General features: G+C 39.2%; 7 protein-coding genes across 8 annotated transcripts; 4 read left to right on the top strand and 3 right to left on the bottom strand.

Annotated features, from left to right (window-relative positions):
• The first annotated feature begins 9,678 nt into the window (after nt 1–9,678).
• Nucleotides 9,679–44,257, top strand: doc2d (double C2-like domains, delta). Its single transcript, XM_051383659.1, is given in 12 exon segments — nt 9,679–9,848; nt 11,953–12,110; nt 12,112–12,470; nt 12,966–13,045; nt 13,683–13,757; nt 20,263–20,372; nt 26,600–26,726; nt 26,972–27,028; nt 27,721–27,845; nt 35,841–35,922; nt 36,193–36,289; nt 41,130–44,257. Coding segments are annotated over 11 exon segments (1,281 nt in total). The 5' UTR covers nt 9,679–9,848; nt 11,953–12,081; the 3' UTR covers nt 41,270–44,257.
• A 74-nt stretch (nt 44,258–44,331) lies between these two features.
• Nucleotides 44,332–49,721, bottom strand: serping1 (serpin peptidase inhibitor, clade G (C1 inhibitor), member 1). The gene is made up of 11 exons (XM_051383658.1): nt 49,557–49,721; nt 49,172–49,219; nt 48,958–49,066; nt 48,698–48,859; nt 48,272–48,574; nt 47,837–48,052; nt 47,103–47,246; nt 46,770–46,973; nt 46,543–46,682; nt 45,109–45,331; nt 44,332–44,882 (listed from the first exon to the last, which is right to left on the bottom strand). The coding sequence occupies exons 2-11, from the start codon at nt 49,217–49,219 to the stop codon at nt 44,635–44,637; spliced, it is 1,797 nt and encodes a 598-aa protein (XP_051239618.1). The 5' UTR covers nt 49,557–49,721; the 3' UTR covers nt 44,332–44,634.
• Nucleotides 49,722–51,383: 1,662 nt separating this feature from the next.
• On the top strand, nt 51,384–55,631 carry tmem134 (transmembrane protein 134). The gene is made up of 8 exons (XM_051385486.1): nt 51,384–51,621; nt 52,461–52,720; nt 52,811–52,878; nt 52,978–53,064; nt 53,204–53,280; nt 53,790–53,834; nt 55,107–55,160; nt 55,264–55,631. Exons 2-8 carry the CDS (start codon nt 52,505–52,507, stop codon nt 55,344–55,346), a joined length of 630 nt encoding a protein of 209 aa, XP_051241446.1. The 5' UTR covers nt 51,384–51,621; nt 52,461–52,504; the 3' UTR covers nt 55,347–55,631.
• A 2,449-nt stretch (nt 55,632–58,080) lies between these two features.
• On the top strand, nt 58,081–64,844 carry aip (aryl hydrocarbon receptor interacting protein). The gene is made up of 7 exons (XM_051384598.1): nt 58,081–58,228; nt 58,958–59,140; nt 59,224–59,412; nt 61,757–61,933; nt 62,039–62,180; nt 63,346–63,569; nt 63,698–64,844. Exons 1-7 carry the CDS (start codon nt 58,130–58,132, stop codon nt 63,701–63,703), a joined length of 1,020 nt encoding a protein of 339 aa, XP_051240558.1. The 5' UTR covers nt 58,081–58,129; the 3' UTR covers nt 63,704–64,844.
• A 329-nt stretch (nt 64,845–65,173) lies between these two features.
• cdk2ap2 (cyclin-dependent kinase 2 associated protein 2) lies at nt 65,174–72,608 on the bottom strand. The gene is made up of 5 exons (XM_051384599.1): nt 72,530–72,608; nt 69,658–69,813; nt 69,135–69,226; nt 67,856–67,976; nt 65,174–65,888 (listed from the first exon to the last, which is right to left on the bottom strand). Exons 2-5 carry the CDS (start codon nt 69,710–69,712, stop codon nt 65,821–65,823), a joined length of 336 nt encoding a protein of 111 aa, XP_051240559.1. The 5' UTR covers nt 69,713–69,813; nt 72,530–72,608; the 3' UTR covers nt 65,174–65,820.
• A 19,464-nt stretch (nt 72,609–92,072) lies between these two features.
• On the bottom strand, nt 92,073–105,428 carry gpr83 (G protein-coupled receptor 83). The gene is made up of 4 exons (XM_051386000.1): nt 104,853–105,428; nt 103,962–104,087; nt 97,513–97,646; nt 92,073–96,184 (listed from the first exon to the last, which is right to left on the bottom strand). The coding sequence occupies exons 1-4, from the start codon at nt 105,291–105,293 to the stop codon at nt 95,467–95,469; spliced, it is 1,419 nt and encodes a 472-aa protein (XP_051241960.1). The 5' UTR covers nt 105,294–105,428; the 3' UTR covers nt 92,073–95,466.
• Nucleotides 105,429–110,804: 5,376 nt separating this feature from the next.
• On the top strand, nt 110,805–118,483 carry ankrd49 (ankyrin repeat domain 49). 2 transcript variants are annotated; one of them, XM_051385462.1, is made up of 3 exons: nt 110,805–110,926; nt 112,583–112,807; nt 117,234–118,483. In XM_051385462.1, exons 2-3 carry the CDS (start codon nt 112,589–112,591, stop codon nt 117,708–117,710), a joined length of 696 nt encoding a protein of 231 aa, XP_051241422.1. In that variant the 5' UTR covers nt 110,805–110,926; nt 112,583–112,588; the 3' UTR covers nt 117,711–118,483. The 2 variants fall into 2 exon arrangements, with proteins under 2 accessions (XP_051241422.1, XP_051241423.1); XM_051385463.1 differs by having other exon boundaries at nt 110,878–110,962.
• Nucleotides 118,484–129,532: the final 11,049 nt, after the last annotated feature.

The following is a 129,532-nucleotide window of genomic DNA, read 5'->3' as shown; positions in this document are numbered from 1 at the left end:
CAGAGCATGGAGAGGGATTTCATGTCCCTGGGGACATTTTCTATTGAACGCCACACTGTTCATTGACTGCCAACTTGCCTCAAACATGCTTGTCATTGTTGCTGAAAGAACACCTTAAGTTTAGCCTGTGAACAAGGTCAGAATTTTCTCAGTGTGGATATCAGGTTTTCTTTTTTTTTTAACACAAGTGACTCATCTTCAGTCCCTCACACAACAGAGAGGTGTAACTGTCCATACAAGCTCTTTGTTCAGCTCCTTGGCATTTGGCTTTGCTCTGCAGTGGTCAGTGTCTGAACTTTGTCTCGCTTCACTGGACAAACCTGCTGCATGACTCTTGTAAATGTCACGCCTTGCTTTAAAATGCGTAAAAAATGCAAAAGCGCTAAATCTTCTCTGCCTTGTCATTTTAGTAAAAAAATATGCTGTAGGATGCATGAGTTGTAGCGTATACTGAAGCAGCTTTAAACAGGTACGTGATAGTCCAGTAAGTAGAGCAAAAAAACTTTGCTCATGAGAAAACAAAAAGTGCACGTAAGGCATAATCACATTTTTCTGCTTTCTACCCGTTTCTGTTTCTCCCACTCTGTCTTCATCCCTCTGTACACCTCTCTCTTTCCCTGTGCTTTGCCCAGCGAGGCAATGCTGCAGTGGGAAACTGTTGGGAACCTATTCCCCTGTGTGATCAGACCCTCGCCACGCTCAAATATGCTTAGTGCGTCCAGCTAAAGCACTTATTTAGCACTTTGCTTTTTTGAAGAAGAAGAAGTGGGAACTTATTTCAACCCCTTACCTTCACAGAAAAAAGATAGAGGAGTGCAATAATGTTGTCGCATTTCATGCACCAGTCAGCTCCCAGTGGAGTGTAGACCTTGTTGAATTGTTTACTTACGTGGAAATCAACTTTTGTATTTGGCTTGGCTTGGATTGGCGGTAGTGCAATTTTGAGCAACATGTAGCCAAATCTTGGAAATGCTGTTATAGGGCCATATGCTGAGCAGATGCAGTGATATGAGGGACATTTTTCCAACCCTGACTGACAGATAATTACATTAATTTACCACTCACTTTGTTTAGACAGGTACAATTTGATTGAAGTGCAGTAGTACAAAGTGCATGACTTAGACACCAGAGACTTTGGTTTGCATCCTGCATCCTGCATCCTGCATCCTGCGTCATGCATGGTTAGCTTTAAGCAACAGAAATAGGTTGGGAGGGATAGTGCTTTACAGGGTTACACGTTAATAATGTAAACATGTTTTCCTCGTGCCTCAAGTCACTGTTGACCTTTAAGTATTTAAGCAAGATGATGATCTTTACCAAACCTCAACCAAGTGCTGTGAGATGCATTAACATACCCATAAAATGTCACTACAAGCGGTTATTCCAGGGAAAACAGATCTACAGTTTTGAACCAAATATTAGGTGTCCCTGATCATAAGACAAAAATGTAAAGCATACTTACATGGAAGCATACCTTAAACCCCTCATTTGTGTAGCTTGTCACATCCTCCCCTGTTACTGTCTTTGAAGCAGTAAAATTGATTTTCTCAAACATTTTTCAGTCTTTTTTCTTTTACTTTCTTTTATTTTCAAGTTTTTATTGATTTTACCCCAGTATTGTGGACAGTAAACAATGACATTATTTCGAATGTCAGAATGGTCTCTGATTTGACAGACAGAACACATGAACCAGAACAAGAACACAAACCCACCTTGGCTTACTGTCAGCTCCTACCAAATCCCACATCCATCCTCCCAAGCCACATTCCCATATTGCTTGCTCCGACCATGGAATAACATAAAGTAAAAAGGAAAAGGTACATTTAAATACTAATTAAAAACAAAATTAAAAAAGGAAAAGGGGCAGCATATAGTTGTCCTCTGGGTGGGTGGATAGCAGCCCTATCCAGATACTTAATAAAGGGCTTCCAGGTGTCGTCAAAGGATTTGCTTGAGTTTGTAAGTGAAAATCTAATCTTTTCAAGGTTGATGTGGTTCAGGATTTTTTCTTTTTGAACTCTGTCATCTGTGACACTGCTTGACAGACGATTCAGTCCCCAGTGTGATTCTGCAGTGGAAGTCGGAAGTCGCTTTCAACTAGTTTTCACTCGTCAAGAATTTATTTCCTCCGTGGCAGTAAAACGTGTTAGACGAGCAGTCAGAAACTTCTGTAGGTAAAACTGGACTAACAAAACACTTCTAGGACTGGCTCACTCTAAACGACACACTATGAATAGACTAGCCTAGCATCAGTAAGGCTATAAACAACGTACAATGTGACTTGCCACACACGTTAATTAACATTGTTCCCCTATAATGTAGATAAAAATCAAATTTGTGCTTCCTTGCACGAGGGCGAATGCATAATATATGAACATAATTTCTAGAGACAATTGATTATTCCTTGTTAGAAAATCAATTGACACAGTTTTTAATGATATTCGGGCCCTATGTATGTTCCAGAGAAGAAAATAGAAGCATTATGTTGATTCATTAAATTGTACTCTGTGTTTATGACCACATGCATGTGCTGTTTGTATGTTAGTGAGAGGCAGAAGATGAGAGGCTATTGGAAGGGGTCTCATGGTTAATGATGTGTTCACTTATTGGTGACTGATAATGTCATATCAGGAACTAATTGCCTGCACTGTTGCCTCATTAAGCACAGCATGACGTTGTGCCACGGGGCACTGGCTGCACACCTCGCTACAATCACTGCTATTTCAATACATCCCCATTTTTCACTCCTCCATCTCCTGCTCTGCTGTTCATTCTCCTGTCATGTATTGCATCCATGCCGCTTTTATTGTGGGATCTTCAAATTGTGAAAGGACTTTGGGATCTGAAGGTTTCGTTCATGGATTTCATTTCTTGCTGCGGAAATTGATCCGACATCCTCACACAATCCACCTTTTTATTCATCAGTCCTGTCAATTCTTCTTTGTTTCTCTGGCATTTTAATTTCATGTCTCTTCCTGCTCTTATCTATCTATCTCAGATTCAGGCTTTTTTTTAATCTTTTGCATATTCTCTCTATTCAGCTGTCTATTTTCTGCTCTTTAACATTTGCATTTCTCTTTCATTTCATCTCTGTCTCTCTCTGTCTTATTCTCTGCAATCACCCTTACACTCCTGATCTGGAGCAGTTGGCTCGTCTCTCCCCTTCCCTCTCCATCCATTCAACCCTCCATTTTGCACATGCCCACTGCCCTGCCTCTGGGCCACACTTCCCTCCACCCCTCTCCACTCCATCCCAACGTCTCCCCCTCTTTTATTTATGGGAATATGCTGATGGGGCAAACCCAGGTAAAGATAGAATATTTCTTGTTACACAGGGGTGAGAAACATAAATTGAAATAGAAAAAGAAGAGAGAAGGCGGAAGAGTGAACGTGCTCACACAATTAATCATGGAGCTGTCATTTGTCCTAAAAAGCAAAGCCATTCATCAAAAAGAGCAGAAGAAAAATAAAGGAAAGGGTGAACAAGGGAAAGAGAGGAGAGGGGAACATATGTATCAAAGGATCTATGCAGGATCTAATTGGGTCAGTGGCAAATAATGTGGTTGTGTTAGTGCTGAGCTTTGCTTTGGAGTTGCAGCAGCAGGCTGGTTGGAGATCAGCGTCAGCGGGAGAGTTTTTCAACCTCATGGGAGATGAAACTAGAAATAAGGCAACCTCAAAACTCATGAGTAGCCTGACTCGCTACGCTTCAAATCCAATCGCTTGTTTCTAACAAAACCACGTGGTAAGTTCCAATATGAAAACATGGAATTGAGACCAAAACAATATTATCTAATGTTAGAGGGTCTCGTGCATTTTCTCCAAGAGCGCACGTAAACCGAAAAAAGGCAAGAGTAAAAAGCATAAAATAAACAAAGAATGAAATAACACATTTAACCTGAGGGAATATCATTCTGTCAATCTGTCATTTTATTTGACAGGGGTCATTCTTTCTTTTGCATTGCTGGCTGGGCCTGTCACAAAACATTAGAAAAATGAAAACTTGTTCAGTGACTTTGTGTATGAATTTAGATTAAAACCACACATCTGTTCTTTTTATGCATGCCCCTGCTTGTCAGGGTTAAGGACAAATCACAGGTAGGGTTAATGGGATCTGTCTGTGTTAGAACAGCCCTCTAGAGAGACAGAAAGAGAGAGGAAGACTGATAAAATGAGGGAAAGGTGAAAGTGGAAGGTAATGTTAGTGGTGGATGACAGCAGCGATGGGAGGAGCTGAGAGAAAGACGGTGGGAGATGCCTCTCATTTGAGGCCAGAAGCCATGCAGGGCTGAAGTTGGGGACGTGGCAAGAAGAATAATGCACCTTGACAGTATAGCACTCTCTGCCAACGCGGCCGATGATTCCCCCCGAAGCAGAGTGATGTGGAGCGCAAGCAGCACCTGTGACACCAACTGCCACCCCGGGGGAACATCAACAACTAGCCACCTGTTAAAAAATGCACTCCCCAACATCACACTGCTTATTAAATTCATTCAATTTCTGGTGATTGACGTCGCTTCGAGATTATGATGACTGCCTCTTAACAATCTAAATGTCACTCAAACAATTAGTCAGATACTCAGGGAAAATTAGCGCCATTCACATCTTGCTCTCTTCAGAAAAGATCCTACGGCTGCTGCTCATTCAGATGCCTTTACTTCACTTAAAGAGAGAATAAATAGCCTTAATTTGGAAAGAAGAAATAACATTCTTCCTCTTATAAATGAAAAGCTAAATTCATAAGCAATAAACAATACATCTTACAGCCTCACTTGTTCTGCTATTAGCAGTTTATGGTGGCTAATGTTCGTAAACTTTAGATAGATGTTGCTGTGTAACTGACATTACAACCATATCAGTGGGTGGAATATATTAGGCAGCAAGTGAACATTTTGTATTCAAAGTTGATGTGTTAGAAGAAGGAAAAATGGCCAGTGTGAGGAATTGAGCGATTTTGACAAGGGCCAAATTGTGATGGCTAGACGACTGGGTCAGAGCATCTCCAAAACTGCAGCTCTTGTGGGTTGTTCCAAGTCTGCAGTTGTCAGTACATATCAAAAGTGGTCCAAGGAAGGAAATGGAAGGAAAAAAGGGTCCTGTTAGCTCATCACTTCATACATTACCTGGTGAATCAAATCATGACACTAGTAAAATAGAGAGTCATAGTGTAACACAGTGGAGTGTTCAAATCACAGATGGGAAACAGCTAACAACGTTGACCCCACAGCTGGTTAACTCAAGGCCATTGGAACTGAATTCTTATAACAAAACTAGAAAAAAAACCTATTTAGAAAGTGGCACCACTGCGTGACGATGAATAAAACTTTATTTTTGGGTGTTTGCTAAGTACAGTTTTGACCAACGAAGCGCACGAATCAAAACAAACACCAAGGCTATATCGATTTCCTATCAAAAATGAGTTATAATTTCAGTTTGAATTTTATCATACAGGCTCTTGCGGCACACACAGAGAAGTAACTCAGAAATTCAAGATATGCCTGCACACACTTTCAAGGACGAGTTTAGGATAGGGTGAGCAGTTCCTTTGATCTTTATCAGAAAATGTATGCAATTTCCCATCTTGTGTGGTGCCAAATGTTGAAAAATTCAGCATGCGCTAGTGCTACAGTATGTAAATAGAGGTTTACTTAATCTCAGAGCTAATGGCTGGCTGAGAGGTTGGGGAGGCTGTGGTTGTACACTTAATGGAAAACCTGCGCTGCTTTGTGCTATAGTAATGGGAGGAGATTATCTTGCCATGCAGAAGGACTGGATGAATGCTCCTCCACAAATTGGTCGTACCCTATTTCCCGCCAATCGGTCGCTCTCTCTCAGTCTATATGTTTATTATGTATATTATACTCATGATCCATGTGAATGGCTTTAATCATGCGAATGTGGAGACTGAGGGATGCATGGCAGCCCGATGGATTTTTGGTTTGCTCATGCATTTTATTTTACTTATACACTTTCTGTTGTTGAGGTAGGTTTTGTGGGGAGGTTTTTTGCAATGTAGTATTACTAAATAATATATTTTGAATTAATCCATCTCCCTCAGTACTTCTTCATTATCAAACTTCACTCATCTAGTTTTAATCTCACATCCTTTTCTTTCTTCGGATGCTGCTGACTATTATTTACTTTTGTCAGCTCATGGGCAATGCCACTGTGTTAAATATCCATCTGACAGGCTACCTAATGTTTACCCCTGAGGAAGATCAATACAGCAGTGCCATTGTCCAGACTTCATTCTTCAAGCACAATTGATCGCATTTCTTCCTCAGAACTGTCCTGGACATGGCAAACCAGAAAAATCCATGGGATTTGGTGTCACAATGAATGGAAAACAGTGTCAATTAAAACTGTGTCTGTCAAATTTATTTTTTACTTCATTCACCACATTGTCTGTCTGTGGTTATGATGTTGTCATCTTTCAGATCATATTGAGTATGTGAGTCATTTGAAGACGAGGAGTCACGTTTCAACTTAATTTAAAAAATAAATTGCTGAAGGGTTTTGGTTGAAGGTGTAGACTGTACAAGCTAGGATTTATTATTTGGACAAAAAATCTGTAATTGTGTGTAATTGTGTCCTTTTCTATGTGTTGTGCTTAAGTCCCTGCTCAGTCAGTAATAAAAACTAGCGTAGGTAATGTATTTCAGAAGCATATTTGTTATTGAAATTCTATTTACATCTCGACAGCAATCAATAAAACAAATGCCTACTACCTACCTACCTACTTACTTGCACCCGCTCTGACCATGCACTCATTGCACATCCAGCATTACCTACCCTAGCTTTAAAGGGCTCAGTTAACCAACACGATTGAACAAACGAACAAACAGGGAATCCTCAAGATTGTGCATTGTGCTGTAGATACTGCAGGACCATAGCCAAGATTTTTAAAAAAAATAGTCTAGCCTCTATGTTATTTTGATTTTATTGATTTATTTGCTAACGTTTTACTTAAATGGTTTTTCAAGAAAACTAGAAATTGACAGTAATAACATACCCTCTATACCTGCCAAAACACCTGGATTCCCAGAAAAAATACAGAAAAAGTAACCTTGTTGTCCTCAATGATCAAACTTGTATCACGCCAAAGTGTGTGAATACACACACTAGTCCATTGTAGGTTGTGCCTTGTCTAGGCTTATTGAGGTTGCACTTTGATTAGGTTTAGACACCAAAACATATATTGGTTAGGTTAAGGAAAATATACTTTACATTATGTACCTGGTTTAAATTAAGTATGTTACATATTATGTACATAAGTTAAATAATAATACTGAAATTTTGTTTCACACGGGACTTGAACAGTCGTCTCTCTCTTTACACGTAGCTTTATTGTTCTTTACATACGTGTAAGGGCACGCGCTACACGGGGTGTATGAAGGTGCCGTATAAAGAATGATACTGCAACTTCATACAAGCCTGTACTTCTCATATCTAGACAGGCAAAAACGTGACACTGACGTGGTTTCCTCTAGTGGATCAGCGAGTCTATTACACGCTTTGGTGTGACACTGTGCTGCAATTTTAGCTACAACCCTGATACCACTAAAGGTAATAGAATATTTGATTTTATATTTTCAGAAATCTAAAAATTCTGTGTAAATCACCCATGACCTAAATGTGTTATAAGAGTGTCATAAGAGTACTGTGTGTCTCTTGGGTGCCCAGCCACATGGAGAGTATCTGAGAGTTTTGGTGGTCTGCAGGTCAGCTGTGAGAGCTCTGCAGCTGTCTGATAACTGCGGTGGTGGGTGGAGTAAGTGCTCACCTATGCACAGTTGCACACGTGTGCTTTTTCATTCTGCACCAAGGAGTGAGCTGCTCTGTAGGAACCACAAGACACGGACAGAGGTACTAGTACTTCAGCAGCACTTCCTGCATTCATTTCAAGCCATTTAAAGCATATAGCACATGTCTAAAGCACCTCTTTATAGATGGATAGCTGGGCATTCATTTATCTCATTTCAACTCATTTAGCCCTCATGTTCTTTTTGCAAATTAATGAATATACAATGTAACGGTCTGTTAGCGCAACATTGATGAGATGATGCTGATAGTAATGACATGCCTAAAGTAAATCAAAGTGTTTACACATGGACGAGCACATGCATCCACATGTCTTCGTCCTGCTGACCATTAATTTAATTGACCAGGGTTGTTGTTGTTCATCTGTTACTTTTCAACCGTGGAAAATGACATATTATAAATTAGCGCTCTGATGGTTTTCTAACCAAGTAATACGTCATTTAAATGTTATTAAATTCTCTGCCATGTGCTGTCATCAAAGGAATGCTGCTATACTTGGCAAAGGGGAAGTGTTTTTAGCTCACTTTCCCAAAGAAGTTTTTAAATTTTTCATGTCCATTACTTATCCTTTGAAGTTTTTTTCCCCCTGCTTTCTAATCCTTTTCTCATATTTTTTCCTTTTCCTTTTTGAAACGTATCCTCCTTAACCATTGTGTGTTTAAGCTTTAATTCCTCATTGTTTGGGATCCCAGAGACCCCATTTTTACTTGTATTTAATAGTCAGCATTTTAATTTTTCTTCTCTTCTGACCTTATTTAAAAAACATTTGTTTACACCCCCTCACACCAAATAAGGTATTTGATGTTCTATATGGACTGTTCGTGAGCTAGGGCTTTTCATTTATTCTTTTATTAGACATAAACTCATTTACAGACTAAGAAATCGGCAGTATCTTAATCCTTGTTAAACAGTTATTAACTGTTGTAAAACGTAAATCACAGAAATCTGAACTTATTTGGGATTTGGGAGGGGCTTGCTGAGTAAAAGTACCGTCAACACCAATCAGATAATAGAGAATAATAGAATAGAATAAAATAATGTGAGAATTCATTGTATTTAACCATACAGATCCTCAAACAGAACATTAAGAATAAACACTCTATATTTGTCCTTTACATAAACTCACACAGCCATGCATCCGTTCCCTATTCTTCTCATTCATCCATTCATCCGTATTGTCCAGCAGGGATGTACTGCAGTGTCACCCTACACAGGTCCACTGTTATTGATGTATTGTTGTCTTTGGTTTGTTTTATTACTGTGGCAGGTGTCAGGCGATACTATGAGGGCTGCCACAGTTGGACGCGTACAGACAAAACACACGCACAGACTAACACACATATGCTTGGCTGATATTGGCCATAGTCATAGCCAACACAAAGTAATCTGGCAGTGAGATTGTATGGCTGGCAGAGTATTTTGTTCGGCTCAGTCAACATGTTGAATTTAATTTCCTTTTTCTGTCCTTCAGCTGGTGGGTTTTTTTCTCTTCCCAGGGCAATATTTCCTTTTGTGTGCGTTCAGTATTTTGTCCCGTTTTCCTCTTTCCTCTCAATCTACTGTAAACACATATATATATATATATATGCCTCTGTGTGTTTTGTGTGCTCTGCTCATCTGTCTGCGACTTTCCCTTTTCGTTGCACCCCTTTATACACACATCACGCACCACCACCAACACCATGAAAACACACACACTCACGCCTCTTTTTCCCGGGTTTCCTTAAATCTCCCCAATGCTGAGAAAGTGAGTGACAGCACTATATGCACAGTCTGCAAACGACTGACGGGGGATTTTAACCAGATACGTCACAACTACAGGGGAAGGGAAAGAGGGAGGGACAGAAGAGAGGAGAGGAGGAGAGCAAACGAACAGAGACAGGCAGAGAAAGAGAGAGAGAAAGAGAGAGAGAGTACAGAGGGATATATTGACTCAAAGCTGGTCTGCATGCTCTTCAGTGTGTGAGAAACAGAGGACGTGAGAGCAGGCAAGATGGAGTGCTGGCACAGATGAAGACTGTCCCTGGGTACGTATATGTGGATGGCTATATTTGTACGTGTGTGTGCACATGTGCTTGCATGTGCGTGTCTCTGTATGTGAGAGGGGTGAGAGCGATTGAGTTTGTAAGCAACATGCTGCAAGTGATCATTCGTATGTGGGTACCCAAGCAGTGAATTTGGGTGTTGTTACATAACAGCAGTGTGAGTGACTGAATGAGTGTAGGTATTGAAGATGGGACCAGGCAGTTTGGGGTCCTTATCTGGTCTTAACGTACATGTGTGTGTGTGTGTGTGTGTGTGTGTGTGTGTGTGAGTGTGTGTGAGAGAGAGGGAGTCTGTGCTGTAACTTAGTATAGTGAGGAAGGAGGGATCGGCTCTAGGAAATGCAAGTTTACAACTGAGTTATATCGTGTTCTGTTTGGGTATGAATGGTGTGTTGGCTTGAATAACAAAAGCTTCACATATTTATGTCAGTGTGTGTGAAGCAGAGAGAGTCAATATGTTTTATGATGCACGAGAGGTGAGTTACGGCTATACTGATGTAAACAAAGTCGGGCAAAATCTTCAGTATTTTCACCTACACTGAGGAATACCCTCAGTACCTGTAATGCTCTATTTCTGATTTTTGCATTGCGTTTGCATACAACTGAGACAATTTTAATATAAAGGCAGAGTCTAATCTATTGGCAACATACAGGACATATGAGATCATTTAAACACATAATGGGAAAAAAAGTCATAAAGGCTGGACTTAAACAAAACTTACAGTATTGCAAAGACAAATCAAACTGGTTTAACAGCATTTGGCTGCTACGTAAGAGGGGTGGAAGTTGATTGCTGATTGATTCATTAGTAGATAGACAATAAATTAATCTGCATCAGTTCTGATGAGTGATTAAGTCATTTTTCAAGCAAAATGCTAACAATGTCCTTCACCATTTGCCATTTAGACCATTTGCTGAGAAAAAAAGATAAATTAACCGATAGCGAAGAAAATATGAATTATTAGTTTTAGCCTTAGAGTCAACACTTACATAAGACCAGTAGCCTGCTCCAAAGAGGCTATTCATTCATATCATGGACACATCAGTCATAAACTAAAAGAGAAAAATGATTTCATTTGGGGGAAAGAATAGACTTGGAAAATCATGACAATACAGATAAAATGCACAGACCTAAAGGGAGAGAGGTCCCAAGATGACACTAAACAGTAGTGACATGATGGACGTAATATATAGGGGGGAGGACAAATGACATGCATCCTCAAATGACCTGCCTGTGTAGCAGTGTTTGCAGTGATTTTGTTGTGTCATACAATGAAGGTGCATGAAATGGAGCTATTATGTCTACTAGCTGTATGCTTTAGTTTGTTTAGTTCTTTTCGCTTTTAACAGTTTAAAGTTTTTAATCTGGGACAGCACCAGTAAACAAAGGAAACATTGTGACATTCTAGGCGGAAGTTTGTCCCACCGATCTCTGAAATCAAACTAGTTCTTGAAATAATAACGACACAGAGGCACTGTGGGAGTGCATACGGGAAAACATGTCTTCGGTCTCTCTTAATCACAGTGAGGAAAATAGGAAATGATAGCATTTGGCTTAACGAGGTTGGAGTTCGGTAACAGTTATTACGCTTCATTTAGTAACAAATATGCTAAGGACTGAGAAAGGCTTCAAATAGCATTATGTAAATATTGCTCAGGGGACTTGCAGATGAGAGCGAGAGGAGTGAAAGGGAGAGATAAGGGAAGGATTAGAGTGAAGTGCAGATACACAAGTGACATCACTTGTTCATACTTTACGGCACTACATTAGAATATTATTTGAGAGCACAGACTTGGTGTGCTGACACAATGTGTGAGTCACACTTAAAGTGCCAAAGGTTCTGGCAAATTCTATTTTGGAGAAGTCAGGTTTGCATCAACTGATGAAAACAGACACTTATTTCTGTTTTCTCCAGAATGTTTGAGATACGCTGTGAATTTCAACATATTGCCAAAGTTGACTTGCCTTGAATAGAATTGACCCCTGCTGCTGCTGCTGCTGCTACAGTACTCACAGAGAGGGGGAAAGTTGGAAACTCAGAGGAGACGAAGGATGTGATTGTGTTTTTTTGTTTTTCTCTTCTAGTTCTCAGCCTCTTGTTCCTCCCCTCTGCTATGATCCCAGCTGTTTTTCTCTTTGTCCTTCCTCATTCATTTCTTTCTCTCTCCGTCTCACCCTGTCATTGCCATCCCATAGTCCCGTTCGACAGTCCACATGAGCGTCTCCAAACCTCCCCCGCCCCCCCTCCACCTCCCACCTGGCCATTCCCCCTTCCTCCACCTCCACCCCTTCCTCGTCTGCCTCCTCCCCCTCGGCAACGCCCCACTCCACCGCTCTGCCCCCTCCCTCGCCGGTCAAGATCTCTATGCAGGAGCACTTTGCCATCAACGTGTGCCCAGGCCCCATCCTCCCCATCCCACAGATCTCAGACTTCTTCCCACGTTTCCACGACTACCCCTGCACGCCTCCGCCTCCAAGGGAGAAGAAGATCCTAAAAGAGGAGACTTTCAATGGGGAGACGGGCGTAGGATACAAGGATGGGGAGAGGAGGGAAAGCAACGAGGGAGAGAGGGAGGAGGCGGTCGACTCTGATGATGAAGACAGTGAGTTCTGAGGAGGGGGAAGAAAGTTTTGTGATGAAAAAGTTGTGTTCATTATTGTGTGTTTGGTTTGTGTGTGTATGTTTATTCATGTGAAAACTGCTAGACAATACTGTTATTCTAAGTTTGGAGTAGACAGTCATCTTTTTTTTTTAACACAAAATGAGTTTCTGCATTTTCTTCCAATGCACAACATATGCTTGCAGAGTAAATGTGGAGTCAAGCATTTTTCCAAAAGTGTTTGTCACTCCCACTTTATGTGACACGTCGCCTCCGATGATTTATTAGACAATGTCGCAATAGCGGGACTCAGCCTGCAAGTTTCTGCTCATTCCCAAACAGTAATCAAACAAGACAGATCAATTCATATTAGGCAGCGTCATGTTTTTAAGAGGCCATCTGCTACAAATATGACTCAGAGCTTTTGAGTGTGTGTGTGTATGTGAGTGTGTGTGTCCCTTTACTGGCAGTAATTGCCATGGTTTGTGTTGTTTTCAGCCTACCTGGGAACGCTGGAGTTCAGCTTGCTCTTTGATCAGGAGAACAACTGTCTTCATTGTACTATTCACAAGGCAAAGGTACACACAATTTCAATATCTTCTTCATATAAACAGACCTCTGTCTGTCTGTGTGCATATGGTTGCATAATCCTCCTTGAAGTCCCAATGAAAACAATTCTCCTGTAATGCTTTGCACAAGATGTCAGGCTATTTTTTCTCAACCTTTTTAAAGTAACGTGTTCGCCACACACCCTCAGCGGCTTGTCAATTTAAGACATAATCACGAATTTTGGATAATGTTGCTCCATTGCTGCGGCAGACACATTTGGTATTGCCACTGTACAAGGACACAAGCCTTGTATTACATATTGTGTACTGTCACATGATGTTAATTATGTAAATCTTGTTGAACCTTTGAGGACAACACAAAAGAGTCTAGGAGGGTAGAAAATAGTGGCATGAAAAGAAACACCCAGAGGTGCTATTGAGATGTAACTACAGTAGAAGAGGTCTGTCATATTCACTGTCTTTTTCTGACCCTGTCAGTTGTGTGAAATGTTTGAGGGCATTGTGACGTCACCTTTGACACTACAGTATGTGTGTGTGTGTGTGTGTGCGTGTGTGTGTGTGTGTGTGTGTGTGTGTGTGTGTGTGTGTGTGGGTGGGTGGGTGTGTGACTGTGTGTGTGTCTATGTATGTCTGCCTGTGTCCACAGGGACTGAAAGCCATGGACTCCAATGGGCTGGCTGATCCATACGTCAAGCTTCATCTTCTCCCCGGGGCTAGCAAGGTCACTGCTCCAACCTTACCTCAGTGGCAATTAACGTAACATGCTACCACACTGGGCTGGGCTGTCCCAGACACTGACACTCCCTCAGGAAAGTCCTACATCACACAGAAACTGCTGGCAAAAGAAGATAATTTATTGAAAAGACTGAACATAGGAAGCATTTCATACATCATTCAGCCAAAGAAAACAAAAAACGATTATTTGTTTTTCATAAATAATATAAATAATCTCCTGTCACACCATGAAAAGGTCAAAACGCACTTTTGCAAAACGTGACACGGCAGCGAGCTAATTTAGTGTGTTGTTTCAAGCCGTTGAGCAGAGTGCATTTTGGTTGGTTACTACTTAATGTGGCTCGTCCAATGCTGTGCTTTATCGAGCACAAACACGTTCTGGTCTGTTGCACAGCTCTTGTCTTGTTTTCAGCTCAAGCAGCAGGGAAGATAAGGCTCCCCACAACAGCAACCCCCAGCTCCGGCAGAATGCAACCTGTTGTCAGCCATTTTGGCTCAAGGTTGACACGAAATGAGGTTATGATAAGCGCAGGGAGGACGCAGAGCCAAGATAGGTTGAATGAGGCAGGTCTAAGGTGCTAACAATAACAACGTCTGGGGGATTTTTGTCCTCCAGCCTTCCTCTGTCTGTCTTCTCTCCCATTGTTAGCGCTCTCCTTTTCCCACTTTCCACCCCTATCTCTGTCTCTATCTCACTATCTTGCTGTGACCCTCTTTGACCTTGAAATACCAACAGTGTGCGGAGAGAAGGGAGACAAGTGAGAGAGAGGAAAGGGGGGAAAGAGAGAGAGGGAGAGAGGGAATGGAGAAAGGGAGGGAGGGGGGAGACAGATGAGGGGAGGACAGCAGCAGGTGGTTGTCATGGAAACAGGGAGGATTGTTACACGGCTCACGTCAACAGGCGAGTGTTGATGGGGGGAGAGGGGTGGTAGAGGTGGTGGTGGGGGAGAAAGCGTCAATGAGTAGGTAAGTAGCTACCCATGAACCGCTGTTTGTTAAATACCGATCAGACGGGTGCCACGTCACTCAAAAAGTGGGTACGTGCACAAGAAGTGGAGATCACGGCCACACACTCACACACCTACTCTTGGCCACATTCAGACTCAGCATGCAAGCGTTGCAATGAATAATCCAGAACACAAAAGGTTTCAGTTTCTGTGAAGAATTCAGTTTTCAAAATATTAAGAGCGGAGGTACACAGTAAGGTCCCACTCATATTCCTTCCTTCTCAGTCTCACATCCTACTGCACATGCTCCTTAACCAGTATACAGTCAGGCATGCTATCTTGTGATGTCAAGCACACACTGTATAACACATGCGGCGCATGACCTTGCGTATATGCAGACACATGCTAAGGTTTTCGTCACAGTCACACAGAGATGCTCCCATCATCAATCCCTCCCTCTCTGTCACTCCCTCTCTCATTCTCACACACAAACATGTGGTAGTTGCCAGTGCCTCTGTGATGGTCTTTGGTATTTTCAAATGGCCATTCCTAATCAAGATGCATGGAAAAATTCACTTACAGTCAGACTCCTCATCCACAGCACTGGGAAGTAGGGATTGAGAGAGCGCGAGTGTGAAATATGTAAAAAGGTCCATGCAGACAGATGGAGAAAAAGGAGTGAGAGTGTGATGGACAGATGGAGGGCTAGAGATAAAACATTTAGAAACAGATGCAAAAGCACTGGTGTAGAGGGAAAATGGATGCAGGGAGTGACAGAGGGCAGGAAGAGGGAGCTGGTGTTTTAAGTATGTTTGTAGTAGTAGAATGCCGTGAAAAATGTTCTCAGAAAACCAACCCAATTCAGTCAATAAGGAGTGATGATTATTTGTGAAATAGTTGTGCTGTTGAGTTATGCTGGCACATATACAGCTGTGAAACACTGCTGCGTGTCGTGACTCTGCCTGTGCACGGCTCCTCCTGCACATTAATGAATCAAACAAACGACATGAATCGAAAACACTTGTTCCCTTCATGGAGCGAGCTCTGGAGGGCTGACTCTTGTAGATAAGCCAAAAGTTTCCAGCAGAAAATGAAGAATGAAAAGGAGACATTGATGGGAGGAAAGTGAGGAAGAGGGGAGGCGGCACGGGCAGAACAATGGGATGTGGGGACAAAAACAGACCAAGAGAAAGAAGGGAAGGGAGGGTTCAGCATCTGGCCCTGAGGCGTTAGCAAGAGGCTGACTGTGGCAGAAAGGAAAAGACAGAGAGAGAGATGAGGTGTGTATGTGAGAGGCGTCAGACAGAGTATTTTGTGAGAATAGGGTACACACTTTCTCTACCAGCTGTACATTCAGAGCGTATGTATATATAATCATTCAGTGGTGGAAGATCTTTAAATACAATGATATAAAAATATTCTATTACAAGTGAAGATCCTGCCTTTTACTTATGTAAATTAAAAGTAGTCAATATACAGGGATAGGGAGTATGGCTGCAGACAACGTTATTGTATAACTGTTAACTGGATTCCTGTAACTGATGCATTATAAGTGTAACTGGTAGATATTTCTAAGCCATTTATACTGTTGGAGAAATTGATAGATAAGGTTGTCGATACTCGATATTTTTCTTATTGTCAACAGTTTCCATGACCCAAATCAACAATGTTTGAGTCCTTCTCTCAGTGCTTTCAGACTTCTCCATGCCAATCTGTGGCACTCAGCCCTGAGCAAAATTGTTCCTACTGAAGATGTAAATCTTTAAAAAATGGGTCACAAAGACTTTAAAAAAGATGAATATGAATTTAATTTTTTAACCAAAAGTTACAGAAGCAGTAAATAGTGCATTTATTGGGGACTGTTTTCAGTGCTGGATTAATACACGTTTTGTGGTTCAGTGTGTATTTATGGCACCAAGGCAGTCTATGTGGAATTGACTCAAAATAAACTATAGGGCCTGTGTTCACAATAATGAAGGTACCGTTCACCCAACTATGTGGCTCACTGATGTGTTTTTAAAGGGGCACTCCACAGATTCAACACATGAAGGTCAGTTTAGTCATCATGAGCCTGTAAAAAAAGATGTATTATGTCTTCTATGGTTCTGAAGGGACCCTGATGATGTCTATTTGGGCTTCAAGCTTCAAGCAAATTCTCAACAGAGAGTCTGCGTGGATGTGAGCATTTATTAAGCAGACAGACACTATTGGATTGCATTATGGGAAAGGATCCAGTATTTTTTTGGCTTCACTCAAAGTGAGGTCTAAATGTGAGTTAGCTTCTGCAGCTTTGATTTTGATTATTCTTTTTAAAATATGTCTCCTGTGAGTCTCCCAACTTTCCATCTGAGCAGTCCCGTGTAGCCTATGTCATTTCCTAGTTTAAGGGCAGAACCAGGGATTTGGATACTGGAAAGTCGCAGATGTTCACATAAAATTCAAGAAAGGTTTCAAAATCTTTGCCAAGAACCGACTACTCCATCAAGTTGCAAGTGTTGCTGCAGAAAGTAAGTCACATCTCTCTCTGACCTCATTTTTGATGAGCTTGCCGCCCAGTAGCTTCCCTCAGAGCTGGGCACCCTTATCACCCTCATCACGCTCACCATCCACACTGACAGTCATCTGGAGGAGGGAGGGAGTCCTAGCTGCCAGGCCTGTCTTTGGCATCCCTGCACATAGCCTCTCCACAATGTCCTCTGCCTGCAGCAACAGGCAACCCAAACAACACCCCTGAGCCAATGCAGTTCGGCCGGACCTCGCCCACCTCGGAGGACTGTACTGTGACCAGCCCAACCATTTTGTCTCCTCCTGCCCAGTTCGCCAGTAATCCCATCCTATGCTTCATGTTCACCAAATTCTCCCTGACCAGACCCACGCAGTTTCAGTGATTGACGACTCCAGTGCTGCCGCCAGCTTTTTGGACAGCATACTTGCCACTTAACTGGACATCAGCTGAGGGCAACTAGCCCAACCCATGGAAGCTAGTGCCTTCAATGGACAACCTCCTTTGCTTGGTAACTCACAGAACTGTCCCTGTCCACATGGACATGTCAGGTTACCATCATGAAACACTCACCTGTCACCTTGAAGATGTACCTCAACTGCCTGTCATTCTGGGGTAAACATGGCTTGTTTTTGGGCTGGAGTTGTCACTGTCATGCGTGTGTGTCTGAGATCTGCCCTGTCTCCTACTCCCAGTGATTCCTTTGCATCAGGGTTTCCAAATCCCTCAGGAGTTCCTTCTGAATATCTGGATTAGAAAGAGGTCTCTCATAAAGTTTAAACCACCTCTCTGCTTCCCCATCATGACTGTGCCGTCAATCTCCTCCTGGGCATGTCTCCATCCAAGACAAGGCTCTAAGGCTTTATTCGCTTTTCACACTGAAACTCAAGCAATGGAGAAATAAATCAGTGACTTCTTGACAGCAGGTATCTTCTGCCCCTTTTTCTCACCACCAAGGCTTCTTCTTTGTGGATAAAAAGGATAAATCCCTCCATCCCTGCATGAACTACCAGGGTCTCAACGACATCACCATCGAACATCAGGGGGCCACTGTTTTCTTAGAACTCAAGCTTATCACTCAGTATGCATTTAGGAGTGGTATGAGAAGAAGACTGCGTTTAACACACCAAGCAGCCACTGTGAATATCTTGCAATGCCTTTGGTCTGACCAATGTTCCTGCAGTTTTCTAAGCACTCATAAATTACTTTGTTACATGCTTTGTTTGTTTTGGTATTTTTGGATGACATTCTGATCTTTTCCAAGACCAGATGCAACATGTGTAGTGTGTCCTCCACAGACTGCAACATGTCTCCAAAATGTCCTTCCTGATGTTCATTGTCACTGCAGGCAGCATCCAGATGGACCCCACCAAGTTCAAGACAGTCATAGACTGGCCTGTCCCTTCCTCTCACAAGTAGTTGCAGCAATTTCTGCTGGTGCTTCGTTGGAATCTACAGTTTTGTTGCAGTCACCCTCAAAGCCTTCAGCTTCCAGAATTATCCTTTTGTGTGGTCCCAGTTTGCTAAGGAGGCCTTCAGGGAGCTAAAGTGTCGTTTCACCACAGCTCCTGTCCTCATCCTTCCGGATCCCTCACATTAATTTGTGGTGGAGTCAGACAGTTACAGCAATCCCTCCAGTACCGGAAGCTTCAACCCTGCGATTTCTTCCTATACAAACTGTCCCCAGCAGAGAGGAACTATAACATTGTCAATCCTGTTAACCAACTCTTAGTCTCACATTTTCCTTATTTGCTTTTCCCCCCTGCCATGTACTAACTGTCCTGTTGTATTCTGGGCCACTTCCATTCATTCCTGACCTGATCATCTATCGTGCCTCTACCTTAGCGTTGCAGACTGCCTGTTATGACCCCCTGACTGACTCCAGCTTGCTAGTCTGATCCTCCTGGATAAGTCTGCCTCATCAACCCTGTCTGGTTTTGACTTTTGTTTTCGACATTGAGTAAGCTTCAATTTTTAAATTTATTTTATTTTCCTATTCCTTATAGTTGTGCTTCTTGGTTCAAACCTTTTACTGAGCCTTTACAGGAAGTGCAATGCTAAATCACTGGAGGGCCCTTAGATCTATGGCCATGGTAATTCTTATGTCAGGCTTTGGCTACAAAGATTATACTTGTTGGTATAATCAATTTATTGTTGGTTTTGGTCTTTGAATGGGATTTGTTTACAAGGAGAAAAAAATTGAATATTACCAGACTATAACATACTGTATTTTATATCCATACTATATTTACTTGAAATCTAAATCTGCAATGTAACCAGCAAGTATAGCTGTCATATAAATTCTACTTAAAGTAAATCTTTTCCACCACTGATTTTATGACCAGAATGTGCCTAGAACTTCATAATTTGAGCCAGAGGTTTGGCTTTGCAAGACTTTTGTGCAGGAATGCGTTTATCTAGGGAGTCAAAAATTGAAAATGCAATTAAATTAAAAATTTCTTGAAGGAATTTATAATAATTAAAATACATATAAAAGCAAATCTGAAATAAAAACTTGAAAAATGAACACATCTTGAAGGCAACTATGGGAGATGAGGCACCAAGTGGCTGCAAACTTTATTTATGGATGGTGAAGCTATTAAGGGCTCGTGGGCATTTCCTCTCCTGGAGAGCTTTAATTTTTCATGCTGAATGTGTTGTGCAATTTAATTGGCTGCTGTGTTGTTTTTGAGACGCGGTCCTTGTTTTGGAGGTCTGGCTGGTGCTAATTCACTGTCTTATGTTGGGGAGGAGACAGACGGACAGGTGAAGCCAGGGAAGCCTTGTGTCCTCTCACTCTCCTCTACAAAGTAGGCAGCAGATGTCTGCGATTTCCTGAGGGACAGAGATAAATGATGTTTCCACTCTTTTTCTCTCTCTCTGTTTTTCTTGATCTTTTAGTGTCACTCGTTTTGCTTCCTTTTCATGATCTTTTATTCTCTTTCTCTTGCTCTGATCTGACTAGTTTGCTCCCTCACCCTTAAAACATTCCTCATTCCTCATGAATTTCTTTTCATATTTTTTCTTCTTTATCCCCTCAGGCAAACAAGCTACGCACAAAGACCCTGAAGAATACGTTGAACCCAGTGTGGAACGAAACGCTGGTGTATCATGGCATCACAGCAGCCGACATGACCACCAAAACACTCAGGTAGGAGCTCAGCTCTGAATTTCTCTCTGGCCAGCAATTAGTACTATTCCCCAGAAAGCAAAATGACCAGTTCATTATGCGGAGGATGAAGATCCATGCTTCCAATCCCCCGGTGAACTGCCAACAGCCGTCTATGCCTCCCAGTGGGCTTTTCCAGGTAATTCATTATTGCAGCCAGGCAATGCCAGCCAACTGTTCCACTTGCAGTTGTTGGGTAACAGCTCAGGTGCTGGCTGGTGGTAAGGCTCCGCCCCCTGCTTCCCACAGTGCTCTCCATGTGGATTGATTGAGGTCAAGCGTAGCCATCTTGGCCCAAAAACTCTGATGCTCTCATGTCATCCTCCATGTGTAAGTTGATTCAGAGAAGGAGTTCCGCGTGTGTTTTGTTTGTGAACGTGTGCGCTGCGTACAATCAGTGTCAGTTTGCTCAGCGGATTCATAATAGGGTTGGATGGCATTGTTTATCCTGAGGAAACACAAGCACAGACACACTCGGATGTATGTGCACACACACTCGGAGGTGCGTGTACACACACAAAAGAATCTCGTCTGAGGCACACACACAAATGCAGGCAGTCAGGTGTGTGCTTATCCTCTTGTGTGTATGTCAAGGGCAATCACTGGCAGGAAAGAACATGCATGGCCCCTCCTCTGTACGTAGAGAAAACACACACACACACACACACACACACATATATGCAAACAACACACGTCCTTGAGCTTTTGCGAACACACGCACACATTTGGAAATAACATTTACTCTCCCTTCCCAAACACACACGTAAACACACAAACAGCAGCTTGAGGAGAGACCCTTCAAACTAGAGGAAACCCATGACCTCTGTTCAAGGACATTGCCCACAGACACAAACCAGCATGGGGGCTCTGGGAAGCCAAAACGAGGAGTAGTGTGACTAGTGTCAAGCAAGGGATGAAGAGAGAGAGAGAAAGAGAGAGGTGACTGCCAAGATCAACAAAGAGAGCAGAAGGAAAAGTGTGAGTGATGTCAAGTGACAGATAAAGGCAGTGTGGAAGAGGAAACTGGAGAGACCAAGATTGACGAAGATGATATAATAGATGGATGGAGAGAATCCAAGGGTCAGTTGAAAGAGAGAAAAAGATTGGCTCACATAGTGTCTAGTGAAATGGATAAAGTGATGAATGAGGAAATTCACTTAGTTGAGAAAAAAATGCGAGTGATGGGGAGGAGTTTACTCATAGGGGGGCCAAAAAAAACGAAAGAATGAGGACAGTGAGAAATATGTGAGACAGCAATGGAGCGGGAGTGAATGAAACGCTGTCTGACAGCGAGGAAAGGGGGGAAACAAGAAACAGACAGAGAGAGATAGTGAGGGGAAGAAAATCTGCTCGAACTCTCTCTGGATGTGTTCAGGCGCCAGCACGATACCTCAGCCAATAGACAGACTTTGTTCTCATTACTCCACAGAAAGCAGCGAACAGTCAGAGAATGGAGAAACAGAGAGGGATCCCCGGAGAGATGTTTACTCACTTGGTTGTGCCCTGCTGCATGCCGCTCTGCCGGTCCCAGCATGGCTCAGAGGAGGGGATGCCGCACTCTTTGATCCCAGTGTTGTGAGTGCTGCTGAGCAGAAGGATTCTGTCCAGGCTCAGCCTGTAGACCTGCCTGAGGGCCTGGATAGTGCTAAGTTTATAGTAAAACTGGACTATAATGAAATCAGAGCAGACCCATTCTGGTTCAGATTAATGTATTTTCAAGTGAGAACAAGGATTATTTCTAACGTTTTCATTTAGGCATTGTAAGCACATTTCACTGATCTTTTTTACTGTGGTAGTTTAATACCAAGACAAACACTCATAGTATTCGCTACTTCGTCAGAAATGCAACAGAATAGCAGCCAGCATATCTATTTATAGTGCAAGTATTGTTCTTGCAACTGCATATACAATATTTTTTTATGCAAACGTTGCTTAACCATGACGCTAGTTCATTACACTGCAACCGTTTCTTGCAGCAGTAGGTTTTATGTTGTTTTACAGTTTCATTCCCACATGCTGAAATGCATTGTACTGGCTGTATCTGTGCGGATATGATGTACTGTGATGTGTTACAGTCCTTGCTGCCATCAAAGTCTGGGCATGACTCCCCCTTATAAAATGCAGTTCAGTTACAACCAAGCTCTCTGAAGAAGCAAATAATTTCATACTAACTGCGTGTGGCTATTAGCGCTGGTGTTTGTGAATTGTTCCAATGTATGGAGAGAGTGAACAGTAAACAGTGAGGCTTCACTTTGATGAAATTGCGCTGTATTAATTGCATGCATCGTGCTTAGGTAGACAGTCTAGTGTGGGAATGGCTCTACCATTTTCATTAAAAATATTCATAAATAGTATTAAAAATGGGGTTGGACATCATGATAATAAATTTCTCACTGTGAGGAACTTCAAAAGCTGGAGTGCAACTAAAAACCTTTGAGTCATTAAAATTTTCTTTGGTGTCAAGTCCATTCTACTGCACCGCTCTTTGTACTGGAGGATAAAGGCTGTAAATAGAGTTATGCTGTGTGTAAAGTGGAGGGAGAAGACTGGTTTTGTGCATTTATTTATTTATTTCACCGTTCATTCACTCATTTGCAGTTACAATGATTATATAAAGCCATTATCCTGGAGCAAAATGCACTTAAATAGAGAGGATGGAATAGAACCTGGTTATGAAATGGTTAGAAAAAAAATCTTTCAAAGTTGCAACAGCATTAATTTTTTTTATATTCTGTATTCAACAGTCATATTCTTCAGTGTGCAGACTTTATCTCTAAGGGCCACTGGAGGTCCATTCTGTTATTAAGAATGAACCAGCTGAATAAATAATGTCCTCAATCCAGAGTTAACGGTTGGCTTCATACCCACTAATCCTTCAATTGGTGCAGCAAGTTTGCCTGAGGTGCTCAGGTCCTGAGTGAAAAGTCAATTGAACTGGAAACACTGCCAAAAAAAAAGGCATCTTGACGGGTTATTCAGTCTGTTATTGAGTCTTCAATCACGATTGTCTCATTTTAAAAGAAACTCTTTACCAATCTCAAGTAAAAGCCTGCCCGCTTCAAGATTTTGTGAGCTGTCGCTAATTTATAGAGAATACCTGAAACATGAGAAACTCCACTGGGAACAACTACATTTATCTAGTCTCCTTTGAAGTTTTAATGTGAGACAGATCGAGCTGCTCTGAGGATTGTTTTATTGCAGTGAGGCTGACATGATTTTGAGATCAAGTCCAAATCAGTTGCTGCAGTCATTCTCTGCCTTTGGGTATGTTTCAAAAGATTTAGAAATGTTGGTGACAGTGATAATGTGGTACCTTAATACTTCCCCCTCATTTAAATGACGCTTTTGGTGCATTTGAATACACAAGAAAATTGAAGGAAATTGTACATTTATGAATCTCATCTTTGAGACTACTAGGCTTTTATCACTAAAACGGTTATCAGGCTGCCAGTTAACAGAGGAGAGATGGAGCATGTGGAGGTGATGAGAGGTGGGTATCAAGAGATCCAGTGTGTGTGTGTGTGTGTGTGTGTGTGTGTGTGTGTGTTAAAGGACTACCAACATGATGTCAGTGCCAGGTCTAGTCTCTCTCTCAATTTCTTCCCTCTATCTCTCCTTCCCTCTGTCAGGCTTCGTAATAGACTCGCACTGTCCTCGGCTGTGGGGAGATAGGGACAAATCTAGGACTTGATTTGGTATTGGATGGAGGGTGAGGCTGAGATTGGCTACTGGATGCCTCAGGTGAGATGTATAGTTGGGTACTGATGTAGTCAGGTCGGGAAAGAATTCTTTGATTAGGTGTCTATGTCAGGGTGAGAATGATATTTTTGAGTGGGGTTGCTCTATTTTTGGCTCTACAGATGGTAATGTCGGCCGGTTCACCATATTTCCTGCCTGAAATATCTCAACATCTCAACAATTTTGCACAGACATTCATGGTCCTCAGAGGGTGAATCGTGCTGATTTTGGTGACCCTCCCATTTTTTCTCTAGCTCTGTAGCTAGATATGTGTTTCCTTTTGTGAAATGTAATAATGTAATGAAAACTATTAAATGAATTGTCATGAAATTTTGAATAGACATCCACATCCCCCTCAGAGAGAATTAAAATAATCATCTAATGCCACCATCGGGTCAAAACTTTAATCTAACACTTTGGTTTATATGACAAAATACCTGCAAAACTAATGACATTCCCATTAACCTCTGCTGTACTTTGTGTTAAATCGGGTAATTAGTATTCAACAGAAGCCTTGATTCTTTAAAAATATTGTCTCATTTTGAAGATAGATTTGCAAATATTAATAACCTAACAAGCATTGCAGAGTTTCCCTTGAAAATGAATATGAAGTATGATTGTAAGTAGCCATGCCAGTTATCTTCATGATATTAACAGCTTTAATATTTTATCTGGCATATAACATCCTTCAGATTGAACAGTTCGCTTAATGTTTGGGAACATGAACTAATTCCCAAATGTAGAAAACAGAGAATTAAGACTTCAAATCAATGGCAGTCTAAAGTGGGGATTCAACGAGTATTTATCTAAAGTTTGTATATTACATGACGATGATCCTTCCTACTTGTTTGAGACCATTAAAGAGATTCTTTCACAAGTACAGACTCCGAGCAGGAGTGCTAAAACACCCCCAGTAATCTGATGTAACTCACGGGGCAGATTTTGTCAGTGAACCCACACTAAATTTGGCACCTCAGGTTGAACAGATTCCATGAGCATCTGTTTGGTTTTTAGAGGAATTCTAAAGCCGGAAAATTGTGGGAGAGGGTGCGAGGAAACGGAAAAAGCAATTTGCACTGAAGAGGCCAAAAGTTTGTGGCAGAACTGGTGTCGCATTTCACAGCAACCTTCATCTCATCACATCATCACCATACATGTATGACAGAGCAAAGGCACATAAATCATCTGACAGCCGTGGTCATGAGTCAGAGTTATTCTGAAGCCTCTGCTAGAGATACTCATCAGTTATGACTAAAAGGCTGGAACCAGCATGTCAAATGTCCAAATGTCAGGGGGACAGGGAGAGAACAGGAAGAGTGTGTGTTTGAAAGTGCGTGTGTAGAAAGAGTGAGAGAGAAAGGTTGAGAATAGAGACTGAAGAGTGAGGACGAAATCAAGAGCAGCGACGGTCCATCAGGGAATATTTGAGCACAGAGGGAATATTGTAGCAGGTGATGGGCTGTGAAGACTGTACTGTACCTGATGGAATATTCACCCTCCATCAAACATCACCATCAGTTTAAACAAGTGCACCCTGTGGAAGAAATACTTTCACAGAACTGTAGCAAGGAGATATTGATTCAGTTGTCTCTTTTTGAATTTAGAGCGCGACCAAAGAGAGATACAAAATACAGAGTTTGTATATTTGTATCTGTGTTGAAGGAGGAAGTAATCACATTGGCTTTACTGTGCTGACATCCAGCTCAATAACACTGTGTTCATGTAAAGGCTGGAACTTTTTAATCGCTTTTGCCAAGAAATACGAGATCCTGTGTAGAACTTGTATGTTAAAAATGTTGTCACCAAAATACCATTGAAATTAAAGTTATATAATGAAAAACCATGAACTTTTCAACAAAATGTAGTCAGTATGTGGACTAAATGTAGTTTTAATAGGGCTTGATGTCTTTTCATTGCTAAACATCAGCATGCTGTAGACTCTTATTCTTGTTTTTCATTAAGTGTTGCAGTACAAACTCCCAGAAAGCACAGAAGTCACCTTAAATAATCTTTATATAAGACATATTGATTGCAAATGAGTTATCTGTATACAACATAATCAGTGTCCTTTCAAGTCAGGGAAATGCAGAAGGGAAACTGATTACATGCTTTAAACGTTAAATCTCTTTCCTCTTATGTGTTTAAATTACAACAAATTAGTGTCTGACGGAGTAACAGTCAAGAAGGAAATTGAAATCCTTTGGAAACACTATCTTCAGCAGTCACACGACTTATCATCATTCATGAGGCCGCTCATGTGAAACCAGCCAGATCTCATCTTGTGTTGACGATGCAGGAGCTGATTGATTGTTCAGATGCACTTTGGATATATTTGGCACATTCTACGCTTGCTTCACAATAATGAGCAGAGCAAAGCAGCTGCAGGGTTCACGTGTAACTTTTCTCTGACTCACCTGCTTCTCTTTTCCACCTCTGCATCTGTATGCGTGTCTGCTTGTCTGCGTGTGAAGGCTGTGTGTATGTGACATGGACAGACTCGGACGAAATGAATTCATCGGAGAGGTGAGAGTGGCTCTGAAGAAACTGAGAGAGGGCGAGAACAAACGCTACAATATGGGCCTGGAGAGAATTGCACAGGTATGTGCGTGTGTATATGTGTGGCAGTGCTTGGACTGTTCACATAAATATAAAATGGGTTTCTGTGGACATATATATCAAGATGTGTCCTATTTCCATTGTGCATGTTTGCCCAGGGGGCTATCAGGCATCAATTTGAAATGCTGCATTATGAAGTGTAATAGATATTCACCTGGAGACTCTGTATGCTATAACCACAATGTCTCTCTCTCTCTCTCTCTCTCTCTCTCTCTCTCTCATTTCAGAATAAAGAAACTAACAATCAAGCAGTGGAGCAGGGAGCAGTCGTGGCAGAGGAGGAGGTAAACCTATCATCACCAATCTTATTATTTCCATTTTGAACCGAAACATGGCTCACTGTAATTTCCTATTACTCGTCTATATATAACACAGTTTATTTTCTTTCCAATTCTAATCCATCCTGTATTTAAAAGAAAAAACTCTAAAAGAAAAACATTTTTAATTAGTCCTTTTTAATCAGTATATGTGTCTAAGGCATGAACTCTTAATAGAGCAGTGTGAACGGAAACTTCTCACAGGAGTCCATATAGCAAGATGTTGTAAATTACACCTGGGGCTGATGGTCCAGTGTTTCCCTCCACTGGTGGTCTTTATCTCATTTCTCTTCATGATTTCAGAGACAGGGGCTAATAGCTTTTGGTCTCTGATTAGAATCAGTTTATGGTTCAACCTGGAGATTAAAAGGAGGAGGAAGCAGTGTCGTTTTGCCAGGTTCAGATTAGGCCTTTAATTACAAGCTTTAATTTGAATACTCCCTTTGTCCATACAGACACACCTACCTATGCTAGATAGTGGAAATGTTGCTTTTTTGTTGAATTGTTGAATTTTTTTTATTTTTGTTTGAGTGAAATATGTTTTGGAGAAACTGCATTGACCCTGGTCCAGGATTCCCCACTGTGTGTTCACTGAAGAGGGAAACGTTAGGTTCAAAAACAGGTGCTGTGTCTGACACTGTTGTTTTCTGTGTCCCCAGCGTGGCCGCATCCTGGTGTCACTGTGCTATAACACAGAGAAGAGCTGCCTGCTGGTTGGGATCATACGCTGTGCCCATCTGGCCGCCATGGACTCCAACGGCTACTCTGACCCCTTTGTCAAAATGTAAGTCATGTCAGATATTCATGAACAAACCTGGTATCCTACAAATTATGCTCATATGCAGCTTTTCTGCATTAGCAGTTCACATGCAATGGCAATGCTCTCTGTCAATGCAGCAAAGTGGTGTGGTCTTTCCTATAATACAGTGAAAAAGTCAAGGTGTGTTAGTTGGCATGGTGGATTCATTTATTGTTTCAGTTAAAGGATAATTACGATTTATTTGAACCTGGCTTATTTCCTTAAATGTGGCTATTGTGACTCTGTGGGTCATGCTAACTTTACTCACGCCACCTCCATTGTAGAGATTTAGGGAAAGAAGGACTAGTGCAAAACAACACGTATCAGAGCGAGCTGCACAAGCCTACAACAAGTATCTACCTGGAATAGCCATGTTGGATTGCATGGGAAATGTTTCATGCGAACCATTGTTTCCCTTAATCCCTGAATGCAAAATTAGCATGACAGACTAATGCATGGTGGTACATTTGTGGGAAATAAACCGGAATTTTCTTGTCATATCCTGTCGTATGAGAGCAGTCATGGTTGACCTTTTTAAAATCTGAGTTTGATATAGCATTTTTCTTGATGTTGGTTTTGCCAAGGCACCATATATAATATTGGGATGCACATACAGTACTTTGTGGTTGTGATTTTCTGACCTAGTAGCTAATAAACTATATCCATTAACTGCCATGTGTGGATTCTGAAGGAACATTCAATTAAAATCATGTTGGGTAATCAGTATAGGCCCTTCGCCAAAATAAAATGTTCAATCAGTGGTCAGGGACCGTTGACCTGACTTTATTAGCTAAATGTATGGTGAAGAAGGTACACAAACTTCATCCCTTTAATGAGCTTTACGGACATGTCCACTCACCACTGTGGAACAGCATGCTAAAATGTACATGTACTTGTTTGGCCAATCAGGGGGGAGCCAAAAACCCAACCCAATACAGGCTATTTGGTTGTCATACCCAAACCTATTGTTCACATTCTCATAGTCAAGAAGCAGCAGAATCAGTAGCTGAGTCTGAATTCTATATTACTATATATCTATACTAATTGTGTAACAATACTAGTTATCAATCTCTACTATTTTTGTAGTTAGAACAAAAACCGCATTCATTGTTGTTTTGTAGTAACAAATTAAATTCAACAGATTTTTTAGTTGGAACTGCGACTGCAGAATGCCACTGCCAATTTAATTTCACAAAGAGAAATTAAAGCCAGTAAAATGTTTCTTCAACAATATAATACTTTATTTTCTATTTGTTTATGGAGCTGTTTCACCACTAACCATAATTACTTAATTTTTTTGTCCACCTGTGAGCAGCTCCTCCATTTCATTTTGGCACAATAATGTAGGCTACATTAATAGCAGTGCTGATTTTTTGAGTTTACTGATTATTGTTGCTGGTCGACCGTGAATACACCATGTAATCTACTAAGAATTAGTGTGAGGCATGGACACAGGTTAGAGGGCCCTGAGGCTGCTCATAGAACCCGCAGTTACAGTGAGTAACCTTTATTCTATTTCACACACGCTTCACCCTTTTACCAGCTTGACGGGATTGAGGGGGCGAAGCCAGATGCCCCGCTCTGACACCAGCATGGCACAACACCCACAAACCTTGAAAACGCCAAAGTGTGGGTGACTGATATAAAGCCATTATAAGCCTGACTGGCCTCAGACACGAAAACTCAGAACCTTCCATCCAGTTGGTGGAGAGTATAACCATGACAATGTTGTCTGAAACAATTAATCGATTAATACATTTGACGACCGACTAGAAAATTAATCAACCACAATTTTGATAATGGATCAATTGTTTGTTTGTGTGTCATTTATCAAGCAAATAAAGGGCGACATTCACTTGTTCTAGCCTCTCCAGTGCAAGTGCTGTTTTATCTGATTTCTATCACTGTAACACATCACTATCACATCTTTGGATTTTGGAGGTTGGTAAGATAAAACAAAAAATTGTGAGGGGGAATTATGACATGCATACATTTTATAGACTAAACTATTAATTAATCAAAACAAGAATCAGTAGATTAATCAGTAATTAAAACAATAAGTTGTGGCCATAGACTTACTTACAGCCAATGCAGGTCTTTTCAAAGATCAGAGCCGAGAAAAGGCAAGCTGTCCGACACACCTGAGGTGGTGACAGATAAAACCCACACAGCTCAATCTCTGATCTTCCTGGTACACTTAAATACCCACAGTGCAGGGAGTGAAAGAGCTCCCACACAGGACAAACAATCCCGTAACGAATGCCACCTCCTCCAGTAGTGGGAGGCTTCAAGGTAGAAGGAGCACCGGGTTGCTGAAATTGCTTTTGAAGGAAGTTTTAAAGCAGCTTTTTAGTTCCTTCAGTTGATTAGACTGTGATCCAAGATGGAATACAATTATTTAAGGTTCAGTAATAGATGAGCTACACTTGGCTTGGTTTTGACCCGTTTTTAGCTGGAGGATGATAGTAAAAGATGCAGAAAAAGAGGTGGATTAGCTTGACTATCCCTTGTGTGCTTGATGTAGGTTTAAATCTAGAAAATGCTTCTGCTGGCAGCACATAAGAGAATGTGCACTGGTGTCATTCAGAGACTTTCGTTCGCCTGTTTCTTTTTATGTGTTACAATTACATTATTTCTTTTTAATTTTCTGTTTTGAACCTGACAGGAAATTTAATAAACTGATTCGCGTGTTTGACGTGCACGGCCGTTTGAGATCTCAGATGTGTGCTCTTTGGTGCCTGTGTGAAGTCCAGCTTTACATGACAAACTTGCTAGCCGCAAGCACAGTGAATGGGGAGACTGATAGATGTATGATTTATTGTCCTCCATAGAGGAAATTTGTTTCCATAGCCTGTACACACGTAAGAAAATCAATCAACACACAATACAAAGAAACATAGCCACAAAAAAACATCAGAAAATGTCATTGTAGAGGGCACAGACAAACAACGTATTTGGTAGTTTAATTTAGAAGACTCTGAATGAAGGGGGACAGCAATTACTGTACTAAAATAATTTTTTATCTGATTGTGTTTTCAGTAGGTTGTGTAATATTGAGAAAACCTTTTTCAATACTCAGCCGTAGCTTTGAGACTTTGAAGGTCTTCTGTACTTCTGTAAAGAGATGAAAGAACCAACAAAAAAAACCAGAGAGGAAGCGCACGTCTTATAAAAAAGAAAACTCTTTCTTTTGCTCAGACACACACATACGTGGATGTGTTTCTTCTTTCTCTGCAAGGTATTGATATTCCTCTGCTTTAAAAGGGGTGCCTTGTACTCCATCGGCCCATTTTGATGTACAGTGTTTTGAGCACACCAGAAAATTACATATGCACCCAGTATCTACCTCTTCCTCCTCTTTCTGTCGCTCTTTTCTCCTTACTTACTATGTTGCATTGTATTCCTTTTTGTTGTGTCTCCCTCTTCTTGGTCCCTCCACTGGCTGTTTTTGTACAAACTCTTGGTTTACATGATTTGTTTAAGCCACTGCTCTGATCTGATTCTTATTTCTGGCACTTAAGTTGTTTGGATTTTTCATTTGTGTTTCCTTTTGTTCTCTTTTGTACAAGGGACTCTATGTGTTCACCACAAAGAGCCTGCTTTACCTCAGTTCAGTGGTTGGTCTGCAGAGTACATAACTGTCTTTCAATATACCCTTTTGTGATTTCCAACATAATTAATGCTGTGAATCTTTTGTGAAATTAGCAACAAAAAAAGGGGTGAATGTATTCTTGGCATAGGTAAATTGCGTCTCCTGCGTATACTGAACAATTATGTCCATATAAGGGAACTGATTTGCTTAGCCAGCTTTCTGACTTATACTTCACTGTCAGAGCAGTGATGTCCTGCAGCTGTAACCACCAGCAATCCTCCTGAGGAATCTGTAACTAAAGCTGATGTTGATGTCTCTTTTGCTGTGTGTGCATGTGTGTATGTACATTTGTCCAGAGGGCTTTTCCAAATGGTCTTTTCTCTCTGTGACTCTCAATCAGCCTTTAGAAGCCATTCAAGTGACACAAGGTCAGAATTATCTCAGAACTAATTTGTCTTCCATTCAAAAGGACAAATTAGCATTTAAAGATTAAATGAGTTTGCATCCTTCAGGAGAACCCACATTCCTCTCCCCTGTTCTTCACACATTACCTAAAATAAAGAAAAAAATAATTATTCTGTCAGAGAAAAGACATGTGAAGGCAGAAAAAGTGCAAAACATGTCAGATATTTTCTGCTGACCAAGCACACTACCATCCTCTACAGTTTTGTTCTCTCTCTCTCTCTTTTCCTCTGAAAAGTGTGTGAAGTGCAAATCACGGCTCCTCTCAGCAGCGGGCATATATTTAGCTCCTCTTTCCAATTGTCACTCATTTTTTTTATCACATTTTTTCTTTTTGCGTCTGGTGTCATTACTTTGGTTCCTGTTTTTTACATTGGCTCGCTCCCCGTCTTCTTTCCCTCTCACTTCTGTATTTTTGTTGTCCCCTTCTCTCATTCACAGGGATGCTCTCGTTCTTCTGTTTGTCACTCCATAATCTGTCAAGATGGTTTTAGGTACCAAATTCTCGTGTCCCTTACAGTTAAAGAGTTGTCAAGTTGTCATGTGATTGAGTCATGTGGGTCCAATGGCATCAAGGGAAAAGACAGACAAGATAGTCCCCAAATATTTAGAATATTATTAATATAATATTTCAGAACCTGATTTGATTTGAAGTAAAATATTTCATATATGTACCTTTGACATAATTATTTGTCACTGCAATCATTCCTTCTGTACATAGTGCTGGCAAAGAGAACCCCAGTGTAAACCCAAATTCATGCTTGCCACATCCAAATGGCCACCAGGGTCCACATGACATCAGCTGCGTACTCTATTCGACATCTGTGGTACTATTCCTGTTAAGCAGTCACATACACCTGTTTTTCAGTCAAATACAACAAATAAAGAAGCTTTTCTTAATATTGTGAGGTCGCCATCTTGTCTTCTTGTGGGCATGTGTGGAACACATCCGTGTACGAACAAGGGACAGAGCCTGACGTTGTATTCAGGCCTTTGCTAGGTGAGCTTTTCCCCGCCATATAGAGCAGCTATATGCACTACATATCATGTCCGTATTGTAGTATGAACAACCTTTATGACATGGGTGATTCTAAAGCTGAGCTCATTGTGAGCTAATATGAAGCCTTAGCAGTTTGAGTTAACCAAATCAAGTCAGTATCTTCAGGTTACAGATGCTTTTGTATATATATATGAATGATATAGGAACATAAAGAGGGCTTTGTAGTTGTACCTAGTTATATAGAAATATTGTATTGAAAGATATTTACTTGATTTGTCTACCTGAGACTGCTAAAGCCTCATATTAGCTTCTCTTGAAGCATTTTTGCACAAGGACTGTGGATTTTGCCCCCCATCTTTTAGTGTAGTCATGCTAGGAAGGGATTACTTCATGGCTAGTATGGACATGAGAAATAATTGCAGTGACTAATACCTCTTTCAATGCACATATAGGAAAGACAGACTTAGAGCCTATACTTAAAAAGAAAAATTCAAACATCTACAAAACAATGTGGAAAATGAGATAAAAAGACTAAGATAAAATGAAAGACGTAATATAATGTGAGCTGCTAACTCTAGTATGAAGTATGAACATCTTATAATTTTTGTTGAGACATGTTTTGAAGCTACAGTATTATCATCATCAATCCCTGTTATCAGTCAGTAGAGGCCTGTGACACATGGCTAAAACAGTAAATGTGTACAGCTCAGAAATATATGGTTAGTTAGTGTACTGTATTTTGCAGTGATCAACCTACTTTTTAAGGAAAACAGCTAACAAAAGTGGAGGGATAATCCTCCCTATCTCTGTAGACCAGCCTTCCGTGGTATGAATTATTCTTCACATGGAATTTTCTACAGTAATTCGAGCATAGTTTGGTTGCTGCTGTGCGGAATATTTTTATTTATGCAATTGTTATTAGAGATGTTGCCGTAAAGATGATGTTTTGTTATTCTGGGTATTGGAATCCCCAGTCTGAACAGCCTTGGAGCCGTATGTAAAATGTGATTTGGCACAGCTCAGACTGAGATGTCCCCCAGGCTTTCACCTCACCCTCTCGCATGCTGCTGGTCAAATAGAGGCTTTGTTTGGCTGCCTCTCTCAATTGATTCCTTTCTTTCTTCTTGTTTCTTTTCTTATGAAAGCAGTCAGATTATTGTTATAAGCACCAGGTTTGGAGGGTAAATGCTGATTAGCTCATGGAGAAAATAACCTTTTAAAACACAATAAACACCTAACAGCCTGTGACAATGGTGACACAAAGTTGTTTGGTAACATGTCATCAACTGAATGGCTGAAACTGGAACACTATAATCTGGGGTGTAGTAGGTACACAGTAGGTTTATTTCTACTATACCAAAGAATAACTACTGTCCTTCCAGAGGGCATTTCACCAAAGCAGAGACAGCTGAATAATCTCTAAAGGTGTGTTTATCTGGCCTAAATAACCAATATACTAACTGCATAACAGATGCACCGATTGTATCTACTGAAACATTTTCAACCCGTATACATGTTTTCGTGCCATCATTTGTGTCTTGGTTGCGACTACGTACGCATTCAGCTACCAAGGCATGCCTCCCTTATTCCCTTGGCCAGTCAAGCCCCATGTGTTTGGAACCCTGGGGTTTGCTGTTGGAAACCAAATAAGGCTGTGAACATTTGGACATTCATGATATTGAGACTCCTTTGGTCATTGTCTCTAAGTTAGGACTGACAGTAAAACATGTGTTTGCATCTTTTAGTTCTCAACAACAAGTAGGAGGACAGAAGTTATAATTGTCTCTGGCTGTACAATTGTTTAATTTATTGTCTCTGAAACTACAACTTTAGCCCAATCATTTCAAATCATGAATAATGACATTTTCAGCGCCAACACCGTACAGTGGCTCAGGTTTTAATGTCACCACATTGCTTTCTGTCAGTTCCTCCTCCTCCACCTCCTGTTCCTTCTCCTCCTCCATCCCTCCATCCTTCACTTGCTCTGATTCCGGCTCTGCAGTGACAACCCCAAGCTCATCTCATGCATCTGCTGTCAGGCCAGGATTCGTCACTGGTGGGAGGGTGGGGAGGGGGAGGCTGGAAGAGTTAGATATCTCACCGCCTGAACATCTTGACTTGGAATTTATGCTGATGATGACTCCCATTGCCCTCTAGCGATCCTTCTGTTGCCTCTTTGCTGGAGCGTATAGTCTTCCAACATTGGCATGATTATGATCTTGCTGTGGTCTACTGTCTCTCTCTCTCTCTCTCTCTCTCTCTCTCTCATTCTCTTTCTGTTTTTCTTTCACTCCCTCACTGTCCCTGTCTTTGTTCAAAAGACGCTGGGTCACAGTTATCTGTGAAAGAGATTTTGCAAACTTTCTGACTCCCTTTGTTTCTTCCATTCAGCAAAGTTTACTGTCACAACAGGGCAAAAGATTAAAACAGTAAAGGATTAATTACTTTGATCTCAGCAATAATGATTGTCCTGGCCTTGTTAGAAAAGTAAAGCGCATTGATTATCTCTCATTTACAGTTACCCCTTTTACCCTGCTCATATATAGCTACAGCCAGCAGTCGGTTAGCTTAGCTTAACACAATGACTGGAAATAGAGCAAAACAGCTAACCTGGATGGGTCCCTCTACCTTTAAATCTAACAGTAACGTGTGTTAATCCCTACAAAAACCTAAGTATAAGACTAGCTGTTTCCAGTTGTAATGCTGAGCTAACAAGCTACTGGCTTTTTAACTTTTAATGGATTTTGACTATCGATCTTCTCATCTAACTCTTTACCAGAAAGCAAATAGGCGTATTTCCCAAAATGTCACACTATTCCTTTAATTTCAAGCTATGCGTTATCGTGAGGTTGAAATGAATTTGTGCAAGGTCCCAATTAATTCATGTCCTCTTTAGTTTTAGCTCTCTTTGTTCTCTCTTTCTCAGCATCTTGCAGCCAGATATGGGGAAAAAGTCCAAGTACAAGACTTCAGTGAAGAAAAAGACTCTCAACCCTGAATTCAATGAGGTACAACTTATCTCCTGCTCTACAAATAACTACAATACACCTGATTTCTTTTTTGAGCTCAAAATTATGTTCTGTGGTGTATTTGACATTTAGTTGAGCATGGCAATTAAGCATACCTTTTTAAAAGTACTTCAAATCTGACATTTCCTTCTCAGCATCAATCTGCATGCTTGTACTGAAAATGCACTAAATTACATATTCAGTTCCTTTCAACTCTCGTGTTTATGAATCATTGATATAAATATGCTCTTGTGTGCGCCACCTGCACAGGAGTTTTCATATGATGTACCTGTGGACCAGCTGGCAAAGAAAACCCTGGAGATCTCTGTGTGGGACTACGACTTGGGAATGAGCAATGACTTCATAGGTAGGCTGTGAAAAACTGAGGTGTGGAGGGGAGGAGTGGAGACGAAAGCTGCAGCAGCAAAGTAGATGACTGTACAAGAGTGTTTGATTGAAAGTGGTGCAATTGCAGAAAACATAAAAACCAGGCCGAGCGTGGGCGGAGAGAAGAGTAAAAAAAAAAATGTGGAGAAATGAGGGGTAATTATGAGGCTTGAGGAGAACGATTGAAAGGAGAGTTTGAGTGGAAAAGGAAATGGAGAGGCTTTAGAAATCAAAAAAGAAGACATTCTCACTGGATCCCCATCCTTTGTGGACTTGGCACATCAGATCACTTCTCGTTCGTCAGGCTGCTAAACGGACTGCTTTGGCATGGCCTGGTGTGTATATCATGTCAATGGAGCATATGGGAGCTTAGGGAACGATGGGAAAGTAGTCAGGAGGCACAGTGAGAATGGATTACCACCCTGTGAGCTTGAAGGCCTTCAGATCAAAGCATTTTACTCTATCTAATGTGTGTGTGTGTGTGTGTGTGTGTGTGTGTGTGTGTGTGTGTGTATGTGCACATGTATGTGAGGCACTGGGTGGGTGGGAGACACCCTGTGTTTAGATAAGCCCAGTGAGTTATTAGCCCTGCTGGGAGAAAAGGCCATCAGTCTAACGCACAGCCCCAGATAACAGCCATTCCCCTGACCATTATCATTACAGGTTAAGCTACAGCAGCCTGCCAGTTATATTAATTGGGGCTAGGAGAAAAATGACGCTGAGACAAAGAAGAATGGAGAAAACGAGTTGATAAAGAGGCCGAACGAACACAATCCCAGTGCACTATTGTAAGAGTGAGAGCAATAACAAGCGGGCTAATAGGCAGAAGATACAGAGGTTGTCAGATGGTAAAAGGCGAGATTTCAGAGATACGTAGAGAAAAACGTAACAGTGAGAGAAAACAAAATTGAGGGCGAAAGTACACAAGAATACACTGGCAATAAATCAAGTGGATGACTTGTGGGGAAGATCAATATAAAAGGAGAGATGGGAAATTTCATCTTCCCCATGAAGCAAATCTACAATGTCTTTGTTATCTTACAAGAAAACTGTAAAGCCTTACAGAAAACATAATGCAGCTGCTAAAGACAATTGTCTAAAGAGACACTTAAGATACCAGAACTGTTTTTAAGTGTTTTGGTGCAAGTCAAGTCTCAAGTCAACTGAGACAAGTTCAAAGCAAGTCTCAAGGGGTGAGCCAATCTGTGCCAGTACTGTTTTTAATAAACAGATCAGGTATTGACCATTATGTCACTGATCCACATTAAATACTGTTTATTCATCATGTCATAATAGAATTCAGTGATTCAACTATAAATTACGTACAGTCACTTGTCACAGTGGACTACTAAACTAATGTTTCCAATGAGTTTGGATTGCTACTCGGAAGACATGTTGAATTGGGGGATTCAGTATTGGAAGAGAAAAAGTTCGATCCATGCATTATTATTCTCAAGTCTCAAATCTTTGAGAGAAAGTTCAGGTTTTTTGGGGGCAAGTCAAGTCTTAAAGGTCCGATGTGTAACATGTAACAGAAAGCTCTAGTGGCAGAAATTAAATATAATATGCATAACTATATTTTCATTAGTGTATAATTATCTGAAAATAAGAATTGTTATGTTGTTGTTACCTTAGAATGAGTCTTTTATATCTACATATGCAGCGGGTCACTTTCCATGGAGGCCGCCATATTCAACAGCTATGTTTCTGCAGTAGCAACAAACCAAACATTTCACGGCCACAGTTTCTGGGGCTTGGATAGGGAGGGTGAAGTGAGTCAGAGCAATCTGCAACTACACCGCTAAATGCCACTAAATCCTACACACTGGTCCTTTAAGCCAAGGAGACAAGTCAAAGTCAGTCAAAATTTAAGATGTGCCTTTGCTGTTTAGTTTTTATTGTTCACCAGGTCAAAACTTTTGGGTTTTTGATTTCAAGTCAAAGAAATTCTTAAGGCAGTAAGTCACAATTTAGATAAGTCTCAAAAGTCAAGTCTTAGTTGTTTCATATGATTCAAACAAACTGGTTTGTCTCAGGCTCAAGCATTTGTTCATGTTCAGAATGGCCATGTTTGAGGCAGGACAAAAAAAATATCACAGAGAGGGACCAGATGCAATGATCCGCGCAAATGTGGATGATGGCACTTTTTTGGTCATTTTCTCTTCAAAGACATTCATGGTATTATTCTCACCTACTGGTGTTGTACATACAAAAGCTGACCGACATAGTCGTGTGAAAAATGTAAAGAGAATTTGAGGGGAAAGTTTAAATCCTGCATACATTCTCACCTACACACACCTGGCCGGTTGCTGCACGATGTGGGGATGCCTGTTGCTGTCGGCATTTGAAAGTGACAGAAATTGTGTAACAAAAGGTGAAGAAAGGGCTTTGGGAAAGGGGCTCAGACACTGTTTGATGACACGACAAGCGCTTTGTTTGAAGCATACTGATGCCTTCAGGTCTACTGTTCTGCTAGAAACTCAGTTCACCTCAAATACTTGATTGTCTGCTGGCTGGGTTGAATGAGGCAGATGTGCAGCAGAGAAAGATTTTTGTGAAGGGTAAAAAAAAAGAGACAAAGAACAGGGGGGACATGGTTTAACCGTTGCGAATATTGGCGTCAATTTCGCCAACCTGTGTGTCAGCCTCGCCTTCATTTGTGTCATCTCCTCCAGCTCTGGTTCCTCATCCTTCTTCTGTCCCCCTCCGCATGTCAGGATGGCTGACCGTTTGTTTGTCACTAGCAACCCGCAGGCTCAGGGAACACTCCATCGATCTCTGTTCAGAAGTGGTGGGAGTGATGTGGGGGCGGGGGGTGGAGGTGATAACGTGTTGTGCGTGATTATCCTATCGAAACTCTGTCAACAGGTTGTGACCTGCTCTTTGAGTTGTGTGTGTGTCTGTGTGTGAAAGGAAAGTTAAGGAGGATACAAGGTAGGAAAAACTTAAAGCCTGCTCCTTTCCTCCCAGCAGCAACATCTCAGGCAGTGCTCAGTGCCGAGCTCAGATGAGACTCAGATCAACAATCTAGTCTTGTTTGCTCGCGGCTGTCATTTTCCAAGGCGCTGTTAGAAGGCAGCATAGCCAAAATACCATGTTTAAAACTTCACGCTCCATTAACTGCGCAATCACGGCCAAGGGAATGGCTTTGTAATAACCTCGGTGTGACAACTGCCTGCATCTCTCTGTCTTACAGTCTGCCTCTCCACCAACGCCTCCATCACCTCAGCCCACTTTCACCTGAGTCATTTCCTGCTTGTCTGCATATTTATCTCCCCCCCCACCACCACCACCACCACCATCACCATCACCATCCGCTCTTTCAATAAATCTTTTGTTATCTAAATCTCTCTTTCTTGTAATTCCCCAGCTACCTGTCTGTTTCTCTTCCTCTCTGCCTGGAGGAATTTGTCTTGAATGTCTGTTTGCTTCCTTCTTTGCTCCCACATATATCTGTCAGTCAAATAATAATAATCTTTAATGGCATGAATGTTGATGTAGCCTACGTTAATACCGAAGCTCAATTACATATTTTTGAGTGTTAGATTTAATCAAAAAAAAAAAATGTCTATCAGTCTGTTCCCTTGTTTGTTCTGAGACCGCCAGTAGTGCAAAGTCACTAATTACATTTACTCAACTACTGCAAAAGTACAATTTTGAGGTAGCTGTACTTGATTACATACATTTTATGCAACTTTGTATTTCTACTCGAATACATTTCTGTACAAAATTGTATTTTATACTCCACTAAATTTATCTGACAGCTGTAGTTACTTGTTACTACAAGATCTTCTTAAAAAATGTTAGCTTATAAAATAAAAATGCATTGTTAAAAATTCAATTAGTACTCAACTCTTCAGAGTCTAGGTGGGGCCAAGTTTTAGATGTCTATGTGGTTCCTATACAAAAAGAGATTTGTCACTAAACTCACATTCTATCATTTAAAGCATCTATAATAACGGTGTATCAAATGACAAAACAATGTGTCATGTGAAAGCTCCTGGTGATAAAGCTACAGACAATTATCACCTGAATCTGCAGTTCCCTTTGGCTTTCCAGAGAATTTCAGCTTATTGTTTAGTAGTCCGGCCTGCATCTTTACTGTTTTGGTTCTCACTCACTGCTCTCATCTTTTTCAGCTGCGGGAAGCAGCTGTTTTCAGCATCATCTAAAAACCCACTGTATGCTACTTGCTCAGCACCAAACAGCAGACAGACACAGTTAGTGACTAGTTGGTGAACTAAAGAGCCAGATATTTCTCTCGGGAGTTGGTAGAGACCAAAGACAGAGCTAATAAAGAGTGAATATGGGACTTACATTCATCAGGTTTCTAAAAATCCAAATGAATGACTCCAAATCTTGTTCCATAACAGCTGTAAACAATCTGCTGACCAATTCAGTGTCAATACTGAAACTCGTTTCTGCTGCCTCCAAGTAACCAGAAGACTCAGTTATTGCAATTATTTACTATGTCAAGCAAGGCAAAGACTGGTCCAATAAAAATGAATAAAAAATTTGAATAGAAAACTTGTTTTCCTCTCCCATTAATCATGTCATGACCCCTCAGATTTATTTTGTGATCCATTGGCAGGGTGTGACCCTTAAATTGGGAAACGACTTGGCTCAACTACTGAACTGTATATAAACTGAGTATTTTTACATTGTTGTGTTTGTATTTTTACTCACGTAAAGGATCTGAGAGCTTCTTCCACTACTGATCTTTCTTTCTTCCTCCCAGTTTCTGTTTCCTTTCATCAGCCACCAACAGTTTCCCATCACCTCCTGATTTTTCTTCTCTGTTTCTGCCTCGCTCTTTGTAGGTGGAGTGGAGCTGGGAATCAATGCAAGTGGACAGAGACTCAAACACTGGTTCGAGTGTCTCAAAAACAAAGGGAAGAAAGTGGAGTTCTGGCATACGCTCACACAGCAAGGAGCCCCAAGCAGTGACAAACCGGACTAGATTACACAAGACATTCATGCACTCAAACACACACACTAACACACACACACACACACACACACACACACAAACACACACATTTGTCTCCCTGAAAGATGGTAACAGAGACCAAGTAAAGCAGTGACAAGAGCAAAGGATAAAAACATGCAATAATAATAATGTTGAAAATGAAATCCGTCATATAACGCCAATGATTACAACACCGAGTATTAGTATATGATATTCATACTAATATTAGTGATGGTAATATTGTGTATCTGAATACATTTTTTTAAATGTATTTTTTTCTAAAGGTGAACCAAATTGTGACAATGTCCTCATTAAAGTGTTGACGTAACAAAACAATACTCACAAAATTGTGCTTTAGACCTTACTGTATTGTGGAAGTCACTCATATTCTGTCATTTAAATTTACGCCTAATGAAGAGATTTGAAACTAATGTACTCAAAATTCATTCAGTGAAAGGGGCCAAAAGTATGTGCGTCCTAGTGACTCATAATGTGGTATATAGTTCCTGGAGAGGGGATGTTACAAAGGGGTGATTCTGTTCTGAGAAGTCTCTTATGTAGTGGTTGTTGATCTGATGCAAAACAACACACCGTATTATAAAGCACAAAATGATCCATTTGGTGGATTTGTACCTTTACTGTTTTCAGTGTTCTTATGTCTTTCATTGTCTTTCAGTGACAGTGGCTTTCTATACACCTTCATATCAGACATTAACGTGTCAGTATATGTGTGTGTGTGTGTGTGTGTGTGTGTGTGTGTGTGTGTGTGTGTGTGTGTGTGTGTGTGTGTGTGTGTGTGTGTGTATGAGGGCTATGAGAATATGAGTGCCTACATTTTCTGTCTGTGCAGTGTCTTGTCTGTCTGCATTCACGTCGTGCCCCATTCAAAATGTCTCCATCCAACTTCAGAAGCACAGAGGTGTGAAGAAATAATAACAAAGGACAAGAAAGACACATACAAGAGAGAGAAATCCTCTGTCACCACCACCACAGGCCTCAGTGGTGTGAGTGTTCCTGGCTGGAGGACACTGACAAGCTGTCAATCATGTGTGCCAGACCTTTGCAATCCCTTTCTCCCATTGCCAGACAGTCATAGAGCAATGGAATAAATCTTGATACATAACCTCTGACCGCCCTTTTTGACTTTCCTTATAAAAGGATGAAGTGGTGTCCGAGGCAGGCAGAACGGATATTGCTTTAGAAGGTACCGTTTGTACTTTCATTTTGCTGCAGCATTATGAACTAGATTTCAACAGGATCCAAGCAGGTTTTACCTCAGTGGCTCCAATTCTGCTCCAACAGAGTTCACATATGATGCAACATTTCCGCCCTGCATATCACAGCAGTAATATATTAATTTGAAAATTCAGGGATTTGATTGGTCCTGTTATCTGATTTCTGAGAATATGGCTGCCAAAAGCTAGAAGAGCTGCCCTAATCAATCTCTGTACACCCTCTACACTCTCCTTGAGAGGATCGTAAAAAAATATGTAAAAGAAATTGGGCTGAAATCAACCATCAGATGGCTGTGATCATTATTTCTTTCACCCCATTACTTCTAACCTATTAAATATTAGGTCTATAGTGGAACATATTTCATCCTCTGGACAGCAGACAAGACCACTGGGACTACTGTGTCCATGTCTGTGGCACAGGATTGCCTACTGAGATAAACTGTGTGCAGTTCGTAGAAATGTGCCCCCCCCGCTCCCCACACTCACACATACAATTTAACCTCAGGAGGTAAAACGGGATTACACCCGCATGGAAACACATTTGGCAGCAGGGGACAGTGGATAATCACAGACCAGGATCCAAGATATTGGAAAGCAGCGCTAAATTGAACATTTAACCCGCATGTGTGTTACATGTCTCTATGCACATCTCTGCATACTGAGGGTGTATATGGGCTGGACTATCACTGAATTGTCTAAATGTCTGCCAGGATATCAAATGTACTCCCCCGGTTCATCTGTCACTACAGCTCTGGCCATACACTGGTTCACAAAAGCACACCCACAGTCGGTCAGTGGCCTCCGGGAGTTTTCTAACTGTTGAATCGATCCGGCTGCTCATATTCTTGTTGTCCTTCAACAACCTTGTGTCTCATCGTTGACTGCAAAAAATGGATCCTTTGGTGGTGAATTAGGTTTCGAATAAAAAGGGCTTGGGGATTATCAAAGCTGGGAACTAAACTATGTGCATAACAGGAAGATTAAATCCATTTTCACGTTAGACCATAAAAGACTTTAACGAGAGGGTTGGGGGGGGGTTATTCTGTACTTTTTCTATGCACATCGAAACACCCAGCAGTCAGCAGTGAGATAATCAAACCAAAACAACAACATTATCGTGTTATCCAGGCATCAAAGATACATTTCTGGGAATACTCAGTACTTTGATTGGGGCTAGGCTGGGTGACAGTGATCTAATAGAGTTCACGTTTCTGGCTGGATGGTGGCTTATTCCTGTCTCTGGATCTGTTGGTTTTGTTTACAGTCACTGAATTTTCTGACTCTTGTCTATTGACCCCGCTTTGCTTATGTAATCATTTTATCTGCAATACAGCTGCATGTTTAGCAATCACTATCAGCTTGTATAATAGAGTGCAACCTTAGCTGATCATTCTGAATGCTGATGTGTTTACAGTCGATGCCATCCATTCAGTCTGTTACCATCAGTGTGTATGTGTTTGTTTGTGAATATGATGATTCAGGGTATTTTTTGCTCAGTTGCTGTGCTTTACCAAGCAAGCTATTGATTTAAAAAAACAAAACCTTTACTGTCACAGATTTTGACAATTGTCTTCCTTAAATTGATATTAAAGTGGTAATGATGCAGGAGGGCAGGGGCGAATGAGGCTGGGAATTCACTACTGCAGTCCCTGTGCATTCACTGTCAATGTCAATCACACAGTATGGCTGCCATCCTGTGGTGGGTTTGTGTAACTACTTCGCAAAATAAATTGAAGTTGTTTCAGTGGTCGTCTGTCTTCCTTTGAATGATCCACATTGTGCTTCATTCTTCAAAAACATAAGGCAGGCAGCAGCATGTGTTGTGTAAATATGTGTTTATTTATTGTCATCCTTGAAAACAATACACATACAGGCATGTATTTGTTGTTTTTAGGGTCACTGCTAACAGTAACTACTTGAAGCAATACTGATACTGAATTTATATTGTGTTATATCAAGTTAGAATTTTCAGAAAAAGCATAGTAAGATGATTAAATGACTTTTGATTCTACCAGACAGCCTTCCTTTACCATATCTCTGTTTCTTTCCTGCCCATTTGCCCTTCTGTTACATCACATTTCTCTCTTTTCTCTATTTGTCTGTCCCCCTACTTCTTCTCTCTCATGGGTCAGTTACTCTGCCAATGAAGAGTGGCACATTGGCCAGGTCACTCCACAGCAGCATGACAAAAGGCCGCAGAGCAGAGAAGGAAGGGAAGGAGCGAGAGAACGAGAGAGTGGTGACGGCTCCGGCCTCAACTCCTTGTTCGGTCAGGGCGAGGAAGGCTCTGTGTCTGGCTTCATCCAGAACCAGCTGCTCTTCGGAGTAGAGGCCACACAGGTTGGCGCTTTCGAACAGTGATGACAGTCCTGGTGGGGGGGGGAGTGAAGAACAATAATGGTGAGGAAAAAGCAGGAAGGGAAGCTAGTAAGTGGATGAGATACAGGGAGATCAAAGAGCAGATGGCAAGACATATTTCACAAATGGTGCTTAATGGCTGTCTGCTGGCTGGTACTGGCTGAAAACACGGCTGGTATTCATTCTGTGGTGTGACTAAGCTGAGTCTGACAGACAGAAAAAAAAAGATAAACAAACCTAATTTCTTGAGGAGTACGTTCATGTCTGGCTGGACATCCAGCTTGATTTGGGGCAAAGTGACCTCGAGAGGCTGAGGAGGCACCGTTTTCATTTGTTCTATCATTTGTTTCACAGCTGTGTCCGTCATCCTCTCCTCCAACTGCTGCAGGTCAGACACTGTGTTGGAGCGAGGCAGCAGGATATAAAGACTGCTGTCACCCGAGAGAGCAAACCTCGCCACCTGTTGGCAAAATAAAAGAAAACCAGACTGTGTTACTGTACAACAGGGGTTTTCTGTACAACAATCTAACACAGTGGGCCCTCTTCAGACAAAACTGAGACATCTGCGCCCCCATCATGTATACTTTCATATAAAGAAAATACTGATAGTACAACACACATAAAGGTTATTTATGGATTGCCATGGAGTCAGTTAGCTAGTTAGCTTTAGGCTACAACAAGAGCCCTGTATTTGATCCTATATTTGTTTACATTTTGTCAGATTGACAGCATCTAAGTTATGCCAAATGATGTACATACAGTTATCACTGGGTTACTTAAATACTGAAGAAAACTTAAAAACGTGATGATTCTTGGGTTGTAAAAAGCTCTATGATACTTTTTTTATGGATAAATTATGGAAGTTTATAAAGCGATGGACAATAGATAGATAATATCCTCAGAAACTGTTAATCACAGTGAATATAAACATGTTTCATGTCTGTGTTGTCAGATTTCAATGAGTTATACCTCTGAGCAGGCACATGCACAGATAGACCTCAAACGGGGCTTAAGACCCTGCCCTTTTGCCCCAGACTAGACAATTGCCTTTTTGTCTAATGTTAATTGTATGAGGCTATAATTATTGTTGTTATTACTGTTTTTCAATTAATGTAATTAGGAAAAGGTACACTAGTATCCACAAAAAATACCATCTATACTATATCTACCTCCATATTACAAAGAGTTAAATTGTAATCGCCTAAAATAAGTATTGTATTGACCTCGTCAGGCTCTTTAACATACTGGAAATCTGTTTCGATGCCATTAAATTGTATCTTTCCTAATTTTCCTGGTAAAAACCACTGATGTAATGTGACTGAACTCATCTAAACACCTGAATAATGAATTTCATGAAAAGTGTTTGAATGGTACTATGAAAGGTGGCGTGGCAACATCAGGGTGGGAATTTGTAGGTGAGCCGAGCGCTCCTTTTTTTGTTTAAGCCCCTGCCCCCCAAAATGTCCATGCACGTCTGATTAGTTGGCGCAATTTACGGCAATCAGTGAACTAAGGGTTTTTAAGTACCTCAATTGCCTTTCACCTCACATTAGGCTATTTTTTTCTCACACGTATTTCCCTCCACACCCCACTTCAACTCTCCTCACACTTTGAAAACCTCTGTGTAGTATGCGTATGGGTGGGTTGAGATGGGTGTTGGCTGTTTGTCACCTGTGACTTAAGCTCAATGACGTGCGACATAACGGCCATGTATTTGTTGTGATACAGGAGTGGGACCTTCACCACATCACCATTCAGTTTTGAGAAATGTCCTTTCTTGGGCTTCGGGTCAAACTTGACCTTCCACTGACCTGATGCACAAAATACACACAGTTTATTAGTTTCCACCATTTTCACATGCACATACACACACTTGTGCACACAGACACATTACTGACCATTAAAGGAGACACCGTTGAGTAGGATCAGCTGTGTACCGGGTGATACGGAGTCAACCAAATTTGTGATTCTGTTGTTGGTCTTATTTGACACCCAGCTGTTGATCATACGTGTGCTTTCCTCGCTGGTTTCCAGAAGCCTGACGGGCTCCACATCATAGAACTGGATAGACTGGTTAGTAAAGGACGGACTAAGAGTCAGTTCTGAGGAAGACAACAGAGAAACCATGATGAGCTACAGAGATTCAGATCAATTTTTATCTTTCAGAATCTCTGCATCTATCTCTTTGACTGCCTTTCTGCTATTTTGCAGTTTTCACACAGTGATTGTACGTGGGTTATAGAAGATCTGAGAAGCCATCTGCAACGAGCTGGCCAACTTCTCTTTCAGCTTCTTCATCTGGAAGTGAACGCAGTAGAAGTCATGAGGCACACAGACAGCTGTCTCAATGGCTTTGCGGGTTGTACCCCTTGCCCCTGAAGATAAAAGGAAGAAAAGACGTAATGATATAGAAAGAGATGTACTGTAATTTAGACTGATAAAGAAAGCTGGAAGGCATGTCTGACATTTAATGCAAGTATAAGAAAACTACTGTGACATTTCAAAGTGAGAAACATTTTTATATAAGTCACATTAAAATGTATCTTGCCTACGTGTGCACAGGCATGAAAGGGATAATGTTGCTTGTTAGACCAAATAATCTTAAAGGATAAGGTTGATGTTATTCTGTGTCTTTTCAACACATCCCATGAAAAGACTTAGTAGCTCAATACATAAGTGTCTGTGGGACTACTCCTACTGAAGGTGTAAATATTTGAAAAAATGTCAAGAATGTATACTTTAATTTGTAAAAATGGCTAAATAATTAGGCAACAGTAGTTTTTAACAAGCAATTATCAAATCAGAAAAACTATCAAACTGTGTCTTTGTCTGGAATTATTATTAGTGGTGGATTTGGTGTGTTTCAACTGATTGTTAGTTTTGGTCTTTTTACAGGATATGTTGACATATCTTTAAAGATAATTATCATTAATTTAATTTATTAAGTGAGGAACTTCCTTCATACCTAGCAACAAATGGGATAGTACACTGCTGATACTAATAGGAGAGAAGAGCAAGTTGGCAGACGGCTGTGATTCTCTGAGGTAAGCATACAGCTTCATGGAAAACTCCGCCATGGATTCCTGCAACATGGGTTCCCCTGTGCGACTGTTCTCATCCTTGCAGGGTTCCCATGCTGTGGTGTAGTTAGTACAGGAGTAAGGAACCGGTGTAGGAGCAGCTGAAAGAAAGTAAAAAATGTAAATAAATGTTAACAACACCTCAGCATGGTTTAGAAATTAATCTTTTATCTATTTTGATGATATCGTTGGTCTGCAGAAGTGTTCATTATGCTTAAAATGCTGTTAAAAAGCTCATTTGGAGCTTGTTTGTTTGCCATTTACTATAATAATGAATGGTTCCAAAAAGCCCAAACTGTATAAAAGTTTGTAAAACTTACCTTCAACAGTAATCTGTACAGTGCTCAGCTTCTGCCCCTCAGCAGATTCACAAATGTAAAGTCCGGCATCCTCCATGACAGTGTTTCTGAGTATGATGCTCTGATCATGGTCCATTGGATAAAGCTGTTCCACCTTTTCATTATCATCTGTTGAACCGTCTCCAAGAGTCAGTCGTGTCCTCATGCCAGCAGCCGTCTCTTTGGACCAAAGTGCATTGGCACTGACTTGGCTGGAAAGTGGGAAATGGCACGGGAGATGAATGGTGGAGCCTTCAGTTACCCTAATAGTATAGGGAACTGATGCTGTAGAAAGAGAAGCAAAGACTTTGAATGTTATATAACTACCTAAATTACAATGCTCCACTGTGTTAAACAACATATTAAAAATTCATGTATGTATGATAAAAGACAATGTATGTTCCTCACCATCGACTGTAATGCTGTATTTCCTTATTATGTCCATATCGGTCTCCTTTACCATACAGGCATACTCGCCCTCGTGGGCAGCAGTTACAGGGGATAAAGAGAGATACAAGCCATCCTTTATAACTCTTGTCGAGCCAGGCGGTAGAGCACTTATATCATTATCTGTGTTAAAAAACAATAAACCAAACTCAAAATATATATAACTGTAATTGTATTTGTGCAATACAGTGTGAATAGTGGTGGTAGAAATATAATAAGACCATTAAATGTCCAGGTGATGGCCGTTGAAGTGAATTCAGTCTGAATTGAGAGACAGGGCAGCTCCAGAGTGGAACCACTTATCACCCGGAGATTTGTGCATGATGAAAGCTAAACAGAAACATAGTTTTAAACAAGCTGCAATATTCAAGAGTCAAGAAGGACAAGGTCTACTGTTGTTAAACATTCTGCCATTTCTTTCTTTAGTAAGTTTACCTCAAAAAAGAGCTGCAGCAAAAGGCAAAGTAGGGCCTGTAGTCTCATCTAAAGCAGAGCAAAGGGAGTAACATGAGATTAGCAAGTTGATGGAGCGGTTGCAAGTGAGGATTTCAAAATGAATGTGGCACCAAGCCTGAAAAAAAGATCAATACGTGGCGCAATCTGTGAAACATTGTGATGTTCCCGACAATTAAAACTTTAAAAACTTTAAACTGTGACCATCTAGTTACAGCTTCCATTTGAACTAAGTACATTTCTGTCAGAGACAGAAAACCCATTAAAAACTTCAAAGTTATAACAGTATGAATAATATATTGTAAATAATATTGCTTTGGTTCAGTGATTAATCAACAAAAGAAGAAAAACATTAAGTAACTCACACCTCTTCAATTTCCAAATGTATCCAAATTCAGTCACCAGTATGTTTTGGGGTTTGTTTTTACCAGCAATGTTTCTGCCACCCCGACCAGCGTTCACTCCATCTACCACCTCTGACTGTCTGCTCCTCTAAACTGCAACCAACAATGACTAATCTGTGATTGTTGGTTTAGAGATGTTTGTTTGCTTAATGCAGGTCTTCTGACTTGCTGGAAATCACATGATTTCACATGTTGGCAACAGATACCAGGTGGGATGATTTATATTCCTGTTTTCATTTAGCCTCTACTGCCTTTAATTTTGAATTGCAAATATGTGTATTATTTATTATATTAGTGCATCATCACTAGTCGAATTAGTAGTTGGGGGTGAATAAGCAGTTTCCCTTCGGCTTCATTTCCAATTTGCATAATAAAGTGTTTTACATAATGTGATTTTGCCAAAGGTTGCATGGATTACTACACAGACAAGGACATTGTGGAAAGTAAACACAAGCTGAGTTTGTGCTAATTGGCAGAAAACAGTGTTGCCACATTTGTGGACGTCAACCATAACATTAATAAAGTTGAAAAACAATATACAAACTCTATACTATACCTTGTAATGTATAATTACCAAATAGTAAAGAAGATAAAGACCCAACTGTAACAGTGGCATTAAAATAACGATTTCAGGGGGACAGTTTTTAGAAAGTTTGTCTTTAGACGACACTAGTTTAAACAAGTGATGTTTATTCATTTAACCAGGTCGAAAATAAACTGTATATGTATTTTAAAACAACTTATATTTAAATGAACACCACCTAAATGTAAGTTTCAGTTGAGTAGGTCACTTTTGTTCGTAAAGTGAAACATGTACGTGAGCAAACAGTGAAACGATATCTATTCATATATTACATCCATACAATAATTTACTTATTTTAACAGTTCTTAATCCATACATTTTTGCCTTTACTCTGCATTCCTTAATATTTTATTTTTATTTCAGTTATCTTCCGTCTCACTCTCTCCCTTGAGAATATATCATAAAATGTGAGTGTCTGCTCACACCCCTGTAATTTTATCTAAGTAAAGGTTTAAGGAACAATTTATTTTTTTTATTTAATTGTCAATTTTATATTATTACAACTAGTTTGATTGAAGGGAACTGACAACTCTCATCTCTCATCTTATGGTGCATAATGGTGCATTTAATCAATACTGCGCTGAAGTACATATTTGAGGTAGGCTACCTCTAATTTCTTTTCATGCCTCTAATACTTTCTACCACACTACACTTGAGCTGGGAATATTCTACATTTATTTGACAGCTGTTCATACTAGTTACTTTTACAAACCAAGAGTTTTGCATACAAAACATACCAAGAGCTTATAAATGTATATATGTTATACCTGTCTTGTTGTAGAATAAACTACTCTACCTAACAACATATACCAGTTCAGCTGAAATATGAGGCATTTAATCAATTAGCAAATTTACAAAAAATTATGGGAACTATCTTGGTAATTGTGGAAGTAATTTTTAATGTTAAAATACAAAAACATTCATGGTTCAAGCTTCTCAAATGAGAAAAGTTGCAGCTTTTAATTCTTTTGTTTGTACCATTGAGTAGGCTATAACATTCACAGGAGCCATTTTTCTGCATTGACTACTTTTCTTTTTGTACTTGAAATACGTAGCTACTTATATTTTCCATGGAAGTCTTTTACTTGTTATAAAGTATTTCTACAGTAAAGGGTCTGAATCCTTCCTCCACCACTGATCTTATGTAAGCGGGTCTATCGATAAATCAACACTCGATTAAGAGGACTGACTCCCGAGGAGCTCCGTATATGGGCGTAATCAGTCGTGTGTAATCGAGAGCCGGGTGTTAAAAAAAGGAAGAGGCTCAGAACTTTCTCCAAATCTTTTGTTGTTGTTTTGTTTTGTACTCTTGAACCAAACAAAGATTGTTAGGAAGACTTTCTACGCAGTTTCCACAGAGTGAAGAAGTATGTGAGCGGAGTCCTAACAACGTGGAAGTGGAGCTCGGCCTCCCTGGAGAGAAAAAGAGTGAACTACTCCAGACAGTAAGTTTTCCTCCTGGTCATCTGATCGACTAGCGGAAAGAGCACAAACAATGGCAGAGTAGCTGCTAGTGTATTTCACTTTAACTTTGGTCCCATCCGCTCAGTAAGGCCGAGTCGAGCTGCTGCTGTAGCTATTTTCTGACTGTGAGGCTGTGTTCGCTGTTTTAGTGGTTAAGTTTGTTGCTTAGCTAGATGATGTGGACTATATGTTGTGTGCGTATAAGCATGTATGTGCGTGCTTTAAATGTTTAAAGAGAAATACCCAAGGGTGTAAGTTACACCCTAAATCTAAAAATAACTCTTTAAAGTTAACTTTTTGTCCTGGCATACATAAAGGAGCATTTTATCCAGTAAATTAGGGCTGCACAATTAATTGCAGTGTGCAAATCGCAGGAAGCTGCAACTTTTTTTTATAGAGGTAAAATGTGTAATAATAAAAAAATAGCATTTTAATAAATTACTCTAGTTCTGCAGAGATGCCCTGTTCTACAGGCCTTGTTCTCCAGATTTAAGAAACATGTTTGTTTGTTTGTTTGATACAGGACCCTACCCAATTTCCCTTCAGGGATTAATAAAGTCTATCTATCTATCTATCTATCTATCTATCTATCTATCTATCCTAACAAATTTCACATCCTCATCATTTGAATAGTCTTTTCAGAGGAAATTAAATTTGTTCGTAGCTGATCGTTCTCACACTAATCCTGTTATATCTGTTGAAATAATTGCAATAATATGTTTTTACCATAGCCCTTAAATGAATGTTACCAATTCCTGAATGTTAAAATGTGTTTCATAACAGTGGTCCATGTACATTGATTTTGTTTTTACTCCCACAGTGAGCATCAAGCTACAGGACCTCAGGGTGTAAGAGGCGGTCACCATGGCCACGCAGTTTAGTATCGATGATGCCTTCGTACTGGAGGGAGACGAGGAGGGAGCTGTGTCCGATGGGGAGACAGAGGGATGGAAGGGTAAAGACAAGGAAAGAGAAGGAGAGATGACATTTGGTCCTCTGACTTTCTCCAAACCTCAGACACATCCCTCACCTGCTGCTGCCGCCGGCGGCTCCCCTGAACACAGTAATCTAAAGTATCAGGTATGCATACACGTACTGCATCTACAAATATAGGGCCATAAGACGTTTACTCGAAACTGCAACTTTTCTTCTCATCTGCTGGCTCTTTAGAATCTGGAAAATGAAGACGCCTTGGGCAGCAATGGCAATTCCTCTTTCAATAACTTCTTCAAAATCAGGTGGGTCCTATATAGGACTATTGATGTGATTTCCCGCTCTCCTCTTTGCCTGCATGAGGTTTGAATATGAGATAAAGTATGTTTATGCTCTCTCCACAGTGACCCTGCGACTCTGTCTTACTGCAGCTCCCAGTGGTCATTTAGCACCTTGAGCTCTGTCACACAGCTTTCTGCACACTGCTGCGGGTACGTGCGAACTCGAACACACACACACACACACACACACACACACACACACACACACACACACACACACATTGTCACACATACACTGACTCAGCAAACAACAACAAACACAGATACTTAAAAAAACCGTTTTGCTCAGGTGGGTGTCTCATCCGCTGGTGAAGAAAAACAGAAGAGTTGTTCTCGCTTCATTCCTTCTCCTCATCACTGGAGTTGGTAAGTCTTAAACAGAGTTGTTTTCTTGCTCATTAGATATAAAATAGCTGAACAGAATTTTCTGTTGTTCTATAATCTCAGACAGAAAGAAATGCGTTTTATTTCTGTCTGTCTGTATCTCGTTATTTTTCGAGTGTCATGGGAATACTGTATGGGCATAATGGCTTTTGCATTTTTCATCTTTGAAGAAGTTAAAATTACATTTAAATGACTAGAATAAACCACACAGAAACAATGTTATATGAAGAAAGTGTTTCATATGAAAGTACATGTCCTCCATTATTTTTACATAAACCTACTGCTTTGAATAGATTTGCAAGTTTACAACAGGTAGTTTGTTCAGCGTTGTGTCATTCAGTGACATGCTTGGCACACTGAACTTTGTCCCCTTGTTGATCCTCATTCTATAACAGGTTTTTGCCACAGTTATATAAGTTAATCAAAAAATGAGTGTTTAAGTACTGTAAATTCTATATATCACTATGTACATTTGTACTGTTTCTTTTCAGCTCTCATTTTCACGGGTGTTGTCATACAGCTGAATCCAAACGCAGGTAAGAAAACATTTAGGCAAACTTGATGAAGATTTCTCTGTCCAGAAATGACGTTTTTTTTGTCCAGATGCAAGATTATCAGCAACAATTTTAACAAGCACATTATGTTAAATGCATGTATTGGATATTTTAAAATAAAAGATAGCCTTAAAACATGAAAAACACTGTAGATCGTTGAAAGTGCTGATACAGAAGTAGAAAAGCAGGGAAAGAAACAAACATTTCATGAAAGAAATGACCAGATCCAAAAAAAATCAACATTTCACAACAAAATACTAACAGGCAAACATTAAAAAAATAACAATTTTAAATAAACTACCCATTCCAATTTAAATTGTATAATTCAGAATTATTACAGGATGAATTGAACTCTATGAATGTGTATTCTGGCTGCCCACAAATGAAGCTTTGTCGCTGTAATTTTATCTTTATATTGTTGTTGTGATACCATCATACACCTACTGTGGTTGATAACGAGAAAGTTAGTCAAGGCCAAAGTCCTTTTCTGGATATAGAGCAGTGTTTCTCAACTCACTACTCTATTCATAAATAGAATAGAGCTGTAAAAACGAAAAGCTGTGAGACAGTGGGGCCGTAGTTGTAGATAAGGCTACACAATTAATCCAGTTATTATTGAAATTGCAATGTGGCCAAGTGCAATACCCAAGTTGCAGAAACTGCAGTCAAATGTGTGACAGAACAGCATTATTATACATAAATACATAAATGTCAGTGGTTTCAGTGACAGTTAAATGACTCTCTTTCTAAAGAAACACTTCATTACAGATGATGTTGCCAACACCACAGATATACAGTTACAGCATGCTTCTGTGTACAGTAGTGAGTAATATTGTTTGACAAGATTGTCTCAGATTACAATTTCTATGCTGCCAAGTGCTGCACATTAACTTAATTTCCCTGTATTATGAATAAATTAAATGTTTTTGGTTAAAAAGACATATGTGTAGGAAGCAATAACCTCCACAAAGTTACTCCATCCCATCAGGAATTAGTTCTGCCCGTAAACCCAGTAAAACCAGAGATAATCGTTCTTACACTTCAGATTTTGTAGCGATTAAACAAACAAGGTATAACATGTTCATTAGTGAGCTTTAGATGCATTTTATTACATTTGGACTGAGCTGTGTGGTACCTGTTTCCTTCTGTTTACAGTCTTTATCTTTGTCTCCTGGCTGTAACTTCATATTATATAATATAACATATATACTGTGTGTCTACTGTGGGTTGTAACCAGTGAAACTCTCCTTACAGGTGTTTCAAGTGCTATTTTCTTTGTACCTGGATTTCTTCTCTTCATCCCTGGAGGTAAATAGATAATGCGGTGCCTTTTGACTTTGTTTACCTGCCTTTGGGCATATAGTAGTAGTTTGTTTGTTGACGTTAATGTCATTCCCTGTATTTCCCCCAGTGTACCATGTGATATACATCAGCTGTGCTGTCCGTGGAAGAAGAGGCTTCAAATTGTTCTACCTACCTTATTTTGAAAAATGACATTTTATGAGACACTACATTTTCACTGCATTTCTTTGTTTGCTATCTTAAAATGAATTGTATTTGGTCACTTGTAACAAAAATGTATTGTCACATGGTTGTTTTTTCTTGTCATTGTAATGACCACTACTAATTCAACCACTCAGTGCCTCGACTATGTTTCCACTATATGAACTGAGATTGCTGTATGTGTACACGAAAAAGAAGGAGATTGGTCTTGCCTGTGTTTTCTATGTTGTGTGAATAATGACTGTGAAATTACAATAAAGCGTTTGTATATTTTAATTTGTGTCAGTTGAGATAGTTTTGGGCAAAGTGAGAGCTGTCTGGGTCAAGATTAAGAAATAATCTATGACAAGTTTTGTGTTTAAGACTGAAAAACTGAACAAAGTCAAAATTGCCTCCGTGGCTTCTGGTAAAAATCCTTTAATGCCCACTTTTGGACTGCTTGTCTTGTTCATGCCATTAGTTTATTTTGCTTATCCTGCTAATACCATGGTTGGTTGCTAAACTCACATTTTTTTGATTGATTGTCTTGGGAATGACCTTTACAAAGCAAGAAGTAAAATGTTGTGCTTTATTGTTTCATCATGTTGCCATGGTTACATAGGTTTGAGTAACTAAATTAGTGGCTGTACAACAGAGACCACACTCATGTTTGAAAGTTTAATGAACACCTCCAGCCAACTAGCAACCAGACTGTTGCATGAAGTTGTGTCTCTCCATCTGCTGGTTTTCTAACCAGTTATGCCTACCAATGTCAGCTTTAGAATAAATTCATAGAAAATTATATTTAATGAATATTTTGAAGTAAAGAAGTGTGTATACTACATAGAGTACTGTTTGATAAAGAGGTATGAATTTAAATTAATTAGTTATTAATACAGTACCGTCAGTTACTGATGGTGGTAAACACTGGATGTTCTGGCACTCACTGTTCTTGTAGGTATACAGTTATGTTAGCAAGGTAAGCACACTTACAACGAAGGTACAGGAGATTATACTGGAAGAAATTGTGAAACTGAAATCTGTGTTTCTACATCGTGACTAAGTCAGAAAAGGTTGAGATAGCAGTACAGTGAAATCCAACCTTGAGCATGTTTTTGTCAGACTTGCTTTAGAATGTAGAGATAAGACACAATTTACATTTCACTGTCCTGTAACATTATAGTAACATTATACATTATGTACAGAGATATAGTACATACCAGTGTTTACACTCATCTCTTTTTTTTTTGTCAACTACTTTTTCTCAAGATGATGGTTCTTAAATTGCAATTTCATACCCGGTGATCTTCAGTCCTGGCCTCTTAGGAAACAAACACCTTTCACTATTAACCAACAGTGGTTTTGTGGCCAAGGCACATCCAGGGGAAGGCCAAAATCTCAGGGCACACCTGTATTCACATCTGTGCAAAAAAGCCTCTATAACACATTTTATCACTCTGTAAATATCTATTTTTAATTTAGCAATGCCAAATAAAATTTTACAAACAACTTTCAATCAACTATTTCAAACATTAAAATTTAAAACGGCATCAGAGCAGCACAACACACCCATTTAAACCAGACAGGTCACAAATTAAAAATGAGTTGAACTGAGAAATGTGAACACCTTTGGGAATCACTACTTTAGATCTAGATATCTAGCTGTGATTCTGGCCAATTTAAACTGAAAGAGTCATACTGGGGCCAATTAAATCGACTTTGAAACTACAAGTGTTCATTTTCCCAGCGGCATCGCATGTGGGAAATGTGTTTGTGGAAGCCAGGTGATACAGGTCCTCTTAAATAATAGGAATAAAGTGAGTGATTAAGGGTACTGGTATCAGTTCACAGCCAAAACCAATAAAGTATAGACTTTTAGACTTCAGGTTTGCATAAAAAAGAGACAATGCATCATATAGATACATTATTTGTACAAAGGTGTACCTTCTAGACATACAGTGACGTATTGTATTGCAACGCTACGTCAACAGTTTTCATATAGGGACTATTTATTTGATAGAAAGAGTCAGAATGAAGACTGTGGATTATCCAGAGTAACTGAGACTTTATTTCTGGAAGGTCATGTTGCTGTTGATTTTTAAATGTATGTTTTTAATGCTGTGAACAAACTATTCACCTGTATCAATGGAGCATGGAGCCATCCATTCATGGTGCTACCCATTCATGGTGCTCCATGCCACTACATATTAATAAGAAAATAATTTTCTCTATAATTTGGGTGAATTAATTTATTGTCCTCTTTTTCACCACACTAGATTATGTACAGTATATATCTATATATTCCCCCAAAAAACAGTAAATTGCTCTTGGAAAAGAACTGATATATTTGCATTTAGCAGAAAAAAATATATACTTAAAGTAACAAAAGTAAACACTCTATCAGAGTTATACCATCATTTATTATAAAAATAGATCATCATTGTGTAAGCAGCATTCTGATGTTGCATCCGGTTGAGATGAAGCTAATTTTACTTCATATAGGTTACTGTTAGATGAACATAGTAACGCAGTGAATTTTTATAAGCTCATCATTGATTTTGTATGCAAAACCTTCACCTACAAAGTAAACAGTGTCTGCAATATTTCCCTATGAAATGTAGTGAAGTCGAATTAAATGGAAATACTTTAAAGAATGTAGGCTACTGTCCACTGCTGGTGATTTAAAACATGCTGTATTAAAGCGTATTTTTTGGGGGGGGCTAAACGTGACGTCACACGGAACGACTGGCTTCGGCACACTTCGGCATTTGTCGTGAACTGAGACTCGGTCAAGGATGGAGGAAGAGGCACGCAAGCTTCTCGAAGAAGGAATAAGAAAGAAACTGATCAGTCCGGGTAAAGGGGAGCTGTCGACCTTTCCCAATGGAACCAAGGTAACGCTACAGTGTCAGCGGTCGGACGACTTTATTTCCAGTCCCTTATTTCCAGTAGTTAAGGAAACGCGACGAAGCACGTTAGCTAATGCTATATATCACCAGCTAATGTTATATCTTGGCTAACACATTAGACTCAGCTAACGTTATGGTCACCAGACGCGTTGCGTGTGTATACAGACACCACCGGCAGGATTGTGAGCTTTGCCTCCTTTGTGCTAATACAACATTTGATTTGATAAGAGCTGTTTTCTTTTAAACCGGTTTGGGTTTTTTTTCCCCTTGTTTTTTGGGTTTTTTTTTTCATCTGATGGAAAGACAGGAGGCGGGACAGGATGGCGTGTGTTTGTGAATGCTGATTGGTCGGCATGTCACGTCAATCAATTTTCCGTTATTGTGATTGGTCAGAAAATGATGGAGCGTAGACCCTCTCCGAAGGCCTGTCAGATAAGGGCAGATTGCTCTTTTGTTTGTAGTACACAAGCAAGCAGTTGTCCTGAACGGGGTGATGTTACAATAGATATTTTAACCGCATAGTTTTGTTGAGCAGTGTTTATTGTTGTCTGTGTGTATGCTCAAGGATATCTTTGTTATGCTCAAAGGGCAATTTGTTGTACAGCCAGCAGTGGCTACATAACCACATCACCTCCAGACAACAGTAAGCACACAATAAACCAAAAATACATTTCAAAGATCACATAAAGTTATTCTCTGTCTCTGTTTTACCAGGTGGTATTCCACTACCGCACCAGTCTGTGTGATGGCAAAGTGCTGGATGACTCTAAGACCATGGGGGGCCGCAGCAAACCCATGGAGCTCATCTTGGGCAAGAAGTTTAAACTCGCTGTTTGGGAGAGAGTGGTCATCACCATGAGACAAGGCGAAGTTGCAGATTTTACCTGTGACACTAAGGTTAGTGAGCTGGCTTTGGGATACAGTAGCAGTCTTGTTCCTTCTGTCCTACTGTGCTTTGACCATTTCTGTTCACCCCTCAGCACACAGCACTGTACCCGCTCGTGTCCCAGTCCCTGAGAAACATCAGCGCCGGTAAGGACCCCCTGGAAGGCCAGAGGCACTGCTGCGGCATTGCTCAGATCCACTCCCACCACTCTCTAGGCCACACAGACCTGGATCATCTTCAGACCAGTCCACAGCCTCTTGTCTTCACCATTGAGCTGCTGGAGGTAAGCAGGCGGGGGAGAGCCTGGAGTTTAATGTTAATGGTGGTATTCTTTTCTTTTCCAGCACTCAATACCCACGTTTTGGTTCCAATATCAATATCTTTATATATACATATATATATAGAGAATATATATATATATATATATATATATATATATATATATCTTTCTTTTGGAAATATAGACATTCATTATTCAAAATCAATTCTTTAATTTACAAAAGAAAAAAGGGCAAAAAAGGAGCTTAACAAGGATAAGCAGTTAAGATTTGTATATAAATCAGGAAGTATCTATTTAAGTTAAATTCTTTAAGTTACAAATCTGAACAAACATTTGATGGCAGCTTTTGGTACTTGGCAGATGTTGATATTCTATTCTACATGCGCATATCAGTCAGTACCAAAAAAGTATTTAGGTTTGATACCCAGCCCAATTTAAAATGTCACTAACACTGCATATTTCCCTGTTATTGGGTTAATAAAGGATTACCTTAATTTGAATTGCATTAGATTTTAGAGATACCTAATAAATAGGGGTCAGTGTTTCCTTTAAGTTGATTTTGGAGAGGCGACCCACCGCTGTTAAATTTCTGCCGCCACGGTATCAGAAATGGGGCAGACGCACAATGTAGTCACGGTTGCCTTTTAAATGATCCTGCCGACATAATGCACCCCAGTTGGCTGCCGCTCACACTGCAGTTTAACAACATGTAGAACTATTCAGAGGTTATTGGGGCTGTCCAGTTTAACTCCACATACTGTTGTGTTGAAGTAGTTTATTATCAAAACGTTCGCTTTCTTCCAAGTTGACTGTTAAACTAACAGCTCCACTAAAAACGTCACCGCGGTGGGTCCGTTTTAATTGGACAACGTTCAACTTGTCAGTTCTCAGCTCAACGTCCTGATATCAAACATCTGGAAACATTAAAACGGTAGATGTATTTGTTTGTGTCACAGCGAAGTGTCAGTTCTGTTTCATCGTAAAACGTTTGCCGATGGGACGGGGGGGTCGGACGGGCCTGCCCCCACTGCTAAAAAAAATCCTAGAGGAAACACTGGGGGTGCACGATAATTATCGGGCCGATAACAGGAAATTATTACGTCATTCCGATAAGTCGGATATCATGATGAATAGCCCCGATAACATACATAATTTTGTTAGCACGGCAGTGCCCCGCTCCCACTATGAGACCTGAATGGCCTGCAGTGAATGCTGCGTTCAAGTGACGTTGGCATAATCAGAAAAATTCAAGAATACCCCCTAATGTTTTGAAAAGAACTCGTTAACTCGGTCATAATTTTTATTGATTGATATCCACAGTATTTTTCCACATGTTACACAAAAACAATAGAAACATGAACTTAAAAAGGCCGAAAGAACGACTAGCAAATATAGGAACTGGGAATTACCGTCACACCGTGAATGCAGCACGGCGTGCTTACATTTGAAAACAGACAACATGGCATCGATTGACTTTTTCAAAGTTTCTGAAGAAGACAGGTTGCTTGTTATTTGTAACAAATGTTCCAAGCAAGTTCCACGAGGAGGTAAAAGTAGCACGAGCTTCAATACGTCAAACCTGATAAATCACCTGAAACATAGCCATCGCTTCGACGGAGTCTCTCTCTCTCTCTCTCTCTCTGTCTCTGTCTCTGTCTCTCTCTCTCTCTCTCTCTCTCTCTCTCTCTCTCTCTCTCTCTCTCTCTCGATAAAACTGAACCTCATTTACTTTAGTGAAAAGGTACTCATTTGAATGGAACCATAAGCCACAATCATTTAAACTTAATTTTTTGTTACTATAGAATGCACTTATTCAGTTTGTTTACACAGACAAATCTAACATTATACACATTTTATTTATTGTTATGGAGGAATGCACTTTTTCAGATTGTGTTTACACAGAAATGTTTGAATCTAACTTGTGTTAGTGCTTCAATTTTGGAATTCTGGAATCAGTTTGTAATCCCGATGCATGTATTTGCATCACTTCAAGGGGCCTTTATTTTTTTTTTGAGAGGCTTGCCAATAATTTTTCATTGGAAAAAATAAATATCTCCATTTAAAGAGTCAAAAGTGTTTTTGGGTTTGTTCATAGTATTAATGTCATGATCTTAGGTCATGATCATATATATTTGTGTGTGTGTGTGTGTGTGTTATCGGTTATCGGTATCGGCCTTTAGGAGCTGAAAGTTATCGGTATCAGTTTAAAAAAAAGTTAGCGTGCATCCCTACTAATAAACATTCAACGTAAAATGTACATGTATCACAAAGAGTTGCTATGTGCTACTGAACAATTTCATTTACAGGTTCGAGCTGACACTGACCGTCAGTCTCTTTCTCTGCTCAGGTTCTGCCTCCAGGATCGTTCCAGCTTGATGTGTGGGCTATGACAGATGAAGAGAAACTCCAGCTTGTGCCTCAGATCCACGAGGAGGGCAACATGCTCTTCAAACAAGGCAAAATTAAGGAAGCCACAGAGAAATACTACAATGGTGTTGCCTGTCTCAAAAATCTACAGATGAAGGTGAGGACACAGTTAGATACAAGAGAATAAAGATCAGATCCATTTTTTTTAGTATCTGTTTTGCATTCTCTAACTCCTCTCTGTGACTTCCGTCTTCCCTTTCAGGAGCATCCTGGAGATGAAGCATGGGTAAAGTTGGACCATATGATCACGCCACTGCTCCTCAACTACTGCCAATGCAAGCTACTCCAGGGCCAGTACTACGAAGTGATTGAACACTGCACATCCGTGGTCTTCAAATATGAGGGTAAGACTTGGACTTTGGTTCTACACAAGAACCAGTAGCAATGAAAGATTTCTGTTGCTACTACAGATTGTAATTATTTAGAATTCAAAGAGGGAACAGTCTGTTTGGCATTTGTGTAGATTTGGAAAAAAAAGGGTGCAAGATTGTGTTTGTGATTTTGGGCTCACAAAACCTTACATGTGAAAGAACACAGCCGCTTCACTTGACAGCACCCTCCACCACCATCACTGTAACACTAAAATAATGAAAGAAACGGAAACTGTTCACTTCCTTGCTATTTCTGTAGGTGTAATGTTGGTCTTTTGTGCATTATAAAGGATATTTTGAGTCTCATCGCTCTGCTGACATTAGCAAATCCGAAATTGGGACATGCTGTGTCTGTATTGGAAAAACTAGTGTTTTGAGGCTTTTATACTCAGATCAATACTCAGTATTTAACAGTACAAATTCCAATTTTACTAGGAGAGAAAGTTGCCACCACCGCTGAATACTATACTTAGTAGACTGATTATTATTAATAGATTAAATTTCCTTTATTTATCCAACCTGCAACTTGGTGTCTCACAAGGTCTTTCTTCACACACAAGAACTAGGTTTCATCAGTGTTCATGAGTCTGACATACAAGTATAGTAGCCTGGCAGCGCAAATGCAAATAAATCTCTGAATTTTTGATTTCCAAGAGGCGCCATCAATGGGCGCAGACCAAAACACAACCAATCAGTGCAACAGAATGTTTGACGTAGCTTAGTCGGTAAATTAAACTTAAAAATGCTGTCCAGTTTGTTCAATACTGACACGATAGCGGATTCAAGAGAAACCGTTCCACATCGGTCGCCGCCATTTTGGTTGTTTCTGAAAATATGTTGACGGCCAATAAGTTGCGCTCCTCTGTGCAGTCATCATATCAAACCCCGTATTAGGATTGGCTCAAACAGGTCCGGGAAAAGGGATTTTTCTGGTTCCCAGTCTTCAAGTGTACTGTAATATAGTGGTGGCTGAACCATATGGCCGGTAGACTTGGCTTAATACAACCTCCTATTTTCGGTATCTTGGAAGCTGTCATCCTTCTTTAAGTTGGATAAAGTGTGTTGTCATGAGTTGGTGGCTTGCATGTATGTGCATATGAAGCATTTTTATTCATTTTCTTTGTCCCCTTCCTAACAGACAATGTGAAGGCCTACTACAAGCGGGCTAAGGCCCACGCTGCAGTGTGGAATGAGACAGAGGCACGGGCGGACTTTGCTAAGGTGTTGGAGCTGGACCCGACTCTGGAACCATCTGTTGCCAAGGAGCTGAGGGCCATGGAGGAGAGGATCCGCTCCAAAGAAAAGGAGGAAAAGGGTCGCTACAAAGGCCTATTCAACACACCACCTGCCACTGCCACTACAGTCAGTCCACTTTGACTTTCTTTTTTTTTAGCTAACTCTATTTGGACACCAGATATTTAAGATAAGCTTATTTGTAAAAAACAAAAAACATAATGTACTAAAAATCTACCTGCTCCTCCTCCTCACAGGGTTGAATCTCTCAGTGGGTTGGAACAAGAGGAGGATGCCTGTGAATTTCAAGATGGAGGAGAAACAGTAGACACTGCTGGTGTTTCAGTTTTATCCATGCACCCAAGCCAGATACTCTGCCACCCTACCCTCCATGGTACACACGCAGAAACATTCTTACACACTGTCAGGTCAAACACACAAACGCACCCACGAGTGACGCCTGTATACCGAGGCGTGATTTTCATTCCTGCCTTATTCCCTTGAACCCCTCTCTCAAAACTGATTGATCCTGATTAGGAAAAGGCCGACATTGCCAGCTTCACTTTAATGAAAGTCCAAAAACCCATAGAAACCTTAGATTTGTATCACAAAGGAACTGTGAGTTCAATTTTCTTATTTGGTTATGGTTTCAGAAGACATTCTGGGTAATTAGCCTGCTCATGGTAAAGGATTACATTCAGACTGTTACCCACAGCAACATGTTTCACAGACTTTGCTGCAGAGATTTTTTCTTTAATTTAATGATGAATTCATGTGCTGTTTGGGGAAAGTCTTTTATAGTAATTTATACAGCAAACGTCAATTTGCTACAGTATTAGAAAAAATTAGCTTAAATATGTTGTTATATTGCTCTGAAATACGCGCTCTTGGATAATCCTGAAATTACTTGTAATTGTGGCCCAACTAGAAGTGATTACAATGGTTTCTGGGCAGAAAAGCTCTCTATCCAAAACCCAACAATCCTAGTCTGTTTTTATTTTTTGCCCAGGGTACATCATGTACTTACATGCATACCTCTGCCTTGCACCACCAGATCCCCCTTCTCTATCTTGGTCACAGGGGAAGCACTGGAATAAGCAGGAGAGCTTTTTCTCCTGGTAGATGCAACTGGGAAACCGAGCGCTCGGTCCGCGACAATCATTATAAAGCATGCATGGACCTGTGTTATCTTTGCTTTCTCTTATTTTCATATAGTAAGAAATACTACCATTATGTTGTTTTTGTCAAGATATACTCTGCAAAACCCTCAGTATCTACTTTACTCGCTTAAAAAGAGCTACTCATTACTCTTCATGTGAGACAGTAGGTCAGTAGCCTCACCTGTCTGAAGTGAGATGTTATTGAGGTTGTGATTATTGAACTGAAAATAAATGTTTATCCCCAGTTTTGCCATTTATTTATTTTATTTGTGACAGAGAGAGAGGCGATTTTAAGAAAAAAAAGGCTCATCAGTTTCCTCTGGCTTCGGTCCAATTAGATGAATAATCCCAGTACATTCTTGAGTAAAAGATGGTCACAAAATGTTTTTTCATGGTCGACATGTACATTGTTTCATAGCTCTCACATGTGTCCATACTCAGTAGATGGAGTCTCTGTAAACTCAATGTACTGCTACATTAACAGTAAGTGGATCTAATAGTTTCATAGAAAGGTGTCTACCCACTAATTCTTTAGCAGCCTATTAATGAGGTTTCACAAATTAAACAGCCACACAGGGTTTTTCTGTTATTTAATTAAGATATACATACCGAACTGCAAAAATCTGGTTTACAAAATTTCCATACTAACAAATTGACTTGAGATGTACAGAGTTCTTGGGATTGAGAAACATCTAATGTGTGTTTACACTACAAAATATAATGAAAATACAGCAAGGGTGAAGGGAAATGGGGTACAGTCAAGACGCTCAGATTAACAAAAAAATATTGAGTGGTTGCAGAATGATGTTTAGAATAGAAACTTGAGCACAGGTGCAGTTGGAACATTGGTTTCTTCATTTAAAAAACAAACTTTTGGTCAATTGCCATTATTGAACAAATTATACTTTAAATATTTCATCCATTATATGAAGGTCTTTACCCGCAGCTCTACTTAAAAATGTGTTGAAATTCCCCACACTTATTTCAAAATAGATACAAAACTGCATTTTGCATACACCCAACAGGTCACAGAAGGTTTGTAATGAACACAGTGGGTGTGCTGGAATGCAGGAAACAGTGGAGACAAGAAGGACATAATGCACCTATAAAAAGCATAAAGGTGGGAGGATTAAAAAATGGTTGTAAAACAGACATTCTTGATGAGGACAGGCTTCTAACAGGGAAAGAGAGAGAGGGGGTGAAGGGATCTTTCCAAAAGGTTATGTGCGGGCGCTTCTCTCCGTCTCTGCAAGACACTCCCTGACCAGTGCACGGGCATGGATTATACCTGAGTAAGACAAACACAAAGTGCAAGGAGGTGTTAAATCAACCATTAGACATTAATGAGGTAAATTGCAAAAAATAAGTGGTATCAATTTCTACCTTTTGTCTGATTCTACCTCAGCAAACAAAACTAATGCGCCCGCAAAAAGCCATTATTGGTGAGATAACAGCTACTGCAGTTACTCAGGTTCCTGTTGCACATGATTCTATTCAAGTCACACCAGTCCAACACCAGTCCTTCTACACATCTTCATTACTACATACCAGAATTTAAAACCAGTGCAAACAAAGGAGGAGCGTAATGAAGACCACAATTCAACATTTAGGACAAAACCTGACTATGTCAGAGACTTTTTGTCATAAATGTCACAACACAACATGGTATTTTTAACCCTTGTGTTTTGTGTAATAGGCATGTCCCAATCAAGTTTTTAAATTTTAATATTAAGTATCTGTTGATACCGCGTTCCAATCCAATACTTTCCTAGATAATACAGGTGCAGAGTGCGCACTCAAGTACATTAAAGTTCTGAAAATAAATATATATGCTTGCCAATTGAATAGCTCTGCATTGCATTAAGAAAGGAATGCCAGCATCCAAGCTGCTCCTCAGAATTTTTTATTTTTTTTACAAAATAAAGTATAAAATAACAAACCCTCTCAGCTCCAATCTTTTTGCCCTTGTCTCCAGAAAATGTCGCCCTCCTTTTAAAAGTGTCCTCCAGTGTTTAATGATTTTGTGAAGCCTTTGAGTAACTGAATGAATTGTATTCTCTTGAGTGTTTCTTTTTCGACGTCAGTACAAATTTTGCACCATTTACATTAATAAATCACTCCTATTGGCCTTTTTGCTGCACTTGCAGTGGTGTGGTGAGTGCGGTTGTCATCTCCAATGGAGCGGGGCAGCCTAGGGTGCTATGTTAATGGCGTTTGATTAGGAAAGTTGACACTAACTACACTTGTTGCATTGCTATGCTTTGCAAGTAAAAACACCAGTGTGAAAGCTGACATAAAAAGAAAGGATCGGACTGGGTACCTATCTTTGTGATCGGATCAGGACATCCCTAAATAATAATAACAATAATGATTGATTTAATGTAGAAAAGTACTGAACTGGTGACATTTTGCTTTGCCCACAACTAGACAGACACATTTTAGGTGACAAATTACGTAACTTATGATTATTAAGCATTGTTAGATTAAATAATCAAATATTTCATGTTTTATATGTTGTACCGGATATTCACGAACATATATTCCTTTTGTTTCTAAAAAGTTATTCACAGACAGAAAGAAGAAGTTTTCCTTCATAGTGACATTACTCATCAGGGATTCACCAATAACAGCAAATACAAGTACAAGTACAAGTACTTACATTTGGGTACTTGCAGATACCAAGTACCAATATGAATACTTAATAATTTAGTTCTAACAATGACTTCCTCACTTTCTAACTGTAACAAATTAAACACTGCTAATGTGCTAATGTTGTTGTAAAAGTTAATTAAAATATCTCCAAATAGCTGACATTGCTTATCCTCCACCTACCTGCTCAATTAACGAGAGGTTGTGTAATGTCACTCTGTTATAAAGTCTAATTCCCTGTTAGACCTCTAACGGAAGAATTATTATACTAAAACTCCAAAAAACAAAAATCTAAACAAACAACTAAATCCCCCTAACAAAAATAACATTAGGGATACTTATTGGCTTGTTTTATTACCTAAAAGTAAAACATTTTAAAGTAACAATCTGATTGTACACAGAATGAATCCTGTGTTAGACCTGCCTTCACCAGAGAGCCAAACTCATTGATGACCAAGGTCACCACTCCTCCTGGGGGCTTTCATTTCCACAATAAAAGCACACATAAATACAGCCGGAAGCACAAAATCTCCCCCCCCGACACAAAACACACAAATCATTAAGTGCACTGAAAACAAATATGCATTTCTGACAAGTAAAGTATACCTCTCTTTAGCCTCTCCATAGCGCTCTTGCTGCCAGCGTATGTAGGCCTGATCTCACGGCTCATCTCCTCAATGACAGACAGGAGCTCACTGTAGGTGGACCCTTGAGACACTTTGACAGGCTGTTTGTGTATTTTCACAAACATATAATGTTTGGGGGAGAAGAGACAAAGAAAGATCCATCAAGACGTGTCAGAGCTGGAAATTCACATCACAAGTAAAAGACAAGGAACAATGTAAAATGGAGACTCTTGCTAAAATGATGTACTGTGATGTAACAATGGAAAGCACAGGGGACGGGTATCTTTGTTTTGAAATTATTAGGTCAAAATGACACTAAGTAGAACTGCAACAACACTCAAATAATCATTAATTTAATAATAGCAATAAAAAAATAAAAAATAATAGTCCCCCAGCTGTTCCCATCTAATCCTCTCGACATTACCATGCTTTCATAACTGTAATGAAGACCATTCCTCCTGTCCACTGTTTCAAATTATTCCAGCAAAAAAGTGCTTACATGCATTTCAATAAAGTAAGCCACCCCCGCTTTGGCTATCTCAATGCTCTCATGTAGGCCACATGCCTGCAGCTGCCTCACAGCCTTCCAGCACTGTCAATATTTACTGTATTCCATGAATACAGAAACACCACTTCTGCAGATACTTTTCTGAGGATATTTGAAGGTTAATTAACTGCGGCAGATTCCCTTTTCCACCTGGTTATATATCTGAATGTTGTAATAGAAATTCTTAAAACTAAAACTGTGGATTTCACCTTCGTTTTTGTTTTTTTGTCGAGTGCAAAGGTACAAAACTCTTTCTGAGATAACAGTTAACAGTTAATGGTCACTTTTAAAATAAAGTGGGTGGGGAATTAGCAGCAGCCAGCAGCCGAATGCTGGTAAAATATGAAAGTGGCTGATAGATGTCACACACACACAAAATAATAATAATAATATTTACTATTGAGTGGATTGTGAATTTCAACATTTATTTGTCATTGGCTGGTAGATGTTTTTCATGTTAATTTTCCACCTTGGGCTGGAGTGTTTGTTTGAAACATGTGCACATATATGCAATTGTGCTAAATTATTCATTAATTTGCCTTGCGGGTATCATACTGCTTCAGCTCTAGTAAGGACTTTTTATGCAATGTGGCTGATGATGTCAAGTACAAGCTCTACCCTTTGACTTGTGCAAGCCCCACAAAAAAAACATGATTAAGAGTGGTTGTGGTTTGATTACTTGTATGTATGTAGAACGGTACTGTAGAAATACCTGAACAAAGCCCATGGAGGGTGGGCCAAAGTCACTGAAAGCCGGCCTAAAGTTGGATGACGAGGGCAGTGAGGGAGAGGGCACAGAAGAGCCTGGACAGAAGAGGAGAACATGTGTAACACACTGTAGCTGGAACATGTAACACAAGCAACCTGCCTTTTGAAACATTTTAAGGTTCCCTGATACAATAAAGCAAGTTAACTCCTTTATTTTTGACACTGAAAACACCTCAGAGTGCTTTATTACTTTTATACAATGGCCCTCTAATTAAACTAATAGTGAAACCAAAGATACTCACCACATTAACTATTATCACAGCATGATGATGATAATGCATTGTTGCTATGGTTACTTGCACTCTAATATTCGCTAGACTACCATTGATTTATAATGGTAATTAGACTATTGACCAGAATTATTTCCCATGGCCATATAGTGTGTAAATGTGTTATATGCGTTACAGACAAATGGCAACTAGCCAATAATTGTCATGTCCAACATTAAAGCCGTGTGGTGTTAGAACCTGGAGGTGTGTGGTTGGAGCCAGATGGCGCAGGGGCAATGGGTTTGTAACTCATGGCGATTTCAGCAGGCAGCTCCCCGTACGACGCGCCACTTCCTTCGGTCCCGTCAACCCGGTGCTTATACAGCTTTACTGGTGGTGATGAGCTCCTAAGAGCTGAAAAGGTAATAAAGCGCACACACAGAAACACAAATAAATAACACAACATAGTATCAATTTATGTTCATCCTCAAAATAACAAAAAGGGAGCTATGATCAGAACCCGAAATGTAAAATTCAAGCACAATGGCTCAGCTGTTTCTCTGGAGTGTTTACCACTTTGTAAGATATACAGCAACCTTAAAAAAAGAGACTCAGTAGGTAAAAATAATAGTCAAACCTTGACATATTTCTCAGTTTCTGACTTCTTATGGGAAAGCACTACAAACATTTTACCAACACCATGGCAAAATGTGCCAACTTTGCCTTGCTTATAGGCTTATACAGCCCAGAGCAAGACTTGTGACCTGTTAATCAAAAGCTGAAACTTTCCACATTGAGGTTAATTTGTTTTCCACCAAAACACACAACAGAGATGGACAGTTCAGTTTTTTGTGAGCATTTGTGTGCCTTCATAAACAGACAGCAGACACATGACAGAAAACAAGGGAGATAAAGATGCAACAAATGTCCCTGGCCAGACTCAGACCGGAGACGTTGTGGTTCGTGGCTGGCGTCCTAACCCTGTCCTGTCATGCAACACCAGCTGCAAGTAGTTAATCATAATTACAATTTCAGGACTGCAGTTACTAACAGAGTTGTTAATGACTTCCAAGTATCTCACTTCATACCAAGTAAATGACATGACATGTAACTAACATTTAAATTTACCTTTACAGCTAAAATCTATTAGAAAATGACCAACTAAGGAGCTACAAGAGTTTAAAGATTATTTATGTATAAATTATACATACAAATAGTCAACTGTTTCTGATTAAATCTTCTCCTTCTACCTCATTTAAATTTCCAGAAACCATGAATATGCAGATTCTGTTAATTTCTTAAGATGTCTTCTACTTCACTGTAAAATCCATTTAGTGTGTGTGCACAGGTGGCTTCAAGTTTCTACATCACATTTGTAAACCTGAGTGATGCATTGATTAATTTGAATTTCCGTTTCAAAACGATGCAAAAAACAGCTGCTAAGGACTCTGTAAAACAAGCCCCAATCCACTCAAGTCACTCATCTATCCTAAAGAATAAGATGTGTTTCACATCGGCAAAGAATCGTAAATGGCATATGGTGTGAAGAAATCTGAGATTGTCTTTTATTTTTCGGCCATATCGTCCAGCCCGACACACTTATATACGCTGCATACTGGACAAGGATTAGGCTCCTTACAGATGGACTGCGCCTCGCCTGTAAAGTGGACGAGATCAAGCGGCAGCCGCAGGAGATTGTGACAGAAAGCTGCAGTCGAGTTGGACGGTTTCCTGCAGCCTTGAATATACAGGAAGTAACAGAAATGTTTGCATCCTGTTAGGTCATCTATAGGCTGCCTGTAGTATGCAGACCACCTTCGGTTATATAAATAAACCTCATCATTGTTATCAACCAGGCAAGATTAAAACTTCATTGCACAACATGAAACACGAAACTGCCTACAATCTAGAGTTAAATATTAAAATCACTGAAAATTAGGAAAACTAAAACTAAACTACTCAGCTCTTTATTCTGGCCAGGCGTTTCTCGTCACGCCTTGGGTCTTGCAGTCGGTGGAGAGCGCTTGTGAGGTTATTGCTGCCCACGTGTTGCACGACGTCAGAGCAAGTCAGACATAAATCTAACCAGCATGCATTGTACAGCAATCACCGCTGATCGATTCTGCACAGGCCTGGTTTATCTCAAAAGAGCCTATTGACTAACAAATACTTTGTGATGTCACAAATCATGCTCTTAGGCCCTGCCCCTTCAAATCTGATTTTTCAATGAGCACAGAGAAACTTTCCACTTAGATGATGAATGTGAAAATATCCTTCTAGTGTCTGCACAGGGAAACTCAAAACTGTAGGAACAAGAAGAAAAACATGTACCTGAGTGGAGAAGGACTTTAAATTACTACTGCTTTTCCTCAATAAATGTATTATAAATCTCTCTGGGAGCAAAACAACCCTCTGAATGCATGCTGCCATGCTGAACCTTCACAGGTCATCTAGTAGTGCTGTGCTTACCATTCCCAGTGTCTAAACTAATGGGATTAAATCATTTATTACATTACCTGATGAGTTTAATATTGTGTATGCCTTATATTGAACTGTCTTAATGGATAAAATGTGCAACACAAACGCATTTCCCTTGCCTCAGTAAGACCATAAGGCGCTTTGCTGTCATGTAGTTACAGTATAGTGAGCAGCCGGGTGGCACAGTAACGACAGTAACGATTGGTAACGTTACACTGTATATATGTGTGACACAGAGACAGATAACCCACTACAGTTCATCCTTCCAGCTCCCAATGCCATTCAAACCTGGAAGATATTATATCTGACAAGTAGTTGGACATGAATTGTACTGGATCAGTTTGCAAAGACGTTTCGGAGCGCGGATGTCTGGATGTGACCGGTCAAAGACAAACCAACCAGGTGCCTGATGAAACAAGAGCTGACGTTAGCTTAAGTGGAAGGTGCCGAGCTAACTACTACTTGGTAGTGTTAGCTAGATTAGCTAGCTTTCGCCGGTTAGCATAACAACAGAAGTAGATCGCAGGAACACAGTCGCGATACCGCGTTGATATTCTTGATATGAAGAGTGAACGATAGAAAGGTTATCTATACTTGTGACCATTGACAAGACCACAAATGATTTAAACGACCGGTATTTTTTTTTTTTTACCTTTGTAAGTAGACTTAAAATCCTCTGTGGGAAGCGAGACCTGTCTCTTCCTCTGTGCGTGAGTCTGCGCAGAAGAGAAGCGTAGTGTACTACTGGGTTTTTTTACTTTTAGAGCCATTTGATTGGACGAGGGACTAACCGACCTATGACGTATGCCCCAAACGTGTTCATTATCACTGCTGCACCAAACAGTAAATTATTATTTATATAAATTATACTTATTTTATACTATAAATAACAAATAATTTACTCTCTAATCTTACTGGGTAAATGTCATATGTCATTGTCATGTGAACATTTTGAAATCTCTCCCATCTACTGAAATAATTATTGAATTTGAAAGAGATAAATGTGTGAATGCAATAAACAATAAATCAAATAATTAATACAATAAATAAAATTTGCTTCAAGAGTTTAAGTAAATGCCCTCTGCACCTGATTTTCTGTGATTTTTTCAGTGTTATTTTTTATATTTTACTATATCTATCATGTTTATTATTTATACTTTACTTTTCTTGTGTTTTTACTACTTTATATTCGTATCCTAGCTTTTTATTTGTTGAAATGTAATATCTTAATGCTAAATACTAAATTAATAATATCTCAATACTAAATTAAGTTTTATAAAAATAGAAAAAGAAAAGACAAATTAATTATGTCTGTTTCTTTTACTGGTATTGTTACTGCTGATACTTCTATGTAATGTAAATAATACCATTACCATTTTTTTCTGTCAAACAAATGAAGCATATTTGAATTTAATCAAATGTGAAAAACGTGAAGTGGTAGTCTAACAATTTACTGTTACAATTCAATAACAGGTCCAATTTTCAGCAGAGGCCAAGATATCCTGACATCAAAAACTCTGGATTCATAAAATAATTTAAATAATAATTTAATCAATAATACATTTTAAAAACTCAGTTGCATCTGTCATGAGGCTCTCTGTGCCTGGTCAATGTCTTTCAAACTCCACAATCTTAGAAATTAAATTACATCATCTGGGTTAATTTCTCAGACAGAGTTCCTCCAGAGCCAAATAATACATTTTAATACGTTTTCACAGGTGACCCCAGTTGTGCATTCACTACACAGTGATTCCCATTAACATTATGGATAATGCCTTCTAGTGGGGAAATGTCTTTTTATGATTACTAAGACAGCTTTACGCACCACAATGTTAAGTTCCACTAGGTGGGTGAAGACAAGGCTTCTCGTTTTTTTACATCTGTGCATCACATCACAAAGCCAGTGCTGTATTAATGTAGCTGTAACTGCATGAAAAAGCCCTTTACTTTCATTACACATGAAATCTGTCTTGCTCTTACTGTGACTAACATTTCATTATCGTTAGCTTCTAACTAACCACTTAGAGTTCTGTAACTTAATGGTGCCATTAGAGGCTGTGAGGAGAGTATTCCAGCTTCACATTGTAACTGCAGTCTGTGACTGTATTGTACTGGGAAGGTATGTTGGGCATTTTTTAATACTAAACAAGACCTCCAACATTATCCAGTATTTATGTGCCAGTTTTAGCATGCATATATAGTCTCTTAAAGCTGAATTAATCTCCCTTTCATCTACAAAACAGCAAATAGGCATATACCAAAACACAGTCATAATGCCACTTGATCTTTAAACCTAACCAAAGAGCAAAGCACTTGAATTCTTAATTGTTGTTTAGATAATGCCCTTGTTTGCAGTGTGAAAATTACTTCTAATCAATTATGCAGGGAGCTTATTTATTTGTGCATGAAATCCAGTAGTAGACATTATAGTAGTGCAGTATTAAATAAAAGCTGAGACATTACTCACCACAAATAATGCATGAACACATTTAGCAGGTGCTTAAAGGTGGTACTTCAGAACTTTCTGAAAGGTTGGTAGGTGTGATAGGAAGGACTAGCAGTGCTTTTGGCTGATCCAAGCAGGTGCAAATAATCCATTACAAGGTTTTTTGTAATTTGATTTCATGGCTGAAAGAACATGTGAATAAAGAGAAAACAAGAGCGAGCAGAATGTTCCTTGTTTGACCCCAAAGGGTAGCATGTACTGTACTGTAAATTAGCTGCCTTCACTTTGACACACAGATGCAGCGAATGAGGTCCAGCCCCAGTAACATACCCTGTACCAGTCACTGTGACACAAATTTCTCTTTTTTCCTTTCTTTGTTTGACTGAAAGTTTTCCATTTGTTGGCAACTTCAGAACACACCTCGTGTTTTTAGACATTATAGGATTCAGTGTTTGAAAATGTTCTGTGTGTTATGTTATTTACCAATACGTTAACATAGTTTTACCAAAAACATTATGACGCGACATCTTTTAAGACAAAAATAGATTTATTTTCACCATTTTCTGCATTATCTTGCAAATATTTTGACATATACATACTTTTATATCTGGTACATACTCGTCTGTTTCTAAGCTATACAGTCCTACCAGTGTATGATAATAGCCAGTGACAATAAGTAAGCATAATTAGGCTGCAGCATGTTTCTTGTTTTTTTACCATATACTAATTAATTAATTAATTGTGGCATACTGTTTGCTCTCTCCGCAGTTTGCTCGCATGTTCTACAAGCTGGAGGAAATAAGTGAGCAGAGAGCAAATAATTCACTTTTGTTAATTTGGTGCAGGGTCAGGCATAGAGCAGTAGCTTTTAAGATGGAAATTATTCTTGGTTTTGCTCAGAGATACTTGAGCAGACATTTGCAGCAACTTAATTACAGGCATATATTTGGCTCGACCTTTGGCCACAGGTAGCTTAAAAGCCTCTGAAGCTGTGCCCCCCATCAATACTAGAAAACCTCTGTGAGGCAGAGCTAGAACATCTCACATTTCAGAGATGTTTAATTTGAGGCTTCGCAATGAGAGCAAAGGAAATCGAGGAAGAGGTCAGCGCCTCAGAAACCCAGATGATACATTATTAGTACACATGTCTGGTTGAGGTTCAACTGATTCAAATCAGTTGTCCAAGCTGGAGAAACCTTTCAAAGCTGTGGTGAGATAGAGTTGCAGTTTCCAAGGCTGAGGATGACAACACCTTGAACAAGGAATGAGTCAGAGTTCTAGTGAGGACGAGGTTTGTTTGGTAATTTTACTAGAACCACACCAATATCTAGATATATATATAAAAAAATCGCCAGATTGAGCAGTGTCACCTTTTTTTAAAAAAAAAAAAAAAACACACAAAAGAAATCATAGCACTTTAATTAACTGGGTCAGTAGTTTAATTTAGTATTTGTTCCGAAAGCTCTTACACTGGGCCAGTTTTCACACCACAAGGGGTGCAAGGTGGCCGTGATAGCTGATTGAAACGTGGCAGAATGGTAGAAAGGTGTGACACTGCAGGCGTGTAAGAGATGGAAAGACGAACTCTATGCTCTTGGTGTAGGCATGTTCCTCTGCAACAAAAGAGAGGAATGCGACATTCAGAAGGCTAAAGAATACACATCATGTTCTGAGCATAAGGAAAAGATTCTGCGATTGAATTGGAGCATCTATAATAAAAAAGGTAAGTAAGATGGGAGCATGTAAAACAGGGCTATTCAATTAATTTGGAATTGGGGCCAGTTCATGAAAACGAGGCAAAATAAGGGGCCGGAGAATATAGTAGTAATTATAATTATGGTAACAAATAAAGAAATTACAACAACATACTGAAGGAATCAATATATTCTATTTTGTAAATGCAGAACAATATATGCACATTGTGATGCACTAAGACACATAGGCCCAAGGCATTGTTACATTCAAATGGCAATACAATGTTGAAAAATCAGAGACACAGACAATTAGAGAAATGCAATTAACCAACAGAGAACATCCACTTAATTGCACATAACTGTACCAACACAACTTTACAGCTCGCTATCCTCAACTGACAATGAGGAGAAACATTTCAGTGATGCATGAAGCATGAAGTTTCTCCACAAGTTCTGCGACTGTTTTATCTCTGCCCTGAAACTCCATGTTGAGTTGGTTCAAATGATGGAAAACGTCGCTCAAAAAGCAAACAGCGGCATTAAACTCATCATTTTCCACCAGAGACAGAAACTTGCCAGCTTTTTTCAATTTTGAAGACCGGAGAAACACCAGAATCTCCTCTCTTAGTTCACAAAAACGTTTCAAAGCGTTTCCTTTGCTAAGCCATCTAATGTCATTGTGAACGAGCAACTCTTTATATTCAGCAGACATGTCGGTCAACAGCTTGCGGAAAAGGCGGTGCTGTAAACAGGAGGTACAACGGATGAAGTTTATAATTGCCATGACAGAGTCCATGGTCTCTTTTAACTCACCACTGAGCTTGGCACACAGGAGGCTTTGGTGGATCATGAGGCAATGTAGAGATCTCACCTGCGGAGCCGCTGCTGCCATCCTCCCGGCGAGCCTCTGATCCCTGCCCGCCATCGAGGGCGCACCATCCGTCACCAACACGTTGACGCGCGCCAAATCCAAGTTGTTCTCCTCAAAGAAAGAAACAATTTTGGTGAAGAGAATCTCACCGGTAGTGTGCCCCTCCATGGGAATGAGTCCAAGCAGATCCTCACGAAAACATTCCCCATCAAAAACTCGCACAGCTGTGCAACATCACTGAGACATCACCTCGGCCTTCCTCAGCTTGTCCGAAAGCGTCTCGAAAACGTCCGATGCAAAGGGACTCGACTCTCCTCATGTTTGTCAGAAATTGGAATTTGCTTGATCGACTCGATAATGTTTTTTTTCGGGTCTTCTCATCTGTTACCACCTCCTCAATGGATGCCAGCATACACTCATTGACTGTCTCTGAGTCTGTAAACGCCTTTTTCTTGTTGTCCAATATCCATGCCACTCGTAACGATGCTGCAGTTCTCTCTCTCGATCCGTACAGGCCCGAAACAAAATGCGACGTCTTTGCTCATAACAAGATGTAAGCCCTGTTATCTTCTGCCTCCGAGCAGCAGAGCCCGATGGGAAAGTAACATCAAAGTTAGCATGCGTTGTCTTGAAATGCCTTCTCAAATTATACTCTCTTGCAGATTAAACACACAGGATTCGCGTATTTCTCTGTCCATTCATTGTTGAACTGCCTGTTCTCTGAGTCAACTTTTCTTTTTTTAAGGTAGAGAGAGACATTTTTTCTTGTTAGCCAAACTTCGTGCTTGGCTTGAAAGAAAGTCAGAGCGGTCAGAGCGCGAATGGGTGACTTTGATTGGTCATGTGTGGTCCCCCAAAATATATGTCCGAAACAGGTAGATAGTCTAGGCTTAAAGGGGTGCATACCGCCTCCTACTGCACGAAAGAATGAGACTACCCATATGTAATAACTACACTTCACTCCAAGGGCCGGTACAAAATCCCTCAGGAGGCCGGACCCGGCCCTGGGGCCGCCAATTGGATAGCCCGGGTGTAAAAGATAAGGGTAATATCTGGTTAAGTCATGAGGACAAAAATTGGAGGAAGGAAACAGGGAAATGCCACAGTCTTGGAAATTACAGTTAGGCTATATAGTACTTTGCTATAAAAAACAAAGTGTTACATTTATCGTTCATCTACTGCACTGAAGTCCATCAGGATACAGTTACACACACACTTACCACTTATGTGTCATATACTGGAAAATAATGGGTCATCGGAGTGTTTTTTAGGAAAAGGAGGGAAACAAATCAGTTGTTTGGTAAGAAAATAAATGATAACTACAAACATTTTAGCAGTTATTTTTGGCTCATTTAATCAATTAAGCCCTTTGAACCTGTATTTCTTTGTTGTTTGTCTCAAACAGACCTTTAATGGTCCACTCTCTTCCATCCACCACCATGTCCTTCAATCTTGCTCTTTCAACACTAAATCAGCAAATGCAGCATTCTTTGCAGCTACAAGTCTCACACTCTTTTTCAGTTTGTATAAAATGACTGTAAGGAAATAAGTATGTATAGCAATTATGACAAAATGTGTTCAAATGTGGTTTCAGAGAATGTTAAACTGCTAAAAGTCCCAGACTTCACCTGTCGTGAGGTATAAAGTATAATTAAGTCAATGGACTAATGCCTTCTACTTAAAACAATTACCTTGCTATGCTATTGTGACTCATAGTTTAAAATTTTCCTTGACAATAGTTGTGTCGTGATTACTGTAGTTAATGTGCTGAGGTCAGTTTTCGTCTCATTTGTTTATCTGCCATTGGGTCATACATCGCTGTATTCTCTATTGAAAAAACTCTACTTTAGACCACTGGTTCAAAGTACAACATAGAATTAAATATAAACAGCCATTATACATTTTCTGAAGGATCTTTTTATTATATATTTTTTCAGTTTCTCCCTACTTTTCTCTCCTATTACCAGTTGCTGGGCAACTTAATGTCTCCCAAACGAGGCTAACAACACCAGGCATCTCTTCACACCCCGATGCTGCAAGAGTGTTCCACTTCCCTTTCCTTGAGAATACTTTCAACAACCACCATATTTTGTCACTGTGTGTGACAAGTGGAAGGTTTTTGTCAACAGTAACCTGCCGTACCACCTGCGGACCTGTGACTCAAACTAGCAGTATGCCACTGTTGAATTGTTTCCTAAATGCCTCACTTAAGATACGTGCTTATGTATCAAAGGGTCCACTTGCAAATATCACTCTTGAGAGTTCTGTGAATCTTCACTTAATATCCTTGACAGCAGGTATTAATGTTTTTAGTTTCTCTCTCTTCAGGAGGTTTTTATTCATGTAATATTTTTTCTCTACATTCTGTTTCTGCTGCCACCATCATCTACTTCAATGTGTGAGCAGTTTGTGATAATGGAATAAAAAAAACATTCAGCCACATGACCTCCCTTGGCTTCCATATATACATCATGGTATTGGTTTGAATTGAGTTCCCCCTGGTATTTTGTGTAATGGCTTACTTGCATATATTATATATATATATATATATATATATATATATATATATATAATACAATAATGTGTCTATTGTACCAGTTTTATTATAGTTTGTCATAATTTAATTTAATAATATTTTGGATGCTTGTATGGGTCAAAATGATCGCGTCTTTTCAGATTCTAGTATGCAGAGTCTTCTTCCGAACTCCTAATAGCATTATTTACAGAGACCCAACAGTACCACCATGAGCAAGCATTTGGCAACGAGGGCAAAGAAAAGCTGCCTTTTAAGAAGCAGAAACCTCGAACAGACCCCTCGGCTCTAGGTGGGTGGTCGTCTGTCTCGACCAGAGAAAGAGAAAAAGAAGAGGGAGAATGAAGAGTAGTGAGTTAATCGAAGATAAAGAGAAAGTTTGAGCAAGTAGAGCAAACAGAAAATCAATATGAGATAGAGATCTGTGTTGTATTTGAGTGAGGTAAGTGTGCTTTTTTATTTTCTTGGAGCAAGGATTCTCTGAAATGGATCATTGATGGTTTGAATGATGATGCACTAGATAAAGGCAACGACAGTGGACAAGGTAACAGGTAAAATAATTGAAAAATCTCTTCCAGTTAAGAGGTGATCAATGTGCTTTTTTATTAGTCAGCATGTTTTGTGAGAAGAAAATTATCAGACCTTTCACAGAACTCGACTTAGATGGTGATTAGATTATACTGATGCCTGAGGCATTCATTTTGATTATTTAATGGACGCTCAAAAACCATTTACATTGTAATTTTAGGATGTAGAAGGAAATAAAGAACAGATCCGTCAGGGGGTGAATGTGTTAAATTGATAAAACAAAAGGGAAACATGCTACAAAAAAATACAACAAAATTATAGTTCATACAAAAGCTGAACATCTTATTTTTTTTACACACATCATCTTTCCCATGGCCAGGGAACTTGAGAGGCTCTTCAGCCACAGATTTGCAGTTAACACATCTGCTTTTACTCTTCTGGCTTTGTTTTTTTTTTCATTCAAGGACGACATTTTCACTGCAAGATTCCAGTTTACATCTCCTGGCACTTCCACATACACATATATTTGTATTATCATTAAATCAGTGTAAACAAGTGGAGGTGATACACAGATGCATAATCCAATCATGCTGCAATCCATTTCAACCTAGTATTAGCAGTCAGTTTGCATTATGGCATAGCAATATGGAGTTAGATTTGTGTCTTTATTACATGCGAGAAAATAAATGATCTGAGAGAAAAAAAATGTTTGAGGGAAAAAAAGCATGCTTATCGCTAGTAAAGCTAATCGCTAATTAGGGTAGAAACTAGCTCACTGCTCACTAAATAAATAGTGAAACTATCTAAATCAACATATTCATTTGGCATTTGATTTAAAGATAGTATAAACCAGGTGAGTTTGCAAGTTTACCTAGCATGATGGCTAAATAGCGATTAGCTTTACTAGCGTTTAGCATGCTAATAATATAATACACATTCATGAATATGAGCGCTATTCTTTGTCCATGACAATCTGAGAAACACATGAGTAAAAAGGCAAACTAGCTTACATTTAGGATTGCCTATTTAATGTTTAACCTTCAGTGATGTTAGCTGAGCTGAACTCCACATTACTAACCTGTTAAACATCCTTTAATACCTCTGATCTGTTGCTCTCTAACCTGTTAAACATCCTTTAATACCTCTGATCTGTTGCTCTCTAACCTGTTAAACATCCTTTAATACCTCTGATCTGTTGCTCTCTAACCTCTCAAACATCCTTTAATACCTCTGATCTGTTACTCTCTAACCTGTTAAACATCCTTTAATACCTCTGATCTGTTACTCTCTAACCTCTCAAACATCCTTTAATACCTCTGATCTGTTGCTCTCTAACCTGTTAAACATCCTTTAATACCTGTTGGGGCTACATAGTCGTTCCTATGTTGGGAATGATTTTGATTACCAACTTGCTCAGCTACCTACCCATCGAGTTGTGTGTGTCATCATCTTACCCAAACATTGGAGTCTCCGCGCTCAACTAAGGCAGCGCATCGATGCCGGTGAATCGACAATGGTGTAATGATTGAGTTCGATTCCCAAGACGATTCTCACCCGACTGGCCAATAGGAACGTGGCCCCGTCCATGACATTATTTTCACAGCGAGAGCAAAATCCTGACACGAGAAATTGCATCGAGAGCAAAGACTTAGGTTTTGAGAGAGAGAAGAAAAACGTTTTGAGAGAAACACATTATTATTTTTTGCTATTGGAATGAAAACTTTTTCTCTCAAACATTTTTTTTTCTCTCATATCATTTATTTTCTCACATGTAATAAAGACACAAATCTAACTCCAAAATAGCAGCCCACATCTCTCTGTGAGATATCAATATTTAACTGGCTGCAAACAAAAGGCTGTAAAAAATCCTGCTTTAGTACTTTGGACTGGCGGTAGCTTTGGAGCCAACGTGGATGGCAACATTTCTGGCAAGAATGTTTAATGAGAAGGGGGAGGATCTGTTGAAATTAATCTGGGGGACGTTGCGATCATTTTTGGTTTGATGTCTCTGACTATGGACAAACTACTATCAGCTATCATGGGTGGTGGACTTCTTGCTGGATCCTAACGAGTGGACTTGTCATTGTGTGTCCCTTCCGGACCGGCGGCGAGCTGGTTGGACATGGGGTTAAGTATGTGCACTAGAAACAGTCCTGTAGAGCTGCCGTAGTTTCATCTGCCCACACTTCAACAGTTTTTACTGATGGTTTGACCCTTTTTATCAGCTGGGTTTAAGTAGAAAGGAAAAGCAGGGAAACATGGTCTGATCTCATTTCTCCAAAATGGGAATGGAATTTAGGTAAAACAGTTCTGAGATCTGTTTTATCACAATCAAAAGCAACAATAAAAACAAAGATAAAAAGTATATAAAAAAAAGAAAATGTGACAGTGTGAAAGAGAATTATCACCTGCAGCTCCTCTCGGCTTAACTGCGCTTTATAGTCAGTTTTAGCTCATTGTTTAGCTGTCTGGCCCACAATCTACCGTTTTGGTTCACTCTTACTGGTCTCATAGCATCATTTTTGGCTACAGAAGGCAGCTGTTTTCAGTGAAATAACAACCTATCACAGCACCAATCAGCATAGACACAGTTAACAACTAGATGGTGAACAGGAGAGCAAGAGCTAGAAATTTCCCTCAGGAGTTGAAAGAGACCAAAAACAGATCGGAAAGAGAGTGAATATTGGACATACATTCATCGCATGGTCAGAAACACTCAAACAACATTCAAAAGAATAATAATGTTGCTTCGTAACTGCCGGATGTGTAAAGAAGCAGCACTTTGCTATTAAGTTAAAAGGTCAGTGTTGTGTTCACAACTTGTTTCTGCTTCCCACAAATGGCCAAACTGATTAGCTTTGTGTAGGTTTAAAAATTCTTTCTGGGGGGTTGCAATGAGGGAAGATACTGCTATTCTATTATCATTATTAATGGTTTAAAGGTTTTTCATTATATGCACCCATACTATTGTTGTATGTTAAGTTTTGTTATCAGGCAACAACAATATGAATCTATATTTAGACTGTGCTCCATAATACTTCATCTCATCCAACTGCATCATAAGCTTCTCTGAATATTTGTCAAAAAATGACCTTCATCTCAGTGCTCTAAAATAATGTTGCTGCATGGACTACTTTTTAAATGTCTCCTGCTTTTCTCAGCTGGCCATTTGTTAAGGGATTATTACAGCCATTTATCTCTCCAGTTCATCGCTCTCATTGAAGCTTAAACCATAGCTTAAACTGAGATGGTGTTTTAACTACTTTTTATTATAAGTGCTTTTGCAGAGTTTTTGAAGCCCAGCATCAATTCATTGATCAATCAACTACAGTTATTCAAAAGGTTCTTGTTTCCCTTTCATAAAAAACTATTTTTGGTGTGAATACAATTGTTTTGGAAGTTAGTTTTTAATATCATCTATTTTTATTCCATTTATACCCTCTAGATCTTGAAAGCAATATTTCAAGATTACTTAATTAGAAAAATAAATTAGGGTTTCAAAAACTATTACCTGAATTTTGCCTTTTAATTACTAGCTTTAGCACCCAGGCATTACTCCACTATCTTTTATATTGATGCTGAGTTTTTTTTTCGGTGCTCTCAGGTCTTTTCTTTTTCTGTTTTCTGACAAGCTATTCAATTGGCCTCGTCGTGTTGGCGTTTTGAGTCAGAGAGGCCAAAGGTGCACAGTCTGCTCTGTGGACTTGTGGTGTGTTGTCAGTTTCTGGCTGTTAAAACTTTATCCATAAGCTACGTTGTCAGAAGAACTGTGATCTAAGGGGAAATACTGCTCATCAACCAACCACCAAGTCTAGGATGTCAGAGGTTCCCACAGTGTAACTGTCAGCTACCCAGTCATAGAGATGACACATTGATGTAGCAGGTACATACAAAACCAGTATGATCTTTCAACATTGTGATCAAGAAGATGCAAGAATGAAGAAGGAAAAAAAAGTGAATTCCAGAGAGAGAGTTTACCAGGAGGCATTATGCTGAGTATGTAAATAACATATCTGCCATCTGCTCATGCTTTAATGAAAATTGTTGCACAATTTATATTCATAATCTCCTGTTGGTACATCTTGTTTGTTGCCCATATGCATCTGGTGATGTTACTCAAAGGAGGAATGTGGAATCAAATGCTGTCACCTGAGCAGGTAGATCAAATAGTCAGTCTGGCAAACTGAGGTTGGTTGAAAAAAAGAAAACAGGAAAAAGGTAGGAAGAAAAAGATGATTATACACAGTATAATGTATAATGCTAATGTAACCTAAATTACAGCTTAAGCAGTGAGTTAGAGAGGGTTGATGAGAGAAGAACAGGTGCCCAGAGAGGGAAAACAAATGATGGACAGGAAAGACATGATTGAATAAACAACAAAACAGGAGCTGGTACAGTTTGTCAAACACCTCGGCTGTCCGATTCCCAAGACCTTTCTAAATGCAGCAGAGAAATGCAGCCCACAACCACTATTATAGTGTTACCAATATTCCCTTTGGACACAGCTCAGTTTGCAGGAGAGGTCCACGTTCAAGTCTGTCTTAAAACTATTCTCACATGCTAATATACAGTATGTGTGAAAAGAGTTATAGGCCTTTCTCACAGCAGATGTTTTGACATGCTACAGTCAATCTATCCATTTATCTGTAGCAGTTTTTGGTTCCTGGTATTGTTCTTACTGGGATACCGTCATGACTTACCGGCACACTTGAAGAAAACAGAGCATTTATGTTATTTTCCTACACCAACATGCCAAAACGTTGGGCGTAAAAACAGATCTGTTGCTGTTCTTACCTGTTCATACTGGCAGTGAAATGATCTATTAATGGAGAAAAAGGAAAGTTTGTAAGATTGTGACTGTGTAGTGGAGGAACATTATGTGGTGGAGAAAAGTGTTGCTGAGGCAATTAAAATAATCGGCTATGGGAGGCTGTGTCAAGACAAAAGATGTTTGAAATAATTACTCCACTGTTCAAGGCTTTTGAGGTACTGACTATAGAGAAAAAGAAGAGTGGAGTGCATGGCATCAAAGTACAATAACGAATGTTCGTGTGGGGTCAACTCTCAGGTTTCCACCCAAATGTGGGTAGATTATTGTGACAGGGAATGTAGTATTTAACAACGAAACAACAAGGCTTCGGAGAGCAAACAGTTTATATTTGGCTTTCATTATTTACAACTTATACATGCAAAATGAATGAGTTGTTGGTCATTGCAATTGCCCCACCTCCCCATGCTGGTCCCTCTTTAAGACTAAGAAATAAGAGAAATAAGAATAAGAAAAATAATTTATAGTCCTCACTCTGCAAAAATACATTACAAAATTCAGTTACAAGGCTTTAGCAATCTTTTTTAGAGCAACTAACCTTCTTCGTGTGTCCTCTGACAATGTTTCTGAGCTGCAGCGGAGGGACAATGACACTGAGAGAGAGATTTGTACTAAAAGAATGATCGTCAGAAATCTCAATTTACAGAGATCTGCTGCTTTTTTTCATGGCACCCCTCATGTCCACTTCCACCCACACAAAATCCATACTACTATATTGTATACCATTTTCCAGCTCAAAAATGACATTATGTAAGTAAAGATTTTATTCTTATAATCCATTACATGGTTCTGACTACATATTCCTGATGTATTTTGCACCTTGAAAATGAACAATACCAGAACACACAATGAAGTCTGACAGCGGTGAGCTATCATGTCGGCAATTATAGCTGCATGTTAACAGGTTTTTTTTCCATTTTGATATGTTTTCAAAATGTTATATAAATGTAGTCAATGTAAATGTTACTTCATTTTGATGTAGGATAGAGGAATATCAATACAATACTGTTGTAAATGTGAATGAATAACTCTGGTGGCACCCTTGGACCGTCCTTGGGCACCCCAGAGTGTATTGAGTGTATATCAGGAATTGTGAATGAGTGATTTCTGACTCTTTTTTTTCACAGGCATCCCTTGTATGTTTCCATCAGCTCCCTGAACCTCACTGGATAATTCATCAGTGAGATTCAGTCAACATGTACTGAGCTGAGCTGCATTAACATTCTAGCTATATCTGAGCCTTGCTTGTTATCCTGTCTGCTCTGTTTTTGTTTGTTTGCCATGCCAACTCCACTACTCTACCTGTAAAACTCTTTCTATAATTCTGCTAAAACTAATATCATTACATAATAAGGAAGTACAGTACTTAAGTAAATGTACTTAGTTACTTTCCATCACTGCTTATTGAAAACCTATAATTAATTCAGGCTGTGTATATTCATTGTAAAATTGCCAGAATTACACGCTGAAGAAAAGGTCTGTGTGGCAATATTAAAAAGTTTAATGGTAGTCTTTTGTTTCAAAGGTGAATACTGATACATTTTCTGTTTACATTACTTTGTCATAAAAACTTTAAATTTAGTTCTTATTTGAAATGGAAACTCAAGAAATCTGTATATGCACCTCTATCGCAGTCCTGCTTTGTTCCTGCATAGCTACATCCCAGCAGGGGGAGCAACAGTGTCCACAGTATTCAGCATTCAACATAAACACATTGCTTACAGGTCTGTTAGAAAATCATTTTTGTCAATCACTTGTCTTTAACAACCAAACTTCCTACAATCAAAGTCTTTATGTTTGTTATCAGGAATTGGGAGTAAAATGTTTTACACCATTTTGCCAGTTAGCAATAGATTGGCTGAATACAATACAGTTACCTGTGAACAGGTTCAGGGTGATAGATTGTCCGTCGCCCACATTGCGCTTTGTTTAATGTAACTGACTGACAGCCAGAAAGAGACAGAAACAGCATGGGAGCCAGAGTGCTTACATCACTTGCAGGTACTGTAGGTTGAATGAAAAGGATAAATGAAAAAGGTCTACTTTTTAATAAAAATGAACAAAGCATAACGTAAGACAGCAGGACCAAGGTCAGACCAGTGTTTGCCCGAAGCAGACAAGACGCTAGATCATAAAAAGACATAATAATTGAAATCATTTTGAGCTGTATAATAATGTAATAATAAGTTGTATAATAAGGTATTTCAGATTAACGTTCCTGTTAAAAAACTGTAAGGAGTGGTCGGAGAGCAGATGGACGTGTTGAACATGAACCACCATGGCTGTAAAAATATATTTTTAATAAATGGAAACTTTTGAGTTGAGTAAAAGTATAGAAGTATAGCAAATGTACTTTAATAGTACTCAGGAAGATTGCCCTGTTACTGCATTAATATTTTTAATTGACTTATTTTTCGATTTGTAGAAATTCCACAGATCCTTAAGTGACACCTTCATCATCTTCATCATTCAATACCTGTTTTGTCCACACGTCAAAATTATTAAAAATAAATGTAAATAATTAAAAGGAAAAGCATCATACGCTTACATTTGTGAAGCTGGAAACCATCAAATGTTTTTGCATGAAAAAATTAAATAATTTTCTGTCAATCAACTAATTGATTAATCAACTAATCGTTTAAGCTGCACTATATACTGTTGGGTAGTTTAATTTATATTTATATTTAAGCTGTCAAATGAAGGTAGTGGACTCAAGTAAAGTACAATGCCTCAAATTAATACTCAAGGACAGTAATTGAGTAAATGTACATAGGTCTTAATCGCATCATCTGTAGACAACATTTAAGTATAAGTGGAATTAATACAAAGTGGCCTTTGTTACATAAAGTGATGGTAGCTCAAAACTTCAAAAACACAAAAAATACTGATCTTTTTTTAAAAACTATTTAGAAACACTGTCAACAAGTTGTGTTCATTCACCATTCTTCTGAAAGAATGGTTTGCTTATAATACTAATTATGTCAAATTTCTAAATTGTAGATAAAAACAGACAATAGCCTACTTCAATACCATGCCCCTATTATCAAGGCTAGATTGTCATTGATTTGAAGCATCACACTGAACACTGAGTATTGTGCAAGTTGTCATCTTCACAAGCCAGCAGGAGTGTTGTCAAAATATTCAAGACATGGTAATGAAAGGCTGTCCTTGTTCAAACACTGAAGGTATTCTGTTTGTCTGTACAGAGATTACCTTGATTAAGGCCACAAGCAGAAACACGTTGGTCTGACAATAAAGTTGTTTTATACTTTATACTCTGAATGTTGCTGGAGTTTTGACTTCTTAATGGGTAACTTTTAATTTAATTAATTTTAATTTTAATTTTTCGCGTTCATTTTATCTGTGTTTTTGTGTCAAAGTGACTAAGGAGCCAGGGACAACAAGTTTTGAATTTGGTCCACTATTGAGTTAGAGCGCTGTAACCTGCAGCTGTGAAGCACATGTCAATGTGGTCTTGGAGGGCAATTGCACACCATCTGTGAAATCTTTGTGGTCATAGGGTCAGAGCACCACCGATCTCCTGAGTTTCACAGCTCTGCAGCAACTGGTTCACCCTCCTCTGCCTGTTGCCCCTTTCTCTTTCCTTATCTGCTCTTCAATTTGTAGTCCTATCCGTATACCCCAGCTCAAATAAATAAGGGTGACCATCGATTCAATGGCCTCATCCAAATGAGCTAAGTAAGTCATGACACTCAAAATCTTGTACATAACACTAAGTGATGCTTTCTGTACTCCAACACAACAAACCCTTCCTGGCCAGCATTACGCTTCCTGCAACAAGTCACCTCACCTCTACAGAGATGTCAGAGTGAGACTTGTTCTTGTTCAGTGAGACCCTGAACAAGACTTGGTTAGAAAACACAGCGGGTCAAGTGAAAGGAACAGAAAACGTTTTATTTCTCTGTAGGGTCAGGTTGTCAGACACTTATAATAACAATCTGAGCTGGTCGGTGGAAAAACCAAGTATTGATATTTTGATGGTTCCTGATTTCTTGCAAGGATTACGTCTCAATAATGGACCAAATTCAAAACTTACCATCATGCCAGAGTAATTGTAATTCCAATAGGAAGAGTGTGAAATGACATAGTACAAAAAAAAAAAAAAAGGTTAGCACAGTTAGCACTTTATTCTTCAAGTGGTTGATCTATCAACATTTAACCCAGCATAATGGAAACAACATTTGGCCTTCTGAAGTGCCAGAATAAAAGATCATATAACATTTAATAACAAGCAACAAACTCAAAGTTTAGACGATACTAGGTCTCACTGTTTGGGTCAAAAATATTAACATCAGAGTCAGTGAAGCTCGCGACACGCTGACATTTTGGGGTTCATTGAAAGTAACAGTTTCTTTCTATTTGTGACAGACACAGACAAAAGAATGGCCTTTACAAAAATGCCTATAAATATTATCACAAGACATTATAATTGTTTTATCAAAATTAATTAAAACCCTAGGGGGCACCCAGATGGTGAAAAGGTATAGGACAGTGAGAGTAAACGCTCTGTAGAGGAAAACAGGAAACTGCAGAAATATGTTAAATAAGTATGAGACTGCAAGTCTTCCAGTAATTGTCACAAAATTGTTTCCATCATCACAGAGACACAAAGCTTGTGGCATTTTCATAATGGCCAAATGTAGTGCAGGTCAGTGCCACCACAATCAAATGAAGGCTGACTCATACTTAGAGCACACTGTGCTTCTGTCCCCCTCATCCCTCCTTTAATATGCAACTTATGCAACAGAGATATTCCGTAAATGGCATAGTGTCGACACTGCTGGTCAGGATGACCTTTATGAGCTCACAAGCTCTTAGACGACCTGTTTGGCATTTCTCACTTATTTCCTCTTCCACTCAAGGTCTTCCCTCAGGGACAGAATGGTGCAACAGATTGTCAGGTTGTAAGAGCAGGTCTCAGTTCTTTTGTGGAATTGGGGACATCTAAGTGTTGCAGGCAACGTTATTTGAGGCAGGGTGTCAGGGTTATGCCATCAGACCACTTCAAGAAAAAAAGTCTGGGAAAAAAGTTTTCTTGACTAGCTATCCTGTCTTTCCATCATTCTTGAATTAAGATGTTACTGATTTGTATAATTTCCAACATCTTTTTGTCACATTACACAATTTTTAATAGAAAACAAACCCCCTCACATTCTTTACTCCCTTTCTGTCTGAGCTTTTTTTCACTTACATAGAGAAGAATATTATATTATTATTTATTATATAAAAAAAACAGAGGTTTAGTTAACCCATCACTAATTTCCAGTGGTGGAATACAATAAAGTACATTTGTGAAGTACTGTACTTAAAGGACCAGTGTGTAGGATTTATTGGCATCTATCTGTGAAGTAGATTGCCACTCCCTTGCCTTCTCCCTCCAAGGGCAAAGAAGGCTGTAAAAAACAGCCATATCTAGAGCCAGTGTTTGTTTACTATTTTTGTTTAGCGTGTTAGTTATAGCTGAATGTCTTTGCTTCTATGGTCATAAAAGTATTGGACAACATGACATTTTAATGTGACCTCAGGGGAAACATGTCTGTGCCCATTTAAATGTAATTCAGTCAGTAATTGTCTGATATTTCTCTAAAAAGAATAAACGTCAGTCTAAAGATGGCTTTCTCAAAGCATCCCAATCATTCTTCATTACAATTGTGAATTACTTGCAAGCCCCAATGTGACCATCAATGAGGATGCATTGTTTGACGAGGTTACTGGCCTGCAAGAATTCCTTAAGAGAAGATTGCTTGAAGAATGGAAAGCATGTGAAACACCGCTTAGGTAGAGAATAACATCCAATACACTAATCTGCCTAGCATCTGTTGTCATGTGTTTACCTTGATGTAATGCACCAGTTGAGAGAGTGTATTTAAAATAAAAGATATATGGACAGCAGCAAGAAATTACTACTGTCATTATATACTGTCAGTGGTTTCTACCATCAAGGCCATGCTTATTGTGAAAATTATTAGTTACCTTAGTTTGGAATCACAGATGTGTTGAAAATTGTTGATAGAAAGTTGGTTAAGTTCGCTGAGTTGGGTGTATGTGTACGTCAGTTTTGATCTAAAGTAAATTTTTCTAATATCACCGGTCAATACTATCAGTGCATACCACTCGAAAGCTCTGTCACGACAGTAATTGTGTTTACACTCTCATTCATTTTGCTATGTCTCACTACTGCATAGTGATCGAAACTAGTTGTTTGCATTCTTTCATTCACTGTCACGGAGAGCGACAATGGCAGAGAGCAGAAGGTTGCGCAGTGAAAAAGGCTGTGCTAAAAGTGTGTCTGAAAAGAAGACTATTACTGAGCCTTTCTTTGAGGTCGTCTTCAACACTCACTGGAAAGGAGAAAGCATTAAAAACCCAAGCAACATTTTTGTGGAGGTGGTTACTTAAGTTTGGAAGATTGATGGATGCAAACAATATATTAAAACAAATATTATCTGTACAGACCGCTGTTGCCTTGGCTGTACAATTGTTACATAAAATGTAATATCTGTATTGTTAATTGTGAGCCAACAATTCATAAAAGTCACTTTGGATTCAGATTTCCTTGAATTATGAAAGTCATCTTTGCTCAACTGAACATAAAAGGCATATAAGGTAGTATAAGTTGATGGACGCACCATCTACTAATACTACAAGAATTTTTACATTGTGAATCAAATCTCATTCAAAAAACACTGAAGGACACAGCTTGCTCCCACACTCTTCTGCATTTACAATTTCTAGTACTTTCTGGCTCATATATCCTAAACATAGACTGCTTATTATTCAGTCTGTTGTCTGCAGAGAGAGAACATTATGTATTAGATACACCAAACACTCTGCTCCTATCACACAAACTTAAGCTTTAGCATCGGCACTAGAATCCAAATCTATTGAACCTGATGACATTTCACCTGAGCTGCTGTTGGTTTTATGGAAGCTGTCAGATTCTGCTGTCTCAGGATCCAAAACACAAGATGGGCTTTAACAAAAAAAAACAAGTATTGCCTACAATGTCTACTAATGCAGTTCTTATCTCACTATAGGAGGCCTGTGACCATTGTTAATATGTCTGTCCTTACCAGAAAAACAACAGTTCAATCAGTGCTGGTGATTGTTCCAGAAAAAAAAGTCTGAACGTTCAAAACCAATATTGAGGATCAGGATTAGCTGTTTTATTTAATATATTTTATTATTATTATTATTATTATTATTATTATATATATTAACATTCACAATTTACAGCAAAATATTACAAACAACAAATGTTTAAAGGTACAGTGTGTAGGATTTAGTGGCATTTAACGGTGCAATTGCAGAATGCAACTCCTTCACTTCACCCTCCCCTTCCAAGTGCAAGGGAGAAACTACGGTGGCTGCAAAATTAGCAAAGAACAGGAATGGCCCAATATAGAGCGAGTGTTTGGTTTCTCTGTTATGGGCTACTGGCGACATAAAATGGCAGCCTCCACGGACATTCTAAGGTAACAAAAACACGTTTCTACAATACAAAACACAAACCTAAGAATATTATATTCCATTTCTACCAACACACTCTTTTAAATGTTACACAGACTTTTAAAAACACAGACACATACAGACAGAAAAATACACTTCTAATGTTACACATATTCCTGAACTGTAAGATTTTCTTTTGGCATATTGATCAATAAGGGGTATTGATCACTACAAAGTGAAAATAAAAGTGATTCATGGACAAAAATGTCTAACAATTTTCTCAGTTTTTATTTTACATAACAGTTGTACATGTACAAGTACATGCACATGTACACACATTTTACCATTTTGACTTTCTTAGACAAAGCACAAGATATTTCAATCACAAGAAACACTGAACACTCAAAACTATATATTTTTCTGTTTCTTTCAAAGCCATTTATGTTTTGTTTTAGTGGCCGTGAAGTCTCTGATTCCAACAATGCTGCATCACAATAATGTCATGCAGAACCCTCCAAAGCTAAAAGTATATAACATATTTTTTAACCACAAAAATCTTTATTTTCAACTGTGATTGTCATTAGGACATAGTCGAAAATCTGTTTGATTATCGCATTTTTAATAACTAACTGCTAGAATGAAACACTCACTGTATAAACACGTTTTTAATAAACAGCTCATTAAAACAATTTGTATGATGATGTGGAAACAAAGTACGGATGTTACACCAAATCTCCATCCTCAGCTAAATGTTTTAGTTCCCTTTTACTCTGTATGTGCTGGAAACGGTCTGCAGTGCATTTATGGTTGCCCTTTCAGCACTGCAGCTTCCTGGGATGAACACCATCAGAAGTTCACTTCATGTTTCTCAGACCCATATTATGATAGGAGGGCAGGATGTTAGAGTAGAAATAGGCCCTGGACTTTCTTTGCTAATCTCTCAAAAGGAAAATGTGTTTTTCACATTTTGATTGTGACTGAGCAGAAAACGAAGCTGAACAAAAAACAAAGATGATCCAGCTTATATGAGCAATTAACCTGTACATATTTTCTATGTGCACTGACTGCAACACAGTTTTCTCCCTTCCATTGTCAGAGTGAAGTAGCCACATACACACTGTATAAAAGGTGCCAGCATGAATCAGGCCTTTGAAGACACAAGAAAGATGGAAAAAGTGTATGCAATGGTTGGAAACACAACAATTCAGACACTGTAGGACTTGTGCGCATTCTTGTGATGTGTACCTGAGGTATACAATAAAATAGTCTGCCTTCCAGTAATTTCAAGATTACATATTCCAGCCATGATTAGATGGATACATGGGAAAATATGAATGTAAGGTAGTGGACAAAAATAAACCAAGTGATATCAAATGAACTGCAAGCTCGCTTTGATGTTCAGCCTCAACAAATGCACACAGTAATGCACCTGGAGCTTTTTAGCAAGCTTTTAACAGAGTGAGCCAAAGTTAAAGTGGTCACATTTGGTCTTCATGTACTGGTGAAATTGTCAACCTGGCGCACCAAATACTTTTTTCAAATTCCTAAAAGCATAAACAAGACTGACAAAAGTGGCAATATAAGCTTGCTCTTGAAAGCAGCTTTGAAACTAGACTGTGCACTATTGAGTCCATTGCATGTCACTCTGTATGAGTGTTTGATAAAGCCTCAGTCGCAATCTGAGTCAGACTGCACAATATCAATTTGATGCCAGATTGTGGAATCAATGTGTTTTAATGATGTGATGTAATTATAAAAAAGTACATACAAGCAGAGGCAAATCATCAGCTCTGTCATCCATCTGCTGTTTTGTTTTGAAATACAGCAAAAGGTTTTCTTCTTTCTTTTTTTTTTACTCCATCGTTTTGTGAGGACTTTTTTCCTAAACAAAAATGGTGGTTAAATGGCGCTTATGAAACAGCGCACTGGCCAGCATTCTGCATCATTGGTTGGTTTGTGGGTCATAGCATAAAGTCTAATTTTGAGAATTTGGTCCTAAATCTTGTTCTGGATTTTTACCATGTTTCTCTGATTATCAACTATTGTTTCAGAGAGCCCCAAACCACACAGTGTGAAGGGGCTTTAAAGCAGTCTATGGTATAGATATTGATACTAATACCGTGACAGTGTGATGAGGAAGGTAAGTCACCTACACTGCTGTAATGTCTGGTTGGTATATTTTCTTCCCTGGTGCATGTTCTATAAACCCTCTGGCTAAATATCAATCAAAGGATAAACAGAAAAATAGTATGTGCAACAGGACGGGTTTTAAGTGGCCTGTGGATCAATGGGAACACAATTTCGTTCTCAACATGTTCACCCACTGAGATTCTCTGCTTGCAGGCAGAATTGAAAACCAAAGTTGTGACGTCCCCCTTTATGCTTTCAAGATGTTTTTTTTTCACAGTTTCAGGGAGGTTTTGAGGTATTAATGAACCTTGCTGTTACCCCACCCGCCTGTGAAGGCTGCTGAAAGAAAAGTCACACACAGACCAAACAATCACTTTAGAACATCAACATCAATGCCAGAAATTTTTTTTTTCATAAGAATATAGTATTAACAAACTTCAGTTAATGTAATGTAACATGATGAATGAGCCCAGTTTGCACCTCTTTGCACTGATTACATTAACACTGTTTTGTATATCATAGTGTCAGTGATGTAACAGCATTAAGACATTTTTTTAATTGATCAAAGGCTCCAGAACATCTACCTAATGGACTTTGTGGTGATGCCAACTTTCAATGATCCGAAATTAACATGGAATCTCACCAACATGAAGGAGAAGTCCTTAAAATGCAGAAAACAAATGGAAATTTGAACATGAACAACTGGGCAAACTCCACCCGAGGGAGATCGCATGATAAGACTGAAAGCTCCAGAACCTTGTGGCGAGATTGTTTTGTCAGTCTTTTAAGGGCTGGGGCCTCAATTCTTGACAAACTATGGACCAAATCAGGAGATAGAAAAAAGTGTAATAAACACAGTGGAAAGAAAAAAGTTGGACAAAACCACAAGGAAATCACTTTATGATTACAGTGTCTTCAGTTTAAAGCCATTACAAAAACCATCTCTCGCTCGCACTGAAATCATGTGTGGAGCCCAGCTATACATCTCTGAGGTTTTCAGATTTCCTGTCCTCTTTGAAACTTGATGAAATCCTGAAATAGGATTATGAATCTCACATATGAAAATCCCATCACATTGCGCCAGCTGTTTCAGCTCACAGCCACAATGGGCTCCACTGAGAGGATGTCAGTTCTTCCTGTGAGGAACTGCCTGGCGGTGAAGAGCACATGCGTATCTTTTAGGTTGTGGGATTGAATGGAAGAGGCATGACTCTGCTGTGAGGAGGTGTGGCCCGGCTGGGACAAAGCATGCCTTGGCCTTGAGGACTCATGGTTTTCAGGCCAGGCAACCCTCTGACGAGGAGCGCAGGCAGCAGCGGGGCGGAGCTCCGGCTCCAACCCGACCACCGCCCTCTGTTTCCTCCTGCACATGTTGAAGAGGAGCCTCAGCTCCTGGCGGAAGGTGGGATTCAGGCAGCAGTAGATGAAAGGGTTGTAGCAGGTGGAGCTCATAGCCAGCCAGTGAAAGCAGAAGTACAGGGCGTTAGAGGAGTGGATGGCCTGGCTGGACAGCAGCACCACGTAGCAGTTGAGTGGAAACCAGCAGACAGCGAACACTCCGACCACCAGGAGCAACATGGCCAACGTCCGCCGGCGCTTTCTTCTCTGGGCGGCGTGCTGAGCTGTTGTGGTGTCACCAATGGCGTTGTGGCTCCACAGTCTGCAGGCTACTGTGGTGTAAGAGGCAGTGATGATGACGAGTGGCAGCATGTAAAGCAATATGAAGGTCAAGAGGTCAATATACTGCCAGTAGACATCTGAAGGCTCTGGGAAGTCAGGGACACACAGGCTGCGCTCCTTTTCCTTACTTTTGGGCACAATGACAGTACAAAAGGAAACAAGAAAGACAGATTAGTGAACAAGTAAACAGGTTTTTTTTAATTGTTTCTTGATTAACTGTTTTCTCTATAAAATAAATAAACTATAATAATAATATAAAATTGTGAAATTGTCTATTATAAGGTAAAATTGCTTTTTTTGACCAATTAACAATCCAAAACCACCCAAAATAGCCCATTAACTATATAGTTAATTTGTTAACTCAAACTCAAATGACTAATATTTTTACAATAGTTGATTGCTGATCAATTTCCTAGTAGTCCACTAATCAATTAATCATCTCAGCTCTAGGTAAGTGTATTCAGACAACATTGGGGGGGATCAGATATAGACACAAAAGGTTAGGAAAAGGTTTATGAGGAGAAATATAAGTTTATATGGTCATTCTGACTAATCTCTTTATTTTAGATGATTGGATGTTATTTCTTCCCACTCTGATCTTCTCCTTCACCTCTGCTTTCCCACGCTGTCAAAGTCCTTACGGTCATGATTCTGATATCACCATATTATATTTACATTAAAGAATCATTGACACTGACAGTATATAATTAGTGGACCTGGTCTGTGACGTAAGCCAATGCAGAATTGTCTTGAGCATGCATTCTTTCTCATGAACAGCAGGGGGCCACTCCATAGGCTGCAAAAAAGAAGCCTAATTGAAATGACCCAACTTCTCACTTGATGTATTAGCTCAGTAAACCATTTACTAGTGAGTTTATGGTCTCAGTTAAAAGTATCAAGTCTTTTTTCCATAAAGCATGATGTTTATTTTGTAAATTACGGTCCAAATTGAAGTAAAATAGATGATACAATGGTGACGGCCATAATGCCAAACTTGAGGCTTCAAAACGGTGGTCCACAATCCAATATATGACATCACAATAGGGTCACACTTGGGAAAAACTGACAATCAACGTTTCTTTCATCCATAACCCCCATCACTTCCTAACCTTAAACACGTTTTTATTACTGTAACCATGATGATGAAGGTCTCCTAATCGTAACATAAACCAGATTGGTTCTCCTCTGCATGCTGTTTTTTAAATGATCCTGTCATTCTGTCTTTTAGACCAAAGATTGAGCAACCCCCCCATCTTCTCATCACCACCATGAACTCCACTTACTAGAGGGATCCTGTCCTATTGCCTCCATTATCCTATTATCTCCATATGACAGGATGATCAATAAGGTGCTTCACATCAGTGGAGTCACCAAAGTCTTTCTCTGTTGCTAACCTCAATAATTAGTATCATACAATTGATCTTCCTTGAAAGGTATGAGTTTGTATAATTTTACCTGTATGTAAAAGTCAATAGTTTTTGGTAGATTGCATGTGGGAGGGAGAAGCAGCTGGCCATTATCCATATAACAGCGACCCAAACACCTCCTTGTGCCAGGGACATGCGTGGTCTCAAAGGATGTAAAATCACCTGAAAGCACACAGATCAAAGTCAGTGTAAATACACGCACTGGATCAAAACAATACATGAAATACATAATCCATGCAAATCTGTGTATTTATACACAGAGGTTTAATTAAAATATCTGCTCTCTGTTGGTGGACCATTGCACATTTACTCTTATCTAATTATAAATCCACTAATGCCCAAGAAATAACTTGCGACCAGAGCACAGTAAACTATTTTTTATACTGCTGTTTACTAACCTCTTGCCCATTTTGTCTGTGCTGTACTGGCCTGTATTATGTTATACAAAATGAAGAAATACCAAAAAAGGTTGTTTGTTTACTTTCTGTTTAGTGGTGACCAGAGGTGTCAAAGGGGGAGACACAATGTCCTCTCTGCACTGACTGTACTCACATGACCTTGAGCGTCAACCAGCAGTCTGACTGAGTGAAAAGAGAGACCATCCAGTCTAGATACTGTAAGCTGTGCTTGCTTTTTCCACCATGATATTAAAACAGGTAATATTGACAAAAACACTCCAGGAGGTGGTTATGAATTTAATACTGATGCTTCTATTTGACTTACATAAACAAACAAGACATCAGCAATGAGACTGGCTATTTATTTCTATAGATACTCTTAATGCCTGCCACAGGGAAATCAATAAAATGAGGCAGTAGGAACACTATTACTTTTGTCTACAGGGGGCCACCATAAGTTCTTTGTAGGGGAACCGATACTGTAAAAAATAGTCGATTAAAAGTAAACATTCAGCATTTTATGTAAGTAATAGTACAACTGCTCTAGTATCAAATAATTAAAAATAAACATATGCATTATGCAGAATGGTCTGTTTCAGTGTTTTGCAGCTGCAGAGCTAAAAATAATGAGCTAATGAAACACTTTAGCTTTACAGAATGGAAGTTATTGAAGGATAAAAACAATAGTCAGGTACCCATTTGTAGACTGAAACTGATTTTTCTTGGTATAATCCCCTAGTGGGATTCTAGGTGGAAGATAAACCCTGCAGAAAGACAGGCCTGTTGATGTCCTGGCATGTCTTTGACATTCAGATGTATCGCATACCGATTGTCCTTTTCAAGTCTACTGTACATTACATGTCTCTGTTGGACAATGTAGGATCCACAATCAAGACGTTCGGAGTAATGTAACTATTATTAGTTCACATAATACAACATTTTATCTGGCTTTATGGTTGTAGATTAATCAAAAACAAAAGAAAATGTTCAGCTACGGGTTATTGAGGGCTAAGAGGAAAACGTATGTAAAAGACGTATTGGTGGGCAAATCAAACACTTCTTTCACTGCTACATTGGAGGAGAATAATATATCATGAATCCATGCAGATACATTCAATGATAAAGAAGACTTTCATTCACCAATGGTGTGGCTTATTTAATAAATTTTATATTGGTTGTAAGCTCCTAAACACTTTCCCAGGCATCACTAGTAATAAAGACATGTACAGTCACGATTCATCTAACAATCAAAATGGCTCAATTTAATTTTCATCTTCAGCAAAGGGCACATCAGAGCTGCCATTAACCATTTGACCCAAGGTTGTTGAGACAGTGTGTTTGTAAATGTATGATGGGGGGGGAGTTTACAGAATTGGAAGTCCACCTGCTACTTTTTTGATAAACTGGTACATCATGGACTCGATCAATTATTTAAAACAAACATCAAAAAGCAAATTCCTGGCCTAAAAATACAAGGCCACTATGAGTAACCCTAACAAAACCATCTGTTCTTTTTTTCACAAATACAAACCAGCCCATTATGAAAAGCATGCATATTGTTACTTCTCAAAATAGAATTTTGGACTTTGGTACATTAGCAGCCTAAATAAAAACCTACATTAACAGTCCTTCTTTTCAAATGAATCCTCTCTATTTGCATACAATAGTGGATGACTGTGTATGCACACAAAGGCAATGGGCATGGCTGATATAATGAAATGTAATAAAAGAGCCTTAGAGAAAAACATTACAGCCCCTGCAGGTGATGCAGTGCTTTTCAAGGCCATCAAGCTGTATCTATGTAATTTCATTGCTACTTGAATATCACTATGGCCACAAGAGTGAAGCTTTTAAAGAGTAAAACTTAACTCAAACACATCTGTGTTCGAGTCACAGTCATGTCTCTTATATTCATCTGACAGTAAAAGCAAGATAATGTAAGCTTTATTGGACCAGTGTGAATAATTTAAGGTAGCTAAAAACAATTCTTATTTTCAGGTGATTATACACTAATGAAAACATACCTATGAATATTTTATTCCATTTCTGCCAATAGATCCTCCTGAATGTTACACACTGGACCTTTAGGATTATATGTAACCTATACTGCTCAGTGTTGACTACACTGACATTCACAGATACACCCACATCTCTCATATCGATATCATATATAGTTATTCTCCATCTCAACACTTGGTCCCTTTAGAAATTCAGCACCATGGACAGCGCTGGCAGGAGCACAGCTGCGGCTTAATCGAATGCAGACTGTACATTAGTTACTGTATTGTGATCACACTGGAAAAAAATTTGCATGTGTGTACTAAAACATTGATTGTTTATTTTTCAGTGGGCTTTGATAGACACAAGTATCCCACAATGCTATGCAGAAAGAACTGAGGAGTTGAATGGTGGTGAAAAAGCATCTCTTTTTAAATCATCATTGGCAGTGACACCTTAAATTCTATAATTTATGTTAGTGTTATATCTCTTGATTTCTGTTATACTAACTGTCACAACAGTACACTTTAAAAATTCCTGTGCAGGGCTGTATACTTGGGGTGAGCATTAGGTTTAAATGTGTGGGCATGTATTTTCTGCATTGTTCAGTGGTGGGCCAACATAGCTGAATATGTTGTCAGTGTTTTCCTTTTTCTAATTATCTAACTCTTCTAAGAAAGAAAACATATTTTAAAAACATTATTTTCTATTTGTGTCAGAGGGCAAATGTTTTAGCTAACAGTTACAGCAGCTCATGATAAAACGTATTTGTCAAAAATGCAAATGTTGTTGTATGTCTGTGCTACACTGTCATAAAATCAATCAATGATAATCCACTTTCAATAAAGAGGTAATTGGTCATGGACCAGCTTTTAAGCATAAAGATGAGCTAGATCAGCTGGTTACTGCTGAGAACTGCAGCAGAGCTACTATATGGACTTTGAGGTGAGACTATCAACAGCTGTCTTTCAGTCAAATATGAATTTTGAAACTCAAATATCATGTTTATTACTTGATACCACAATGCAATGCTTTTCTGTAGCTCAGGAGGTAACAAATAACAACCATACAACACAACGCCTGCAGCACGGAGAGAAAACTTATGTTTCATTACAGTCTGAAATCCCAGTTTACTACTCACAGACTACCCTATGAGGGCTTATCATGGGGAGAATGTTTGCTGGTGATAATAGATGTTTTGCATTGGGAGCTTTCACTGTGCAAAGGTTTTGATTCATGTAGAGGAAAATCAATGAACTGGGGTGCAATTTCAGACACAGCTGTAAAACAAGATTACAGCTTATAACTTGTACAGTGTCCTCAGGTATCTTCACATTGTGCTGCAGTTGTCTTTCTGTAACCTCGGTCTATGGTGAGAGGAGAGGAAGGAAGTCTGTTTGGCTCAAGATTTCATTGTTACCTTCAGGTACAACAAGAGTAATTTAACCAATTAGATGGTTTATACCAGATGTTTTCAAACTGTGAGGAGTTGTCACTCATACACCCACAATATCAAATTCAAGTGCAATAGAATGGCAGGAGGCCAGCTATCTATATTTGAATGCATGTAGCCACTTTCTAAAACCAGGAACTTTATTTAAGCATTTTAAGTTGAAAGTAACACTTATTAATGTTGTTAATGCTTATTATTAATGTTTAATAAAGAAGTTATTAATGCTGTGTATATCAGCAATAAAACCAGGTGGCCAGTAATGTCATTGGTGAGCAGCAGCAGCAGTCTTTATATGATGTTTTTGGTCAAGAAAACACATCAAGAGCTCATCTTAAATTCAAACTTTCTCATTTAAGAAACTTGACATCTTTTCCTTTGGTCAGAATACAGGTTTGGGAAAATAATCTGCAACAGGTCCCCAATTTTTTTTTTTTTATTTCATGAGCAAATGATTTCATTTTGTGGCACAACACAAATGGGACCTGAACTGAAGCTGTCAGGTCAAGGGAGTCATCAGGAAACAATAAGTTAGGACAAAACTCATCTGCATTATGTGATGCTTTTTCAATGTCATGCCTGTGCTGCTTGTAAGAATGCCGCTAAATCTAAAACCTTCTCTATGTCTGCGATTGGTATAGCACACATTATTATATAAGGACAATTTATCTCATGCAGTGCAGCTAACATAATTCATTTAATTTACTTCCCATGCACAATACAATATACGGGCCAAAGCCACAGAGTCTGGCAGAAAATGCATTATTGAACATCTTAGCACCGTCAGGCAACAAGATATGTACTCCCCTGCAGTGTGGTCACCCAATGTATTCCCCCCTGTTAGTATTCAACAGATTGCTCAATCTAGAGGAGGAGGTGTGAACAGACATCAACGAAGTGTCAAACATGAATGGATTTTTGAATATTAAAACATTATTACGGCCTCAGTGAAGAGGTGTTTCTTTTTTGCTTCCTTTAATCTATTTATCAGATAATATTATTACTGTTGTGATAACATCTCATCATACAGCTCCAACGATCTTCTGAGTCTGATCTTAAAAGTCGGTTCATGTTTAATGTTGCGTTTTTAAAGTGGTTTGTTGGAACAAGATCAATTTCACAGTACAAAAGAAGAAATTATTAAGCATGTCATTTATTAGAGTTTGTTCTTTGTTATGAAGACAGCGGGAGATGTTTTCCATTATACAACAAAGCAGCATTAAAATTGGAAATGTATTAACTATTAATAACTTCAAGCTTTGGTAACTGAGTCTCCCTTTTTCGGACTGCAGAAGGCTTTCATTTGAAACAAAGTAAATGAACGACACTTTATAAATAAACTTGAACCTTTAGTTAAGTTAAAGCATTAGGCTGAGGAGTCAGATTTCAAAATGGAGAACTTTAAAAATCTTTTTTTACACATTTTAAATTCTTTAATCTACTTTTTAACAAGTTTATACTATTTTATAATATTTCAAAATATAGTTGCTTGGGATGTTTCTTAGTCACTTGGTGTATTGAGTATAGTAATCTTCTCATATGGCGTCAATATACAGTAATAATATAGAGAGACTGTTTATATTCTCCTGACATTTATTGTTTATTGTAGAGTAAGGCACTAACAAGACATTTCATAACTGAGAGGAAACACTGAGTTGGGGCGTAATAGGGTAACAAAGAACTTCACCTTTTTTTACCTCCACCAATAAGACGAACACATGACAACACGTGTGTCACATGGGCATGCCTGAGATCAGTGGTGGACAAAGTACTGTCAGCAGAAAGTACTTGCTCTACAGAAATATATGGCCCCTATGACTGATATAACATCATTACTGATGTATCAATGGGTGAGCGGCTAGTTTTAAATGCTTTATATAATGTACAGTTTGGTAGTTTAGGTCAGAACTTGTCAAAGGGTCTCAAGATAAATCTGAGGGGTTGTGAGAGGATTTATGGAAGAGGACAGAAGAAAAAACAAAGCGACACAAATTTATTTCCGTTTTTTAAACTTTTCTCTAATGTATGTTTTTTGTGAAATATTGCATAATTTGAACAGTTATTGGAATTAAACCATTTGAGAAGTTTAGAGAAGGAACAACTAATAAACGTCTAAAACGTGTCCGAAATGGACATTGGCTCATTGTGAAGGCTCAAAACCAAAAATGTTGGGAACCACTGGTTTAGTCTTTAAATGTGTGTTGTATTTTATAAACGTATCATCATAGGTGGAGCCAGGGGTTGACCAGTGGTGGCCATGGCCACACAGGTTCAAGTCTGGCCACCAAACAGCTTAAGGTTTCCTTACTGCTCAACAGGGGGCGCTTTTTGGCAGCACACCCATCTCATTGTACTGCCGCCACTGCCTAAGATGATAGACATTCCACCCCTGGTGCAGGACAAAGCTCTATCAAATGGGACTTTGCGGCAGGCCTCTAAAAAAACTCAATAATCTAGCATGTTATTGACAGAATATTTGGAGGACACCTGACTAAAACATTCACCTTCAAGTCATAACTTGACATTATAGTGTTCTGCACATCACACAGTAATTTTTTATCAAACTGTGAAGCTGTGATACTCTCCGAGGGCAGGAGAGCGCCACCGCTTCATCACCTGATGTAAACAAACCTGTCGTCGGTCCAATGCAATGGCAGTGAGTGTGAGAGTGGAGACGTGCAGGGAGCAGTACTGTACAAAGCGACTGATGTGACACATTGTCCTCCCAAACACCCAGGTGCTGTTCACGAATCGGACCTGAGGGGCACACACACACACACACACACACACACACACACACACACACACACACACACAGAGCACATCGTGTACACCTTTCAATTTGCCAGCCTCTTCCATCCATCACAATGAGACATTACTGACACCATCAAGTTCAAGCATGTGGTGATTGACAATTTTATGAGCACTAAAACAAATGTTCAAAAGCTTTATGAAGTCCCGGGTCTCTAAATTAATATCTAATTTGAAATGGGAATATGTTCTCAAATTGTTTGTTTCAAAGTAACCCAGGGAACAGATAGATAGGTACATTTATTAACTCACACTGGTTTCTCTCTCACCACACACACACACACACACACACACACACACACACACACACACACACACAGTGGCACAGGCACAAATGGCGCCATCTTATGGTGACAACAGTCTCTATAATCGACTACAAATATTATAATTATGCATACTTTAAGCAGTGCAGGTATGGATCACATTTCTAAAGGGCTAGTGGCAAAAAATAGTGGGAAAACTGGAATAAAAAAGGCTTTTACACCCACAATTTCTTAGCATTTCATAATAAAAACGTGATTTTAAGGGGAAATAAGACCTATTAAAACATTCACTTAACTTGTCCAGCCTTGCCAAAGACACAAAAAGTGTAGAAAGTTTCCCCACATTGTTCTTTAAAAGTGCAAAGACAAGAGCATCCTAATGGGCTGTTTCAGACTTCATTCTCAACACACACATAAGGTCATGTTGGTGTATAGGTGGTCTACTTACCAGGGTGAAGGGCGTATTGAGAACAGTGATGAAGATATCAGCCACTGCCAGGTTCATAATAAACAAGCTGGTGGCGGACTGGGTGCGTTTGTTTTTCACCACCACATGGCACACCAGAGTGTTCCCGAACAGGGAGATCAAGATGATCAAAGAGTAAGCGGCCACCAGCAGCGCCTTGACGCTCCCGTCCTGCGACTCCCCGCCCCGGCGCTTCTTACTGGCCAGAGAGCGCCAGTCCTCCAGCATCCCCTCGTCAAAGTCCAGGAGGAAGAATCCAGTAGTCCGGTTATTCAGCTGCCCCGACACATTAAGTAAATGCTCCTTGTAAGAAAACATCCCATCTCCTTGAAGTGAGGAGTCGTTGAGTGTGTGTTCCGCTGCTGCCCGGTCAGGACTGCACATCCAGAGCACCACAAACAACCAAACACACACCGCTCTCATTGTATTGTATGTTTTATTGGTCTGTTTTTTCCCCTCTCTCTTTCGATAATCTGTGCGACTGTCAGCTGAACACCTGCCCCGTCCCTGCTGTCACTGAAGTGATGTGGAGCTGCAGAAACATGTGCAACAAGTAGCGTGATGCGATGCGCGGCTGCTGCTGCGTTTGAACCCCTGTTTTATGCTGTGTGTGTGTGTGTGTGTGTGTGTGTGTGTGTGTGTGTCTTTCTCTCTTTCTGTATCTCCCTCTCTCTCTCTCTCTCTCTTTCTCTCTCTGTATCTCTCTCTCTTTCTGTATCTCTCTCTCTCTGTATCTCTGTGTATCTCTCTTTCTCTCTCTTTCTGTATCTCTGTGTGTATCTCTCTCTCTCTCTCTCTCTCTCTCTCTCTCTCTCTCTCTCTCTCTCTCTCTCTCTCTTTCTGCTCACCAAGGAGAACCGACAGTTTCTCTTCTGGGGTTAATGTTGGAAAATCTGATCTTTTTTTGGCCATTTTCCCCTAAGTGGAAATTTCTTGGTGAAGATAACTTCTCACAGTGAAGGAGGAAGAGCATCTGTCTTTCTATTTCTCCTGTTGAACACTGTCTCACAGTTTCTATAGCTAGCTGGTGGTCAGACAGGATCCTTCTTCATTTCCTATTTCTGACACAGTGGAGATATTCAGCCAATTTACATATATAGTCTCTGTTCCAATTTTCTAAATATGGCTCTTTTGACTGATTAATAGTCTTTTGATTGAGTCATAAGCTTTTGATAGTTTTTTAAAATTTTTATTAATTCATTATTTATTCACAATATCTCTCCTCCTCCTCTCTCTCTCTCTCTCTCTCTCTCTCTCTCTCTCTCTCTCTCTCTCTCTCTCTCTATCTCTGTTGTGCACACACACACACACACACACACACACAGCCTTTAGGAAATGGATGTATTCTAGAAGACTGTAACCTCAATAAAAAATGGAGAAACCAAGATTTTAGCATCCAATATGTGCAAATTTAGGCAGTAGCCTATAGACCATTTTCACAGTTGGAAGGTACTGTACTGTGACCGTGTTCCCTTTTCTGCTTTAAATAACTCATTTTCATTTGTTTTCCTGTTTCCAGTGGACTGTCAGTTTCTTTTTTACCCATAATCTTACTTACCTTCATTTTTATCAAAAAATTCCTGTTTGGCCAATTGTCTGCGTTTGGGTCCTATTCCTGTCTCATACCTGTCTCTGTGTGCCTCTAAATGGTAATTGTTCCCTGCATGTTTTTATCACAGAGGTTTATAGCCTACTATAAATCAAATAATAAAACAATTATAATCTCAACCAAAGTTTGGAACTTTTACACTACAAATGCATCACGACTTTCTGTGCGCTGGTTCCTCACCACCTGCTGCTGGTGCACTTTTTTTCACCCCTGACCTTCAGACAGCCCAGACACACACAAACTCACACACATACAAACCTTTATTTTTCCTTTTCCTTTTTTTGTTTGTTTGACAGTGGTACAGAGAAAAGCTACCTGGAGTTTATTTGAAGAGTTGAAGTTAGGACAGAAACTGAGACCAGAGCCTGTGTGAGCTTCAGTGGAGGACCATCCATTCTCTTGGTGTCTACTCTTATTGATCTTCTCTCATAAAACTTAATGTAGTGCGGTCCACCAGGCGGGGATATGAGCAGAGCGGTAGGATTTGATATTTGCCTTCAGGGTGAAGAGGCTGTTTTGAAAGTCAGATACTTTCATCCCACGAGAATCTGCATGCGTCCAGATTCAATACGGGGAAACCTTTGTCTCCTTTGAATCACAGATTTATCCGCCGGAGTTTGTACAAACAAACCAAATGAGTTCTCCCGACTGGCAAAGGTAGCCTATTTGTTCAGCACAACATGGTGTGTGTGTGTGTGTGTGTGTGTGTGTGTGTGTGTGTGTGTGTGTATGTATTTGTGAGCTCAGACAGACAGAGATACAGCCTATGGATTCATTCACCTTGTGGCAGACATGCATTACATTCGGTTTATGTAATACCGGCAACCAGTTGTACAACCTTGTTACACAAGTCAACACACATCAGTGGTACTTGACCCAGAAGCCACCTTAAAAGCTTGGGTTTTAACATTTCTTCACCCAATAACACTTGAAAAATCTGCACAATTGGTAACACAAATGCTGTGTTCCCTTTCACAAACTGTTCACACCATTCTCTTGACTAACATTGAGCTCAGCACCACAGATAATAACATCCAAAATGTGATAATGCATCTAAAACATCCCTGGATCAACACCAACAGTAACACTTTGTCACCCAATTACCTAAAACAGCACAAACAACCGGTAGCATTACAATCTAAAGTCCTTAAAGTAGCTTTCATTTTATTTTCAACCTGCGTAAATCAAAAAAAGCATTTGTTACAGAAATAAATCAGAAACGTTGCAATGTGCTTTGTTACAGACTTTCCTTTCCTTTAATTAACTATATATACTTGTATAGGAGAGCTACAGATGTAGAAATACAAATTTCTCATATTTTTCAGAAATGTGAGTTACCAATTATGTTTTGTTGTGCAGTACAACTTGTTGATTTTCACATGCACTGGTGAAGGAACAGATGGCAGCAATTGTTGTGTGAAAGGCCAAAAACAAGCTTTAAAGCAGCCAAACTAACAGTGATTCTGCTACTGTGGTAGCAAATTAAAACCAAAAATATTGATAATTCTCTGCCAAATTCAACATGGTAATGGCTTATTTGATCAGTTTTGCACTAAAGAAAGTAACATTTCTCTGTTGATAATCTGGTGGGAAGAGGTGACTTTTAATCAAAGTTTCATAAAATCTGGAGAGTGCTAGAATAGTAAAGTATTTTTTGATTATGATGATCAAACAGGGGTGATTATATAAATCATTGAGCTGCGCCTGCTGCTCAGTGTGGAAAATGATTAAGCAAATTGCTGTAACTAGATATGAAACATGATGTGCATAATAAAATTTATTATTTAGTATTACTTAAGATATTCTGATGATGATCGTTTCTTATCACCGTCTGAATCACAACTTTAAACTGACAAAATTAATACAAAAGCAATGAATATAATAGTGTGATGTTCATTTACACATTCAGTCACACAAATACACGTTATCGTCATCCATGCTTAAGTGATGAATGATGATGAAAGTGTGAGGATATGGGGACCAGTTATTCACTGCTCATATCAATAACTCAGTATTTTTTTATATGTATGTTAATACCAGATCTTCTATCATTTACATGCACTTTTGACCTGCTGCTTATGGTACAAAGTTAAATGTTATATGTTATATTATATGAAGAGTTACGATTTGCCCAAGTAAGGAATCCCATCCATCACATAAAACATCTGAGACATCAGTGACTGAATTTTGATCAAACTAATATATATTTTATCAAACTTTATTGACTTGAGGATTAATATTAGTGTACTGATTACCATTAAGGCTCTCTGTGGCTTCACTGTATGTATCAGACACTAATTCTGCCTACCAGCACCCCCAAAGTTCACTAATTACACGGTATATTCTATATCAATTTGTGGTTAAGCCAGGCTAGCTACCAGTCTTTGAGAAGTATCAATCTAACTCTCAGCAAGAAAACAAATGAGCACATTTCCCATAATATTGAACTATTTTCATATCATTGTTCTATTTAATGTTGATTTTAATTTGTTTTCCTCTGTGAGGCAGTCTTTGTGCTCAATAAATAAAGACTGTTATCATTATTTTTGGGATAATGTGTTTCTTTTGCCATTTCTAAAACTTCTAAATGATTGACCTAAAGGGAGCATCACAATGTTAAATGTTATGGACATTTATTTTGAACAACATGTCATTTTTCACCTTGGAGAAACATAACATCTTTCCCACAACAACTATAAATTATTAATCCACAATTCCTCCATAAAAGCACTACTTCACTTCACTTCCCTGTATTCACCTTGTGATCAACAAATAATTGCACTTCTTCATAACCATTTAATTCCTATGAATGTTTAATTTTCTCAAGGACATAATTTCACAATACATCTTTGAGGATGTGGACGTACTAATGTATACTGAGATCCCTCCATGTACTGAAGGATAACGGCCCAGCATCAGTAAGATGCATCTGATTCCTGAAGTATCTCTGTGAACTTAGTGCTGAATAATACATTAATGCTGGGTTTGGGTTCTGATCATTCTTCAATCAGGGGAAAACAATGTTTAGCAGGGATCAGCAGTAGCATTACAGCTGCATTGTTATACTCTTACGTTCATTATTTTTCCAGCAGAAACACAACAAAACATGACATGACTAAACAGTACAGACACCACGTCTACATTAATAAGTAGACACACGGACACTGTGCTTCTTTTATTACAGTGCTCCCATCCAGTAGAGACAGAAGCTATAGCTCTTGCTGTGACTAATTTGTAATGTCTCTTCTGGCTGAAGATGCAAATCACCTAAATTCAAGTTGTCCTTCTTTCCCCTGCAAGCTTTCAAATAGGCTTTTGTACAGTCTTCAAAAGGTGTCATTAGTTTCTGTCAGTGGGTTTTGTGTGCTTCTGTTGTGCCACTGAATCTAATCAGGGTCAAGGGTGCTTTGCAGCTGAACAGCAGCGGCACTAAGAGTGTGCATCTAAATAGTTGTATAGCTGCATTAAACAACATGTTTTGTGTGTTTGTTTGGAGGACTACAGTGGTATACATTTGGGAACATACAGTCAGAGAAAGATGGTCTGTATGAGCACTACACTATATGAATGAGTACTTGTTAACATTTTAATTTGCCTGTGACTAATCCTGCAGAAAGTCTCATTAATGACATACAGTAGACTGAAAATAACATCCCTTGCAGTCTTTCATGTGTGTGTATGTGCTGAGATAAAAATGCAGGAGTTAACAGGACAAAAACCCCTGACGAGTGCAGTGTTCCAAGGGCATATTTTGTATCTGTTAGCTGCCATTTTCATGACTAAAAGGTGGCAGGGTGACCCCATTCAACTGAGTGCATTTGTCTTCCTTGTCTGTTCCTGGTGGATTTACTTTCAATACAAATTCCTTCAAGACCAGTTTCTTCGGGGTCTGGGTTGGTGTTTTCTGCACATTTCTGTACAGCTATTTACTCATTTATTTAAATATATTGCCATTTTGTACATATTCTATTCATCTCTCTTTATTTATATTTCTCTACGCTTGATCGTGGTTCTTATGCACCAATGTACCAAGGCAAATTCCTCACTTCCTTATTATTTATTTATTATTTTAAGAACACACTAGGTCTCAATCTGCACTCTGAATAAAATATTATGTATCTGTCAAATTAGCGTTTTAATGGATGTATGGACACATTAAGTCACCAGACACAAGCCTACTGTATCTTCCCTTTCCCTCCCTGCACCGCTCAGGCGCTTCGTTCAGTACAAACAACAACCGGTAGATGGCGACAACGAATAAGTGCAGCGTCTGGACTACCGAAAATAAAGCTGAAGAAGAAGAAGACGTTAGCAACAGCGAGTAGTTGTGGGTATTGGCGTCTTTTAACTGCGTTCCTCTCTCACGGTAACTCCGTTAACAACTACATATCCCATGTGTCTTCACTAGAGTCGACTGTGGTTTGTTGTGAACCCGCATAACTGGAAGGTGAGGGTGAAATCGTACAGTTTTTAAACCTCCTGAGTGAGTGAGACTTGTTGTTTTGGACCCGACAGACGTTTACGCTTATGAATGTCGGTTGGTTGTCAGGGTTTAACAGTGTGACGTCAGCGTGCATTTCAACGGCTGTATGTGACGTCAACGTTAAATGTTACGTTAGCTCGTCAGTCTTCGCTGCGTCAGCCGTAACAGCAACTAACGTACATTAACAGTTAACCTGAAAGTGTTGAAGTTAATCCCCTCTTACCTAAAACTATTTACTAGTTACACCATTGTACAGCTCTACTGAGTACAACTGTATAATGTGTGACACTAAACCTCACCTTGCAGCTTAATAATGTTGTTCTCTCGGTTTAAACTGTGTTAGAGAGGCATTCATTCAACGTCGTCCTGGAGACTGTTGCACTGTTTTATACTGAGAGGTGTTTCTAATATTAGTTACTTATAGACATGTCCTCTAACAGAGGTAATATATATATATATATAAGATGTGTCTATGTCTTGTCATTCTAACTTACTAAGTTAATAATTGTTTGTACAATACTAAAAAGAAAAGAAAATGTAGAAAGTAAGCAGCATTTTTAATCGTCTGGTCGATCGATTAACCAAACATCGCTTGTTTAGTTAACTCAATTTACAATGATATAAAACAGCAACACAACAGAGTATCACATTTGGGAAGCTGAAAAAAGGACATAGTCAACAGTCTACAATATTTAAATAATTCATTAATGGTTTAAATATTTTTTTGTCAAATTGTTTCAGCTCTAAAACATTCACACAAGAAAACAGTCATATGTGCAGGGGGCAAAGACAAAAAAAGAAGCTTATCTGAGATATTGTGTGCTTATTTTTCTCCAAATGGGACGTTTACACCTCAACATAATCAAAATATGAGCCGTATTTCAAATTTCCCCCCTGGGATCAATAAAGTATTTCTGATTCTGATGATATTTTGATCATGTTGAGGTGTAAACATCACAAATAATTACACGATTTGTCACATTTTAAAGAAATCTGCATTTGTAATTTAAATCCAGATTGTAGGACATTGATAATTAATCCTAAATAGGGCACAAAAGTTCTTCAAACTGCACTTTTTGTTATTCGGAAGGAAGCTAACTTATATATTGTACTTTTATTTTTAGTTGGACCTATGTTAAATAAAACCCAGACTGCCATTATAAATAAGCAATTTCTTTCTTAATGACTTACCTGGTTAAATTAAGGCTAAATTAAATGAAAAGCACCATGGAAAAATAGCGGCCGGTTGCCTTTTTTGATTTATATTTACATTTGAAAAAGCCAAAATGTTTAGACAAGGCCACTCATCTAACCCTCTTCACAGTCAGCGTAACAGTTGACAACTGAGTAACAAAGACATCCTGAGGCAGTTCAACCTTTCAGGGACAGTGAATATTTAAAATGCCTCTGAGGTGCACAAAAAAACATTCATTAGCACATTGTAATGATCTTTTGGGGGTTTGTGTCACATTCAATCCAGGGGCAAGGTAAAAGTATGAAATGTTAATATTCCCTTTAAATTGTTCAGTTTTAAATATTCTCTAACTCCATCACCTCCATATCTGATTTTAATCTCTGTATATCTATCTAATTTATCTGTCTTTCTGTGTGTTAAAACAGCAAGTGATGGAGTTTCCTGAAGATTTCAACCAGCTTGAGCTTCTGAATACACATGGCCAACTGATCCCCCGAGGGGCCAGCAGCCTGTGGACCGGAAGCAAGGATGAGGAAGAGGAGGTGGAAGAGGAGGAGGGTGACCACAGTGAGGAGTGGTATCTAGAAAAAGAAGAAACTCTCAAAGACAAACCAAAGGAGCTCATTCTGTGGGCAGCGGAAAACAATCGCGTAAGTGATGTATTGTTCTGTTTTGACCCCACGCTCAGAGCTCAAACTTTACCTGTGTTGCCCCTCTGGTGGTAAGCAGGGGGTTAAATTGGGCTTGTGACGACTGCAATAGGATCAAGCCATGTAGCTCATTATTTTTAAGTAGTACCAGCTTTATAGCCTCAGTGTCTCTCCAAAATGTCAATAAAACAACCTAAAAATAACAACCAGCATGCCCAGTACTGTCCATGTTTGTTTTGGACACAACAATTGGCATTCTCGCAGGATTTTTATGGTCACTTTATTGTAAACGTTGTGAAAGCTGTGACTTGTTTTTTTATTGTAGTATGTAAGGAAGTCATGTTATAAATATTGAGTGTGGAACATTAAATATCTAGTATCTATCTGTCTAAAGAGGAAAGATAAACGGTAGATGACAAACTTCAATTTTGGTTGATACCAAAAGAGGTTTGATACCCTGCCCTAATCGTGCTGCATCTCCAGGGCCTGACTTTACCAGCCGCGGCACTGATAAAATCAGCATAATATGACACATAATTATACTTTTTTCTTTGCTGTCACCTTAATAACAGCACGTACGCCTACCTCATGTTGGTTCCTGAAGTCATCTTCCTCTGCAACTCACTTTTTAGTGGTTCTGTTTTTTCCCTCTACTAGTTTTTCTTTTTATAATATTCACCCGTAAACTTCAGCATGGTTCCACCGACCTGGTTATTGGTAATGCTTTTGCAGAGGTCAGTTTTTTGGGGAAGTTACCTAACATGCAGTCCTGAATGAAGCCTCTCTGGAAGGAAGAGGCTTCAGCGCTAATACTGTTTAAATTCAGGAGGTTCTGTTTCTAATGGCGCTAACCACTGAGCTGCCATGTCAAGAAAGAAGTTGGTCTAATGGTTGAGAAGAAAAAAAAAACAATTATAGAGCTAAATTCACCAGTGGAGGAAGCTGGTTTTAACTGAGAGAGAATATTTATTCAAGGGGGTCAGATTTAAAGGCATGCAATTAGTGACCAATTAGTGAGCACTTAAGCAGAGTAAATGATTACCGTAATTAGGTCTTTCACCTTTTAGTGCGATGGCAGTTTGCTGTCCATGAGAAATCAACAGGTCACTGAACAATTATTTCATATCTGAGCGTGAAACATCACACATAAATATTGTCAGCGTGCAGCAGAGCATGTTAATTAAGAAACCAACCATGTTAAATTTACATTATTTTCTTGTGCCACAAAAAGCTACCAATTAGAAAAAACTACCACTGCCACTTTAAGAGCAATTGGTCTCTGGGTCATGGTTTTTAATCACGTTCTTTAAAGTAAAATGGTAAATAAGAATAAATAAAGTCAGTATATTAATCAACCAGAAGAATAACATTATTTGCAGCCCTAGTACGATTGGACAAATAGCAACAGGAAGTTGTGAAGCAGGATTTTTCTGTACACCTGACATAGAGACAGACGAGGCAGTTACAGATTAAGCAAAAGATAGAAAGTAGGAGTGGACAACATGGATAAAATGATTGATCACTGTACGTGTCTTCTCACCCCTCCCTCCCTCCCTCCCTTACCCCAACAAACATTTTCCAAAACTGTTTGAGTAACTTAATAGCATTCAGTTAATATTCAGTACTGTCAGTAACTTGGATGTTGTTTGCCTGCCTCCCTTTTGATGTTATTAGTTTATCACATTTAATGAAGAATCATTGGAGCCTAACAGATGTGTCTGTGAGAGACTGCTGCTATGAATGCTGATAAAGGCATAAAGTGTGCACCATTGCTCCATCAAGTGGGCTTTATGTTGGGGATTATTTATTAAATGTTGCTGAACAGACAGATCCCAGATTTTTATCAAAGACAAAACATTAACCAATAAGTTGAAAGCACACGCTTTCCATCTATCTTGGGCTAATTTGATTAAAAGAACTTGCACATTAGTGCTGGGTGATAAAATTCACAGAGCCCAGTGTGTCATGTTAAAATCTCTTTTTTTTTCTTCTTCTTCTGAACCACAATCAAAAACCAAAAGATTCAATAACAAGCAGCAAGTTATCACAGTGGAGCAGCTGTAAGTAGAGACTGTTTTTTTACTGACTGTTCTGTCGACTGACTAATTGACTAATCGTTGTAACTCTGAATGCTATCATGTAGCAGATTTTTTGGAGAAGAAAGAGCCAGGTGGTAAAACATGCTGTCATGACTTCTCAGTTTAGCACCTATTTTTTCATCTACCTCTGTGAATTTAAGGGTTAATTTCAACCAAACCAGAGCTGGTGATTGTTGTCAGAACAATAGAAAGACTACAAAGGACAATTTTGGTGAGTTTGAAGTGTTTTATGAACTGGGAGGTAAAATTTATGTTTTTGTTAATGGAGTCTGGTGAATCGCAGCAGTTGCGCATTTGTTTTTGTCTTAGATGCTTTTGTCCAGATTTTCTTTTTGAAAGGAGTTTTTTCTTGTGTTGAGAAATCAAAATGACAAAAGCAGTAAAACACATTTTGCCTTAGTAATGATTAGTTTCAAACAAACAAATTATGAATAAATTGAAATGTTTCTTGCTGTCTAATGTGCCTGTTGTCTTTGGTTTTTAAGATTTAATGTAAGAGTTACAATAAGAAAGCAGTAATACAATGCAACCCATGTACAGAGGCTGAGTCCTTACTGCAGTAGCCCCTCTCTCTCCTTCACCTCTCCTGTCTCTCTTCAACTGTTGCTGTCCAATGAAGGTGTAAAATAATAATAATAATAATAATAATAATAATAAATAAGAATGATTTAGAAAGCTGCAACAAAAGCTGCTTTTGTGCACAGCAGAAATTCTGTATTGCATCTCTAATTTTTCACAATAAGAATATTGACCCAATTTTGTGAACACCTAAGAACAAATTTCAAAGAATCTCATGTAGTGCTATTACATCTAAATAAAGTTTGAACTTTTTGGTAAAACCTTTACGTGCATATATGAGATTTAAACATTAATATAGCAGCAAACAATGCCGGAATAAGCCGGAAACAAAACACTACTACACTTTTACACACAGTATAACGCCGTGCCTCGCAGCAGTCAACATTTAGTTGTTGATGCAGAAATTAAAGTGAAGATTGGAAAAGCAGTGAGATTGATCACAGTTCATCATGTACATAATAACTCTGTTGCTATGTAACAGTTTTCCTCAACACACAAAGCATTAATTGAACAAATTAATTGCACTGGCAATTATTCAGATTTGTTCATCTCTTTCCTTTTTGTGAATATTTTTTGTGATTTGAGTAGTTGTGTCTAACAGCCTTGTGTTGTTTGGTTCTGTACTGTATTTGTGTCAGTCTGTGATTTGTGATTGTTTTTGGTGTGTCCACTTGTGTCTTCCGTACTGATTAGATGGCTCGTGTTTTTTTTGTACGTTCGGCGGTGCTGAACTATTGTGCTTTACTTTGCTTGTATTTTGTGTGGCTTTGAAGGGTGGAAGTGTCTCCTCAACTGACGTGTACTTTGCTGTACTCTTAGAACTTTCTCACCAAGATTAATTATTTATGTTATGAAACCCTGCAGTACCAATATGTTGAATATATTTCCTCCCTTCATAAACAGAAGCTTATTTTAAACCTGTATTGTGAATGTCGGCTTGCAGTCGTCTCTCTCCTCTTTTATTGGTGCAATGCTCCCTTATGGTGCATTAGCATCACCACCTGTTGATATACATTACTGCCCACTGCAGTCAGCCGAAAACTGTTTTGCATCCCACACATGCCCACTGCGTGCATGTGCTTCCTTGAGAGTGCGCCGGTAGCCCGCGCTCCATTTGGTCACGCAGCCATGCTGCCTGTTATGCAGTGGCTAGGGGCGAGGAAAGGGAGCGCAGACGATGTATGAGGTGGCAAGTTTGGAAGTCACTCTCTGTCAGCTGATAATCAAACAGTAGCAGGCGGTGGAGACGCTGTTGTAAACGTTTATTTCATCTTTTCATGGCTTTTAAATTGGCACTCAACCTGTGAAAACAGTTATTTGGAGCTCTGGAGGGAGCTTTGTCGAGTCTGAGGACATCAGTTTCGTTTGGGTTACATATTTATGACAGAAACCCTAAATTGTAAGCTGGTGATGCCAAGTTTGAAAAACGGGTATGTACCAGTCAGGGAAGGTTGAATGAATGAAGCTGTTCAGTTGTATTATGGGAAATTAGTGAGCAGTATTTTTGAAGTTTGACTCATACTAGGGACAAACATTCAGCACCTGTCAAGTTCTGCTGCCTCATTTTGACAACTTAAGAAAAAATCCAACTTAATGGAAATGCAGTACTGCTTGAGTACCCCTTTAAGTGTTGGCATACAATGCAGAGTACTTTCTACATTCAGCAGTAACTAATAAGCCCTTGCGGAATATGTATTTACACCGGACAATACTTGCTGACCTTCAGTATTTTTGTGTTTTTCTTTCAGCTTGCAACCTTCCACAGGTTGTTAACCGCTGATCCCTTGCTGGTGCACTGCTGCGATGAGGACGGTTACACTCCACTGCACCGTGCGGCATACAGCGGCCACGTCGACGTGGTTTCTGCTTTACTCGCCGCCGGGTCGAAGATTAACCCTCGTACCATCGACGGCTGGACGCCCCTCCACAGCGCCTGCCGCTGGAGCCGTGTCACTGTGGCGAGTCTTCTCCTGCGACACGGAGCTGAACTGAATGCCCAGACCAACGGTGGGCTCACGGCACTACACCTGGCTGCTTCCCACTCCAGCTCCATAAGAACAGACTCTGCTCACACACTAGAGCTCCTCCTCTCCCAGCGATTCCTGAAGCCAGGGCTTCGCAGCAACAGCGGAGAGACGGCCAGTGAGGTGGCCCGACGTAGTGGCCCACATCACTTCCTGTTTGAGATGGTAGAAGACTGTGTAAATGTGGTACCTATGTTATGAGCTGTGTTAATGTTTATGTGTCTCAAGGTAATGCGTGCTTCCTACTGAAGCATCATAACAATCAGTTAATAATTATTGATTCTTGAAAATCAGAAGTGGAAGAATGAAAGACACTTGTTTCTGAGGTTGTTTGGTGCGTACAGTTTGTCCAGAGCTTAAATAGCTTTTTCAATGCAAAAAGTCTGTTTGTTTGTTTTATATAGTTAAAGTCTTCTGATTCAAATCCAGCCTCTTAACACATTACACGTTCATCTGTCATGTTGCAGGACTTTAACTAGACCTAGAGCTAAGGTTTCTTCATTTATTTTCTTCTTCCCTCTGTAGGAATCACTGTGGTTTTCTGTAATTGGCAGCTATTCTGGAGTCTCTTCACAGATGACTATGTAATGACCCTTATATGACCCTTGTATGTCTCTCTTTGAGTCACTTGAGCCAGAGGATGTGCAACATATGCAGCATGTACACACGTTAAATACCTTTCCGAAGGGCTCACAGATGTCAAGTAATGTGATGGATTTATTTTTTGTCTGTCACTCCTATTGGAGTTACTAAAAGGATTTTTTATTAATTAAGAGCTCAGAGTCCTCACATGAATGACACAAGGATTATACTAATTAAATTATAACACATGTTGCAGAAGTCCTTGAGGTTGAACTGAGGTTAGAATCCACAGAAGGAAGCTGTATAAAACATCTGATTACTTAGAAGTAAACATTTGAGTTTTGCTGAGGTGTGTGTGTTACAAAGTAAAACTGGTGCCACAGCAAAAAGAACATTGTTATTGTTTTATTGCATTTCAGTGTATTATATGTTAGTAATGTGGGCAGTCTCTATTATAACAGTTTAGGATCCTCCTTATAAGCGGACCATGTTTCAGAGCTTGTCCTTAGTCTGAGGTTAGACAATCTTTACATATAGAATCTGTAAAGAAATTTATATCACACTGCAGTTTTTCTTAATTTCAGTGGCATGGCCAGTGTTTTTATATCCTCGGTCACAGCGACTGTGCTAGTCTACAGAAGGCTGATGATGTCAGTAGGCCTACTGTATGAGAAGTGGCTTATTATGACTGTCAGCGGTTTAAATCCTGATCAAGTAAAATAATAACTTCTCGATTTTCCTAAACTCAGACATCTGTAGAAAAAACTGAAATTATTCTTAATACAGTTTTTTGAGACAATACTTTACTAAATACTAAATTATTTGTATGGTCATTTACTACTAACTACTACTATACTAACCACTTAACTCATCAATCAATTATTTGGCCTATAAAGCCTCAAAAAAAAAAAAAAAAATCGCAGTATCCCAGAATTTCCCAATATCTTGTTTTGTTCATCCAAGTACAAAATATTTAAGTTTATTATGCACTAATGTAACACAGAAAAGCATCAAGTCTTCATATTTTAACCTTTAAATTTAGCCTTTTTTGCTTGAAAACTATTTTAACTTTTAATTGATTATCACAATATTAACTACTTACTCTTTGGTCAACTAATCAATTAATCAGCTAATAGTTTCAGCTTAAATTTAAGGTCACTGGGTAAGCTTGTGCCGTGAACTTGTTTCAGAAGCCCAGATATAAGAAAGAGCATATCCGTTGGATCAGAAATTACCTTTGACCTTTTTCACTTAAATAAGATCCGACTTGGAATGTTGTCAAATGAAATGAATAATGTTGTGGTTTGGAGTCAGTGTGCAGGCGTTCCCCTGGTAACAGGTAACTATGATATTTTTCAACTGGGCACTAACTCACAAAACCTTCTGGGAACATTATTGGTGTTTGAAACAGTGAGCACTGGTTTGTTGGTCCCCACAGGTGCAGAGCAAGGTACTGTGAATTTTAGTAACAACAAGGATACTCTATAAATAACTTAATTTGAGGCTGATTTCCATCACTCAATCTCTCTCATTGTCTTTATGTCAGGGTAACATTTACATTTAAATTAGAGCACAAACTGTTGCTATGTTGAAGGACATTGTGGTCCCAATAGGTGAGTACTGAGTGACCTGGCTTTCTTTTCATAGACTCACATTTACAGAGGACAACACATACATGAAAATTGAGAGAGTGAAAGCAAAAATAATATTTTTTATGTTTTTGAGTTGCTCTATTCCAGAGGCATAGTGATTTTGAGAAACAGTTTATTGTGACTCAACTCAAAATGCAGCAGTGGAGGAAGTATTCAGATCCTTTCATTTACGTAATATTACAAAAATTAGACACATACTATCACAGACAGATGCAGAAAAACTAATCCATGCATTTGTTACTTCAAGGCTGGATTACTGCAACTCTTTATTATCAGGTTGCCCCAATAAGTCCATTAAAACGCTCCAATTAATTCAGAACGCTGCAGCACGAGTACTGACAGGAACTAGAAAAAGAGATCACATCTCTCCTGTACTAGCTTCTCTGCACTGGCTCCCTGTAAAATGTAGAATAGAATTTAAAATCCTCCTCCTCACCTATAAAGCTCTTCATGGTCAGGCCCCTTCATATCTTAAAGAGCTCATAGTACCCTATTACCCCTCTAGAACACTACGTTCTCTGAATGCTGGGCTACTTGTGGTTCCTATAGTCTCTAAAAGTAGAACAGGAGCCAGAGCCTTCAGTTACCAAGCTCCTCTCCTGTGGAACCAGCTTCCAGTTGTGGTTCGGGAGGCAGACACCCTCTCCACATTCAAGAGTAGGCTTAAGACATTCCTCTTTGATAAAGCTTATAGTTAGGGTTGGCTCAGGTGAGTCCTGAACCATCCCTTAGTTATTCTGCTATAGGCCTAGACTATCGGGGGATTTCCCATGATACACTGAGCTCCTCCCTTCCTCTCTCTTTATGCACTCATTCATGTCCCATTAATTCATGTTACTAACTTCACTTCTTCCCCAGAGTTCTTGTGCTTTCTCGTCTCGCAGGTTCTTGTCGATCCTGGTGGAGCCTCCTGCCATGGTCCTGCTAGATTGCCATTGCCAATACTGTTGTTACTGTGCACCTGTCTGTCTCTCTGTCTCTCGCTCTCTCTCTCTCTCTGTCTCTCTCTCTGTCTCTCTCTCTCACCCCAACTGGTCGAGACAGATGACCACCCACCTAGAGCCGAAGGATCTGTCCTAGGTTTCTGCCTTTTAACAGGCAGTTTTTCCTTGCCCTTGCTCATGGTGGTACTGTTGGGTCTCTGTAATTAATGTTTTAAAGAGTTCGGTCTAGACCTGCTCTATTTGAAAAGTGTCCTGAGATAACTTCTGTTATGAATTGGCGCTATACAAATAAAATTGAAATTGAATTGAAATTGAAATCCTTTACTTGAACGTTTTATGTATGAAATGGCACTGGATATCGCTCTAGAGCAGTCGCATCAGACCAAAACGATGGGACAGAAATATAATAAATGAGTGCCTTATGTCTTTAAAAAAGTGCTTGTTTTTACAACTGACAGGCTCATATTGTTATACTAAGTGTCTGAAAACATTATGGAAAGAATCCCTACAGAGACAGTTTAACCAGAAACAGCCATAATATCACTATTATATATATATATATATATATATATATATATATATATATATATATATATATATAAAAATATATATATATATATATATATATATATATATATATATATATATATATATATATAATTAGATCAGTGTTTCTCAAACTTTTTACAGCATGTACCACCTCAGAAAATATTTGGCTCTCTAAGTACCATCATTATGACGGACGTTCAAATACAGCAGCGTAGGCGTAGGCCATATTCAGTTATGGACAGTTCACACAAGAGGCAATTTTATTCCTAATAAGATTATTTATTGTTGACTGTTGTTGAATGTTGATTGGAACCGGTTCAAGAACCAGAACTCATTTGGTCGAAAAGGGGGTTCTCCTGAACCACACTTTCCCAATGGTCCCCGTTTGGAGTGTTTTCGACCTTTCATTTCATCTCCGCTTACTAACCTGCCATCACATTTTAGCTCGTAACTAATCATGGATGTATGCACACGCTACGTTCATGAATGTGACTCCATAGGAGGCTGATATGGAAACAAAATATTACAGGAAATGCTAAACTTACAGTTCAATGATCTCATAGTTTGACTGTTTTCATTTTAAAGTTGTAGTATTTTTACAGTATATGTTTTTTAATTAATTTATTTCATTTTTTAAACCAAATTAAAGATTCCACCGTGCACCACTGGAGGCAGCTCATGTGTCACTGATTTTCAGTCTACTAATCGATTAATCGTTAATGTATTTATAGTGTTACATTGCACCATTGTCAAAATGTAAATCAGTAGTACCAGCTGGCGGTACAGTAACAACTTCAAAAAACAAAAAGCTTTTTTGTAAAAGGAAATAACAAAAGGTTATACTTTATCCCCTTTAAGTGATACAATTATAGAGTGAAGACATCCCTGCCTGCAGGAAGTATTAACCCTGCAAGGGAGTTTCACACTCTTTTCTTTCTTCCAGAGTTAATGCCAAAGACAAATTAGCAGGAAGCGCCTGCTGTGCAGCCACAGGCTTCCTCAGTTTAATGTAATTTTATTACTGTAAGTGAATGAAACAGCACAGAGTTATAAGGCTTTAAGACAAGACAGAGCACATGCAGTAATAATACAAGTGTAATGTTTTTGTATTACAAATTGTTAAACATTTTGTTGACATGCATTTGAGACAAATGAGTAGAGTACCAACAGGGTAGTATCACGAGAAGAATACCAACAGGTTAATGCTTTTGTTTTTCAGTTCCCATTGTCTCCTAGTCATTTTCTAGAAAATGAAACCAATTCTTGGGAAGGGTTTCCTGCAAATGACTAATCTCTCAAATTGCTACTAAGGGAAGGTGGAGTTAGTGTTTACATTTAAAAAAAGGCATTTTCTTAGTTGTAGATTATGTCAACAAGTAAAGTAAATCTATATTTTTATGTTTGTTCTTTCAAGGAAATTCCTGTGGATGGATGAATCATTTTTAACATATCAGATTCTCTTAAAAACTCATGAGTAAGTGGGTATTTACTTTTTTTTTTATTAGTGTTGTCTTAGATCATTGCCTCTGCTTCCTTATAATTAGTACCAAAATAAATATAAATAAAAAATTAGGAAGCTATTATAGGACTTAAAAGGTTACAGAAAACAGCTCAGGACTTCTTCTTGATTCAGGTGAATCAGATTATTTTATATTGTCTAGGCTTGTTCTGATTGTGTACTTTTGCTTATTTCACTGGAAAATAGAGCTTGCGGAGTTAAATAGTGACTGTAAAGTGAATACAGTTTTAGCAAGTTAAAGTGAAAAGTTACATAGAAGTTTCTGTCACGGCTGGTATGAGTGCTGCACCAGGGGTTGGACCCAAATGCAGATGACAAGAGGCAATTGCAGTTTAATGATTTATTATAAAATAATGTCAAAGGCTTACAGGACCATCAGGCAGACAAGAGTCAAAGCCAGAGAGGCAGTCAAGAACAAGCTAATTAATCCAACAAGGAGCATGCATGGACCAGAAGTCCAAATAATCAGCCAGAAGGGCAAGCAGGTACAAGTGACAGGGTTCAAAGCAACAGGCAACAGAAATCAATATGGCAGGATATAACCGAGCAACAGAGGACAATCTGGCAATCAGGAGTGAGTGGGAAAGGGCTGCAACAGGCTGACGAGGGAAAGAGAAAACAGGTGAGCAGGGAAAGTCAGGTTATTGCAGGGCTGATGAGAGAAGTGGGACCAGGTGTGTAAAGCAAGGGACGGAAGCTGCATTTCATTAATTGTTCCACTTCCCCTCAGTCCCACTGAGGCCACTTAGAAAGCACAGGGAAAGGTCAGACGGAGCTACCGGGCGATGTAAATTAAGCCCACCTGCCCTTGTACACTTTCAGTCCAAACTGTTATGGATTGACTGCCATTTGTGAGCAAATAGTGCTGCTATATACTGCCTTTTACAAATAATCAGAAATACCTCCAGACTCATTTCAATGAAACTGAAGCTCATGAACTCGGGCACAATCTCATTAATGTGTGTAAGCTGAAATGCTGATTAATGTGCATTGACCCATGTAGCCTAAATTAATAAGTTAATCAAGTAACTGGAGTTGTATACAAGGCCGGAACCAGGATTCTTTAAATAGTGTGGTTAGGAATCCGAGACCCAGGTGTTCGGGGGTATAACCCCCAATTTTTGAAGACTATACTCTAAATCTATGCTTTTTAATACATTTGAGAGTAACTAATCACTTATAATATCAGTGTCAACACATAGATGAAAATTGCACTGTAGCCTACTGGCCCAGTGTACAATGAGGCAGCCATACATCCACCAACAATGGCTGTTCAGCACAAGGTCAGAACTGTCGAATTATACTTGTAAAATTACAATTAGATTGAAAGTTGTATAATGTTGTTGAAAAGATACATAGGCCTAACATGTCTTTAAATGCCCTTTAATGAAGTGTTACTGAAACATTTTGGTATTAATCACTGGACAATTATCAGTGCATCATTTCCTGCCTGATATGAAGGTTCTGTTCAGCTCAGACACTTAAAGGATAGAAACAGACGTTTTCAACTCCTGATTATACTCTCATATAGTGCTGACATTTTATTCTCATAATTTCTTTAAGGTAATAATTACTGAGGTGATCTCATGGCTGGCTATACGGCCATTGTTGTTTTAAATGCATTGTATCACCTAACCATTGCACTGCATGCAAAACTGCAATGCATAGTGTGTGATCTGGATTGACCACCGTTGTTGACTTGCTTCCTCGGCCCTCTGAGGGTTAAACTCACCAAGTTTACTTCAGTTTTTCAGACAAATGGAACATTCAGGATAGTGGCAGGGCAAGTGTCGAGGGGATGAGGGCTTGTTGAACAACCATCAAAACGCAGAGAGTGACAGCTCCTGGTTAGTCTGATTTTGTCTCCTGTGGCTTTTCCAATAGAATTCAGAATTCAGAGAGGAAAGCCAGCCTGCAGGTGGATGACCTGAGGCTTTCATAAGAGATTGTCAGATTTTGAGTGAACTTCAACTTCGACTGGGCTGTTTTGTTCTCTCTGCAATTAATTAGCTTATTCCTCCTTTTCATGTCGTACTCTGACATCTAGAGTAATGTGATAAGATTAGTTGCAAACAGTTTTAAATTGGAGCAGATGTTGATTCAAAGATATAAATACCCCAGATGATTCAGTAGCTGCAGGCGGTGAGGAGAGAGGTAGCTTCAAGTCTTCAAGTCCCCTTTCAGATATGAGGGCCTGGGGGAGATGCACTCTTATATGTGAAATTAATGCGAAAAATGTCCCCAGCTCTTTGAAAATAGTCTTTTTGTAGTTTTTCTACCCAGAGTTTACAACAATCCAGATACACTGACAGAAGAGCACAGACATTTTTCTCTAATCAACATGTGCAAGCTTCAAAAGGTTCTAGGTCAGATACGTGCTTATGTGTCTTAGCATAAGTTGTACATTTGGACTGTAAATTTAGCATCCTTTTTATGTAAGCTGCTTCTGCTGGTCACCAGGTAACAGCAGCTTTTTCTTCCCTCCATCTTCTCCTTGAGTAAATGAGCTTTTAAAAGGTTGGAGTTCTGAGGGGTATTGCACAAAACCAAGATAAGGGATTAAGCCGGGATATGTTGGTTATCCTGGCTGAATTTAGCCTCAAGTCGGTTGCATGAAAGCAGGTTAAACTTATCCCGGCCAAGTTACTATGGTGATTTATTCTCTGCAGTTAGCCTGCTCCAGACCAGGCTAACAGCCAGGCTAAGATTAATCCTAGTGATTCACCTGTATTTCCACCGTCAATCCTGTGAGGACTTAATGTGTTTTACAGCATGTCCATGGTCTTTCTAAGTATGTTGCATCATTTTAATTATCCTGCATTCAAATATTACATATATATTGTAATTTCTTATTTCATTTAAATCTGTTGGCTGTTTGTAATTGCAACAGTCTTTTTATATTGATTCAAGTGGTAGTATTATTACTCAGGCCAAGGGTTATATTGCTATGCTAATGAAGACTGCTTGTCAAACTGCATAAATATGTGTTTTATTGCAGTAATTGAGATTACAAAACACAGCTGATGAAGTTGCAAAGGTGTTTTCAATGAAAATTGTGACAAGGGCAATTTAGTATATATATTATGGCATGCCGTTTAGGAAATTAATCTTTGAATATATAGAATGAATCTTTGAATATATGGAATGAAACTTGACTGGTCATGAAGGCACTGCTGCCATCTTGTAGAAGTGAGAATGAGTCAGTCAGGAACTTTGTGGCAGCAATACTGAGCAATGAGGACATTATTAACTCATTGGCAAGTGCTTGTACGGGCCAAAATCCTTCCCATAGTACCCGTGCCCAATACCGTTCTCCTGACGAAGAAGTTCACTCCCTTTTTAATCGTGGCAGGCCGACTACAACAGGCCTCAGGCAAAATCCTGACAGAAAAAGCAAAAAAGTTTTCCAGTTTAAGAAAGTATTGTAATATTTCAACTGATGCCATTTTGTAAAACCAGCTAATTCAGAAGGCTATCACTTTGATGAAAAGGATACAACTAGGTTTGGATTTCATTCAGTATTCTCACATTTTTATCAGTATATCCAAGCTTCATTCCATATATCCAAGATTCATTCCATATATTCAAAGCTTCATTTCCTAAACGGCATGCCATTATACACACACACACACACACACACACACACACACACACACACACACACACACACACACACACCATATATACACATATATATATATATATATATATATATATATATATTATTCACACCTGTTCCCTCTTCATAATGGCTTGCCCTTTCTTGGAGGATGTACTGGATGAGGAAGCCCTAATCCTCAGACAAGCATTTAGTCATGAAAGAGTCTTCTGGGACAGGTCAGACCCAGTGGCCGTTGGAGATGACTATCTCAGTGAGAGATACAGATTCTCAGGTGATGGACTAAGATATTTATGTAGGCTGCTGGGTCCAAAAATACAGCACCAGATGGCACGAAGCCATGCTCTCACTGTACCACAGATGGTCTGTGTTACAGTGAGATGTTTTGCAAGTGGGAGCTTCCTTTATTCTGTTGGGGATGCAGAGAACCTCAATAAAGGAACCATTTGCCGCACATATCCTGGCTTGGTGGGCCGCCCCCTGTGCCAGTTCTATGGGCTTTTTTTTTAACTGCTACAATCATACAGACATTTAACATGTCAGCAGACACCTAATCTATTCACCTCATTTGTTCACTGTTATCTACTTTATAGTCACTTACCAGCCTGCAAAATGTTCTTGTATTTAACTTTAACTTGCTGCCAGATCCTTTTATGGCCAGACAAGTTTGTTCTTTATGAAGGATAGAAAGATAAAATAGATAAAAATAGATTAAATGACACACATTGTGGATAATTGTTTGCACTTAATCATACTCTACATTTAAGTAACATGCACCTCTACTTGACACATTTAAAGCAAAGTGTACAACAGTTGATTAGTGGACTTGAAGTAACTCCTTTAGTCCTTTAATTGTAGCCTAATGATGACAGTTCCAGTGGAGCACTGTTTATTCATTGTACAGTTTTGGACTACTTAAGCATTAAGCCGGTCCGCTATTGTCTGCCAGGCTTTCTCTCTTTCTTTAATTATGGCATTGGTATTGCCTTTTTTTCTTATATCTTCCACCTCTTCATAGAACTCCATCAGGAGCTGTTGTTCAGCGGCCGTGAAATATGAAGCGCGACTCTTATCCATGTTCCCATCGGTGATTCTGTGAGCGATCGCGAGATCTAGTTCAGTATGCCGTGAACACGCACTTATCCCGACTATCTACACCTGGCTTAACATAGCCGCACCTTTGAATCCTGGCTCAGCAAACGTGCAACCAATTAAGCCAGGATGCGCTGAGCAGGCTAAATCAAGCCGCGCTTGCTCAATTATCCTGGATTTCTTTATTCTACTTTTGTGCAATACCCCTCTGGACATACTGCAGTGAGACAACACTTTGTCGTTTCCCTCTTTCTGTGGTTATATGAAGTTCTATTTCTGTGTGTGTGTGTGTGTGTGTGCGCGCTCTTGTTTGTCTGTCTCACCTCGCACCTGGATTATCTTGAGAAACTGGGTCATGATTTCTGGAAAGAGACATTTTTAAATGTGTTTTGTTGTTGTTGTTGTTGTTGTTGTTTCTTTGCTTTTTTGGCATAGTTGGCACAAGTCCCTTTATACTCAAGAGAAGAAGGCAGACATCTCTACTGCTACTACTCTATATGTCCAAAAACTCAGCGACTCACACCACAGTAACCCTTACCTGTAAACAGCACTACGGGTAAGGATTTTTGGGGTAAACTGTCCCTTTGAGGGTTTACGTTAAATTACTGCCTGTTTATGTTAAGCTTGTTAAGAGTTAAAGTGGAATGTAGGTAGTGATGAGGTTCAAGAAGCTAGAGAATTCAGTTTGTCAATGAGGGTCCTTACAAGCAAGCACAATAAATATTACCATATAAAGTTGTTGATAAATGATGGGTAGCAAGCATGCAGCAACCTTGTTCGTCATTTGAAGTCATGTGTCTGCCCTCATGACATGCAATACGTGCAATATTCAGTCTATTAGCTCTCTTTTAGGTCTGCACTATGTTAGCCAGCTTGCTCCTGAGCTGAGGGGACTTTAGTTTATTGATCATTTTTATTACCTCCACCAAGGAGCTTATGTTGTTTGTGCTGTTTGTCAGTCAGTCAGTTAGCAGGATTACGGAAGAACTACCGGCTAGGTGCAAGCGTGTAAAAGTGGGCAAAAGAAGAACCCATTCAATTCTGGAGCGGACTTGAATCATGGGACAGATACACAAATTATTTTTCACTTTTGTTAACATTGGTGAGATTGGCCAATTGCAACATAATGGTTGCCCTTCTAGTACTCACTAAGACCAACTCCTTTCACATTACACATGGTCATTATTTCCATTGTTAACACAAAAAAGCCACAGAAGAAAGTAACAGATAACATAAACTAAACATCAATGCCCAAAGAACAAAACACATATTTCAAGAAAGTGCATTTGCTAATCAGAGATCCTCTTGCGAGCTGTTTCAAAGCCTCAGATCCTTGACAGCAAAAGCTCTCCCTCGATGTTAGGACAACCAACACAGCTGCAACATGTGTGTTTGATGAGGCAATGATGAGGTATATTTATGTAATTACTTTCTTTGATGAATGGTTTAACATTTAATCAGTGAGGCAGGTGGTGAGTCTGTGCCAAACACTTACTCGTTACCCCCAGCCATCACAAATTAGTCCTTACTATAGTTCAAACTTGATCACATCTCTCAGCTTGTCACCTTCAGGCCCAGGCAGTTCACAAAGGTCCAGGAAACCACATCACACACAGGAGGAAGTCATATATTTGCATTAATGGCAGAGCGAAACATTGGCTTTCTCTTTTTTTATCCATAACTCCCTCACACATACGCATTTGAGCTTCAAATTTAATCTTATTCTGTCACTCAGTGCAGATACAAATATAATCCAAGGCAAGGATTTCTTTCTAAATTCTTCCTGGCCTCCAGTTCTTTCAGGTCAATAACTGCGGAAAATTGACAGCCTAAATGTCCTCGTTCATCACAGCAGTCTTTGTTGTTTACCATTTGAATAGCAATGTTTCTGCATCTTCACTGAAATGACAAAATATGTGGGTTTTTTGTTCTAAGGTAATGAAGGAAAGAAAGTAAGATAAGAATAGATCTTTTCACAGCATTTTTTTTGTATTCACAGCAAACTCACAGTCCGTTTTGCTGCTCTTATGTGATAATTGCTGCCATCTTTTAGAGGGAATATAGTG

This window comes from Dicentrarchus labrax, unplaced genomic scaffold (assembly GCF_905237075.1).
Source record: "Dicentrarchus labrax unplaced genomic scaffold, dlabrax2021, whole genome shotgun sequence".
Classification (NCBI taxonomy): Eukaryota; Metazoa; Chordata; class Actinopteri; family Moronidae; genus Dicentrarchus; species Dicentrarchus labrax.
Note: the sequence above shows the minus strand (reverse complement) of the source record. Positions and strands in the feature narration are given on the sequence as shown.

What these genes read in the sequence shown, in the direction of transcription:
- serping1 (XM_051383658.1), bottom strand. Translation starts at nt 49,219, where the DNA reads ATGAGACTACAGGCCCTACTTTGCCTTTTGCTGCAGCTCTTTTTTGAG. An exon ending in CATCACCTGGACATTTAATG is followed by an intron (nt 48,860 to 48,957) that starts GTCTTATTATAT and finishes TTTTTAACACAG; the next exon opens with ATAATGATATAAGTGCTCTA. An exon ending in ACTATCCCATTTGTTGCTAG is followed by an intron (nt 47,247 to 47,836) that starts GTATGAAGGAAG and finishes TTTTATCTTCAG; the next exon opens with GGGCAAGGGGTACAACCCGC.
- tmem134 (XM_051385486.1), top strand. Translation starts at nt 52,505, where the DNA reads ATGGCCACGCAGTTTAGTATCGATGATGCCTTCGTACTGGAGGGAGAC. An exon ending in ACAGTAATCTAAAGTATCAG is followed by an intron (nt 52,721 to 52,810) that starts GTATGCATACAC and finishes CTGGCTCTTTAG; the next exon opens with AATCTGGAAAATGAAGACGC. An exon ending in AATAACTTCTTCAAAATCAG is followed by an intron (nt 52,879 to 52,977) that starts GTGGGTCCTATA and finishes CTCTCTCCACAG; the next exon opens with TGACCCTGCGACTCTGTCTT.
- aip (XM_051384598.1), top strand. Translation starts at nt 58,130, where the DNA reads ATGGAGGAAGAGGCACGCAAGCTTCTCGAAGAAGGAATAAGAAAGAAA. An exon ending in ATTTTACCTGTGACACTAAG is followed by an intron (nt 59,141 to 59,223) that starts GTTAGTGAGCTG and finishes TTCACCCCTCAG; the next exon opens with CACACAGCACTGTACCCGCT. An exon ending in TCACCATTGAGCTGCTGGAG is followed by an intron (nt 59,413 to 61,756) that starts GTAAGCAGGCGG and finishes TTCTCTGCTCAG; the next exon opens with GTTCTGCCTCCAGGATCGTT.
- cdk2ap2 (XM_051384599.1), bottom strand. Translation starts at nt 69,712, where the DNA reads ATGAGTTACAAACCCATTGCCCCTGCGCCATCTGGCTCCAACCACACA. An exon ending in CTCCAACCACACACCTCCAG is followed by an intron (nt 69,227 to 69,657) that starts GTTCTAACACCA and finishes TCTTCTGTCCAG; the next exon opens with GCTCTTCTGTGCCCTCTCCC. An exon ending in CCTCCATGGGCTTTGTTCAG is followed by an intron (nt 67,977 to 69,134) that starts GTATTTCTACAG and finishes ATACACAAACAG; the next exon opens with CCTGTCAAAGTGTCTCAAGG.
- gpr83 (XM_051386000.1), bottom strand. Translation starts at nt 105,293, where the DNA reads ATGAGAGCGGTGTGTGTTTGGTTGTTTGTGGTGCTCTGGATGTGCAGT. An exon ending in TCAATACGCCCTTCACCCTG is followed by an intron (nt 104,088 to 104,852) that starts GTAAGTAGACCA and finishes TGTGCCCCTCAG; the next exon opens with GTCCGATTCGTGAACAGCAC. An exon ending in CTATTGACTTTTACATACAG is followed by an intron (nt 96,185 to 97,512) that starts GTAAAATTATAC and finishes TGTGCCCAAAAG; the next exon opens with TAAGGAAAAGGAGCGCAGCC.
- ankrd49 (XM_051385462.1), top strand. Translation starts at nt 112,589, where the DNA reads ATGGAGTTTCCTGAAGATTTCAACCAGCTTGAGCTTCTGAATACACAT. An exon ending in GGGCAGCGGAAAACAATCGC is followed by an intron (nt 112,808 to 117,233) that starts GTAAGTGATGTA and finishes TTTTTCTTTCAG; the next exon opens with CTTGCAACCTTCCACAGGTT.